Source organism: Chiloscyllium plagiosum, unplaced genomic scaffold (genome assembly GCF_037043375.1).
Source record: "Chiloscyllium plagiosum isolate Xiang-an unplaced genomic scaffold, Cpla_swu_hap1 HiC_scaffold_95, whole genome shotgun sequence".
Classification (NCBI taxonomy): Eukaryota; Metazoa; Chordata; class Chondrichthyes; order Orectolobiformes; family Hemiscylliidae; genus Chiloscyllium; species Chiloscyllium plagiosum.
The window spans coordinates 7501-121709 of NW_028270234.1; the positions used below are offsets into that span (position 1 = coordinate 7501).

Genomic DNA, 114209 nt, shown 5'->3' on the forward strand with positions numbered 1-114209 from the left:
ACACACACAAACTCACTCACTCACACTCACACAGACTCTCACACACTCTCACACTCACACTCACACTCTCACACACACTCTCACACACACTTACACACACACTCTCACACTCACGCTCACACACAGACTCACACACACTCACAGGCACACTCTCACACTCACTCACACACACACTCACACTCACTCACACATACACTCTCACACACACTCACCTCACTCACACACTCACACTCTCACACACACTCAGACACACACACACTCACACTCTCACACATTCTCACACTCACACTCTCACACACACACTCTCACACACACTTACACACACTCACACTCACGCTCACACACAGACTCCCACACACTCACAGGCACACTCTCACACTCACTCACAACACAATCTCACTCACAATCTCATACACACACATTCACACACACACTCTCACACTCACTCACACACACACATTCACACTCTCTCACACATACACTCTCACACACACTCACCTCATTCACACACTCACACTCTCACACACACTCACACACACACACTCACACAAACACTCACATACCCACCCGCTCACATGCACTCACACTCTCTCACACACACACTCAGACACACACACACAAACTCTCACACACACAAACACACACACACACTCACACTCACACACACACACACACACTCACACTCTCACACACTTTCACGCAAACACACACACACACACTCACACACACACAAACTCACACAGACACTCACTCTGACACTCTCACACAGACACTCACACTCTCACACTCACACACACTCACATACTCACACTCTCACACACTCACTCGCACACACTCACACACAAACTCACACACACAATCACAAACACTCACACACACGCTCCTACACAAACCCACACAAACTCACACACACTCACATTCTCTCACACTCACACACACTCTCACACACACTCACGCTCACACACACAAACTCACACACACTCACACTCATGCACACAGTCTCACACACGCACTCACACTCTCACACAGTCACACTCACAAACACAAACTCACACACACATACTCACACTCTCACACACACACTCACACTCACACACACTCTCACGCACACTCATTCTCACAAACTCACACACACTCACACAAAAACTCACACACACTCACACACACACACTCACACACATACTCACACACATTCACATACACACACACTCTCACACACACACACTCACACTTTCACACACACTCACACACTCACACTCACTCTCACACACACACGCTCACACATAAACTCACACACACACTCACACACACTCACGCTCACACATACACTCACAAACTCACACACACACACTCACACACATACAAACAAACACAGTCACACTCACACACATTCTCTCTCACACACACAAACACACACACACTCACACTCTCACACACACATTCACTCACACACTCACTCACACACTCACACTCACACACACATACTCACACTCACTCACACACACTCTCAAACACACTCACGCTCACACATACACTCACAAACTCACACACACTCACACTCACACACAAACCCACACACGCTCAGACTCACACACACACTCAGACTCACACACGCACTCACACTCTCACACACTCACATTCACACATACATAAACCAACACACACACTCACACACTCACACACACACTCACACACACAAACTCACACACACATACTCACACTCTCAAACACACACACTCTAACACACACACTCACACTCACACACACACATACACACGCTCACACAAACTCACAGACACACTCACACGCACACAAACTCACACACACACTCTCACACACACAAACACACTCACTCTCTCACACACACACAATCACACACACACAATCACACACACACAAACACACACTCACTCTCTCATACACACAATCACACACTCACACACACAAACACACACACTCACACTCTCTCACACACACACAGACACAAACTCACACACACTCTCACACTCTCACTCACTCTCACACTCTCATTCACACACTCACACACACTCACGCACACACACTCACACACATTCACTCTACCCACTCACACAATCACACACACACGTACACTCAACACACATTCTCACACACTCACACTCACACACACACTCTCACACACACACTCACACTCACACACACACACTCTCACTACACACTCATACACCACACTCACATACTTACACACGCACACACACACACAAACTCACACACACTCACACACATACAAACTCACACAAACACAAGCTCACACACACTCTCACACACACACGCACACTCACACACTCACACACACACTCACACACGCGGAGCGACACACAGACAGGCTCCATGTCAATAGGGGACTGGCTGGAGGTGAGGCAGGAGCCCTGGGGTCCCTAAGCTGGGATCGGGGCTGGGGGTGGGGTGGGGGGGAGGGGGGGAGGGGGGGTGTGGGGTGTGGGGGGTGGGGGGGGGGGCTGTGAGCACGGTGTGGAGCTGCTTCTGTGTGACTTGGACACGGTTACTGCCTTCTCCCCCTGTAACCCTCGAGCCCCTTATTAGGCAAGGACCAATTTCTCTCTGTCTTCAATACACTCAATAACTCACTCTCTGCAGCAATGAGTCCCACAGCTTCCCCACCCTCTGGCTGAAGGAATTCCTCCTCATCCCAGTTCTAAAGGGTCATCCCCTCACCCTGAGGCTGTGCCCTTGGGTCCTGGTCTCTCCTACTTCTCCATGTACACACAATGTAGGCCTCTCAGTATTCGGGATGTTTCAATCAGATCCCCCTCATCCTTCTCATAGAGTACAGACCCAGATTCCTCAACTGCTGCTCAGATGATAAGCCCTTCAGCCCCGGGATTATTCTAGTAAAACTTCCCCGGGCCCCCTCCAATGCCAGCACATCCTTCCTTAGATACAGGACCCAAAACTGCTCACAATATTCCAAATGCAGTCTGACCACAGCCTTACTCAGCCTCAGCAGTACATCCCTGCTCTTGTATTCTAACCCACTTGAAATGAAAGCTAACATTACATTTACCTTCCTAACTGCCAACTGAACCTGCATGTGAACCTGAAGGGAATCCTGAACTAGGAATCCCAAGCCCCTTTGTGTTTCACGTTTCCGAAGCCTTTCCCCGTTTAGATAATAGTCTCTGCCTCTATTCCTCCTCCCAAAGTGTATCACCTCACACTTTCCCACACTGTATTCCATCTGCCACTTGTTTGCCCAGTCTCCCAGTCTGTCCAAGTCCTTCTGCAGCCTCCCTGCTTCCTCAACACGACCTGTCCCTCCACCTGGCTTCGTGTCACCTGTAAACTGAGCAACACTGTCCTCAGGCCCTCCATCCAGGTCATTAATGTGTAATGTGAGTAGTTGTGGTCCCAACACTGACCCCTACAGAACTCCACTAGTCACTGGCTGCCATCCTGAAAAAGATCCACATCCCTTCCCTCTGTCCCCTGCCAGTCAGCCAACCCTCTATCCATGGCAGTACCTTGCCCTCCATGGGCACTTACCTTATGTGGCAGCTTCTTGTGCAGCACCTTGTCAGGGGTCTTCTGGAAATCCAAGTACATCACACCCACTGGCTCTCCTACATCTAACTTGCTCACTACCTCCTCAAAGAATTCTAACAGGTTTGTCAGGCATGACCTTCCCTTGATGAAGCCATGCTGACTCAGCCCTATTTTGCCATCCACTTCCAAATACTCCGCTATCTCATCCTTAATATTGGATTCTAAAATCTCACCAATGATCAAACCACACCCCCACCCCAATGTCAGACAAACTGTCCTGTCTTCTGCCTCCCTCCCTCCCTTCTTAAACAGGCGTGTTACAGTCCCATTTCCCAGGGAGCTTTACTCTGTATCTAACCCCGTGCTGCTCCTGTCCTGGGAGTGTTTGATGGGGGACAGTGTAGAGGGAGCTTTACTCTGTATCTAACCCCGTGTTGTCCCTGTCCTGGGAGTGTTTGATGGGGGACAGTGTAGAGTGAGCTTTACTCTGTATCTAACCCCGTGTTGTCCCTGCCCTGGGAGTGTTTGATGGGGGACAGTGTAGAGGGAGCTTTACTCTGTATCTAACCCCGTGCTGTCCCTGTCGTGGGAGTGTTTGATGGGGACAGTGTAGATGGAGCTTTACTCTGTATCTAACCCCGTGCTGTCCCTGTCCTGGGAGTGTTTGATGGGGGACAGTGTAGAGAGAGCTTTACTCTGTATCGAACCCCGTGCTGTCCCTGCCCTGGGAGTGTTTGATGGGGGACAGTGTAGAGGGAGCTTTACTCTGTATCTAACCCCGTGCTGTCCCTGTCCTGGGAGTGTTTGATGGGGGACAGTGTAGAGTGAGCTTTACTCTGTATCTAACCCCGTGTTGTCCCTGTCCTGGGAGTGTTTGATGGGGGACAGTGTAGAGTGAGCTTTACTCTGTATCTAACCCCATGCTGTCCCTGTCGTGGGAGTGTTTGATGGGGACAGTGTAGAGGGAGCTTTACTCTGTATCTAACCCCGTGCTGTCCCTGTCCTGGGAGTGTTTGATGGGGGACAGTGTAGAGTGAGCTTTACTCTGTATCTAACCCCGTGTTGTCCCTGTCCTGGGTGTGTTTGATGGGGGACAGTGTAGAGGGAGCTTTACTCTGTATCTAACCCCGTGCTGTCCCTGTCCTGGGAGTGTTTGATGGGGACAGTGTAGAGGGAGCTTTACTCTGTATCTAACCCCATGCTGTCCCTGTCCTGGGAGTGTTTGATGGGGGGACAGTGTAGAGGGAGCTTTACTCTGTATCTAACCCCGTGTTGTCCCTGTCCTGGGAGTGTTTGATGGGGACAGTGTAGAGGGAGCTTTACTCTGTATCTAACCCCGTGCTGTCCCTGTCGTGGGAGTGTTTGATGGGGACAGTGTAGAGGGAGCTTTACTCTGTATCTAACCCCGTGCTGTCCCTGTCCTGGGAGTGTTTGATGGGGGACAGTGTAGAGGGAGCTTTACTCTGTATCTAACCCCATGCTGTCCCTGTCGTGGGAGTGTTTGATGGGGACAGTGTAGAGGGAGCTTTACTCTGTATCTAACCCCATGCTGTCCTGGGAGTGTTTGATGGGGACAGTGTAGAGGGAGCTTTACTCTGTATCTAACCCCGTGCTGTCCCTGTCCTGGGAGTGTTTGATGGGGGACAGTGTAGAGGGAGCTTTACTCTGTATCCAACCCCATGCTGTCCCTGTCCTGGGTGTGTTTGATGGGGGACAGTGTAGAGGGAGCTTTACTCTGTATCTAACCCTGTGCTGTCCCTGTCCTGGGATGTGTTTGATGGGGGACAGTGTGGAGGGAGCTTTACTCTGTATCTAACCCCATGCTGTCCCTGTCCTGGGAGTGTTTGATGGGGGACAGTGTAGAGGGAGCTTTACTCTGTATCTAACCCCGTGTTGTCCCTGTCCTGAGAGTGTTTGATGGGGACAGTGTAGAGGGAGCTTTACTCTGTATCTAACCCCGTGCTGTCCCTGTCCTGGGAGTGTTTGATGGGGGACAGTGGAGAGGGAGCTTTACTCTGTACCTAACCCCGTGTTGTCCCTGTCCTGGGCAGGTTTGATGGGGGACAGTGTAGAGGGAGCTTTACTCTGTATCTAACCCTGTGCAGTCCCTGTCCTGGGATGTGTTTGATGGGGGACAGTGTGGAGGGAGCTTTACTCTGTATCTAACCCCATGCTGTCCCTGTCCTGGGAGTGTTTGATGGGGGGACAGTGTAGAGGGAGCTTTACTCTGTATCTAACCCCGTGTTGTCCCTGTCCTGGGAGTGTTTGATGGAGACAGTGTAGAGGGAGCTTTACTCTGTATCTAACCCCGTGCTGTCCCTGTCGTGGGAGTGTTTGATGGGGACAGTGTAGAGGGAGCTTTACTCTGTATCTAACCCCATGCTGTCCCTGTCCTGGGAGTGTTTGATGGGGGACAGTGGAGAGGGAGCTTTACTCTGTATCTAACCCCGTGTTGTCCCTGTCCTGGGCAGGTTTGATGGGGGACAGTGTAGAGGGAGCTTTACTCTGTATCTAACCCCGTGCTGTCCCTGTCCTGGGAGTGTTTGATGGGGGACAGTGGAGAGGGAGCTTTACTCTGTATCTAACCCCGTGTTGTCCCTGTCCTGGGCAGGTTTGATGGGGGACAGTGTAGAGGGAGCTTTACTCTGTATCTAACCCCGTGCTGTCCCTGTCCTGGGAGTGTTTGATGGGGACAGTGTGGAGGGAGCTTTACTCTGTATCTAACCCCATGCTGTCCTGGGAGTGTTTGATGGGGACAGTGTAGAGGGAGCTTTACTCTGTATCTAACCCCATGCTGTCCCTGTCCTGGGTGTGTTTGATGGGGGACAGTGTAGAGGGAGCTTTACTCTGTATCTAACCCTGTGCTGTCCCTGTCCTTGGATGTGTTTGATGGGGACAGTGTAGAGGGAGCTTTACTCTGTATCTAACCTCATGCTGTCCCTGTCATGGGAGTGTTTGACGGGGATAGTGTGGAGGGAGGTTTACTCTGTATCTAACCCTGTGCTGTCCCTGTCCTGGGTGTGTTTGATGGGGGACAGTGTAGAGGGAGCTTTACTCTGTATCTAACCCCGTGCTGTCCCTGTCATGGGAGTGTTTGATGGGGACAGTGTAGAGGAAGCTTTACTCTGCATCTAACCCCATGCTGTCCTGAGAGTGTTTGATGGGGGACTGTGTAGAGGGAGCTTTACTCTGTATCTAACCCCGTGTTGTCCCTGTCCTGAGAGTGTTTGATGGGGACAGTGTAGAGGGAGCTTTACTCTGTATCTAACCTAATGCTGTCCCTGTCCTGGGATGTGTTTGATGGGGACAGTGTAGAGGGAGCTTTACTCTGTATCTAACCCCGTGCTGTCCCTGTCCTGGGAGAGTTTGATGGGGACAGTGTAGAGGGAGCTTTACTCTGTATCTAACCCCGTGTTGTCCCTGTCCTGGGAGTGTTTGATGGGGACAGTGTAGAGGGAGCTTTACTCTGTATCTAACCCCGTGCTGTCCCTGTCCTGGGAGAGTTTGATGGGGACAGTGTAGAGGGAGCTTTACTCTGTATCTAACCCTGTGCTGTCCCTGTCGTGGGAGTGTTTGATGGGGGACAGTGTAGAGGGAGCTTTACTCTGTATCTAACCCTGTGCTGTCCCTGTCCTGGGAGAGTTTGATGGGGGACAGTGTAGAGGGAGCTTTACTCTGTATCTAACCCTGTGCTGTCCCTGTCCTGGGAGAGTTTGATGGGGACAGTGTAGAGGGAGCTTTACTCTGTATCTAACCCCGTGCTGTCCCTGTCCTGGGAGTGTTTGATGGGGACAGTGTAGAGGGAGCTTTACTCTGTATCTAACCCTGTGCTGTCCCTGTCCTGGGAGTGTTTGATGGGGGACAGTGTAGAGGGAGCTTTACTCTGTATCTAACCCTGTGCTGTCCCTGTCCTGGGAGAGTTTGATGGGGACAGTGTAGAGGGAGCTTTACTCTGTATCTAACCCTGTGCTGTCCCTGTCCTGGGAGTGTTTGATGGGGGACAGTGTAGAGGGAGCTTTACTCTGTATCTAACCCTGTGCTGTCTCTGTCTTGGAAGTGTTTGATGGGGACAGTGTAGAGGAAGCTTTACTCTGTATCTAACCCTGTGCTGTCTCTGTCTTGGAAATGTTTGATGGGGACAGTGTAGAGGAAGCTTTACTCTGTATCTAACCCTGTGCTGTCTCTGTCTTGGAAATGTTTGATGGGGACAGTGTAGAGGAAGCTTTACTCTGTATCTAACCCTGTGCTGTCTCTGTCTTGGAAGTGTTTGATGGGGGACAGTGTAGAGGGAGCTTTACTCTGTATCTAACCCCGTGCTGTCCCTGTCCTGGGAGTGTTTGATGGGGGGGGACTGTGATCTACACTTGGGTTTTTTGTGTATCTTGCTGACCGACTGGGCAGGAATGAGCTTGGCCAGTTTCCCGGTTTCCCAGTTTCCCAGTTTCCTGGTTCCTTGTTCCCGGAGCTAATCTCTGTTTCATGGTCATGTTCAGGACTCTGCGTTTGTCCGCGTTCACAAGACCATAGCAGTCTCAGAATTCCGGATGAAGGAGACGGATCTTCACGCCTCGGATACCTTCCTGGAAGCTGTGAGCAATCTGCCACTGGACTATAACTACCCCCTGTATAGCCACATCTTCCAGGATTTCGGAACTCACTACTTCAGCTCGGGGAAGACGGGTGGAGTTTACGACGTCATGTACCAATACGACCGGACAAACCTGCAGAGCTCAGGTCGCCAGCATGGCCACGCGGTGGGGGAGGGGGTGAGGAGGGGATGGGGATGGGGGTGGCGGGAGGGGATGGTGTGTACAGGGGGTGGGGAGAGGGGTCATGTCGAGATATTCACCGGTTGGGGTTGCGGTGGGGGGTAAATTGTGGTCATTGTGTTCCGATTCCCACGTACTCCCAGAGAGGGATGGATCTGCATTCACCAAATAGTCCCAAGAGAAACTCCCCAATGTTATCATGTCTCCTGTCACAGTCAAACCATCATCAGCCTTAAATTGCAGTCAATCTAAAAGACCAAATGCACTGTTACGGTCCTAACTGATGTAACTGTGGGCTGGGTCCAATCCCAGAGTGAACCCTCATGAGGTAGATCACTGATAGATTACCATTCCTGGTTGTTAGTCACTTGGGCATATTCACAAGAGGCTGCAAGTGTCCTTTACCAACAAAACAAAAGTTTATGACCAAAAAAAGATATTTAACAGAAACAAGCAATTTAAACCAAGAGTCAGTCAGAACGATCCTTTCACAGCTTCAACCCATTTCCTGACACTGTTCATGACAGAGTCTCGAGGCCAGAGAACCACCACCTTTACCCCAAACATTTCAGGGTTTGACTTCACTGACTCCAGTCTCCACACAACATGGGACACAGAGACAACTCAATGCATCCTCTGCCAGTCTGCTGACTTTAACTCATCCCCTCGTCTGACAGGTTCAGCGTCGTCCCTTCTGTGAGGGCTGGTGCCCTGAGGGTCTCTCCTGCAGCGGCAATACTGAGTTGCTAATGAAGGGGATTATTGCTTGTTAAACACCTTGTTAATGCCACAGCGCTCCCCATTCAGACTCAGCCTGGCATCTTCCCAAACCCACCAAACTAACTCAATCTCAACAAGGAGACCCGAGCAGGGACCGGACAGATTCAGCTCAGCACGGGCACTGAACAAACTCAATGTTGGGCACCAGGAGCCAACCTCTCAGGGCACCGGCCCTCACACTGCCCACGTCCATGGACATTGTCCTGCAAGAACTCTTATGGCACATCTCTCATCCACTTACAGGCCGCTCTGCCCTTCAATGCTGTACCTCAGGCTGTCCCGGGAACTCTCAGTGTAGCTGCAGCAAGGGCACTATGTGCACTGTGCACTGTGGGCCCCCACCCAAGCTCTGGGACCACCCCAGGCTGTATCTCTGGGATCCTCCCTCCCTGTGTCAGCACCCACTCCCTCTGAGTGTGTCTGGGTCCTCACAGTGCCCCTGCCCTGTCTTGTTACCGTGTGGCCCTCAGCCAATCCTGCTGCCTCACCTTGCTCCATAGCACAGGCCCAAAGCCAGGAAGTGTCTCATTGGCTGTCTGCTGGCCTTAGTCTGGCCAATGGGGGATAGCCTTCCCACAGGGGGTGAGGGGTCAGAGTCAGGGTCCTCTCCTGAAACTGGGCAGATTGGGAGTTGACATCGGAGTTAACCTAAGCCTATTGAGGCATGAGAGGAAGGATTCTGCTCTGGTCTGTGATGGCTACACCCAGCACCTTTGCGTACTGTACAGGGGTGTTTCTCGAATCTACAGAGGAGTGTTTGTGGGATTAACAAGATTATATTTTACTGTGTGTTGAAAAACTCTCAACTTGTCTCATAATTCAATTCGCTCTATTTAATCTTCATTTCTCGTGAGACACTAACTTGTGTTTCATTGTTAAAACTAAATCTGAAAAGTTTTATGTTTATGTTTCAGCAGCAGGCCACCTCGTTAGAATCAAAATAAATCACAGTCTAATCTGATGAGCCAGGCTTCAGTCTGGGATCAGACCTGATCACTAACAACACCATAACACGGTCATTGTCGCTGTTCTCGTCTTTTCCTCCTTGGCTATGGTACCTCTTTCCAGTTGAAACCTTCTTATTCCTAATTGTCTTCTCCCTTCTCTCTGAAAGAATAAAGAGGGAGAAGATAAACTTTGAGGAGATTGTAAGTAATATCAAGACAGACCGCAAGAGCTTCTTTGATTATAGAAAAAGGAAGAGAGAAGCTAAAGTGAACATAAGCCTCTTGGGGAGTCTGAGGCTGGGGAAATAGTAATGAGGAACCAGGAGATGGCAGAGGGACTGAATTGCTGCATCACTTCAGTCTGCAAACATTAAAAGCATCCCAAAATTCGAAATACAGACTCTGGGCAAACATGGGTTCACAAAGGGGAAATCACACCTGACACATTTACTCGAATTCTTTGCGGAGATAACAAGCCGGATGGATGAAGGGGGAGCAGTGGGTGTAATAGATTTGAGATTTTCAGAAGGTGCTCGATAAGGTGCCACACATTAGGCAACTTAATAAGAGCCCATGGTGTTGGGGGCAGTACATTAACATGGATAGAGGATTGGCTAACTGATAGAAAACAGAGGGTTGGGATAAAGGGGGGCATTTTCAGAATGGCAGTCTGTAACTAGGGGAGAGCCGCAGGGCTCAGTGCTGGGGACACAATGATTTACAATAAATATTAATGACTGGGATGAGGGAAGTGGATGTATATAACCATGTGTGGATTGGGTAGGAAGACACGTGGTGTGGATGAGATGGAGACGGCAGAGGATAGAGATAGGTTAAGCAAGTGGGGTTGTGGAATGTGGGACACGTGAGGTTATGCACTTTGACAGGAAGCGTAGAGGAGCTGAATGTTATTTAAATGGATAAAGACTGCAGAAGCGAAGGATCAGGGGGATTTGAGCGCACATCAATGAATCTCAAATAAACAACTACCATCCATATTCAGTGGGTAAGAGGGAACTCACATGATTTACTGGCCCTTTTCACAAGAGGAATGAAGTGTTAACATCAGGAGGTTCCGCTGAAACGATACAAGGCATGAGTTAAACCACAGCTGGAATCCCGCAAACTATTTGGGTCCCTCATCTGAGGAACGGTAGACTGACATCGGAGTCAGTCTGGGAAGGTTCCCTCACTGATCCCGGGGATGGAGGGAGTGTTCTGTGAGGGGAGGTTGAGGAGGTTGGGCCGGTGCTCATTGGGGGTTAGAAGGATGAGAGGTGACCTTACTGAAACGTACAGGATTCTCAGGGGATGTGACAGGGGGAGATGTGGGAAGGGTGTTCCCCCTAGTGAGGGAGAGTCTAGGACCAGAGGGAATCATCTCAGAATAAGGGTTCACCCATTGGAGACAGGGATGAGGAGGAATGTCTTCCCTCGGAGGGGAGTGAATCTGTGGGAGTCTTTCCCACAGGGGGCTGAGGGGGCTGGGTCATTCAAGGCTGAGACAGAGAGAGTTTTAATCAGGGAGGGGATCGAGGGTTATGGGGGAAAGGCAGGAAAGTGGGGATGGGGATGATCAGGTCAGACACGATCCCACTGAATGGTGGAGCAGACTCATGGGCCGAATGGCCTAATATTGCTCCCTGTGTCTTGTGAACCTGTCACCTTTACATCTCTCTTTTCTGTTCTCATTCATTCAAGTAATTTTATTTCCAAATGACCCTTCGATAGATCCCGATGTTTCATTTCAATTGTGTGTTTTCTGACTTTTCTGTCGATGCTGGGAAATTAGATGTTGCTCCCTTCCGAGAGCCTCCTGCAGTTTGTGTCTGTGTGTCTGCAGCTCCTCACTACCTCCACCCACTCACCAATCCTCAGACCCTCTCCCTCTCCCTCTCCCTCTCCCCGCTCCCCATCTGCTTCTCTCTCATTCTGACTGTCTGTGACGGGTGACCTGGACATCACGAGGTCATGGTTCAGGAATCACACATTGCCCTGACCTTTGCTCTTTGGTCCTGCTCAGGTCTAACACAAGCCGAGATGTGCGAGTGCGTTACAACGGAGACAAAAGTACGGGTGTTATTTATCAAAGTCACAAAAACCAGGAGACGGTGCACACACAACAGTATGACCCTGAAGACCAAAGGTAAGGGTCAAAGGTCAGCATTCAGGCAGGGTTAAGAGAATGAAATACTTTCTCACAATCAGTGGGTCACAAATTCAGGATACCCCTGGGAATGGGGGCTGGGATACCCTGGGAATGGGGGCTGGGATACCCTGGGAATGGGGCCTGGGATACCCCGGGGATGGGGCCTGGGATACCCTGGGAATGGGGGCTGGGATACCCCTGGGATGGGGCCTGGGATACACTGGGAATGGGGCCTGGGATACCCCGGGGATGGGGCCTGGGATACACTGGGAATGGGGCCTGGGATACCCTGGGGATGGGGCCTGGGATACCCTGGGAATGGGGGCTGGGATACCCTGGGGATGGGGCCTGGGATACCCTGGGGAATGGGGGCTGGGATACCCTGGGGATGGGGCCTGGGATACCCTGGGGATGGGGCCTGGGATACCCTGGGGAATGGGGGCTGGGATACCCTGGGGATGGGGCCTGGGATACCCTGGGGATGGGGCCTGGGATACCCTGGGGAATGGGGCCTGGGATATCCCGGGGATGGGGCCTGGGATACCCCGGGCATGGGGCCTGGGATTCCCTGGGGATGGAGCCTGGGATACCCTGGGAATGGGGCCCGGATACCCATGGGATGGGGCCTGGGATACACTGGGAATAGGGCCTGGGATACCCCGGGGATGGGGCCTGGGATACACTGGGAATGGGGCCTGGGATACCCTGGGGATGGGGCCTGGGATACTCTGGGAATGGGCCTGGGATACTCTGGGGGATGGAGCCTGGGATACCCTGGGGATGGGGCCTGGGATGCCCTGGGGATGGGGCCTAGGATACTCTGGGGGATGGAGCCTGGGATACACTGGGGATGGGGCCTGGGATACCCCGGGGATGGAGCCTGCGATACCCTGGGAATGGGGCCTGGGATACCCCGGGGATGGGGCCTGGGATACCCTGGGAATGGGGCCTGGGATACCCCGGGGATGGGGCCTGGGATACCCCGGAAATGGGGCCTGGCAGTGCCCTGTGGTACCTCCTGGTCTTTGGACCATGTGACGGTGCAGGCTTTGCTTTCTTTTGTGTTGAGGTTCGATTCTGGAAGCTGCAGAGAAGTCGGTTTCCATGGTGAGGGGAGGCCGCTCTGAGTTTGCTGCAGCCTTGGCCTGGCAGCAAGGACGGGCCTTCCCCACACAGCAGTACACCGAATGGAAGGAGTCCGTCCATGATAATCCCACTGTGGTGGACTTCACGGTGAGCACCCACCCCCTCCCCCAACCCCTACCTCCCCCCTCCAAAACCCCCTGACTCCCCCACCCCATCCCCCACCACCTTGATCCCCCCACCCCATCCCCCACCACTCTGATCCCCCCACCCTATCCCCCACCACCCTGATCCCCCCACCCCAACCCCCACCACCTTGATCCCCCCACCCCATCCCCCACCACCTTGATCCCCTCACCCCATCCTCCACCACCCTGATCCCCCCCAATCCCCACCACCTTGATCCCCCCACCCCATCCTCCACCACCCTGATCCCCCCCAATCCCCACCACCTTGATCCCCCCACCCCATCCCCCACCTCCCTGATCCCCCCACCCTATCCCCCACCACCCTGATCCCCCCACCCCAATCCCCACCACCCTGACCCCCCACCCCATCCCACACTACCCTGACTCCCCCACCACCCTGGCTCCCCCACCCCATCCCCCACCACCCTGACTACCCCACCCCATCCCCCACTACCCTGACTCCCCCACCCCATCCCCCACTACCCTGACTCCCCCACCCCATCCCCCACCACCCTGACTCCCCCACCCCATCCCTCACTACCCTGATCCCCCACCCCAACCCACACCACCCTGACTCCCCCACCCCATCCCACACCCACCCTGACCCCCCCATCCCAGCCCCCACCCACCCTGACTCGCCCACCCCCTCCCTCACCACGCTGACCCCCCAACCCCTCCTCCAACCCTCCCCCAGCCCCAATGCCTCACCTGTCCCCCACCAGCCTGACAACTTCAATGCCTCTCCCATGCCCCCCCCTCCACATCTTCCCCATTCCGTCCCTGCCCACTCCCTCTCCCTTCTCCCAATTTCTCTACCCCAGTAACCCTCCCATTCCCTCCTACCCTAGTTATCTCTCCCCCTCCCCGTTCTCCCCTCCCCCAAGCCTCCGTCTCTGTCTCTGTCTCTCTCTCTCTCTCTCTCCAACACCCCCACCCCCACAGTTTCTCTCCCACCCTGCTCTTCCCCACCCAGCCCAACATCTCCCCCCTCCCCCCCAACCCCGGTCTCCCCCCCCCCCCCCACCCCCCTCGGACTCCCCAGCTGATCTGATTGGTTTGATCCCTGCAGCTCCGGCCTATCCTGGGCCTGGTAAAGGGGATTCCCTGTGCGGTGACGAAGCGTAGGCACCTGGAGACGGCCATGTTGGAGTACATGGAGACCTTTGACCCTTGCCGGTGTTCCCCGTGTTCCAATAACGGACAGGCCGTGCTGCTGGATAACAGCTGTCAGTGTGTGTGCAAAGCCGGGACCTATGGGGACAGCTGTGAGCTACGGACCCCTGACTATCACTCAGGTAAACCCCTCACCTCGAGTTTTCGGGTACGTGCCCAGGCCTGTGGGGTTCCGGGTGGGTAAGGGGTTTGAAAGACTCGCCTCCCCTCCCAATCTGTCTCCATCAAGTAGGCAGGGCTCTTTTAGTCATGGGAATGTCAGCGATGGACAAAGGCCATTCAGCCCATTCAACCTGCCCTACTCTTCAATAATTCTCAGACTGGGCAGTATCAATATCAGAGCTGGGTCCAGGCAGTGCCTGATAATGGAGGGTTGAAGCCAGACCAAGCTGAGACAACCACCCAGCAATGTTATCACTGGGCTGTTAATCTCGAGACCCAGGTAACATTCCGGGGACCATAGTTCGAATCCCACCATGGCAGGTGGTGGAATTGGAATTTCATAAGAATCTAGGGATGGTGGGGTTGGGGGTGCAGGGATGGGGGTGGGGTTTGTGGGGGTGGGGTTTGTGGGGGTGGTGTGGTTTGTGGGGGTGAGGGTTGTGGGGGTGGGGGATGGGAGTGGGGTTTGTGGGGGTGGGGTTTGTGGGGATGAGGGCTGTGGGGTTTGTGGGGGTGGGGGTGGTGGGGTTTGTGGGGATGGAGGTGGTGGGATTTGTGGGGATGGGGGTGGTAGGGTTTGTGGGGATGGGTGTGGTGGGGTTTGTGGGGGTGGGGGTGGTGGGGTTTGTGAGGGTGAGGTTGGTGGGCGTAGGGGTGGGGTATGTGGGGGGTGGTTGGGATTTGTGGGGGTGGGGTTTGTGGGGGTGGGCATTCTGGGGTTGGTTCGGTGGGGGTGGTGGGGTTTGTGGGGTTGGGGGCAGTGTGATTTGTTTGTGTGGGGGTGGTGGGGTTTGTGGTGGGGAGGTGTGTGGGTGTGGGGGTGGGGTTTGTGGGGGTGGGGTTTGTGGGGGTTGGGATGGTGGGGTATGTGGAGGTGTGGGTGGTGGGGTTTGTGGGGATGGGGGGGTGGGGTTTGTGGGGTTGGGGTTTGTGGGGATGGGGGTGGGTTTTGTGGGGGTGGGCTTTGTGGGGGTTGCGGTGGTGGGGTATGTGGGGGTGGGGAGGAGTTTGTGGGGGTGTGGTTTGTGGGGGAGGTGTTTGTGGGGATGGGCGTGGTGGGGTTTGTGGGGTTGGGGTTTGTGGGGATGGGGGTGGGTTTTGTGGGGGTGGGCTTTGTGGGGGTGTGGGTGGTGGGGTTTGTGGGGATGGGGGGGTGGTGTTTGTGGTGGTGGGGTTTGTGGGGGTGGAGTTTGTGGGGATGGTAGGGTTTGAGGGGGTGTGATTTGTGGGGTTGGGGGAGGAGTTTATGGGGGTCTGGTTTGTGGGGTTGTGGTTTGTGGGGATGGGGGTGGGGTTTGTGGGGGTTTGCTGGGGTGGAGTATGTGGGGGTGGGGTTTGTGGGTTTGGGGTTTGTGGGGAAGGGGTTTGTGGGGATGGGGTGGTGGGGTTTGTGGGGAGGGGGTTGGTGGGGGTGGTGGGTTTGTGTGGGTGGGGGTGGTGGGGTTTGTGATGGTGGGGTTTGTGGGGTTAGGGGTGGTGGGGTTTGTGGGGATGGGGGTGAGGTTTGTGGGGGTGGGGTTGGTGGTGTTTGTGGGGGTGGGGATGGTGGAGTTTGTGGGGGTGGGGATGGTGGAGTTTGTGGGAATGGGGTTTATGGGGATGGAGTGGTGGGGTTTGTGGTGGGGAGCTTTGTGGAGGTGGGGGTGGGGTTTGTAGGACTGGGGTTTTTTGGAGTGGGGGTGGTGGGGTGTGTGGGGAGGGGATGGTGGGGTTTGTGGGGATGGGGGTGGTGGGGTTTGTGGGGGTGGGTTTGTGGGTTTGTGGGGATGGGGTGGTGGGGTTTGTGGTGGTTGGGGGTGGTGGGGTTTGTGGTGGTGGGGCTTGTGGGGGTGGGTTTTGTGGTGGTGGGGATGGAGTTTGTGGGGGTGGGGGTGGTGGGGTTTGTGGGGAAGGGGTTTGTGGGGGTGGGGGTGGTGGGGTTTGTGGGGAGGGGGTGCAGGGAAGGGCGTGGTGGTGTTTGTGGGGGTGGGGGTGAGTTTGTGGGGGTGGGGTTTGTGGGGATGTGGGTGGGGGTGGAGTTTGTGGGGGTGGGGTTTGTGGGGTTGGGGTTTATGGGGAAGGGGGTAGTGGGGTTTGTGGGGAAGGGGTTTGTTGGGGTGGGGGTGGTGGGGTTTGTGGGGAAGGGGTTTGTGGGGGTGGGGGTGGTGGGGTTTGTGGGGACAGGGTGCAGGGAAGGGCGTGGTGGTGTTTGTGGGGGTGGGGTGGAGTTTGTGGGGGTGGGGTTTGTGGGGATGTGGTTTGTGGGGATGGGGTGGTGGGGATGGGGTGGTGGGGTTTGTAGGAGTGGAGCTGGTGGGGTTTATGGGGGTGGGGTTTGTGGGGTTTTGGGGTAGGGGGTGGAGAGGTTTGTGTGGTGGGGTGGAGTTTGTGGGGGTTGGGTTTATGGAGGTGGGGGTGGTGGGATTTGTGTGGGCGGGGGTGGTGGGGTTTGTGGTGGTGGGTTTGTGGGGATGGGGTGGTGGGGCAGTTTGTGGAGGTGGGGGTGGGGGATGTGGGGCTGTGGGTGGTGGGGTTTGTGTGGATGGGGTGATGGTGTTTGTGGTGGTGGGGTTTGTGGGGGTGGGGGTGGGGTTTGTGGGGTTGGTGTTTGTGGGGGTGATGGGGTTTGTGGGTATGGTGGGGTTTCTGGGGAGGGGTGCAGGGAAGAGGGGGGTGGGGTTTGTGGGGGTGGGGTTTGTGGGGGTGGGGTGGTGGGGTTTGTGGGGGTGGGGTTTGTGGGGAAGGGAAGTGGGGATTGTGGGGGTGGGGTTTGTGGGGATGGGGGTTGCGGGGTTTGTGGGGTTGGGGGGGTATGCGAGGCTGGGGCTGGTGGGGTTTGTGGGGGTGGGGTGGTGGGGTTTGTGGGGTTGGGGTTTGTGGGGAAGGGAAGTGGGGATTGTGGGGGTGGGGTTTGTGGGGATGGGGGTTGTGGGGTTTGTGGGGTTGGGGGGGTATGCGAGGCTGGGGCTGGTGGGGTTTGTGGGGGTGGGGATAGTGAGGTTTGTGGGGATGGGGTGGTGGGGTTTGTGGGGTTGGGGTTTGTGGGGAAGGGAAGTGGGGATTGTGGGGGTGGGGTTTGTGGAGATGGGGGTTGTGGGGTTTGTGGGGTTGGGGGGGTATGCGAGGCTGGGGCTGGTGGGGTTTGTGGGGGTGGGGATAGTGAGGTTTGTGGGGATGGGGTGGTGGGGTTTGTGGGGTTGGGGGTGGTGGGGTTTGTGGGGGTGGGGTTTGTGGGGATGGGGGTGGGGTTTGTGGGGGTGGGCATTGTGGGGTTGGTGGGGGTGGGGGTAGTGGGGTTTGTGGGGTTGGGGCGGTGTGATTTGTGGGTGTGGGGGTGGTGGGGTTTGTGGTGGGGAGGTTTGTGGGTGTGGGGGTGGGGTTTGTGGGGGTGGGTTTGTGGGGATGGGGTTGTGGGGTATGTGGGGGTGTGGGTGGTGGGGTTTGTGGGGATGGGTTTGTGGGGTTTGTGGGGGTGGTGGGTTTGTGATGATGGGGGTGGTGGAGTTTGTAGGTATGGGGGTGATGGGGTTCGTGGGGGTGAGGGTGGTGGGGTTCGTGGGGATGGGGGTGGTGGGTTTGTGGGGGTTAGGGGTGCCGTGTTGGGGGTGGGGGAGTTTGGGTGTGGGGATGTTTGTGGGTGCCGTGTGGGGGGTGGTGGGTGTTCGGGGTACCGTGTTGGGGGGTGGTGGGGGTTCGGGGTGCTGTGTGGGGGGTGGTGGGGGTTTGGGTGTGGGGATGTTTGTGGGTGCCGTGTTGGGGGTGGTGGGGTTTGTGGGTGCTGTGTGGGGGGTGGGGGGTGTTCGGGGTGCTGTGTGGGGGGTGGTGGGGGTTCGGGGTGCTGTGTGGGGGGTGGTGGGGGTTCGGGATGCTGTGTGGGGGGTGGGGGGTGTTCGCGGTGCTGTGTGGGGGGTGGTGGGGGTTCGGGATGCTGTGTGGGGGGTGGGGGGTGTTCGGGGTGCTGTGTGGGGGGTGGTGGGGGTTCGGGATGCTGTGTGGGGGGTGGGGGGTGTTCGGGGTGCTGTGTGGGGGGTGGTGGGGGTTCGGGGTGCTGTGTGGGGGGTGGTGGGGGTTCGGGGTGCTGTGTGGGGGGTGGTGGGGGTTCGGGGTGCTGTGTGGGGGGTGGTGGGGGTTCGGGGTGCTGTGTTGGGGGTGGTGGGGGTTCTGGGTGCTGTGTGGGGGGTGGTGGGGGTTCGGGGTGCTGTGTGGGGGGTGGTGGGGGTTCGGGGTGCTGTGTGGGGGTGTTGGGGGTTCGGGGTGCTGTGTGGGGGGTGGTGGGGGTTCGGGGTGCTGTGTTGGGGGTGGTGGGGGTTCGGGGTGCTGTGTGGGGGGGTGGTGGGGGTTCGGGGTGCTGTGTGGGGGGTGGTGGGGGTTCGGGGTGCTGTGTGGGGGGTGGTGGGGGTTCGGGATGCTGTGTGGGGGGTGGGGGGTGTTCGGGGTGCTGTGTGGGGGGTGGTGGGGGTTCTGGGTGCTGTGTGGGGGGTGAGGGGGTTCGGGGTGCTGTGTGGGGAGTGGTGGGGGTTTGGGGTGCTGTGTGGGGGTTGGGGGGTGTTCGGGGTGCTGTGTTGAGGGTGGGGGGGTTCTGGGTGCTGTGTTGGGGGTGGTGGGGGTTCGGGGTGCTGTGTGGGGGGTGGGGGTGGGGGTTCACGGTGCTGTGTGGGGGGTGGGGGGGGGTTCAGGGTGCTGTGTGGGGGGTGGTGGGGGTTTGGGGTGCTGTGTTGGGGGTGGTGGGGGTTCGGGGTGCTGTGTGGGGGGTGGGGGGGTTCAGGGTGCTGTGTGGGGGGTGGGGTGGGGTTCAGGGTGCTGTGTGGGGGGTGAGGGGGTTCGGGGTGCTGTGTGGGTGGTGGGGGGGTTCGGGGTGCTGTGTGGGCGGTGGGGGGGTTCGGGGTGCTGTGTGTGGGGGGGTGTTGGGGGGGGGGGCGGTTACACTGCCTGCGGGCTGGCCGAGTGCAATGATGGCGATACAGCCCTGGTGACTGAGCTCCTGCTGTAACACAGAGCCAGACCCTAACTGAGGCAGCTAGAGGACCAGCAAATAGACCCAGCAGGAGGCCATTCAGCCCCTCAAGCTTGGCCCACCATTCAGTAGGACCATGGCTGATTGTCCAACTCAATCAGTATACCCTTCCATCATTTTAGCCCCAGGAACTGTGTCTAACTCCTCAAAATCACTCAGTGGTTTGGTCTCAGACACTTTCTGTGACTGAGAATGCCACGGGCTCCCCACTCTCACTGGGATGAAGATATTTCTCCCCAGCTCAGTCCTATACGGGGGCCTACCCCGTATCCTTACACTGTGGGCCCCTGGTTCCAGACTCCCCAGTTATCGGGACGAGCTCATTACTCTAAACCCCAGGGAGTACCATCCTCACTGGTATTTCTCCTTCACAGGTCAGGGCTGCTAGCTCAGGAGCCAGTCTGCTTCCCTCTCTCACACAACCTCTCTGTGATATGATGGGTATAACATACTGTACGGCTTTCTTCCTGACTCACTCTGTCAGAATATCCAATCACTCTCACTGTATGAGATCGTGGCTTTCCCCCAGAGCCTCACCTTCTCTCATTCTCCCTGCCCCTCCTCGGCTGGGTCTCTCTCCCAGAGCCTCACTCTCCCTGTAACCTCCCTCTCTCTCTCTCTCTCTCCGCCCTACATCCACACTCTACCTCGCTTCCCCAACATCTCTGTCACACAGACAAAATCTCTCTCCCCGTGGCTCTCACACTCTCTTTCTCTCTGTCCCTATCTCCCTGTGTGTCTCTCTCTCACACCCTCTCGCTCTCTCTCTCCCCGTGTCTCTCTCTCTCTCACACCCTCTCGCTCTCTCTCTCCCCGTGTCTCTCTCTCTCACACCCTCTCCCTCTCTCTCTCCCCGTGTCTCTCTCTCTCTCACACCTCTCCCTCTCTCTCTCCCCGTCTCTCTCTCTCTCTCTCACACCCTCTCCCTCTCTATTTCCGGGTCTCTCTCTCACACCCTCTCGTTCTCTCTCTCCATGTCTCTGCCTCACCCTCTCCTTCTCACTCTCTCTCGCATCATTCTCTCTCTCTCACTCACCCTCACCCTCTCCCTCTCTCTCTCTCCCCATCTCTCTTTCACACACACTCTCTCTCCCTCCAGCTGTCTCACACCCTCTCCCTCTCTCTCCCCGTGTCTCTCTCTCTCTCACACCCTCTTCCTCTCTCTCCCCGTGTGTCTCTCTCTCTCTCACCCCCTCTCCCTCTCTCTCTCCCTGTGTCTCTCTCTCACACCCTCTCCCCCCTCTCTCTCTCCCCGTGTCTCTCTCTCTCTGACACCCTCCCCCCATCTCTCTCTCCCCGTGTCTCTCTCTCTCTCACACACACTCTCCCTCTCTCTCTCCCTGTGTCTCTCTCTCACACACTCTCCCTCTCTCTCTCCCCGTATCTCTCTCTCACACCCTCTCCCCCCTCCTCTCTCTCCCCGTGTCTCTCTCTCTCTGACACCCTCTCCCCCTCTCTCTCTCCCCGTGTCTCTCTCTCTCTCTCTCAGACTTTCTCCCTCTCTCTCCCCGTGTCTCTCTCTCTCACACCTTCTCCCTCTCTCTGTCCCCGTGTGTCTCTCTCTCACACTGTCTCCCTCTCTCTCTCTCCCCGTGTCTCTCTCTCTCACACACCCTCTCCCTCACTCTCTCCCCATGTCTCTCTCTCTCACACACCCTCTCCCTCACTCTCTCCCCGTGTCTCTCTCTCTCTCTGACACACCTTCTCCCTCTCTGTCACCCCGTGACTCACTCTCTCACACCCTCTCTCTCTCCCTCCGCGTGTCTCTCCCTCTCTCCCCGTGTCTCTCTCTCTCACACCTTCTCCCTCTCTCTGTCCCCGTGTGTCTCTCTCTCACACTGTCTCCCTCTCTCTCTCTCCCCGTGTCTCTCTCTCTCACACACCCTCTCCCTCACTCTCTCCCCATGTCTCTCTCTCTCACACACCCTCTCCCTCACTCTCTCCCCGTGTCTCTCTCTCTCTCTGACACACCTTCTCCCTCTCTGTCACCCCGTGACTCACTCTCTCACACCCTCTCTCTCTCCCTCCGCGTGTCTCTCCCTCTCTCCCCGTGTCTCTCTCTCTCTCACACCTTCTCCCTCTCTCTCTCCCCGTGTCTCTCTCTCTCACACACCTTCTCCCTCTCTCTCTCTCTCCTCGTGTCTCTCTCTCTCTCACACCCTCTCCCTCTCTCTCCCCGTATCTCTCTCTCTCTCTCACACCCTCTCTCACTCCCTCCGCGTGACTCTCCCTCTCTCGCTCCCCGTGTCTTTCTCTCTCACACCCTCTCCCTCTCTCTCCCCGTATCTCTCTCTCTCTCTCACACCCTCTCTCACTCCCTCCGCGTGACTCTCCCTCTCTCGCTCCCCGTGTCTTTCTCTCTCACACCCTCTCCCTCTCTCTCTCCCCGTGTCTCTCTCTCTCTCACCCCCTCTCCCTCTCTCTCTCCCCGTGTCTCTCTCTCTCACACCTTCTCCCTCTCTCTCTCTCTCCCCGTGTCTCTCTCTCTCTCACACCTTCTCCCTCTCTCTCTCTCTCTCCTCGTGTCTCTCTCTCTCTCACACCCTCTCCCTCTCTCTCCCCGTATCTCTCTCTCTCTCTCTCACACCCTCTCTCACTCCCTCCGCGTGCCTCTCCCTCTCTCGCTCCCCGTGTCTTTCTCTCTCACACCCTCTCCCTCTCTGTCTCCCGGTGTCTCTCTCTCACACCCTCTCCCTCTCTCTCTCCCCATGTCTCTCTCTCTCTCTCACACCCTCTCCCTCTCTCTCTCCCCGTGTCTCTCTCTCTCACACCTTCTCCCTCTCTCTGTCCCCGTGTGTCTCTCTCTCACACTGTCTCCCTCTCTCTCTCTCTCCCTGTGTCTCTCTCTCTCACATACCCTCTCCCTCTCTCTCTCCCCATGTCTCTCTCTCTCTCACCCCCTCTCCCTCTCTGTCTCCCTGTGTCTCTCTCTCTCACACCCACTCTCTCTCCCTCCGCGTGTCTCTCCCTCTCTTTCTCCCCGTCCCACTCTCTCTCACACCCTCTCCCACTCTCTCCCCATGTCTCTCTCTCTCTCTCACACCCTCTCTCCCTCCCTCCGCGTGTCTCTCCGTCTCTCTCTCCCCGTGTCTCTCTCTCTCACACCCCTCCCTCTCTCTCCGTGTCTCTCTCTCTCACACCCTCTCCCTCTCTCTCCCTGTGTCTCTCTCTCTCACACCCTCTCCCTCTCTCTCTCCGTGTCTCTCTCTCTCACACCCTCTCCCTCTCTCTCTCCCCGTGTCTCTCTCTCTCACACCCTCTTCCTCTCTGTCTCCCCGTGTCTCTCTCTCTCTCTCTCTCTCACAAACTCTCCCTCTCTCTCTCTCCCAGTGTCTCTCTCTCTCACCCCCTCTCCCTCTCTCTCCCCGTGTCTCTCTCTCTCACACTCTCTCCCTCTCTCTCTCCCCGTGTCTCTCTCTCTCTCACCCCCTCTCCCTCTCTCTCCCCGTGTCTCTCTCTCTCTCACACTCTCTCCCTCTCTCTCTCCCTGTGTCTCTCTCTCTCTCTCACCCCCTCTCCCTCTCTCTCCCCGTGTCTCTCTCTCTCTCACACTCTCTCCCTCTCTCTCTCCCCGTGTCTCTCTCTCTCTCACCCCCTCTCCCTCTCTCTCTCCCCGTGTCTCTCTCTCTCTCTCACACACACCCTCTCCCTCTCTCTCCCCGTGTCTCTCTCTCTCACACCCTCTCCTCTCTCCCCGTGTCTCTCTCTCTCTCTTTCTCTCACACACCCTGTTCCTCTCTCTCTCCCCGTGTCTCTCTCTCTCACACCCTCTCCCTCTCTCTCCCCGTGTCTCTCTCTCTCTCACACTCTCTCCCTCTCTCTCTCCCCGTGTCTCTCTCTCTCTCACCCCCTCTCCCTCTCTCTCTCCCCGTGTCTCTCTCTCTCTCACACACACCCTCTCCCTCTCTCTCTCCCCGTGTCTCTCTCTCTCTCACACACACCCTCTCCCTCTCTCTCCCCGTGTCTCTCTCTCTCACACCCTCTCCTTCTCTCTCCCCGTGTCTCTCTCTCTCACACCCTCTCCTTCTCTCTCCCAGTGTCTCTCTCTCTCTCTCTTTCTCTCACACACCCTCTCCCTCTCTGTCTCCCCGTCTCTCTCTCTCTCTCTCTCTCTCTCACAAACTCTCCCTCTCTCTCTCTCCCAGTGTCTCTCTCTCTCACCCCCTCTCCCTCTCTCTCCCCGTGTCTCTCTCTCTCTCACACTCTCTCCCTCTCTCTCTCCCCATGTCTCTCTCTCTCTCACCCCCTCTCCCTCTCTGTCTCCCTGTGTCTCTCTCTCTCACACCCACTCTCTCTCCCTCCGCGTGTCTCTCCCTCTCTTTCTCCCCGTCCCACTCTCTCTCACACCCTCTCCCACTCTCTCCCCATGTCTCTCTCTCTCTCTCACACCCTCTCTCCCTCCCTCCGCGTGTCTCTCCGTCTCTCTCTCCCCGTGTCTCTCTCTCTCACACCCCCTCCCTCTCTCTCCGTGTCTCTCTCTCTCACACCCTCTCCCTCTCTCTCCCTGTGTCTCTCTCTCTCACACCCTCTCCCTCTCTCTCTCCGTGTCTCTCTCTCTCACACCCTCTCCCTCTCTCTCTCCCCGTGTCTCTCTCTCTCACACCCTCTTCCTCTCTGTCTCCCCGTGTCTCTCTCTCTCTCTCTCTCTCACAAACTCTCCCTCTCTCTCTCTCCCAGTGTCTCTCTCTCTCACCCCCTCTCCCTCTCTCTCCCCGTGTCTCTCTCTCTCACACTCTCTCCCTCTCTCTCTCCCCGTGTCTCTCTCTCTCTCACCCCCTCTCCCTCTCTCTCCCCGTGTCTCTCTCTCTCTCACACTCTCTCCCTCTCTCTCTCCCTGTGTCTCTCTCTCTCTCTCACCCCCTCTCCCTCTCTCTCCCCGTGTCTCTCTCTCTCTCACACTCTCTCCCTCTCTCTCTCCCCGTGTCTCTCTCTCTCTCACCCCCTCTCCCTCTCTCTCTCCCCGTGTCTCTCTCTCTCTCTCACACACACCCTCTCCCTCTCTCTCCCCGTGTCTCTCTCTCTCACACCCTCTCCTTCTCTCTCCCCGTGTCTCTCTCTCTCTCTTTCTCTCACACACCCTGTTCCTCTCTCTCTCCCCGTGTCTCTCTCTCTCACACCCTCTCCCTCTCTCTCCCCGTGTCTCTCTCTCTCTCACACTCTCTCCCTCTCTCTCTCCCCGTGTCTCTCTCTCTCTCACCCCCTCTCCCTCTCTCTCTCCCCGTGTCTCTCTCTCTCTCACACACACCCTCTCCCTCTCTCTCTCCCCGTGTCTCTCTCTCTCTCACACACACCCTCTCCCTCTCTCTCCCCGTGTCTCTCTCTCTCACACCCTCTCCTTCTCTCTCCCCGTGTCTCTCTCTCTCACACCCTCTCCTTCTCTCTCCCAGTGTCTCTCTCTCTCTCTCTTTCTCTCACACACCCTCTCCCTCTCTGTCTCCCCGTCTCTCTCTCTCTCTCTCTCTCTCTCACAAACTCTCCCTCTCTCTCTCTCCCAGTGTCTCTCTCTCTCACCCCCTCTCCCTCTCTCTCCCCGTGTCTCTCTCTCTCTCACACTCTCTCCCTCTCTCTCTCCCCGTGTCTCTCTCTCTCTCACCCCCTCTCCCTCTCTGTCCCTGTGTCTCTCTCTCTCTCACCCCCCTCTCCCTCTCTCTCTCCCTGTGTCTCTCTCTCACCCCCTCTCCCTCTCCCTCTCCCCGTGTCTCCCTCTCTCACACACTCTCTCCCTCTCTCTCTCCCCTTGTCTCTCTCTCTCACCCCCTCTCCCTCTCTCTCTCCCCATGTCTCTCTCTCTCTCAGCCCCTCTCCCTCTCTCTCCCCGTGTTTCTCTCTCTCTCACCATCTCCCTCTCTGTCTCCCCGTCTCTCTCTCTCTCAGACTTTCTCCCTCTCTATCCCCGTGTCTCTCTCTCTCACACCTTCTCCCTCTCTCTGTCCCCGTGTGTCTCTCTCTCACACTGTCTCCCTCTCTCTCTCTCTCCCCGTGTCTCTCTCTCTCACACACCCTCTCCCTCACTCTCTCCCCGTGTCTCTCTCTCTCTCTGACACACCTTCTCCCTCTCTGTCACCCCGTGACTCACTCTCTCACACCCTCTCTCTCTCCCTCCGCGTGTCTCTCCCTCTCTCCCCGTGTCTCTCTCTCTCTCACACCTTCTCCCTCTCTCTCTCCCCGTGTCTCTCTCTCTCACACACCTTCTCCCTCTCTCTCTCTCTCCTCGTGTCTCTCTCTCTCTCACACCTTCTCCCTCTCTCTCCCCGTATCTCTCTCTCTCTCTCACACCCTCTCTCACTCCCTCCGCGTGACTCTCCCTCTCTCGCTCCCCGTGTCTTTCTCTCTCACACCCTCTCCCTCTCTCTCCCCGTATCTCTCTCTCTCTCTCACACCCTCTCTCACTCCCTCCGCGTGACTCTCCCTCTCTCGCTCCCCGTGTCTTTCTCTCTCACACCCTCTCCCTCTCTGTCTCCCGGTGTCTCTCTCTCACACCCTCTCCCTCTCTCCCTCCCCGTGTCTCTCTCTCTCTCACCCCCTCTCCCTCTCTCTCTCCCCGTGTCTCTCTCTCTCTCTCACACCCTCTCTCACTCCCTCCGCGTGCCTCTCCCTCTCTCGCTCCCCGTGTCTTTCTCTCTCACACCCTCTCCCTCTCTGTCTCCCGGTGTCTCTCTCTCACACCCTCTCCCTCTCTGTCTCCCTGTGTGTCTCTCTCTCACACCCTCTCCCTCTCTCTCTCCCCATGTCTCTCTCTCTCTCACCCCCTCTCCCTCTCTCTCTCCCCGTGTCTCTCTCTCTCTCTCACCCTCTCCCACTCTCTCTCTCCCCGTGTCTCTCACCCCCTCTCCCTCTCTGTCTCCCCGTGTCTCTCTCTCACCCCCTCTCCCTCTCTCTCCCCGTGACTCTCTCTCTCTCACACCCACTCTCTCTCCCTCTGCGTGTCTCTCCCTCTCTTTCTCCCCGTCCCACTCTCTCTCACACCCTCTCCCTCTCTCTCTCCCCATGTCTCTCTCTCTCTCTCACACCCTCTCCCTCTCTCTCTCCCCGTGTCTCTCTCTCTCACACCCCCTCCCTCTCTCTCCCTGTGTCTCTCTCTCACACACCCTCTCCCTCTCTCTCTCTCCGTGTCTCTCTCTCTCACACCCTCTCCCTCTCTGTCTCCCCGTGTCTCTCTCTCTCTCTCTCTCTCACAAACTCTCCCTCTCTCTCTCTCCCAGTGTCTCTCTCTCTCACCCCCTCTCCCTCTCTCTCTCCCCATGTCTCTCAACTATCGCCCCCTCTCCCTCTCTCTCTCCCCGTGTCTCTCTCTCTCTCACCCTCTCCCACTCTCTCTCTCCCCGTGTCTCTCTATCCCTCACACCCTTTCCCTCTCTCTCCCCGTGTCTCTCTCTCTCACCCCCTCTCCCTCTCTCTCTCCCCGTGTCTCTCTATCCCTCACACCCTGTCCCTCTCTCTCCCCGTGTCTCTCTCTCTCTCTCTCTCTCTCTCTCACACCCTCTCCCTCTCTCCCTCCCCGTCCCTCTCTCTCTCACACCTTCTCCCTCTCTCCCCGTGTCTCTCTCTCTCTCACACCCTCTCCCTCTCTCTCCCCATGTCTCTCTCTCTCATACCCTCTCCCTCTCTCCCTCTCCGTCCCTCTCTCTCTCACACCCTCTCCCTCTCTCTCCCCGTGTCTCTCTCTCTCTCTCACCCCCTCTCCCCCTCTCTCCCCGTGTCTCTCTCTCTCACTCCCCTCTCCCTCTCTCTCCCCGTGTCTCTCTCTCACCCCCTCTCCCTCTCTCTCTCCCCGTGTCTCTCTCTCACCCCCTCTCCCTCTCTCTCCCCGTGTCTCTCTCTCTCTCTCACCCCTTCTCCCTCTCTCTCCCCGTGTCTCTCTCTCACCCCCTCTCCCTCCCCATGTCTCTCTCTCTCACTCCCCTCTCCCTCTCTCTCCCCGTATCTCCCTCTCTCACCCCCTCTCCCTCTCTCTCCCCGTGTCTCTCTCTCACTCCCCTCTCCCTCTCTCTCCCCGTGTCTCCCTCTCACCCCCTCTCCCTCTCTCTCCCTGTGTGTCTCTCTCTCTCTCTCACATCCTGTCTCTCTCCCTCCGCGTGCCTCTCCCTCTCTCTCTCCCCATATCTCTCTCTCTCTCTCTCTCTCTCTCTCTCACCCTCTCCCTCTCTCTCTCCCCATGTCTCTCTCTCTCACACCCTGTCCCTCTCTCTCTCCCCGTCTCTCTCTCTCTCACACCCTCTCCCGCTCTCCCCCCCGTGTCTCTCTCTCTCTCACCCCCTCTCCCTCTCTCTCTCCCCGTGTCTCTCTCTCTCTCACACACACCCTCTCCCTCTCTCTCCCCGTATCTCACTCTCTCACACCCTCTCCTTCTCTCTCCCCGTGTCTCTCTCTCTCTCTCTTTCTCTCACACACCCTCTCTCTCTCCCTCTGCGTGTCTCTCCCTCTCTCTCTCCCCGTGTCTCTCTCTCTCTCACACACACCCTCTCCCTCTCTCTCCCCGTGTCTCTCTCTCTCACACCCTCTCCTTCTCTCTCCCCGTGTCTCACTCTCTCTCACACATACCCTCTCCCTCTCTCTCCCCGTGTCTCTCTCTCTCTCACACCCTCTCCCTCTCTCTCTCCCCGTGTCTCACTCTCTCTCACACCCTCTCCTTCTCTCTCCCCGTGTCTCTCTCTCTCACACCCTCTGCCTCTCTCTCTCCCCGTGTCTGTCTCTCTCACACCCTCTCTTTCTCTCTCCCCGTGTCTCACTCTCTCTCACACACACCCTCTCCCTCTCTCTCCCCGTGTCTCTCTCTCTCACACCCTCTCCCTCTCTCTCTCCCCGTGTCTCACTCTCTCTCACACCCTCTCCTTCTCTTTCCCCGTGTCTCTCTCTCTCACACCCTCTCCCTCTCTCTCTCCCCGTGTCTCACTCTCTCTCACACCCTCTCCCGCTCTCCCCCCCGTGTCTCTCTCTCTCTCACCCCCTCTCCCTCTCTCTCTCCCCGTGTCTCACTCTCTCTCACACCCTCTCCCACTCTCTCCCCGTATCTCTCTCTCACACCCTCTCCCTCTCTCTCCGCGTGTCTCTCTCTCTCACACATTCTCCCTCTCCCTCTGCGTGTCTCTCCCTCTCTCTCTCCCCATGTCTTTCTCTCTCTCACACACACCCTCTCCCTCTCTCTCCCCGTGTCTCTCTCTCTCACACCCTCTCCCTCTCTCTCTCCCCGTGTCTCACTCTCTCTCACACCCTCTCCTTCTCTTTCCCCGTGTCTCTCTCTCTCACACCCTCTCCCTCTCTCTCTCCCCGTGTCTCACTCTCTCTCACACCCTCTCCTTCTCTCTCCCCGTGTCTCTCTCTCTCACACCCTCTGCCTCTCTCTCTCCCCGTGTCTGTCTCTCTCACACCCTCTCTTTCTCTCTCCCCGTGTCTCTCTCTCTCTCACACACACCCTCTCCCTCTCTCTCCCCGTGTCTCTCTCTCTCACACCCTCTCCTTCTCTCTCCCCGTGTCTCACTCTCTCTCACACATACCCTCTCCCTCTCTCTCCCCGTGTCTCTCTCTCTCTCACACCCTCTCCCTCTCTCTCTCCCCGTGTCTCACTCTCTCTCACACCCTCTCCTTCTCTCTCCCCGTGTCTCTCTCTCTCACACCCTCTGCCTCTCTCTCTCCCCGTGTCTGTCTCTCTCACACCCTCTCTTTCTCTCTCCCCGTGTCTCACTCTCTCTCACACACACCCTCTCCCTCTCTCTCCCCGTGTCTCTCTCTCTCACACCCTCTCCCTCTCTCTCTCCCCGTGTCTCACTCTCTCTCACACCCTCTCCTTCTCTTTCCCCGTGTCTCTCTCTCTCACACCCTCTCCCTCTCTCTCTCCCCGTGTCTCACTCTCTCTCACACCCTCTCCTTCTCTCTCCCCGTGTCTCTCTCTCTCACACCCTCTCCCTCTCTCTCCCCGTGTCTCTCTCTCTCACAACCTCTCCCTCTCCCTCTGCGTGTCTCTCTCTCTCTCACACCTTCTCCCTCTCCCTCTGCATGTCTCTCCCTCTCTCTCTCCCCGTGTCTCTCTCTCTCTCACACACACCCTCTCCCTCTCTCTCCCCGTGTCTCTCTCTCTCACACCCTCTCCCTCTCTCTCTCCCCGTGTCTCACTCTCTCTCACACCCTCTCCCACTCTCTCCCCGTATCTCTCTCTCACACCCTCTCCCTCTCTCTCCGCGTGTCTCTCTCTCTCACACATTCTCCCTCTCCCTCTGCGTGTCTCTCCCTCTCTCTCTCCCCATGTCTTTCTCTCTCTCACACACACCCTCTCCCTCTCTCTCCCCGTGTCTCTCTCTCTCACACCCTCTCCCTCTCTCTCTCCCCGTGTCTCACTCTCTCTCACACCCTCTCCTTCTCTCTCCCCGTGTCTCACTCTCTCTCACACACACCCTCTCCTTCTCTCTCCCCGTGTCTCTCTCTCTCACACCCTCTCCCTCTCTCTCCCCATGTCTCTCTCTCTCACACTTTCTCCCTCTCCCTCTGCGTGTCTCTCCCTCTCTCTCTCCCCGTGTCTCACTCTCTCTCACACACACCCTCTCCCTCTCTCTCTCCCCGTGTCTCACTCTCTCTCACACACACCCTCTCCCTCTCTGTCTCCCCGTGTCTCTCTCTCTCTCTCACACACACTTTCTCCCTCTCTCTCTCCCCATGTCTCTCTCTCTCACACCCTCTCCCTCTCTCTCCTCATATCTCTCTCTCTCTCTCTCTCACTCCCTCTCTATCCCCGTGTCTCTCTCTCTCACACCCTCTCCTCCCTCTCTCCCCGTGTCTCTCTGTCTCACACACCCTCTCACTCACTCTCTCCCCGTGTCTCTCTCTCTCTCACACCCTCTCCCTCCCTCTCTCCCTGGGTCTCTCTCTCTCTCACACACACACCCTCTCCCTCCCTCTCTCTCCCTGTTTGTCCCTCTCTCTCTCACACCCTCTCCCTCTCTCTCCCTGTGTGTCTCTCTCTCTCTCTCACATCCTCTCTCTCTCCCTCCGCGTGCCTCTCCCTCTCTCTCTCCCCATGTCTCTCTCTCTCTCTCTCTCACCCTCTCCCTCTCTCTCTCCCCATGTCTCTCTCTCTCACACCCTGTCCCTCTCTCTCTCCCCGTCTCTCTCTCTCTCACACCCTCTCTCTCCCATCCGTGTCTCTCTCTCTCACACCCTCTCCCTCTCTCTCTCCCCATATCTCTCTCTCTCTCTCTCTCTCACCCTCTCCCTCTCTCTCTCCCCATGTCTCTCTCTCTCACACCCTGTCCCTCTCTCTCTCCCCGTCTCTCTCTCTCACACCCTCTCTCTCTCCCATCCGTGTCTCTCTCTCTCACACCCTCTCCCTCTCCCCATGTATCTCTCTCTCTCTCACACTGTCTCCCTCTCTCCCCATGACACTCTCTGTCTCTCTCTCTCTCAATTTCTCTCTCTCTCTCCCCGTGTCTCTTTCTCTCACACTGTCTCCCTCTCTCTCCCCGTGTCTCTCTCTCTCACACTGTCTCTCTCTCCCCGTGTCTCTCTCTCTCACACCTTCTCCCTCTCTCTCCCTGTGTGTGTCTCTCTCTCTCTCACACCCTCTCCCTCTCTCTCTCCCCGTGTCTCTCTCTCTCTCACCCCCACTCCCTCTCTCTCCCCGTGTCTCTCTCTCTCACACCCTCTCCCACTCTCTCCCTATGTGTCTCTCTCTCTCTCACACCCTTTCCCTCTCTCTCCCCGTGTCTCTCTCTCTCTCACAAACTCTCCCTCTCTCTCTCCCAGTGTCTCTCTCTCTCACCCCCTCTCCCTCTCTCTCTCTCCCCATGTCTCTCTCTCTCTCACACTCTCTCCCTCTCTCTCTCCCCATGTCTCTCTCTCTCTCACCCCCTCTCCCTCTCTCTCTCCCTGTGCCTCTCTCTCTCTCACCCCCTCGCCCTCTCCCTCTCCCCGTGTCTCTCTCTCTCACCCCCTCTCCCTCTCTCTCTCCCTGTGTCTCTCTCTCTCTCACCCCCTCGCCCTCTCCCTCTCCCCGTGTCTCTCTCTCTCACACACTCTCTCCCTCTCTCTCTCCCCATGTCTCTCTCTCTCTCACGCCCTCTCCCTCTCTGTCTCCCCGTGTCTCTCTCTCTCTCTCTCACAAACTCTCCCTCTCTCTCTCTCCCAGTGTCTCTCTCTCTCACCCCCTCTCCCTCTCTCTACCCGTGTCTCTCTCTCTCACACTCTCTCCCTCTCTCTCTCCCCGTGTCTCTCTCTCTCTCACACTCTCTCCCTCTCTCTCTCCCCGTGTCTCTCTCTCTCTCATCCCCTCTCCCTCTCTCTCCCTGGGTCTCTCTCTCTCACACTCTCTCCCTCTCTCTCTCCCTGTGTCTCTCTCTCTCTCACCCCCTCTCCCTCTCTCTCCCCGTGTCTCTCTCTCTCTCACACTCTCTCCCTCTCTCTCTCCCCGTGTCTCTCTCTCTCTCACCCCCTCTCCCTCTCTCTCTCCCCGTGTCTCTCTCTCTCTCACACACACCCTCTCCCTCTCTCTCCCCGTGTCTCTCTCTCTCACACCCTCTCCCTCTCTGTCTCCCCGTGTCTCTCTCTCTCTCTCTCTCTCACAAACTCTCCCTCTCTCTCTCTCCCAGTGTCTCTCTCTCTCACCCCCTCTCCCTCTCTCTCCCCGTGTCTCTCTCTCTCACACTCTCTCCCTCTCTCTCTCCCCGTGTCTCTATCTCTCTCACCCCCTCTCCCTCTCTCTCCCCGTGTCTCTCTCTCTCACACTCTCTCCCTCTCTCTCTCCCTGTGTCTCTCTCTCTCTCACCCCCTCTCCCTCTCTCTCCCCGTGTCTCTCTCTCTCTCACACTCTCTCCCTCTCTCTCTCCCCGTGTCTCTCTCTCTCTCACCCCCTCTCCCTCTCTCTCTCCCCGTGTCTCTCTCTCTCTCACACACACCCTCTCCCTCTCTCGCACCGTGTCTCTCTCTCTCTCTCTCTCCCACTCTCTCTCTCCCCGTGTCTCTCTCTCTCTCACACACACCCTCTCCCTCTCTCTCCCCGTGTCTCTCTCTCTCACACCCTCTCCTTCTCTCTCCCCGTGTCTCTCTCTCTCTCTCTTTCTCTCACACACCCTGTTCCTCTCTCTCTCCCCGTGTCTCTCTCTCTCACACCCTCTCCCTCTCTCTCCCCGTGTCTCTCTCTCTCTCACACTCTCTCCCTCTCTCTCTCCCCGTGTCTCTCTCTCTCTCACCCCCTCTCCCTCTCTCTCTCCCCGTGTCTCTCTCTCTCTCACACACACCCTCTCCCTCTCTCTCCCCGTGTCTCTCTCTCTCACACCCTCTCCTTCTCTCTCCCAGCGTCTCTCTCTCTCTCTCTTTCTCTCACACACCCTCTCCCTCTCTGTCTCCCCGTGTCTCTCTCTCTCTCTCTCTCACAAACTCTCCCTCTCTCTCTCTCCCAGTGTCTCTCTCTCACCCCCTCTCCCTCTCTCTCCCCGTGTCTCTCTCTCTCTCACACTCTCTCCCTCTCTCTCCCCGTGTCTCTCTCTCTCTCACCCCCTCTCCCTCTCTCTCCCTGTGTCTCTCTCTCTCTCACCCCCCTCTCCCTCTCTCTCTCCCTGTGTCTCTCTCTCACCCCCTCTCCCTCTCCCTCTCCCCGTGTCTCCCTCTCTCACACACTCTCTCCCTCTCTCTCTCCCCTTGTCTCTCTCTCTCACCCCCTCTCCCTCTCTCTCTCCCCATGTCTCTCTCTCTCTCAGCCCCTCTCCCTCTCTCTCCCCGTGTTTCTCTCTCTCTCACACCATCTCCCTCTCTGTCTCCCCGTCTCTCTCTCTCTCTCAGACTTTCTCCCTCTCTCTCCCCGTGTGTCTCTCTCTCACACTGTCTCCCTCTCTCTCTCTCTCCCCGTGTCTCTCTCTCTCACACACCCTCTCCCTCACTCTCTCCCTGTGTCTCTCTCTCTCTCTCACACACCTTCTCCCTCTCTGTCACCCCGTGACTCACTCTCTCACACCCTCTCTCTCTCCCTCCGCGTGTCTCTCCCTCTCTCCCCGTGTCTCTCTCTCTCTCACACCTTCTCCCTCTCCCTCTCTCTCCCCGTGTCTCTCTCTCTCACACACCTTCTCCCTCTCTCTCTCTCTCCTCGTGTCTCTCTCTCTCTCACACCCTCTCCCTCTCTCTCCCCGTATCTCTCTCTCTCTCTCACACCCTCTCTCACTCCCTCCGCGTGACTCTCCCTCTCTCGCTCCCCGTGTCTTTCTCTCTCACACCTTCTCCCTCTCTGTCTCCCGGTGTCTCTCTCTCACCCCCTCTCCCTCTCTCTCTCCCCGTGTCTCTCTCTCTCTCACACCTTCTCCCTCTCTCTCTCTCTCCCCATGTCTCTCTCTCTCTCACACCTTCTCCCTCTCTCTCTCTCTCCCCGTGTCTCTCTCTCTCTCACACCTTCTCCCTCTCTCTCTCTCTCTCCTCGTGTCTCTCTCTCTCTCACACCCTCTCCCTCTCTCTCCCCGTATCTCTCTCTCTCTCTCACACCCTCTCTCACTCCCTCCGCGTGCCTCTCCCTCTCTCACTCTCCGTGTCTTTCTCTCTCACACCCTCTCCCTCTCTGTCTCCCGGTGTCTCTCTCTCACACCCTCTCCCTCTCTGTCTCCCTGTGTGTCTCTCTCTCACACCCTCTCCCTCTCTCTCTCCCCATATCTCTCTCTCTCTCACCCCCTCTCCCTCTCTCTCTCCCCGTGTCTCTCTCTCTCTCACCCTCTCCCACTCTCTCTCTCCCCGTGTCTCTCACCCCCTCTCCCTCTCTGTCTCCCCGTGTCTCTCTCTCACCCCCTCTCCCTCTCTCTCCCCGTGTCTCTCTCTCTCTCACACCCACTCTCTCTCCCTCTGCGTGTCTCTCCCTCTCTTTCTCCCCGTCCCACTCTCTCTCACACCCTCTCCCTCTCTCTCTCCCCGTGTCTCTCTCTCTCACACCCCCTCCCTCTCTCTCCCTGTGTCTCTCTCTCACACACCCTCTCCCTCTCTCTCACTCCGTGTCTCTCTCTCTCACACCCTCTCCCTCTCTGTCTCCCCGTGTCTCTCTCTCTCTCTCACATCCTCTCTCTCTCCCTCCGCGTGCCTCTCCCTCTCTCTCTCCCCATGTCTCTCTCTCTCTCTCTCTCACCCTCTCCCTCTCTCTCTCCCCATGTCTCTCTCTCTCACACCCTGTCCCTCTCTCTCTCCCCGTCTCTCTCTCTCACACCCTCTCTCTCTCCCATCCGTGTCTCTCTCTCTCACACCCTCTCCCTCTCTCTCTCCCCATCTCTCTCTCTGTCTCTCTCTCTCACACCCTGTCCCTCTCTCTCTCCCCGTCTCTCTCTCTCACACCCTCTCTCTCTCCCATCCGTGTCTCTCTCTCTCACACCCTCTCCCTCTCCCCATGTATCTCTCTCTCTCTCACACTGTCTCCCTCTCTCCCCATGACTCTCTCTGTCTCTCTCTCTCTCTCAATTTCTCTCTCTCTCTCCCCGTGTCTCTTTCTCTCACACTGTCTCCCTCTCTCTCCCCGTGTCTCTCTCTCTCACACTGTCTCTCTCTCCCCGTGTCTCTCTCTCTCACACCTTCTCCCTCTCTCTCCCTGTGTGTCTCTCTCTCTCTCTCACACCCTCTCCCTCTCTCTCTCCCCGTGTCTCTCTCTCTCTCACCCCCTCTCCCTCTCTCTCCCCGTGTCTCTCTCTCTCACACCCTCTCCCTCTCTCTCCCTGTGTGTCTCTCTCTCTCTCACACCCTTTCCCTCTCTCTCCCCGTGTCTCTCTCTCTCTCACAAACTCTCCCTCTCTGTCTCCCGGTGTCTCTCTCTCTCACCCCCTCTCCCTCTCTCTCTCTCCCCATGTCTCTCTCTCTCTCACCCCCTCTCCCTCTCTCTCTCCCCGTGTCTCTCTCTCTCTCACCCCCTCTCCCTCTCTCTCCCTGTGCCTCTCTCTCTCTCACCCCCTCTCCCTCTCTCTCTCCCTGTGCCTCTCTCTCTCTCACCCCCTCGCCCTCTCCCTCTCCCCGTGTCTCTCTCTCTCACACACTCTCTCCCTCTCTCTCTCCCCTTGTCTCTCTCTCTCTCACCCCCACTCCCTCTCTCTCTCCCCATGTCTCTCTCTCTCTCTCACCCCCTCTCCCTCTCTCTCTCCCCGTGTCTCTCTCTCTCTCACCCCCTCTCCCTCTCTGTCTCCCTGTGTCTGTCTCTCTCACACCCTCTCCCACTCTCTCCCCATGTCTCTCTCTCTCTCTCACACCCTCTCTCCCTCCCTCCGCGTGTCTCTCCGTCTCTCTCTCCCCGTGTCTCTCTCTCTCACACCCCCTCCCTCTCTCTCCCTGTGTCTCTCTCTCTCACACCCTCTCCCTCTCTGTCTCCCCGTGTCTCTCTCTCTCTCTCTCACAAACTCTCCCTCTCTCTCTCTCCCAGTGTCTCTCTCTCTCACCCCCTCTCCCTCTCTCTCCACGTGTCTCTCTCTCTCACACTCTCTCCCTCTCTCTCTCTCTCCCCATGTCTCTCTCTCTCTCACACCTTCTCCCTCTCTCTCTCTCTCTCCTCGTGTCTCTCTCTCTCTCACACCCTCTCCCTCTCTCTCCCCGTATCTCTCTCTCTCTCTCTCACACCCTCTCCCTCTCTGTCTCCCGGTGTCTCTCTCTCACACCCTCTCCCTCTCTGTCTCCCTGTGTGTCTCTCTCTCACACCCTCTCCCTCTCTCTCTCCCCATGTCTCTCTCTCTCTCACCCCCTCTCCCTCTCTCTCTCCCCGTGTCTCTCTCTCTCTCACCCTCTCCCACTCTCTCTCTCCCCGTGTCTCTCACCCCCTCTCCCTCTCTGTCTCCCCGTGTCTCTCTCTCACCCCCTCTCCCTCTCTCTCCCCGTGTCTCTCTCTCTCTCACACCCTCCCTCTCTCTCCCCGTGTCTCTCTCTCACCCCCTCTCCCTCTCTGTCTCCCCGTGTCTCTCTCTCTCTCACACCCACTCTCTCTCCCTCTGCGTGTCTCTCCCTCTCTTTCTCCCCGTCCCACTCTCTCTCACACCCTCTCCCTCTCTCTCTCCCCGTGTCTCTCTCTCTCACACCCCCTCCCTCTCTCTCCCTGTGTCTCTCTCTCACACACCCTCTCCCTCTCTCTCACTCCGTGTCTCTCTCTCTCACACCCTCTCCCTCTCTGTCTCCCCGTGTCTCTCTCTCTCTCTCACATCCTCCTCTCTCTCCCTCCGCGTGCCTCTCCCTCTCTCTCTCCCCATGTCTCTCTCTCTCTCTCTCTCACCCTCTCCCTCTCTCTCTCCCCATGTCTCTCTCTCTCACACCCTGTCCCTCTCTCTCTCCCCGTCTCTCTCTCTCACACCCTCTCTCTCTCCCATCCGTGTCTCTCTCTCTCACACCCTCTCCCTCTCTCTCTCCCCATATCTCTCTCTGTCTCTCTCTCTCACCCTCTCCCTCTCTCTCTCCCCATGTCTCTCTCTCTCACACCCTGTCCCTCTCTCTCTCCCCGTCTCTCTCTCTTACACCCTCTCTCTCTCCCATCCGTGTCTCTCTCTCTCACACCCTCTCCCTCTCCCCATGTATCTCTCTCTCTCTCACACTGTCTCCCTCTCTCCCCATGACTCTCTCTGTCTCTCTCTCTCTCTCAATTTCTCTCTCTCTCTCCCCGTGTCTCTTTCTCTCACACTGTCTCCCTCTCTCTCCCCGTGTCTCTCTCTCTCACACTGTCTCTCTCTCCCCGTGTCTCTCTCTCTCACACCTTCTCCCTCTCTCTCCCTGTGTGTCTCTCTCTCTCTCTCACACCCTCTCCCTCTCTCTCTCCCCGTGTCTCTCTCTCTCTCACCCCCTCTCCCTCTCTCTCCCCGTGTCTCTCTCTCTCACACCCTCTCCCTCTCTCTCCCTGTGTGTCTCTCTCTCTCTCACACCCTTTCCCTCTCTCTCCCCGTGTCTCTCTCTCTCTCACAAACTCTCCCTCTCTGTCTCCCGGTGTCTCTCTCTCTCACCCCCTCTCCCTCTCTCTCTCTCCCCATGTCTCTCTCTCTCTCACCCCCTCTCCCTCTCTCTCTCCCCGTGTCTCTCTCTCTCTCACCCCCTCTCCCTCTCTCTCCCTGTGTCTCTCTCTCTCTCACCCCCTCTCCCTCTCTCTCTCCCTGTGCCTCTCTCTCTCTCACCCCCTCGCCCTCTCCCTCTCCCCGTGTCTCTCTCTCTCACACACTCTCTCCCTCTCTCTCTCCCCTTGTCTCTCTCTCTCTCACCCCCTCTCCCTCTCTCTCTCCCCATGTCTCTCTCTCTCTCACCCCCACTCCCTCTCTCTCTCCCCATGTCTCTCTCTCTCTCACCCCCTCTCCCTCTCTCTCTCCCCGTGTCTCTCTCTCTCTCACCCCCTCTCCCTCTCTGTCTCCCTGTGTCTCTCTCTCTCACACCCTCTCCCACTCTCTCCCCATGTCTCTCTCTCTCTCTCACACCCTCTCTCTCTCCCTCCGCGTGTCTCTCCGTCTCTCTCTCCCCGTGTCTCTCTCTCTCACACCCCCTCCCTCTCTCTCCCTGTGTCTCTCTCTCTCACACCCTCTCCCTCTCTGTCTCCCCGTGTCTCTCTCTCTCTCTCACAAACTCTCCCTCTCTCTCTCTCCCAGTGTCTCTCTCTCTCACCCCCTCTCCCTCTCTCTCCACGTGTCTCTCTCTCTCACACTCTCTCCCTCTCTCTCTCCCCGTGTCTCTCTCTCTCTCACACTCTCTCCCTCTCTCTCTCCCCGTGTCTCTCTCTCTCTCATCCCCTCTCCCTCTCTCTCCCTGGGTCTCTCTCTCTCACACTCTCTCCCTCTCTCTCTCCCTGTGTCTCTCTCTCTCTCACCCCCTCTCCCTCTCTCTCCCCGTGTCTCTCTCTCTCTCACACTCTCTCCCTCTCTCTCTCCCCGTGTCTCTCTCTCTCTCACCCCCTCTCCCTCTCTCTCTCCCCGTGTCTCTCTCTCTCTCACACACACCCTCTCCCTCTCTCTCCCCGTGTCTCTCTCTCTCACACCCTCTCCCTCTCTGTCTCCCCGTGTCTCTCTCTCTCTCTCTCTCTCACAAACTCTCCCTCTCTCTCTCTCCCAGTGTCTCTCTCTCTCACCCCCTCTCCCTCTCTCTCCCCCCGTGTCTCTATCTCTCTCACCCCCTCTCCCTCTCTCTCCCCGTGTCTCTCTCTCTCACACTCTCTCCCTCTCTCTCTCCCTGTGTCTCTCTCTCTCTCACCCCCTCTCCCTCTCTCTCCCCGTGTCTCTCTCTCTCTCACACTCTCTCCCTCTCTCTCTCCCCGTGTCTCTCTCTCTCTCACCCCCTCTCCCTCTCTCTCTCCCCGTGTCTCTCTCTCTCTCTCACACACACCCTCTCCCTCTCTCGCCCCGTGTCTCTCTCTCTCTCACCCTCTCCCACTCTCTCTCTCCCCGTGTCTCTCTCTCTCTCACACACACCCTCTCCCTCTCTCTCCCCGTGTCTCTCTCTCTCACACCCTCTCCTTCTCTCTCCCCGTGTCTCTCTCTCTCTCTCTTTCTCTCACACACCCTGTTCCTCTCTCTCTCCCCGTGTCTCTCTCTCTCACACCCTCTCCCTCTCTCTCCCCGTGTCTCTCTCCCTCTCACACTCTCTCCCTCTCTCTCTCCCCGTGTCTCTCTCTCTCTCATCCCCTCTCCCTCTCTCTCTCCCCGTGTCTCTCTCTCTCTCACACACACCCTCTCCCTCTCTCTCCCCGTGTCTCTCTCTCTCTGACACCCTCTCCCCATCTCTCTCTCCCCGTGTCTCTCTCTCTCTCACACACACCCTCTCCCTCTCTCTCCCCGTGTCTCTCTCTCTCACACCCTCTCCTTCTCTCTCCCCGTGTCTCTCTCTCTCTCTCTTTCTCTCACACACCCTGTTCCTCTCTCTCTCCCCGTGTCTCTCTCTCTCACACCCTCTCCCTCTCTCTCCCCGTGTCTCTCTCTCTCACACTCTCTCCCTCTCTCTCTCCCCGTGTCTCTCTCTCTCTCACCCCCTCTCCCTCTCTCTCTCCCCGTGTCTCTCTCTCTCTCTCTTTCTCTCACACACCCTGTTCCTCTCTCTCTCCCCGTGTCTCTCTCTCTCACACCCTCTCCCTCTCTCTCCCCGTGTCTCTCTCTCTCTCACCCCCTCTCCCTCTCTCTCTCCCCGTGTCTCTCTCTCTCTCACACACACCCTCTCCCTCTCTCTCCCCGTGTCTCTCTCTCTCTGACACCCTCTCCCCATCTCTCTCTCCCCGTGTCTCTCTCTCTCTCACACACACTCTCCCTCTCTCTCTCCCTGTGTCTCTCTCTCACACACTCTCCCTCTCTCTCTCCCCGTATCTCTCTCTCACACCCTCTCCCCCCCCCTCTCTCTCCCCGTGTCTCTCTCTCTCTGACACCCTCTCCCCCTCTCTCTCTCCCCGTGTCTCTCTCTCTCTCTCTCAGACTTTCTCCCTCTCTCTCCCCGTGTCTCTCTCTCTCACACCCTCTCCCTCTCTCTCCCCGTATCTCTCTCTCTCTCTCACACCCTCTCTCACTCCCTCCGCGTGACTCTCCCTCTCTCGCTCCCCGTGTCTTTCTCTCTCACACCATCTCCCTCTCTGTCTCCCGGTGTCTCTCTCTCACACCCTCTCCCTCTCTCTCTCCCTGTGTCTCTCTCTCTCTCACCCCCTCTCCCTCTCTCTCCCCGTGTCTCTCTCTCTCTCACACTCTCTCCCTCTCTCTCTCCCCGTGTCTCTCTCTCTCTCACCCCCTCTCCCTCTCTCTCTCCCCGTGTCTCTCTCTCTCTCTCACACACACCCTCTCCCTCTCTCGCCCCGTGTCTCTCTCTCTCTCACCCTCTCCCACTCTCTCTCTCCCCGTGTCTCTCTCTCTCTCACACACACCCTCTCCCTCTCTCTCCCCGTGTCTCTCTCTCTCACACCCTCTCCTTCTCTCTCCCCGTGTCTCTCTCTCTCTCTCTTTCTCTCACACACCCTGTTCCTCTCTCTCTCCCCGTGTCTCTCTCTCTCACACCCTCTCCCTCTCTCTCCCCGTGTCTCTCTCTCTCTCACACTCTCTCCCTCTCTCTCTCCCCGTGTCTCTCTCTCTCTCACCCCCTCTCCCTCTCTCTCTCCCCGTGTCTCTCTCTCTCTCACACACACCCTCTCCCTCTCTCTCCCCGTGTCTCTCTCTCTCTGACACCCTCTCCCCATCTCTCTCTCCCCGTGTCTCTCTCTCTCTCACACACACCCTCTCCCTCTCTCTCCCCGTGTCTCTCTCTCTCACACCCTCTCCTTCTCTCTCCCCGTGTCTCTCTCTCTCTCTCTTTCTCTCACACACCCTGTTCCTCTCTCTCTCCCCGTGTCTCTCTCTCTCACACCCTCTCCCTCTCTCTCCCTGTGTCTCTCTCTCTCTCACACTCTCTCCCTCTCTCTCTCCCCGTGTCTCTCTCTCTCTCACCCCCTCTCCCTCTCTCTCTCCCCGTGTCTCTCTCTCTCTCACACACACCCTCTCCCTCTCTCTCCCCGTGTCTCTCTCTCTCTGACACCCTCTCCCCATTTCTCTCTCCCCGTGTCTCTCTCTCTCTCACACACACTCTCCCTCTCTCTCTCCCTGTGTCTCTCTCTCACACACTCTCCCTCTCTCTCTCCCCGTATCTCTCTCTCACACCCTCTCCCCCCCCGTCTCTCTCCCCGTGTCTCTCTCTCTCTGACACCCTCTCCCCCTCTCTCTCTCCCCGTGTCTCTCTCTCTCTCTCTCAGACTTTCTCCCTCTCTCTCCCCGTGTCTCTCTCTCTCACACCCTCTCCCTCTCTCTCCCCGTATCTCTCTCTCTCTCTCACACCCTCTCTCACTCCCTCCGCGTGACTCTCCCTCTCTCGCTCCCCGTGTCTTTCTCTCTCACACCCCCTCTCCCTCTCTCTCTCCCCGTGTCTCTCTCTCTCTCACACCTTCTCCCTCTCCCTCTCTCTCCCCGTGTCTCTCTCTCTCTCACACCTTCTCCCTCTCTCTCTCTCTCTCTCCTCGTGTCTCTCTCTCTCTCACACCCTCTCCCTCTCTCTCCCCGTATCTCTCTCTCTCTCTCTCTCACACCCTCTCTCACTCCCTCCGCGTGCCTCTCCCTCTCTCGTTCCCCGTGTCTTTCTCTCTCACACCTTCTCCCTCTCTGTCTCCCGGTGTCTCTCTCTCACACCCTCTCCCTCTCTGTCTCCCTGTGTGTCTCTCTCTCACACCCTCTCCCTCTCTCTCTCCCCGTGTCTCTCTCTCTCTCACCCTCTCCCACTCTCTCTCTCCCCGTGTCTCTCACCCCCTCTCCCTCTCTGTCTCCCCGTGTCTCTCTCTCACCCCCTCTCCCTCTCTCTCCCCGTGTCTCTCTCTCTCTCACACCCACTCTCTCTCTCTCTGCATGTCTCTCCCTCTCTTTCTCCCCGTCCCACTCTCTCACACTCTCTCCCTCTCTGTCTCCCTGTGTCTCTCTCTCTCACACCCACTCTCTCTCCCTCCGCGTGTCTCTCCCTCTCTTTCTCCCCGTCCCACTCTCTCTCACACCCTCTCCCACTCTCTCCCCATGTCTCTCTCTCTCTCTCACACCCTCTCTCCCTCCCTCCGTGTGTCTCTCCGTCTCTCTCTCCCCGTGTCTCTCTCTCTCACACCCTCTCCCTCTCTCTCCGTGTCTCTCTCTCTCACACCCTCTCCCTCTCTCTCCCTGTGTCTCTCTCTCTCACACCCTCTCCCTCTCTCTCTCCGTGTCTCTCTCTCTCACACCCTCTCCCTCTGTCTCTCCCCGTGTCTCTCTCTCTCACACCCTCTTCCTCTCTGTCTCCCCGTGTCTCTCTCTCTCTCTCTCTCACAAACTCTCCCTCTCTCTCTCTCCCAGTGTCTCTCTCTCTCACCCCCTCTCCCTCTCTCTCCCCGTGTCTCTCTCTCTCACACTCTCTCCCTCTCTCTCCCCGTGTCTCTCTCTCTCTCACCCCCTCTCCCTCTCTCTCCCCGTGTCTCTCTCTCTCACACTCTCTCCCTCTCTCTCTCCCTGTGTCTCTCTCTCTCTCACCCCCTCTCCCTCTCTCTCCCCGTGTCTCTCTCTCTCTCACACTCTCTCCCTCTCTCTCTCCCCGTGTCTCTCTCTCTCTCACCCCCTCTCCCTCTCTCTCTCCCCGTGTCTCTCTCTCTCTCTCACACACACCCTCTCCCTCTCTCTCCCCGTGTCTCTCTCTCTCTCACCCTCTCCCTCTCTCTCCCCGTGTCTCTCTCTCTCTCACACACACCCTCTCCCTCTCTCTCCCCGTGTCTCTCTCTCTCACACCCTCTCCTTCTCTCTCCCCGTGTCTCTCTCTCTCTCTCTCTTTCTCTCACACACCCTGTTCCTCTCTCTCTCCCCGTGTCTCTCTCTCTCACACCCTCTCCCTCTCTCTCCCCGTGTCTCTCTCTCTCTCACACTCTCTCCCTCTCTCTCTCCCCGTGTCTCTCTCTCTCTCACCCCCTCTCCCTCTCTCTCTCCCCGTGTCTCTCTCTCTCTCACACACACCCTCTCCCTCTCTCTCCCCGTGTCTCTCTCTCTCACACCCTCTCCTTCTCTCTCCCCGTGTCTCTCTCTCTCTCTCTCTCTCTCTCACCCTCCTCTCCCTCTCTCTCTCCCTGTGTCTCTCTCTCACCCCCTCTCCCTCTCCCTCTCCCCGTGTCTCCCTCTCTCACACACTCTCTCCCTCTCTCTCTCCCCTTGTCTCTCTCTCTCACCCCCTCTCCCTCTCTCTCTCCCCATGTCTCTCTCTCTCTCAGCCCCTCTCCCTCTCTCTCCCCGTGTTTCTCTCTCTCTCACCATCTCCCTCTCTGTCTCCCCGTCTCTCTCTCTCTCTCTCTCAGACTTTCTCCCTCTCTATCCCCGTGTCTCTCTCTCTCACACCTTCTCCCTCTCTCTGTCCCCGTGTGTCTCTCTCTCACACTGTCTCCCTCTCTCTCTCTCTCCCCGTGTCTCTCTCTCTCACACACCCTCTCCCTCACTCTCTCCCCGTGTCTCTCTCTCTCTCTGACACACCTTCTCCCTCTCTGTCACCCCGTGACTCACTCTCTCACACCCTCTCTCTCTCCCTCCACGTGTCTCTCCCTCTCTCCCCGTGTCTCTCTCTCTCTCACACCTTCTCCCTCTCTCTCTCCCCGTGTCTCTCTCTCTCACACACCTTCTCCCACTCTCTCTCTCTCCTAGTGTCTCTCTCTCTCTCACACCCTCTCCCTCTCTCTCCCCGTATCTCTCTCTCTCTCTCACACCCTCTCTCACTCCCTCCGCGTGACTCTCCCTCTCTCGCTCCCCATGTCTTTCTCTCTCACACCCTCTCCCTCTCTGTCTCCCGGTGTCTCTCTCTCACACCCTCTCCCTCTCTCTCTCCCCGTGTCTCTCTCTCTCTCACCCCCTCTCCCTCTCTCTCTCCCCGTGTCTCTCTCTCTCTCTCACACCCTCTCTCACTCCCTCCGCGTGCCTCTCCCTCTCTCGCTCCCCGTGTCTTTCTCTCTCACACCCTCTCCCTCTCTGTCTCCCGGTGTCTCTCTCTCACACCCTCTCCCTCTCTGTCTCCCTGTGTGTCTCTCTCTCACACCCTCTCCCTCTCTCTCTCCCCATGTCTCTCTCTCTCTCACCCCCTCTCCCTCTCTCTCTCCCCGTGTCTCTCTCTCTCTCACCCTCTCCCACTCTCTCTCTCCCCGTGTCTCTCACCCCCTCTCCCTCTCTGTCTCCCCGTGTCTCTCTCTCACCCCCTCTCCCTCTCTCTCCCCGTATCTCTCTCTCTCTCACCCTCTCCCACTCTCTCTCTCCCCGTGTCTCTCACCCCCTCTCCCTCTCTGTCTCCCCGTGTCTCTCTCTCTCTCACACCCACTCTCTCTCCCTCTGCGTGTCTCTCCCTCTCTTTCTCCCCGTCCCACTCTCTCTCACACCCTCTCCCTCTCTCTCTCCCCATGTCTCTCTCTCTCTCTCACACCCTCTCCCTCTCTCTCTCCCCGTGTCTCTCTCTCTCACACCCCCTCCCTCTCTCTCCCTGTGTCTCTCTCTCACACACCCTCTCCCTCTCTCTCTCTCCGTGTCTCTCTCTCTCACACCCTCTCCCTCTCTGTCTCCCCGTGTCTCTCTCTCTCTCTCTCTCTCTCTCACAAACTCTCCCTCTCTCTCTCTCCCAGTGTCTCTCTCTCACCCCCTCTCCCTCTCTCTCTCCCCTTGTCTCTCTCTCTCTCACCCCCTCTCCCTCTCTCTCTCCCCATGTCTCTCATCTCTCGCCCCCTCTCCCTCTCTCTCTCCCCGTGTCTCTCTCTCTCTCACCCTCTCCCACTCTCTCTCTCCCCGTGTCTCTCTCTCCCTCACACCCTTTCCCTCTCTCTCCCCGTGTCTCTCTCTCTCACACCCTTTCCCTCTCTCTCTCCCCGTGTCTCTCACTCACCCCCTCTCCCTCTCTCCCTCCCCGTGTCTCTCTCTCTCACTCCCCTCTCCCTCTCTCTCCCCGTGTCTCTCTCTCACCCCCTCTCCCTCTCTCTCTCCCCGTGTCTCTCTCTCACCCCCTCTCCCTCTCTCTCCCCGTGTCTCTCTCTCTCTCTCACCCCCTCTCCCTCTCTCTCCCCGTGTCTCTCTCTCACCCCCTCTCCCTCTCTCCCTCCCCATGTCTCTCTCTCTCACTCCCCTCTCCCTCTCTCTCCCCGTATCTCCCTCTCTCACCCCCTCTCCCTCTCTCTCCCCATGTCGCTCTCTCTCTCACACCCTTTCCCTCTCTCTCTCCCCATGTCTCTCTCTCTCTCACACCCTCTCCCTCTCTCTCCCGTGTCCTTCTCTCTCTCTCACACCCTCTCCCTCTCTCTCCCCGTGTCTCTCTCTCCCACACCCTCTCCCTCTCTGTCTCCCTGTGTCTCTCTCTCTCACACCCTCTCCCTCTCTCTCCCCGTGTCTCTCTCTCTCTCACACCCTCTCCCTCTCTCTCCCCATGTCTCTCTCTCTCACACCCTCTCCCTCTCTCTCCCCGTGTCTCTCTCTCTCCCTCCGCGTGTCTCTCCCTCTCTGTCTCCCTGAGTCTCTCTCTCTCACACCCTCTCTCTCTCCCTCTCCATGTCTCTCTCTCTCTCACACCGTCTCCCTCTCTCCTTCCCCGTCCCTCTCTCTCCCACACCCTCTCCCTCTCTCTCCCCGTGTCTCTCTCTCTCTCTCTCTCTCACACACCCTCTCCCTCTCTCTCTCACCGTGTCTCTCACTCTCACACCCTCTCCCTCTCTCTCCCCCCATGTCTCTCTCTCTCTCACACCCTCTCCTTCTCTGTCTCCCTGTGTCTCTCTCTCTCTGACACCCTCTCTCTCTCCCTCCCCGTGTCTCTCTCTCTCTCTCACACCCTCTCCCTCTCTGTCTCCCTGTGTCTCTCTCGCTCTGACACCCTCTCTCTCTCCCTCCCCGTGTCTCTCTCTCTCTCTCACACCCTCTCCATCTCTCTCCCCATGTCTCTCTCTCTCACACCCTGTCCCTCTCTCTCCCCGTGTCTCTCTCTCTCTCTCTCTCTCTCTCACACCCTCTCCCTCTCTCCCTCCCAGTCCCTCTCTCTCTCACACCTTCTCCCTCTCTCCCCGTGTCTCTCTCTCTCTCACACCCTCTCCCTCTCTCTCCCCATGTCTCTCTCTCTCACACCCTCTCCCTCTCTCCCTCTCCGTCCCTCTCTCTCTCACACCCTCTCCCTCTCTCTCCCCGTGTCTCTCTCTCTCTCTCACCCCCTCTCCCTCTCTCTCCCCGTGTCTCTCTCTCTCACTCCCCTCTCCCTCTCTCTCCCCGTGTCTCTCTCTCTCTCTCACCCCTTCTCCCTCTCTCTCCCCGTGTCTCTCTCTCACCCCCTCTCCCTCTCTCCCTCCCCATGTCTCTCTCTCTCACTCCCCTCTCCCTCTCTCTCCCCGTATCTCCCTCTCTCTCCCCGTGTCTCTCTCTCACTCCCCTCTCCCTCTCTCTCCCCGTGTCTCCCTCTCACCCCCTCTCCCTCTCTCTCCCTGTGTGTCTCTCTCTCTCTCTCACATCCTGTCTCTCTCCCTCCGCGTGCCTCTCCCTCTCTCTCTCCCCATATCTCTCTCTCTCTCTCTCTCTCTCTCACCCTCTCCCTCTCTCTCTCCCCATGTCTCTCTCTCTCACACCCTGTCCCTCTCTCTCTCCCCGTCTCTCTCTCTCTCACACCCTCTCTCTCTCCCATCCGTGTCTCTCTCTCTCACACCCTCTCCCTCTCTCTCTCCCCATATCTCTCTCTCTCTCTCTCTCTCTCTCACCCTCTCCCTCTCTCTCTCCCCATGTCTCTCTCTCTCACACCCTGTCCCTCTCTCTCTCCCCGTCTCTCTCTCTCTCACACCCTCTCTCTCTCCCATCCGTGTCTCTCTCTCTCTCACACCCACTCTCTCTCCCTCTGCGTGTCTCTCCCTCTCTTTCTCCCCGTCCCACTCTCTCTCACACCCTCTCCCTCTCTCTCTCCCCATGTCTCTCTCTCTCTCTCACACCCTCTCCCTCTCTCTCTCCCCGTGTCTCTCTCTCTCACACCCCCTCCCTCTCTCTCCCTGTGTCTCTCTCTCACACACCCTCTCCCTCTCTCTCTCTCCGTGTCTCTCTCTCTCACACCCTCTCCCTCTCTGTCTCCCCGTGTCTCTCTCTCTCTCTCTCTCTCTCTCACAAACTCTCCCTCTCTCTCTCTCCCAGTGTCTCTCTCTCACCCCCTCTCCCTCTCTCTCTCCCCTTGTCTCTCTCTCTCTCACCCCCTCTCCCTCTCTCTCTCCCCATGTCTCTCATCTCTCGCCCCCTCTCCCTCTCTCTCTCCCCGTGTCTCTCTCTCTCTCACCCTCTCCCACTCTCTCTCTCCCCGTGTCTCTCTCTCCCTCACACCCTTTCCCTCTCTCTCCCCGTGTCTCTCTCTCTCACACCCTTTCCCTCTCTCTCTCCCCGTGTCTCTCACTCACCCCCTCTCCCTCTCTCCCTCCCCGTGTCTCTCTCTCTCACTCCCCTCTCCCTCTCTCTCCCCGTGTCTCTCTCTCACCCCCTCTCCCTCTCTCTCTCCCCGTGTCTCTCTCTCACCCCCTCTCCCTCTCTCTCCCCGTGTCTCTCTCTCTCTCTCACCCCCTCTCCCTCTCTCTCCCCGTGTCTCTCTCTCACCCCCTCTCCCTCTCTCCCTCCCCATGTCTCTCTCTCTCACTCCCCTCTCCCTCTCTCTCCCCGTATCTCCCTCTCTCACCCCCTCTCCCTCTCTCTCCCCATGTCGCTCTCTCTCTCACACCCTTTCCCTCTCTCTCTCCCCATGTCTCTCTCTCTCTCACACCCTCTCCCTCTCTCTCCCGTGTCCTTCTCTCTCTCTCACACCCTCTCCCTCTCTCTCCCCGTGTCTCTCTCTCCCACACCCTCTCCCTCTCTGTCTCCCTGTGTCTCTCTCTCTCACACCCTCTCCCTCTCTCTCCCCGTGTCTCTCTCTCTCTCACACCCTCTCCCTCTCTCTCCCCATGTCTCTCTCTCTCACACCCTCTCCCTCTCTCTCCCCGTGTCTCTCTCTCTCCCTCCGCGTGTCTCTCCCTCTCTGTCTCCCTGAGTCTCTCTCTCTCACACCCTCTCTCTCTCCCTCTCCATGTCTCTCTCTCTCTCACACCGTCTCCCTCTCTCCTTCCCCGTCCCTCTCTCTCCCACACCCTCTCCCTCTCTCTCCCCGTGTCTCTCTCTCTCTCTCTCTCTCACACACCCTCTCCCTCTCTCTCTCACCGTGTCTCTCACTCTCACACCCTCTCCCTCTCTCTCCACCCATGTCTCTCTCTCTCTCACACCCTCTCCTTCTCTGTCTCCCTGTGTCTCTCTCTCTCTGACACCCTCTCTCTCTCCCTCCCCGTGTCTCTCTCTCTCTCTCACACCCTCTCCCTCTCTGTCTCCCTGTGTCTCTCTCGCTCTGACACCCTCTCTCTCTCCCTCCCCGTGTCTCTCTCTCTCTCTCACACCCTCTCCATCTCTCTCCCCATGTCTCTCTCTCTCACACCCTGTCCCTCTCTCTCCCCGTGTCTCTCTCTCTCTCTCTCTCTCTCTCACACCCTCTCCCTCTCTCCCTCCCAGTCCCTCTCTCTCTCACACCTTCTCCCTCTCTCCCCGTGTCTCTCTCTCTCTCACACCCTCTCCCTCTCTCTCCCCATGTCTCTCTCTCTCACACCCTCTCCCTCTCTCCCTCTCCGTCCCTCTCTCTCTCACACCCTCTCCCTCTCTCTCCCCGTGTCTCTCTCTCTCTCTCACCCCCTCTCCCTCTCTCTCCCCGTGTCTCTCTCTCTCACTCCCCTCTCCCTCTCTCTCCCCGTGTCTCTCTCTCTCTCTCACCCCTTCTCCCTCTCTCTCCCCGTGTCTCTCTCTCACCCCCTCTCCCTCTCTCCCTCCCCATGTCTCTCTCTCTCACTCCCCTCTCCCTCTCTCTCCCCGTATCTCCCTCTCTCTCCCCGTGTCTCTCTCTCACTCCCCTCTCCCTCTCTCTCCCCGTGTCTCCCTCTCACCCCCTCTCCCTCTCTCTCCCTGTGTGTCTCTCTCTCTCTCTCACATCCTGTCTCTCTCCCTCCGCGTGCCTCTCCCTCTCTCTCTCCCCATATCTCTCTCTCTCTCTCTCTCTCTCTCACCCTCTCCCTCTCTCTCTCCCCATGTCTCTCTCTCTCACACCCTGTCCCTCTCTCTCTCCCCGTCTCTCTCTCTCTCACACCCTCTCTCTCTCCCATCCGTGTCTCTCTCTCTCACACCCTCTCCCTCTCTCTCTCCCCGTATCTCCCTCTCTCACCCCCTCTCCCTCTCTCTCCCCGTGTCTCTCTCTCACTCCCCTCTCCCTCTCTCTCCCCGTGTCTCCCTCTCACCCCCTCTCCCTCTCTCTCCCCGTGTCTCTCTCTCTCACACCCTCTCCCTCTCTCCCCCCCGTGTCTCTCTCTCTCTCACCCCCTCTCCCTCTCTCTCTCCCCGTGTCTCTCTCTCTCTCACACACACCCTCTCCCTCTCTCTCCCCGTATCTCACTCTCTCACACCCTCTCCTTCTCTCTCCCCGTGTCTCTCTCTCTCTCTCTTTCTCTCACACACCCTCTCTCTCTCCCTCTGCGTGTCTCTCCCTCTCTCTCTCCCCGTGTCTCTCTCTCTCTCACACACACCCTCTCCCTCTCTCTCCCCGTGTCTCTCTCTCTCACACCCTCTCCTTCTCTCTCCCCGTGTCTCACTCTCTCTCACACACACCCTCTCCCTCTCTCTCCCCGTGTCTCTCTCTCTCTCACACCCTCTCCCTCTCTCTCTCCCCGTGTCTCACTCTCTCTCACACCCTCTCCTTCTCTCTCCTCGTGTCTCTCTCTCTCACACCCTCTGCCTCTCTCTCTCCCCGTGTCTGTCTCTCTCACACCCTCTCTTTCTCTCTCCCCGTGTCTCACTCTCTCTCACACACACCCTCTCCCTCTCTCTCCCCGTGTCTCTCTCTCTCACACCCTCTCCCTCTCTCTCTCCCCGTGTCTCACTCTCTCTCACACCCTCTCCTTCTCTTTCCCCGTGTCTCTCTCTCTCACACCCTCTCCCTCTCTCTCTCCCCGTGTCTCACTCTCTCTCACACCCTCTCCTTCTCTCTCCCCGTGTCTCTCTCTCTCACACCCTCTCCCTCTCTCTCCCCGTGTCTCTCTCTCTCACAACCTCTCCCTCTCCCTCTGCGTGTCTCTCTCTCTCTCACACCTTCTCCCTCTCCCTCTGCATGTCTCTCCCTCTCTCTCTCCCCGTGTCTCTCTCTCTCTCACACACACCCTCTCCCTCTCTCTCCCCGTGTCTCTCTCTCTCACACCCTCTCCCTCTCTCTCCCCGTATCTCTCTCTCTCACACCCTCTCCCTCTCTCTCCCCGTGTCTCTCTCTCTCACACATTCTCCCTCTCCCTCTGCGTGTCTCTCCCTCTCTCTCTCCCCATGTCTTTCTCTCTCTCACACACACCCTCTCCCTCTCTCTCCCCGTGTCTCTCTCTCTCACACCCTCTCCCTCTCTCTCTCCCCGTGTCTCACTCTCTCTCACACCCTCTCCTTCTCTCTCCCCGTGTCTCACTCTCTCTCACACACACCCTCTCCTTCTCTCTCCCCGTGTCTCTCTCTCTCACACCCTCTCCCTCTCTCTCCCCATGTCTCTCTCTCTCACACTTTCTCCCTCTCCCTCTGCGTGTCTCTCCCTCTCTCTCTCCCCGTGTCTCACTCTCTCTCACACACACCCTCTCCCTCTCTCTCTCCCCGTGTCTCACTCTCTCACACACACCCTCTCCCTCTCTGTCTCCCCGTGTCTCTCTCTCTCTCTCACACACACTTTCTCCCTCTCTCTCTCTCCCCATGTCTCTCTCTCTCACACCCTCTCCCTCTCTCTCCTCATATCTCTCTCTCTCTCTCTCTCACTCCCTCTCTATCCCCGTGTCTCTCTCTCTCACACCCTCTCCTCCCTCTCTCCCCGTGTCTCTCTGTCTCACACACCCTCTCACTCACTCTCTCCCCGTGTCTCTCTCTCTCTCACACCCTCTCCCTCCCTCTCTCCCTGGGTCTCTCTCTCTCTCACACACACACCCTCTCCCTCCCTCTCTCTCCCTGTTTGTCCCTCTCTCTCTCACACCCTCTCCCTCTCTCTCCCTGTGTGTCTCTCTCTCTCTCTCACATCCTCTCTCTCTCCCTCCGCGTGCCTCTCCCTCTCTCTCTCCCCATGTCTCTCTCTCTCTCTCTCTCACCCTCTCCCTCTCTCTCTCCTCATGTCTCTCTCTCTCACACCCTGTCTTTCTCTCTCTCCCCGTCTCTCTCTCTCACACCCTCTCTCTCTCCCATCCGTGTCTCTCTCTCTCACACCCTCTCCCTCTCTCTCTCCCCATATCTCTCTCTCTCTCTCTCTCTCACCCTCTCCCTCTCTCTCTCCCCATGTCTCTCTCTCTCACATCCTGTCCCTCTCTCTCTCCCCGTCTCTCTCTCTCACACCCTCTCTCTCTCCCATCCGTGTCTCTCTCTCTCACACCCTCTCCCTCTCCCCATGTATCTCTCTCTCTCTCACACTGTCTCCCTCTCTCCCCATGACTCTCTCTGTCTCTCTCTCTCTCAATTTCTCTCTCTCTCTCCCCGTGTCTCTTTCTCTCACACTGTCTCCCTCTCTCTCCCCGTGTCTCTCTCTCTCACACTGTCTCTCTCTCCCCGTGTCTCTCTCTCTCACACCTTCTCCCTCTCTCTCCCTGTGTGTCTCTCTCTCTCACACCCTCTCCCTCTCTCTCTCCCCGTGTCTCTCTCTCTCTCACCCCCTCTCCCTCTCTCTCCCCGTGTCTCTCTCTCTCACACCCTCTCCCTCTCTCTCCCTGTGTGTCTCTCTCTCTCTCACACCCTTTCCCTCTCTCTCCCCGTGTCTCTCTCTCTCTCACACCGTATCCCTCTCTCTCCCCGTGTCTCTCTCTCTCTCACAAACTCTCCCTCTCTCTCTCCCAGTGTCTCTCTCTCTCACCCCCTCTCCCTCTCTCTCTCTCCCCATGTCTCTCTCTCTCTCACACTCTCTCCCTCTCTCTCTCCCCATGTCTCTCTCTCTCTCACCCCCTCTCCCTCTCTCTCTCCCCGTGTCTCTCTCTCTCTCTCACAACTTCTCTCTCTCTCTCTCCCCGTGTCTCTCTCTCTCTCACCCCCTCTCCCTCTCTCTCTCCCCGTGTCTCTCTCTCTCACACCCTCTCCCTCTCTCTCCCCGTGTCTCTCTCTCTCACACACTCTCTCCCTCTCTCTCTCCCCTTGTCTCTCTCTCTCTCACCCCCTCTCCCTCTCTCTCTCCCCATGTCTCTCTCTCTCTCACCCCCTCTCCCTCTCTGTCTCCCTGTGTCTCACGCTCTCACACCCACTCTCTCTCCCTCCGCGTGTCTCTCCCTCTCTTTCTCCCCGTCCCACTCTCTCTCACACCCTCTCCCACTCTCTCCCCATGTCTCTCTCTCTCTCTCACACCCTCTCTCCCTCCCTCCGCGTGTCTCTCCGTCTCTCTCTCCCCGTGTCTCTCTCTCTCACACCCCCTCCCTCTCTCTCCCTGTGTCTCTCTCTCTCACACCCTCTCCCTCTCTCTCTCCGTGTCTCTCTCTCTCACACCCTCTCCCTCTCTCTCTCCCCGTGTCTCTCTCTCTCACACCCTCTCCCTCTCTCTCTCCCCGTGTCTCTCTCTCTCTCTCACAAACTCTCCCTCTCTCTCTCTCCCAGTGTCTCTCTCTCTCACCCCCTCTCCCTCTCTCTCTCCCCGTGTCTCTCTCTCTCACACCCTCTCCCTCTCTCTCTCCCCGTGTCTCTCTCTCTCTCTCTCACAAACTCTCCCTCTCTCTCTCTCCCAGTGTCTCTCTCTCTCACCCCCTCTCCCTCTCTCTCCCTGTGTCTCTCTCTCTCACACCCTCTCCCTCTCTCTCTCCCCGTGTCTCTCTCTCTCACACTCTCTCCCTCTCTCTCTCCCCGTGTCTCTCTCTCTCTCATCCCCTCTCCCTCTCTCTCCCTGGGTCTCTCTCTCTCACACTCTCTCCCTCTCTCTCTCCCTGTGTCTCTCTCTCTCTCACCCCCTCTCCCTCTCTCTCCCCGTGTCTCTCTCTCTCTCACACTCTCTCCCTCTCTCTCTCCCCGTGTCTCTCTCTCTCTCACCCCCTCTCCCTCTCTCTCTCCCCGTGTCTCTCTCTCTCTCACACACACCCTCTCCCTCTCTCTCCCCGTGTCTCTCTCTCTCACACCCTCTCCCTCTCTGTCTCCCCGTGTCTCTCTCTCTCTCTCTCACAAACTCTCCCTCTCTCTCTCTCCCAGTGTCTCTCTCTCTCACCCCCTCTCCCTCTCTCTCCCCGTGGCTCTCTCTCTCACACTCTCTCCCTCTCTCTCCCCGTGTCTCTCTCTCTCTCACACTCTCTCCCTCTCTCTCCCCGTGTCTCTCTCTCTCTCACACTCTCTCCCTCTCTCTCTCCCCGTGTCTCTCTCTCTCACACCCTCTCCCTCTCTGTCTCCCCGTGTCTCTCTCTCTCTCTCTCTCTCACAAACTCTCCCTCTCTCTCTCTCCCAGTGTCTCTCTCTCTCACCCCCTCTCCCTCTCTCTCCCCGTGTCTCTCTCTCTCACCCCCTCTCCCTCTCTCTCCCCGTGTCTCTCTCTCTCTCACACTCTCTCCCTCTCTCTCTCCCCGTGTCTCTCTCTCTCTCACCCCCTCTCCCTCTCTCTCTCCCCGTGTCTCTCTCTCTCTCTCACACACACCCTCTCCCTCTCTCGCCCCGTGTCTCTCTCTCTCTCACCCTCTCCCACTCTCTCTCTCCCCGTGTCTCTCTCTCTCTCACACACACCCTCTCCCTCTCTCTCCCCGTGTCTCTCTCTCTCACACCCTCTCCTTCTCTCTCCCCGTGTCTCTCTCTCTCTCTCTTTCTCTCACACACCCTGTTCCTCTCTCTCTCCCCGTGTCTCTCTCCCTCACACCCTCTCCCTCTCTCTCCCCGTGTCTCTCTCTCTCTCACACTCTCTCCCTCTCTCTCTCCCCGTGTCTCTCTCTCTCTCACCCCCTCTCCCTCTCTCTCTCCCCGTGTCTCTCTCTCTCTCACACACACCCTCTCCCTCTCTCTCCCGTGTCTCTCTCTCTCACACCCTCTCCCTCTCTGTCTCCCCGTGTCTCTCTCTCTCTCTCTTTCTCACAAACTCTCCCTCTCTCTCTCTCCCAGTGTCTCTCTCTCTCACCCCCTCTCCCTCTCTCTCCCCGTGTCTCTCTCTCTCACACTCTCTCCCTCTCTCTCTCCCCGTGTCTCTATCTCTCTCACCCCCTCTCCCTCTCTCTCCCCGTGTCACTCTCTCTCACACTCTCTCCCTCTCTCTCTCCCTGTGTCTCTCTCTCTCTCACCCCCTCTCCCTCTCTCTCCCCGTGTCTCTCTCTCTCTCACACTCTCTCCCTCTCTCTCTCCCCGTGTCTCTCTCTCTCTCACCCCCTCTCCCTCTCTCTCTCCCCGTGTCTCTCTCTCTCTCTCACACACACCCTCTCCCTCTCTCTCCCCGTGTCTCTCTCTCTCTCACCCTCTCCCACTCTCTCTCTCCCCGTGTCTCTCTCTCTCTCACACACACCCTCTCCCTCTCTCTCCCCGTGTCTCTCTCTCTCACACCCTCTCCTTCTCTCTCCCCGTGTCTCTCTCTCTCTCTCTTTCTCTCACACACCCTGTTCCTCTCTCTCTCCCCGTGTCTCTCTCTCTCACACCCTCTCCCTCTCTCTCCCCGTGTCTCTCTCTCTCTCACACTCTCTCCCTCTCTCTCTCCCCGTGTCTCTCTCTCTCTCACCCCCTCTCCCTCTCTCTCTCCCCGTGTCTCTCTCTCTCTCACACACACCCTCTCCCTCTCTATCCCCGTGTCTCTCTCTCTCACACCCTCTCCTCCCTCTCTCCCCGTGTCTCTCAGTCTCACACACCCTCTCACTCACTCTCTCCCCGTGTCTCTCTCTCTCTCACACCCTCTCCCTCCCTCTCTCCCTGGGTCTCTCTCTCTCTCACACACACACCCTCTCCCTCCCTCTCTCTCCCTGTTTGTCCCTCTCTCTCTCACACCCTCTCCCTCTCTCTCCCTGTGTGTCTCTCTCTCTCTCTCACATCCTCTCTCTCTCCCTCCGCGTGCCTCTCCCTCTCTCTCTCCCCATGTCTCTCTCTCTCTCTCTCTCACCCTCTCCCTCTCTCTCTCCCCATGTCTCTCTCTCTCACACCCTGTCCCTCTCTCTCTCCCCGTCTCTCTCTCTCACACCCTCTCTCTCTCCCATCCGTGTCTCTCTCTCTCACACCCTCTCCCTCTCTCTCTCCCCATATCTCTCTCTCTCTCTCTCTCTCACCCTCTCCCTCTCTCTCTCCCCATGTCTCTCTCTCTCACACCCTGTCCCTCTCTCTCTCCCCGTCTCTCTCTCTCACACCCTCTCTCTCTCCCATCCGTGTCTCTCTCTCTCACACCCTCTCCCTCTCCCCATGTATCTCTCTCTCTCTCACACTGTCTCCCTCTCTCCCCATGACTCTCTCTGTCTCTCTCTCTCTCAATTTCTCTCTCTCTCTCCCCGTGTCTCTTTCTCTCACACTGTCCCCCGCTCTCTCCCCGTGTCTCTCTCTCTCACACTGTCTCTCTCTCCCCGTGTCTCTCTCTCTCACACCTTCTCCCTCTCTCTCCCTGTGTGTCTCTCTCTCTCTCACACCATCTCCCTCTCTCTCTCGCCGTGTCTCTCTCTCTCTCACCCCCTCTCCCTCTCTCTCCCCGTGTCTCTCTCTCTCACACCCTCTCCCTCTCTCTCCCTGTGTGTCTCTCTCTCTCTCACACCCTTTCCCTCTCTCTCCCCGTGTCTCTCTCTCTCTCACAAACTCTCCCTCTCTCTCTCCCAGTGTCTCTCTCTCTCACCCCCTCTCCCTCTCACTCTCTCCCCATGTCTCTCTCTCTTTCACACTCTCTCCCTCTCTCTCTCCCCGTGTCTCTCTCTCTCTCACACTCTCTCCCTCTCTCTCCCTGTGTCTCTCTCTCTCTCACCCCCTCTCCCTCTCTCTCTCCCCGTGTCTCTCTCTCTCTCACACTCTCTCCCTCTCTCTCCCTGTGTCTCTCTCTCTCTCACCCCCTCTCCCTCTCTCTCTCCCTGTGCCTCTCTCTCTCTCACCTCCTCGCCCTCTCCCTCTCCCCGTGTCTCTCTCTCTCACACACTCTCTCCCTCTCTCTCTCCCCTTGTCTCTCTCTCTCTCACCCCCTCTCCCTCTCTCTCTCCCCGTGTCTCACTCTCTCTCACACCCACTCTCTCTCCCTCCGCGTGTCTCTCCCTCTCTTTCTCCCCGTCCCACTCTCTCTCACACCCTCTCCCTCTCTCTCCCCGTGTCTCTCTCTCTCACCCCCTCTCCCTCTCTCTCTCCCCGTGTCTCTATCTCTCTCACCCCCTCTCCCTCTCTCTCCCCGTGTCTCTCTCTCTCACACTCTCTCCCTCTCTCTCTCCCTGTGTCTCTCTCTCTCTCACCCCCTCTCCCTCTCTCTCCCCGTGTCTCTCTCTCTCTCACCCCCTCTCCCTCTCTCTCTCCCCGTGTCTCTCTCTCTCTCTCACACACACCCTCTCCCTCTCTCGCCCCGTGTCTCTCTCTCTCTCACCCTCTCCCACTCTCTCTCTCCCCGTGTCTCTCTCTCTCTCACACACACCCTCTCCCTCTCTCTCCCCGTGTCTCTCTCTCTCACACCCTCTCCCTCTCTCTCCCCGTGTCTCTCTCTCTCTCACACTCTCTCCCTCTCTCTCCCCGTGTCTCTCTCTCTCTCACCCCCTCTCCCTCTCTCTCTCCCCGTGTCTCTCTCTCTCTCACACACACCCTCTCCCTCTCTCTCCCCGTGTCTCTCTCTCTCACACCCTCTCCTTCTCTCTCCCAGCGTCTCTCTCTCTCTCTCTTTCTCTCACACACCCTCTCCCTCTCTGTCTCCCCGTGTCTCTCTCTCTCTCTCTCTCTCTCTCCCACAAACTCTCCCTCTCTCTCTCTCCCAGTGTCTCCCTCTCTCACACACTCTCTCCCTCTCTCTCTCCCCTTGTCTCTCTCTCTCACCCCCTCTCCCTCTCTCTCTTCCCATGTCTCTCTCTCTCTCAGCCCCTCTCCCTCTCTCTCCCCGTGTTTCTCTCTCTCTCACACCATCTCCCTCTCTGTCTCCCCGTCTCTCTCTCTCTCTCTCTCAGACTTTCTCCCTCTCTCTCCCCGTGTCTCTCTCTCTCACACCTTCTCCCTCTCTCTGTCCCCGTGTGTCTCTCTCTCACACTGTCTCCCTCTCTCTCTCTCTCCCCGTGTCTCTCTCTCTCACACACCCTCTCCCTCACTCTCTCCCCGTGTCTCTCTCTCTCTCTCACACACCTTCTCCCTCTCTGTCACCCCGTGACTCACTCTCTCACACCCTCTCTCTCTCCCTCCGCGTGTCTCTCCCTCTCTCCCCGTGTCTCTCTCTCTCTCACCCCCTCTCCCTCTCTCTCTCCCCGTGTCTCTCTCTCTCTCACCCCCTCTCCCTCTCTCTCTCCCTGTGTCTCTCTCTCTCTCACACCTTCTCCCTCTCTCTCTCTCTCCCCGTGTCTCTCTCTCTCTCACACCTTCTCCCTCTCTCTCTCTCTCCTCGTGTCTCTCTCTCTCTCACACCCTCTCCCTCTCTCTCCCCGTATCTCTCTCTCTCTCTCACACCCTCTCTCACTCCCTCCGCGTGACTCTCCCTCTCTCGCTCCCCGTGTCTTTCTCTCTCACACCCTCTCCCTCTCTGTCTCCCGGTGTCTCTCTCTCACACCCTCTCCCTCTCTCTCTCCCCGTGTCTCTCTCTCTCTCACCCCCTCTCCCTCTCTCTCTCCCTGTGTCTCTCTCTCTCTCACACCTTCTCCCTCTCTCTCTCTCTCCCCGTGTCTCTCTCTCTCTCACACTCTCTCCCTCTCTCTCTCTCTCTCTCCCCGTGTCTCTCTCTCTCTCACACCTTCTCCCTCTCTCTCTCTCTCCCCATGTCTCTCTCTCTCTCACACCTTCTCCCTCTCTCTCTCTCTCTCTCCTCGTGTCTCTCTCTCTCTCACACCCTCTCCCTCTCTCTCCCCGTATCTCTCTCTCTCTCTCTCACACCCTCTCTCACTCCCTCCGCGTGCCTCTCCCTCTCTCGCTCCCCGTGTCTTTCTCTCTCACACCCTCTCCCTCTCTGTCTCCCGGTGTCTCTCTCTCACACCCTCTCCCTCTCTCTCTCCCCATGTCTCTCTCTCTCTCACCACCTCTCCCTCTCTCTCTCCCCGTGTCTCTCTCTCTCTCACCCTCTCCCACTCTCTCTCTCCCCGTGTCTCTCACCCCCTCTCCCTCTCTGTCTCCCCGTGTCTCTCTCTCACCCCCTCTCCCTCTCTCTCCCCGTGTCTCTCTCTCTCTCACTCACACCCACTCTCTCTCCCTCTGCGTGTCTCTCCCTCTCTTTCTCCCCGTCCCACTCTCTCTCACACCCTCTCCCTCTCTCTCTCCCCGTGTCTCTCTCTCACACACCCTCTCCCTCTCTCTCCCCGTCCCACTCTCTCTCACACCCTCTCCCTCTCTGTCTCCCCGTGTCTCTCTCTCTCTCTCTCTCTCTCTCACACACAAACTCTCCCTCTCTCTCTCTCCCAGTCTCTCTCTCTCTCACCCCCTCTCCCTCTCTCTCTCCCCTTGTCTCTCTCTCTCTCACCCCCTCTCCCTCTCTCTCTCCCCATGTCTCTCATCTCTCGCCCCCTCTCCCTCTCTCTCTCCCCGTGTCTCTCTCTCTCTCACCCTCTCCCACTCTCTCTCTCCCCGTGTCTCTCTCTCCCTCACACCCTTTCCCTCTCTCTCCCCGTGTCTCTCTCTCTCTCACACCCTTTCCCTCTCTCTCTCCCCGTGTCTCTCTCTCTCTCACCCCCTCTCCCTCTCTCCCTCCCCGTGTCTCTCTCTCTCACTCCCCTCTCCCTCTCTCTCCCCGTGTCTCTCTCTCACCCCCTCTCCCTCTCTCTCTCCCCGTGTCACTCTCTCACCCCCTCTCCCTCTCTCTCCCCGTGTCTCTCTCTCTCTCTCACCCCCTCTCCCTCTCTCTCCCCGTGTCTCTCTCTCACCCCCTATCCCTCTCTCCCTCCCCATGTCTCTCTCTCTCACTCCCCTCTCCCTCTCTCTCCCCCTATCTCCCTCTCTCACCCCCTCTCCCTCTCTCTCCCCATGTCGCTCTCTCACTCACACCCTTTCCCTCTCTCTCTCCCCGTGTCTCTCTCTCTCTCACACCCTCTCCCTCTCTCTCCCGTGTCTCTCTCTCTCTCTCACACCCTCTCCCTCTCTCTCCCCGTGTCTCTCTCTCCCACACCCTCTCCCTCTCTGTCTCCCTGTGTCTCTCTCTCTCACACCCTCTCCCTCTCTCTCCCCGTGTCTCTCTCTCTCTCACACCCTCTCCCTCTCTCTCCCCATGTCTCTCTCTCTCACACCCTCTCCCTCTCTCTCCCCGTGTCTCTCTCTCTCCCTCCGCGTGTCTCTCCCTCTCTCTCTCCCCGTGTCTCTCTCTCTCACACCCTCTCCCTCTCTGTCTCCCTGTGTCTCTCTCTCTCACACCCTCTCTCTCTTCCTCTCCATGTCTCTCTCTCTCTCACACCGTCTCCCTCTCTCCCTCCCCGTCCCTCTCTCTCTCACACCCTCTCCCTCTCTCTCCCCGTGTCTCTCTCTCTCTCTCTCTCTCACACACCCTCTCCCTCTCTCTCTCCCCGTGTCTCTCACTCTCACACCCTCTCCCTCTCTCTCCCCCCGTGTCTCTCTCTCTCTCACACCCTCTCCTTCTCTCTCCCCGTGTCTCTCTCTCTCTCACACCCTCTCCCTCTCTCTTCCCGTGTTTCTCTCTCCCACACCCTCTCCCTCTCTGTCTCCCTGTGTCTCTCTCTCTCTGACACCCTCTCTCTCTCCCTCCCCGTGTCTCTCTCTCTCTCTCACATCCCTCTCCATCTCTCTCCCCATGTCTCTCTCTCTCACACCCTGTCCCTCTCTCTCCCCGTGTCTCTCTCTCTCTCTCTCTCTCTCTCACACCCTCTCCCTCTCTCCCTCCCCGTCCCTCTCTCTCTCACACCTTCTCCCTCTCTCCCCGTGTCTCTCTCTCTCTCACACCCTCTCCCTCTCTCTCTCCCCATGTCTCTCTCTCTCACACCCTCTCCCTCTCTCTCTCCCCGTATCTCCCTCTCTCACCCCCTCTCCCTCTCTCTCCCCGTGTCTCTCTCTCACTCCCCTCTCCCTCTCTCTCCCCGTGTCTCCCTCTCACCCCCTCTCCCTCTCTCTCCCCGTGTCTCTCTCTCTCACACCCTCTCCCTCTCTCTCCCCGTATCTCCCTCTCTCACCCCCTCTCCCTCTCTCTCCCCGTGTCTCTCTCTCTCACACACCTTCTCCCTCTCTCTCTCTCTCCTCGTGTCTCTCTCTCTCTCACACCCTCTCCCTCTCTCTCCCCGTATCTCTCTCTCTCTCTCACACCCTCTCTCACTCCCTCCGCGTGACTCTCCCTCTCTCGCTCCCCGTGTCTTTCTCTCTCACACCCTCTCCCTCTCTGTCTCCCGGTGTCTCTCTCTCTCACACCCTCTCCCTCTCTCTCTCACCCCCTCTCCCTCTCTCTCTCCCCGTGTCTCTCTCTCTCTCACACCTTCTCCCTCTGTCTCTCTCTCCCCGTGTCTCTCTCTCTCTCACACCTTCTCCCTCTCTCTCTCTCTCTCTCCCCGTGTCTCTCTCTCTCTCACACCTTCTCCCTCTCTCTCTCTCTCCCCATGTCTCTCTCTCTCTCACACCTTCTCCCTCTCTCTCTCTCTCTCTCCTCGTGTCTCTCTCTCTCTCACACCCTCTCCCTCTCTCTCCCCATATCTCTCTCTCTCTCTCTCACACCCTCTCTCACTCCCTCCGCGTGCCTCTCCCTCTCTCGCTCCCCGTGTCTTTCTCTCTCACACCCTCTCCCTCTCTGTCTCCCGGTGTCTCTCTCTCACACCCTCTCCCTCTCTGTCTCCCTGTGTGTCTCTCTCTCACACCCTCTCCCTCTCTCTCTCCCCATGTCTCTCTCTCTCTCACCCCCTCTCCCTCTCTCTCTCCCCGTGTCTCTCTCTCTCTCACCCTCTCCCACTCTCTCTCTCCCCGTGTCTCTCACCCCCTCTCCCTCTCTGTCTCCCCGTGTCTCTCTCTCACCCCCTCTCCCTCTCTGTCTCCCCGTGTCTCTCTCTCTCTCACACCCACTCTCTCTCCCTCTGCGTGTCTCTCCCTCTCTTTCTCCCCGTCCCACTCTCTCTCACACCCTCTCCCTCTCTCTCTCCCCGTGTCTCTCTATCTCACACCCCCTCCCTCTCTCTCCCTGTGTCTCTCTCTCACACACCCTCTCCCTCTCTCTCACTCCGTGTCTCTCTCTCTCACACCCTCTCCCTCTCTGTCTCCCCGTGTCTCTCTCTCTCTCTCTCTCTCTCTCTCACACACAAACTCTCCCTCTCTCTCTCTCCCAGTGTCTCTCTCTCTCACCCCCTCTCCCTCTCTCTCTCCCCTTGTCTCTCTCTCTCTCACCCCCTCTCCCTCTCTCTCTCCCCATGTCTCTCATCTCTCGCCCCCTCTCCCTCTCTCTCTCCCCGTGTCTCTCTCTCTCTCACCCTCTCCCACTCTCTCTCTCCCCGTGTCTCTCTCTCCCTCACACCCTTTCCCTCTCTCTCCCCGTGTCTCTCTCTCTCTCACACCCTTTCCCTCTCTCTCTCCCCGTGTCTCTCTCTCACCCCCTCTCCCTCTCTCCCTCCCCGTGTCTCTCTCTCTCACTCCCCTCTCCCTCTCTCTCCCCGTGTCTCTCTCTCTCTCTCACCCCCTCTCCCTCTCTCTCCCCGTGTCTCTCTCTCACCCCCTCTCCCTCTCTCCCTCCCCATGTCTCTCTCTCTCACTCCCCTCTCCCTCTCTCTCCCCGTATCTCCCTCTCTCACCCCCTCTCCCTCTCTCTCCCCATGTCGCTCTCTCTCTCACACCCTTTCCCTCTCTCTCTCGTGTCTCTCTCTCTCTCTCACACCCTCTCCCTCTCTCTCCCCGTGTCTCTCTCTCCCACACCCTCTCCCTCTCTGTCTCCCTGTGTCTCTCTCTCTCACACCCTCTCCCTCTCTCTCCCCGTGTCTCTCTCTCTCTCACACCCTCTCCCTCTCTCTCCCCATGTCTCTCTCTCTCACACCCTCTCCCTCTCTCTCCCCGTGTCTCTCTCTCTCCCTCCGCGTGTCTCTCCCTCTCTCTCTCCCCGTGTCTCTCTCTCTCACACCCTCTCCCTCTCTGTCTCCCTGTGTCTCTCTCTCTCACACCCTCTCTCTCTCCCTCTCCATGTCTCTCTCTCTCTCACACCATCTCCCTCTCTCCCTCCCCGTCCCTCTCTCTCTCACACCCTCTCCCTCTCTCTCCCCGTGTCTCTCTCTCTCTCTCTCTCTCACACACCCTCTCCCTCTCTCCCTCCACGTCCCTCTCACTCTCACACCCTCTCCCTCTCTCTCTCCCCGTGTCTCTCTCTCTCTCACACCCTCTCCCTCTCTCTCCCCGTGTTTCTCTCTCCCACACCCTCTCCCTCTCTGTCTCCCTGTGTCTCTCTCTCTCTGACACCCTCTCTCTCTCCCTCCCCGTGTCTCTCTCTCTCACTCACATCCCTCTCCATCTCTCTCCCCATGTCTCTCTCTCTCACACCCTGTCCCTCTCTCTCCCCGTGTCTCTCTCTCTCTCTCTCTCTCTCTCACACCCTCTCCCTCTCTCCCTCCCCGTCCCTCTCTCTCTCACACCTTCTCCCTCTCTCCCCGTGTCTCTCTCTCTCTCACACCCTCTCCCTCTCTCTCTCCCCATGTTTCTCTCTCTCACACCCTCTCCCTCTCTCTCTCCCCGTATCTCCCTCTCTCACCCCCTCTCCCTCTCTCTCCCCGTGTCTCTCTCTCACTCCCCTCTCCCTCTCTCTCCCCGTGTCTCCCTCTCACCCCCTCTCCCTCTCTCTCCCCGTGTCTCTCTCTCTCACACCCTCTCCCTCTCTCTCCCCGTATCTCCCTCTCTCACCCCCTCTCCCTCTCTCTCCCCGTGTCTCTCTCTCTCACTCCCCTCTCCCTCTCTCTCCCCGTGTCTCCCTCTCACCCCCTCTCCCTCTCTCTCCCCGTGTCTCTCTCTCACACCCTCTCTCTCTCCCTCCCCGTGTCTCTCTCTCTCTCACACCCTCTCCCTCTCTCTCTCCCTGTGTCTCTCTCTCTCACACCCTCTCTCCCTCCCTCTGCGTGTCTCTCCCTCTCTCTCTCCCCGTGTCTCTCTCTCTCTGACACCCTCTCTCTCTCCCTCCCCGTGTCTCTCTCTCTCACACACACCCTCTCCCTCTCTGTCCCCATGTCTCTCTCTCTCACACCCTCTCCCTCTCTCTCCCCGTGTCTCTCTCTCTCACACCCTCTCCCTCTCTCTCTTGCCACGTTTCTCTCTCTCACACCCTGTCCCTCTCTCTCCCCGTGTCTCTCTCTCTCTCTCTCTCACACCCTCTCCCTCTCTCCCTCCCCGTCCCTCTCTCTCTCACACCTTCTCCCTCTCTCTCCCCGTGTCTCTCTCTCTCTCACACCCTCTCCCTCTCTCCCTCCCCGTTCCTCTCTCTCTCACACACCCTCTCCCTCTCTCTCCCCGTGTCTCCCTCTCTCTCACGCCCGTGTCTCTCTCTCACCCCCTCTCCCTCTCTCCCCGTGTCTCTCTCTCTCTCTCACCCCCTCTCCCTCTCTCTCCCCGTGTCTCTCTCTCACCCCCTCTCCCTCTCTCCCTCCCCGTGTCTCTCTCTCTCACTCCCCTCTCCCTCTCTCTCCCCGTGTCTCTCTCTCACCCCCTCTCCCTCTCTCTCTCTCCGTGTCTCTCTCTCTCACCCCCTCTCCCTCTCTCTCTCCCCGTGTCTCTCTCTCACCCCCTCTCCCTCTCTCTCCCCGTGTCTCTCTCTCTCTCACAACTTCTCCCTCTCTCTCTCTCTCTCTCCTCGTGTCTCTCTCTCTCTCACCCCCTCTCCCTCTCTCTCTCCCCGTGTCTCTCTCTCACCCCCTCTCCCTCTCTCTCCCCGTGTCTCTCTCTCTCTCACAACTTCTCCCTCTCTCTCTCTCTCTCTCCCCGTGTCTCTCTCTCTCTCACCCCCTCTCCCTCTCTCTCCCCGTGTCTCTCTCTCTCTCTCACCCCCTCTCCCTCTCTCTCCCCGTGTCTCTCTCTCACCCCCTCTCCCTCTCTCCCTCCCCGTGTCTCTCTCTCTCACTCCCCTCTCCCTCTCTCTCCCCGTGTCTCTCTCTCAACCCCTCTCCCTCTCTCTCTCCCCGTGTCTCTCTCTCACCCTCTCTCCATCTCTCTCCCCGTGTCTCTCTCTCTCTCTCACCCCCTCTCCCTCTCTCTCCCCGTGTCTCTCTCTCACCCCCTCTCCCTCTCTCCCTCCCCATGTCTCTCTCTCTCACTCCCCTCTCCCTCTCTCTCCCCGTGTCTCTCTCTCTCACTCCCCTCTCCCTCTCTCTCGCCGTGTCTCCCTCTCACCCCCTCACCCTCTCTCTCCCCGTGTCTCTCTCTCTCACACCCTCTCCCTCTCTCTCCCCGTATCTCCCTCTCTCACCCCCTCTCCCTCTCTCTCCCCGTGTCTCTCTCTCTCACTCCCCTCTCCCTCTCTCTCCCCGTGTCTCCCTCTCACCCCCTCACCGTCTCTCTCCCCGTGTCTCTCTCTCTCACACCCTCTCCCTCTCTCTCCCCGTATCTCCCTCTCTCACCCCCTCTCCCTCTCTCTCCCCGTTTCTCTCTCTCTCACTCCCCTCTCCCTCTCTCTCCCCGTGTCTCTCCCTCTCTCTCCCCGTGTCTCTCTCTCTCTGACACCCTCTCTCTCTCCCTCCCCGTGTCTCTCTCTTTCTCTCACACCCTCTCCCTCTTTGTCCCCATGTCTCTCTCTCTCACACCCTCTCCCTCTCTCTCTTGCCACGTTTCTCTCTCTCACACCCTGTCCCTCTCTCTCCCCGTGTCTCTCTCTCTCTCTCTCTCACACCCTCTCCCTCTCTCCCTCCACGTCCCTCTCTCTCTCACACCTTCTCCCTCTCTCTCCCCGTGTCTCTCTCTCTCTCACACCCTCTCCGTCTCTCTCCCCATGTCTCTCTCTCTCACACCCTCTCCCTCTCTCTCTTGCCACGTTTCTCTCTCTCACACCCTGTCCCTCTCTCTCCCCGTGTCTCTCTCTCTCTCTCTCTCACACCCTCTCCCTCTCTCCCTCCACGTCCCTCTCTCTCTCACACCTTCTCCCTCTCTCTCCCCGTGTCTCTCTCTCTCTCACACCCTCTCCGTCTCTCTCCCCATGTCTCTCTCTCTCACACTCTCTCCCTCTCTCCCTCCCCGTTCCTCTCTCTCTCACACACCCTCTCCCTCTCTCTCCCCGTGTCTCCCTCTCTCTCTCCCCGTGTCTCTCTCTCACCCCTCTCCCTCTCTCTCCCCGTGTCTCTCTCTCTCTCTCACCCCCTCTCCCTCTCTCTCCCCGTGTCTCTCTCTCACCCCCTCTCCCTCTCTCCCTCCCCGTGTCTCTCTCTCTCACTCCCCTCTCCCTCTCTCTCCCCGTGTCTCTCTCTCACCCCCTCTCCCTCTCTCTCTCCCCGTGTCTCTCTCTCACCCCCTCTCCCTCTCTCTCCCCGTGTCTCTCTCTCTCTCACAACTTCTCCCTCTCTCTCTCTCTCTCCTCGTGTCTCTCTCTCTCTCACCCCCTCTCCCTCTCTCTCTCCCCGTGTCTCTCTCTCAACCCCTCTCCCTCTCTCTCCCCGTGTCTCTCTCTCTCTCACAACTTCTCCCTCTCTCTCTCTCTCTCTCCCCGTGTCTCTCTCTCTCTCACCCCCTCTCCCTCTCTCTCCCCGTGTCTCTCTTTCTCTCACCCCCTCTCCCTCTCTCTCCCCGTGTCTCTCTCTCTCTCACCCTCTCCCACTCTCTCTCTCCCCGTGTCTCTGTCTCCCTCACACCCTTTCCCTCTCTCTCTCCCCGTGTCTCTCTCTCTCTCACCCTCTCTCCCTCTCTCTCCCCGTGTCTCTCTCTCCCACACCCTCTCCCTCTCTGTCTCCCTGTGTCTCTCTCTCTCACACCCTCTCCCTCTCTCTCCCCGTGTCTCTCTCTCTCTCACACCCTCTCCCTCTCTCTCCCCATGTCTCTCTCTCTCACACCCTCTCCCTCTCTCTCCCCGTGACTCTCTCTCTCCCTCCGCGTGTCTCTCCCTCTCTCTCTCCCCGTGTCTCTCTCTCTCACACCCTCTCCCTCTCTGTCTCCCTGTGTCTCTCTCTCTCACACCCTCTCTCTCTCCCTCTCCATGTCTCTCTCTCTCTCACACCGTCTCCCTCTCTCCCTCCCCGTCCCTCTCTCTCTCACCCCCTCTCCCTCTCTCTCCCCGTGTCTCTCTCTCTCACACCCTCTCCCTCTCTCTCCCCGTGTCTCTCTCTCTCTCACACTCTCTCCCTCTCTCTCTCCCCGTGTCTCTCTCTCTCTCACCCCCTCTCCCTCTCTCTCTCCCCGTGTCTCTCTCTCTCTCACACACACCCTCTTCCTCTCTCTCCCACTGTCTCTCTCTCTCACACCCTCTCCTTCTCTCTCCCCGTGTCTCTCTCTCTCTCTCTTTCTCTTACACACCCTCTCCCTCTCTGTCTCCCCGTGTCTCTCTCACTCTCTCTCACAAACTCTCCCTCTCTCTCTCTCCCCGTGTCTCCCTCTCACCCCCTCACCGTCTCTCTCCCCGTGTCTCTCTCTCTCACACCCTCTCCCTCTCTCTCCCCGTATCTCCCTCTCTCACCCCCTCTCCCTCTCTCTCCCTGTGTCTCTCTCTCTCTCACACTCTCTCCCTCTCTCTCTCTCCCCGTGTCTCTCTCTCTCTCACCCCCTCTCCCTCTCTCTCCCTGTGTCTCTCTCTCTCTCACCCCCCTCTCCCTCTCTCTCTCCCTGTGTCTCTCTCTCACCCCCTCTCCCTCTCCCTCTCCCCGTGTCTCCCTCTCTCACACACCCTCTCCCTCTCTCTCTCCCCTTGTCTCTCTCTCTCTCTGACACACCTTCTCCCTCTCTGTCACCCCGTGACTCACTCTCTCACACCCTCTCTCTCTCCCTCCGCGTGTCTCTCCCTCTCTCCCCGTGTCTCTCTCTCTCTCACACCTTCTCCCTCTCTCTCTCTCTCCCCGTGTCTCTCTCTCTCACACACCCTCTCCCTCACTCTCTCCCCATGTCTCTCTCTCTCTCTCACACACCCTCTCCCTCTCTGTCACCCCGTGACTCACTCTCTCACACCCTCTCTCTCTCCCTCCGCGTGTCTCTCCCTCTCTCCCCGTGTCTCTCTCTCTCTCACACCTTCTCCCTCTCTCTCTCTCTCCTCGTGTCTCTCTCTCTCTCTCACACCCTCTCCCTCTCTCTCCCCGTATCTCTCTCTCTCTCTCTCTCACACCCTCTCTCACTCCCTCCGCGTGCCTCTCCCTCTCTCGCTCCCCGTGTCTTTCTCTCTCACACCCTCTCCCTCTCTGTCTCCCGGTGTCTCTCTCTCACACCCTCTCTCTCTCTCTCTCCCCGTGTCTCTCTCTCTCTCACCCCCTCTCCCTCTCTCTCTCCCCGTGTCTCTCTCTCTCTCACACCTTCTCCCTCTCTCTCTCTCTCCCCGTGTCTCTCTCTCTCTCACACCTTCTCCCTCTCTCTCTCTCTCTCCTCGTGTCTCTCTCTCTCTCACACCCTCTCCCTCTCTCTCCCCGTATCTCTCTCTCTCTCTCTCACACCCTCTCCCTCTCTCTCTCCCCATGTCTCTCTCTCTCTCACCCCCTCTCCCTCTCTCTCTCCCCGTGTGTCTCTCTCTCTCACCCTCTCCCACTCTCTCTCTCCCCGTGTCTCTCACCCCCTCTCCCTCTCTGTCTCCCTGTGTCTCTCTCTCTCTCACACCCACTCTCTCTCCCACTGCGTGTCTCTCCCTCTCTTTCTCCCCGTCCCACTCTCTCTCACACCCTCTCCCTCTCTCTCTCCCCATGTCTCTCTCTCTCTCTCACGCCCTCTCCCTCTCTCTCTCCCCGTGTCTCTCTCTCTCACACCCCCTCCCTCTCTCTCCCTGTGCCTCTCTCTCACACACCCTCTCCCTCTCTCTCTCTCCGTGTCTCTCTCTCTCACACCCTCTCCCTCTCTGTCTCCCCGTGTCTCTCTCTCTCTCTCTCTCTCACAAACTCTCCCTCTCTCTCTCTCCCAGTGTCTCTCTCTCTCACCCCCTCTCCCTCTCTCTCTCCCCTTGTCTCTCTCTCTCTCACCCCCTCTCCCTCTCTCTCTCCCCATGTCTCTCATCTCTCACCCCCTCTCCCTCTCTCTCTCCCCGTGTCTCTCTCTCTCTCTCTCACCCTCTCCCACTCTCTCTCTCCCCGTGTCTCTCTCTCCCTCACACCCTTTCCCTCTCTCTCCCCGTGTGTCTCTCTCTCTCACACCCTTTCCCTCTCTCTCTCCCCGTGTCTCTCTCTCTCTCACCCCCTCTCCCTCTCTCTCCCCGTGTCTCTCTCTCTCTCACCCTCTCCCACTCTCTCTCTCCCCGTGTCTCTCTCTCCCTCACAACCTTTCCCTCTCTCTCCCCGTGTCGCTCTCTCTCTCACACCCTTTCCCTCTCTCTCTCCCCGTTTCTCTCTCTCTCTCACCCCCTCTCCCTCTCTCTCCCCGTGTCTCTCTCTCTCTCACCCCCTCTCCCTCTCTCTCCCCGTGTCTCTCTCTCTCTCACCCTCTCCCACTCTCTCTCTCCCCGTGTCTCTCTCTCCCTCACACCCTTTCCCTCTCTCTCCCCATGTCGCTCTCTCTCTCACACCCTTTCCCTCTCTCTCTCCCCGTGTCTTTCTCTCTCTCTCACACCCTCTCCCTCTCTCTCCCGTGTCTCTCTCTCTCTCTCACACCCTCTCCCTCTCTCTCCCCGTGTCTCTCTCTACCACACCCTCTCCCTCTCTGTGTCCCTGTGTCTCTCTCTCTCACACCCTCTCCCTCTCTCTCCCCATGTCTCTCTCTCTCTCACACCCTCTCCCTCTCTCTCCCCATGTCTCTCTCTCCCACACCCTCTCCCTCTCTGTCTCCCTGTGTCTCTCTTGCTCACACCCTCTCCCTCTCTCTCCCCGTGTCTCTCTCTCTCTCACACCCTCTCCCTCTCTCTCCCCATGTCTCTCTCTCTCACACCCTCTCCCTCTCTCTCCCCGTGTCTCTCTCTCTCCCTCCGCGTGTCTCTCCCTCTCTCTCTCCCCGTGTCTCTCTCTCTCACACCCTCTCCCTCTCTGTCTCCCTGTGTCTCTCTCTCTCACACCCTCTCTCTCCCTCTCCATGTCTCTCTCTCTCTCACACCGTCTCCCTCTCTCCCTCCCCGTCCCTCTCTCTCTCACACCCTCTCCCTCTCTCTCCCCGTGTCTCTCTCTCTCTCACACCCTCTCCCTCTCTCTCCCCATGTCTCTCTCTCTCACACCCTCTCCCTCTCTCTCCCCGTGTCTCTCTCTCTCCCTCCGCGTGTCTCTCCCTCTCTCTCTCCCCGTGTCTCTCTCTCTCACACCCTCTCCCTCTCTCTCTCCCCGTGTCTCTCTCTCACCCCCTCTCCCTCTCTCTCCCCGTGTCTCTCTCTCTCTCTCACCCCCTCTCCCTCTCTCTCCCCGTGTCTCTCTCTCACCCCCTCTCCCTCTCTCCCTCCCCGTGTCTCTCTCTCTCACTCCCCTCTCCCTCTCTCTCCCCGTGTCTCTCTCTCACCCCCTCTCCCTCTCTCTCTCCCCGTGTCTCTCTCTCACCCCCTCTCCCTCTCTCTCCCCGTGTCTCTCTCTCTCTCACAACTTCTCCCTCTCTCTCTCTCTCTCCTCGTGTCTCTCTCTCTCTCACCCCCTCTCCCTCTCTCTCTCCCCGTGTCTCTCTCTCACCCCCTCTCCCTCTCTCTCCCCGTGTCTCTCTCTCTCTCACAACTTCTCCCTCTCTCTCTCTCTCTCTCTCCCCGTGTCTCTCTCTCTCTCACCCCCTCTCCCTCTCTCTCCCCGTGTCTCTCTCTCTCTCACCCCCTCTCCCTCTCTCTCCCCGTGTCTCTCTCTCTCTCACCCTCTCCCACTCTCTCTCTCCCCGTGTCTCTGTCTCCCTCACACCCTTTCCCTCTCTCTCTCCCCGTGTCTCTCTCTCTCTCACACCCTCTCCCTCTCTCTCCCCATGTCTCTCTCTCTCACACCCTCTCCCTCTCTCTCCCCGTGACTCTCTCTCTCCCTCCGCGTGTCTCTCCCTCTCTCTCTCCCCGTGTCTCTCTCTCTCACACCCTCTCCCTCTCTGTCTCCCTGTGTCTCTCTCTCTCACCCCCTCTCTCTCTCCCTCTCCATGTCTCTCTCTCTCTCACACCGTCTCCCTCTCTCCCTCCCCGTCCCCCTCTCTCTCACCCCCTCTCCCTCTCTCTCCCCGTGTCTCTCTCTCTCTCTCTCTCTCACACACCCTCTCCCTCTCTCTCTCCCCGTGTCTCTCTCTCTCACACCCTCTCCCTCTCTCTCCCCCGTGTCTCTCTCTCTCTCACACTCTCTCCCTCTCTCTCTCCCCGTGTCTCTCTCTCTCTCACCCCCTCTCCCTCTCTCTCTCCCCGTGTCTCTCTCTCTCTCACACACACCCTCTCCCTCTCTCTCCCACTGTCTCTCTCTCTCACACCCTCTCCTTCTCTCTCCCCGTGTCTCTCTCTCTCTCTCTTTCTCTCACACATCCTCTCCCTCTCTGTCTCCCCGTGTCTCTCTCACTCTCTCTCACAAACTCTCCCTCTCTCTCTCTCCCCGTGTCTCTCTCTCTCACCCCCTCTCTCTCTCTCTCTCACCCCCTCTCCCTCTCTCTCCCTGTGTCTCTCTCTCTCTCACACTCTCTCCCTCTCTCTCTCTCCCCGTGTCTCTCTCTCTCTCACCCCCTCTCCCTCTCTCTCCCTGTGTCTCTCTCTCTCTCACCCCCCTCTCCCTCTCTCTCCCTGTGTCTCTCTCTCTCTCACACACCCTCTCCCTCTCTGTCACCCCGTGACTCACTCTCTCACACCCTCTCCTTCTCCCTCCGCGTGTCTCTCCCTCTCTCCCCGTGTCTCTCTCTCTCTCACACCTTCTCCCTCTCTCTCTCTCTCCTCGTGTCTCTCTCTCTCTCACACCCTCTCCCTCTCTCTCCCCGTATCTCTCTCTCTCTCTCTCTCACACCCTCTCTCACTCCCTCCGCGTGCCTCTCCCTCTCTCGCTCCCCGTGTCTTTCTCTCTCACACCCTCTCCCTCTCTGTCTCCCGGTGTCTCTCTCTCACACCCTCTCTCTCTCTCTCTCCCCGTGTCTCTCTCTCTCTCACCCCCTCTCCCTCTCTCTCTCCCCGTGTCTCTCTCTCACACCTTCTCCCTCTCTCTCTCTCTCCCCGTGTCTCTCTCTCTCTCACACCTTCTCCCTCTCTCTCTCTCTCTCCTCGTGTCTCTCTCTCTCTCACACCCTCTCCCTCTCTCTCTCCCTGTGTCTCTCTCTCTCTCACACCCTCTCCCTCTCTCTCTCCCCATGTCTCTCTCTCTCTCACCCCCTCTCCCTCTCTCTCTCCCCGTGTGTCTCTCTCTCTCTCACCCTCTCCCACTCTCTCTCTCCCCGTGTCTCTCACCCCCTCTCCCTCTCTGTCTCCCTGTGTCTCTCTCTCTCTCACACCCACTCTCTCTCCCACTGCGTGTCTCTCCCTCTCTTTCTCCCCGTCCCACTCTCTCTCACACCCTCTCCCTCTCTCTCTCCCCATGTCTCTCTCTCTCTCTCACGCCCTCTCCCTCTCTCTCTCCCCGTGTCTCTCTCTCTCTCACACCCCCTCCCTCTCTCTCCCTGTGCCTCTCTCTCACACACCCTCTCCCTCACTCTCTCTCCGTGTCTCTCTCTCTCACACCCTCTCCCTCTCTGTCTCCCCGTGTCTCTCTCTCTCTCTCTCTCTCTCACAAACTCTCCCTCTCTCTCTCTCCCAGTGTCTCTCTCTCTCACCCCCTCTCCCTCTCTCTCTCCCCTTGTCTCTCTCTCTCTCACCCCCTCTCCCTCTCTCTCTCCCCATGTCTCTCATCTCTCACCCCCTCTCCCTCTCTCTCTCCCCGTGTCTCTCTCTCTCTCTCTCACCCTCTCCCACTCTCTCTCTCCCCGTGTCTCTCTCTCCCTCACACCCTTTCCCTCTCTCTCCCCGTGTCTCTCTCTCTCTCACACCCTTTCCCTCTCTCTCTCCCCGTGTCTCTCTCTCTCTCACCCCCTCTCCCTCTCTCTCCCCGTGTCTCTCTCTCTCTCACCCTCTCCCACTCTCTCTCTCCCCGTGTCTCTCTCTCCCTCACACCCTTTCCCTCTCTCTCCCCGTGTCGCTCTCTCTCTCACACCCTTTCCCTCTCTCTCTCCCCGTGTCTCTCTCTCTCTCACCCCCTCTCCCTCTCTCTCCCCGTGTCTCTCTCTCTCTCACCCCCTCTCCCTCTCTCTCCCCGTGTCTCTCTCTCTCTCACCCTCTCCCACTCTCTCTCTCCCCGTGTCTCTCTCTCCCTCACACCCTTTCCCTCTCTCTCCCCATGTCGCTCTCTCTCACACCCTTTCCCTCTCTCTCTCCCCGTGTCTCTCTCTCTCTCTCACACCCTCTCCCTCTCTCTCCCGTGTCTCTCTCTCTCTCTCACACCCTCTCCCTCTCTCTCCCCGTGTCTCTCTCTCCCACACCCTCTCCCTCTCTGTCTCCCTGTGTCTCTCTCTCTCACACCCTCTCCCTCTCTCTCCCCATGTCTCTCTCTCTCTCACACCCTCTCCCACTCTCTCCCCATGTCTCTCTCTCCCACACCCTCTCCCTCTCTGTCTCCCTGTGTCTCTCTCGCTCACACCCTCTCCCTCTCTCTCCCCGTGTCTCTCTCTCTCTCACACCCTCTCCCTCTCTCTCCCCATGTCTCTCTCTCTCACACCCTCTCCCTCTCTCTCCCCGTGTCTCTCTCTCTCCCTCCGCGTGTCTCTCCCTCTCTCTCTCCCCGTGTCTCTCTCTCTCACACCCTCTCCCTCTCTGTCTCCCTGTGTCTCTCTCTCTCACACCCTCTCTCTCCCTCTCCATGTCTCTCTCTCTCTCACACCGTCTCCCTCTCTCCCTCCCGTCCCTCTCTCTCTCACACCCTCTCCCTCTCTCTCCCCGTGTCTCTCTCTCTCTCTCTCTCACACATCCTCTCCCTCTCTCTCTCCCCGTGTCTCTCACTCTCACACCCTCTCCCTCTCTCTCCCCCCGTGTCTCTCTCTCTCTCACACCCTCTCCTTCTCTCTCCCCGTGTCTCTCTCTCTCTCACACCCTCTCCCTCTCTCTCCCCGTGTTTCTCTCTCCCACACCCTCTCCCTCTCTGTCTCCCTGTGTCTCTCTCTCTCTGACACCCTCTCTCTCTCCCTCCCCGTGTCTCTCTCTCTCTCTCACACCCTCTCCATCTCTCTCCCCATGTCTCTCTCTCTCACACCCTGTCCCTCTCTCTCCCCGTGTCTCTCTCTCACCCCCTCTCCCTCTCTCTCCCCGTGTCTCTCTCTCTCACACCCTCTCCCTCTCTCCCACCCCGTCCCTCTCTCTCTCACACCTTCTCCCTCTCTCCCCGTGTCTCTCTCTCTCTCTCACACCCTCTCCCTCTCTCTCCCCATGTCTCTCTCTCTCTCACACCCTCTCCCTCTCTCCCTCCCCGTCCCTCTCTCTCTCACACCCTCTCCCTCTCTCTCCCCGTGTCTCTCTCTCTCTCTCACCCCCTCTCCCTCTCTCTCCCCGTGTCTCTCTCTCTCACTCCCCTCTCCCTCTCTCTCCCCGTGTCTCTCTCTCACCCCCTCTCCCTCTCTCTCCCCGTGTCTCTCTCTCACCCACTCTCCCTCTCTCTCTCCCCGTGTCTCTCTCTCACCCCCTCTCCCTCTCTCTCCCCGTGTCTCTCTCTCTCTCTCACCCCCACTCCCTCTCTCTCCCCGTGTCTCTCTCTCACCCCCTCTCCCTCTCTCTCCCCGTGTCTCTCTCTCTCTCTCACACCCTCTCCCTCTCTCTCTCCCTGTGTCTCTCTCTCTCACACCCTCTCTCCCTCCCTCTGCGTGTCTCTCCCTCTCTCTCTCCCCGTGTCTCTCTCTCTCTGACACCCTCTCCCTCTCTCTCCTCGTGTCTCTCTCTCTCTCACACCCTCTCCCTCTCTCTCTTGCCACGTTTCTCTCTCTCACACCCTGTCCCTCTCTCTCCCCGTGTCTCTCTCTCTCTCTCTCTCACACCCTCTCCCTCTCTCCCTCCCCGTCCCTCTCTCTCTCACACCTTCTCCCTCTCTCTCCCCATGTCTCTCTCTCTCACACCCTCTCCCTCTCTCCCTCCCCGTTCCTCTCTCTCTCACACACCCTCTCCCTCTCTCTCCCCGTGTCTCCCTCTCTCTCTCCCCGTGTCTCTCTCTCACCCCCTCTCCCTCTCTCTCCCCGTGTCTCTCTCTCTCTCTCACCCCCTCTCCCTCTCTCTCCCCGTGTCTCTCTCTCACCCCCTCTCCCTCTCTCCCTCCCCGTGTCTCTCTCTCTCACTCCCCTCTCCCTCTCTCTCCCCGTGTCTCTCTCTCACCCCCTCTCCCTCTCTCTCTCCCCGTGTCTCTCTCTCACCCCCTCTCCCTCTCTCTCCCCGTGTCTCTCTCTCTCTCACCCCCTCTCCCTCTCTCTCCCCGTGTCTCTCTCTCTCTCACCCTCTCCCACTCTCTCTCTCCCCGTGTCTCTCTCTCCCTCACACCCTTTCCCTCTCTCTCCCCATGTCGCTCTCTCTCTCACACCCTTTCCCTCTCTCTCTCCCCGTGTCTCTCTCTCTCTCACACCCTCTCCCTCTCTCTCCCCGTGTCTCTCTCTCTCACACCCTCTCCCTCTCTCTCCCCATGTCTCTCTCTCTCACACCCTCTCCCTCTCTCTCCCTGTGTCTCTCTCTCTCCCTCCGCGTGTCTCTCCCTCTCTCTCTCCCCGTGTCTCTCTCTCTCACACCCTCTCCCTCTCTGTCTCCCTGTGTCTCTCTCTCTCACACCCTCTCTCTCTCCCTCTCCATCTCTCTCTCTCTCACACCGTCTCCCTCTCTCCCTCCCCGTCCCTCTCTCTCTCACACCCTCTCCCTCTCTCTCCCCGTGTCTCTCTCTCTCTCTCTCTCACACACCCTCTCCCTCTCTCTCACCGTGTCTCTCTCTCTCTCACACCCTCTCCCTCTCTCTCCCCGTGTTTCTCTCTCCCACACCCTCTCCCTCTCTGTCTCCCTGTGTCTCTCTCTCTCTGACACCCTCTCTCTCTCCCTCCCCGTGTCTCTCTCTCTCTCACACCCTCTCCATCTCTCTCCCCATGTCTCTCTCTCTCACACCCTGTCCCTCTCTCTCCCCGTGTCTCTCTCTCTCTCTCTCTCTCTCACACCCTCTCCCTCTCTCCCTCCCCGTCCCTCCCTCTCTCACACCCTCTCCCTCTCTCTCCCCGTGTCTCTCTCTCACCCCCTCTCCCTCTCTCCCTCCTCGTGTCTCTCTCTCTCACTCCCCTCTCCCTCTCTCTCCCCGTGTCTCTCTCTCACCCCCTCTCCCTCTCTCTCTCCCCGTGTCTCTCTCTCACCCCCTCTCTCTCTCTCCCCGTGTCTCTCTCTCTCTCTCTCACCCCCTCTCCCTCTCTCTCCCCGTGTCTCTCTCTCACCCCCTCTCCCTCTCTCTCTCCCCATGTCTCTCTCTCACCCCCTCTCCCTCTCTCCCTCCCCGTGTCTCTCTCTCTCACTCCCCTCTCCCTCTCTCTCCCCGTATCTCCCTCTCTCACCCCCTCTCCCTCTCTCTCCCCGTGTCTCTCTCTCACTCCCCTCTCCCTCTCTCTCCCCGTGTCTCCCTCTCACCCCCTCTCCCTCTCTCTCCCCGTCTCTCTCTCTCTCACACCCTCTCCCTCTCTCTCCCCGTATCTCCCTCTCTCACCCCCTCTCCCTCTCTCTCCCCGTGTCTCTCTCTCTCACTCCCCTCTCCCTCTCTCTCCCCGTGTCTCCCTCTCACCCCCTCTCCCTCTCTCTCTCCCCGTGTCTCTCTCTCACACACCCTCTCCCTCTCTCTCCCCGTGTCTCTCTCTCTCACACCTCTCCCTCTCTCTCTCCCCATGTCTCTCTCTCTCTCACACCCTCTCCCTCTCTGTCTCCCTGTGTGTCTCTCTCTCTCACCCCCTCTCCCCCTCTCCCTCCCCGTGTGTCTCTCTCTCTCACACCCTCTCCCTCTCTCTCTCCCCGTGTCTCTCTCTCTCTCACACCCTCTCCCTCTCTCTCCCCGTGTCTCTCTCTCTCACACCCTCTCCCTCTCTCTCTCCCCGTGTCTCTCTCTCTCACACCCCCTCTCCCTCTCTCACCCCGTGTCTCTCTCTCTCACACCCCCTCTCCCTCTCTCTCCCCGTGTCTCTCTCTCTCACACCCTCTCCCTCTCTCTCTCCCCGTGTCTCTCTCTCTCACACCCCCTCTCCGTCTCTCTCCCCGTGTCTCTCTCTCTCACACCCCCTCTCCCTCTCTCTCCCAGTGTTTCTCTCTCTCACCCCCTCTCCCTCTCTCTCTCTCCCCATGTCTCTCTCTCTCTCACACTCTCTCCCTCTCTCTCTCCCCGTGTCTCTCTCTCTCACACCCCCTCTTCCTCTCTCTCCCTGTGTCTCTCTCTCTCTCACCCCCTCTCCCTCTCTCTCCCTGTGTCTCTCTCTCTCTCACCCCTTCGCCCTCTCCCTCTCCCCGTGTCTCTCTCTCTCACACACTCTCTCCCTCTCTCTCTCCCCATGTCTCTCTCTCTCTCACGCCCTCTCCCTCTCTCTCTCTCACACCCTCTCTCTCTCCCTCTCCATGTCTCTCTCTCTCTCACACCGTCTCCCTCTCTCCCTCCCCGTCCCTCTCTCTCTCACACCCTCTCCATCTCTCTCCCCGTGTCTCTCTCTCTCTCTCTCTCACACACCCTCTCCCTCTCTCTCCCCATGTCTCTCACTCTCACACCCTCTCCCTCTCTCTCCCCCGTGTCTCTCTCTCTCTCACACCCTCTCCTTCTCTCTCACCGTGTCTCTCTCTCTCTCACACCCTCTCCCTCTCTCTCCCCGTGTTTCTCTCTCCCACACCCTCTCCCTCTCTGTCTCCCTGTGTCTCTCTCTCTCTGACACCCTCTCTCTCTCCCTCCCCGTGTCTCTCTCTCTCTCTCACACCCTCTCCATCTCTCTCCTCATGTCTCTCTCTCTCACACCCTGTCCCTCTCTCTCCCCGTGTCTCTCTCTCTCTCTCTCTCACACCCTCTCCCTCTCTCCCTCCCCGTCCCTCTCTCTCTCACACCCTCTCCCTCTCTCTCCCCGTGTCTCTCTCTCACCCCCTCTCCCTCTCTCCCTCCCCGTGTCTCTCTCTCTCACACCCTCTCCCTCTCTCTCTCCCCATGTCTCTCTCTCTCACACCCTCTCCCTCTCCCTCTCCATGTCTCTCTCTCTCACACACCCTCTCCCTCTCTCTCTCCCGTGTCTCTCTCTCTCACACCCTCTCCCTCTCTCTCCCCGTATCTCCCTCTCTCACCCCCTCTCCCTCTCTCTCCCCGTGTCTCTCTCTCTCACCCCCTCTCTCTCTCTCTCCCCGTGTCTCTCTCTCTCACTCCCATCTCCCTCTCTCTCCCCGTGTCTCTCTCTCACCCCCTCTCCCTCTCTCTCCCCGTGTCTCTCTCTCTCACACCCTCTCCCTCTCTCTCCCCGTGTCTCTCTCTCACACCCTCTCCCTCTCTCTCTCCCTGTGTCTCTCTCTCTCACACCCTCTCCCTCTCTCTCCCCGTGTCTCTCTCTCACCCCCTCTCCCTCTCTCTCCCCGTGTCTCTCTCTCTCACACCCTCTCCCTCTCTCTCCCCGTGTCTCTCTCTCACACCCTCTCCCTCTCTCTCTCCCCGTGTCTCTCTCTCTCTGACACCCTCTCTCCCTCCCCGTGTCTCTCTCTCTCTCACACCCTCTCCCTCTCTGTCTCCCTGTGTCTCTCTCTCTCACACCCTCTCTCCCTCCCTCCGCGTGTCTCTCCCTCTCTCTCTCCCCGTGTCTCTCTCTCTCTGACACCCTCTCCCTCTCTCTCTTGCCACGTTTCTCTCTCTCACACCCTGTGCCTCTCTCTCCCCGTGTCTCTCTCTCTCTCTCTCTCTCTCACACCCTGTGCCTCTCTCTCCCCGTGTCTCTCTCTCTCTCTCTCTCACACCCTCTCCCTCTCTCCCTCCCCGTCCCTCTCTCTCTCACACCTTCTCCCTCTCTCTCCCCGTGTCTCTCTCTCACCCCCTCTCCCTCTCTCTCCCCGTGTCTCTCTCTCTCTCACAACTTCTCTCTCTCTCTCTCTCCCCGTGTCTCTCTCTCTCTCACCCCCTCTCCCTCTCTCTCCCCGTGTCTCTCTCTCTCTCACCCCGTCTCCCTCTCTCTCCCCGTGTCTCTCTCTCTCTCACCCTCTCCCACTCTCTCTCTCCCCGTGTCTCTCTCTCCCTCACACCCTTTCCCTCTCTCTCCCCATGTCGCTCTCTCTCTCACACCCTTTCCCTCTCTCTCTCCCCGTGTCTCTCTCTCTCTCACACCCTCTCCCTCTCTCTCCCCGTGTCTCTCTCTCTCACACCCTCTCCCTCTCTCTCCCCATGTCTCTCTCTCTCACACCCTCTTCCTCTCTCTCCCTGTGTCTCTCTCTCTCCCTCCGCGTGTCTCTCCCTCTCTCTCTCCCCGTGTCTCTCTCTCTCACACCCTCTCCCTCTCTGTCTCCCTGTGTCTCTCTCTCTCACACCCTCTCTCTCTCCCTCTCCATGTCTCTCTCTCTCTCACACCGTCTCCCTCTCTCCCTCCCCGTCCCTCTCTCTCTCACACCCTCTCCCTCTCTCTCCCCGTGTCTCTCTCTCTCTCTCTCACACACCCTCTCCCTCTCTCTCCCCGTGTCTCTCACTCTCACACCCTCTCCCTCTCTCTCCCCCGTGTCTCTCTCTCTCTCACACCCTCTCCTTCTCTCTCACCGTGTCTCTCTCTCTCTCACACCCTCTCCCTCTCTCTCCCCGTGTTTCTCTCTCCCACACCCTCTCCCTCTCTGTCTCCCTGTGTCTCTCTCTCTCTGACACCCTCTCCCTCTCTCTCCCCGTGTCTCTCTCTCTCTCTCTCTCACACCCTCTCCCTCTCTCCCTCCCCGTCCCTCCCTCTCTCACACCCTCTCCCTCTCTCTCCCAGTGTTTCTCTCTCTCACACCCTCTCCCTCTCTCTCTCCCCGTGTCTCTCTCTCTCACACCCCCTCTCCCTCTCTCTCCCCGTGTCTCTCTCTCTCACACCCCCTCTCCCTCTCTCTCCCAGTGTTTCTCTCTCTCACCCCCTCTCCCTCTCTCTCTCTCCCCATGTCTCTCTCTCTCTCACACTCTCTCCCTCTCTCTCTCCCCGTGTCTCTCTCTCTCACACCCCCTCTTCCTCTCTCTCCCTGTGTCTCTCTCTCTCTCACCCCTCTCCCTCTCTCTCCCTGTGTCTCTCTCTCTCTCACCCCTCGCCCTCTCCCTCTCCCCGTGTCTCTCTCTCTCACACACTCTCTCCCTCTCTCTCTCCCCATGTCTCTCTCTCTCTCACGCCCTCTCCCTCTCTCTCTCTCACACCCTCTCTCTCTCCCTCTCCATGTCTCTCTCTCTCTCACACCGTCTCCCTCTCTCCCTCCCCGTCCCTCTCTCTCTCACACCCTCTCCCTCTCTCTCCCCGTGTCTCTCTCTCTCTCTCTCTCACACACCCTCTCCCTCTCTCTCCCCGTGTCTCTCACTCTCACACCCTCTCCCTCTCTCTCCCCCGTGTCTCTCTCTCTCTCACACCCTCTCCTTCTCTCTCACCGTGTCTCTCTCTCTCTCACACCCTCTCCCTCTCTCTCCCCGTGTTTCTCTCTCCCACACCCTCTCCCTCTCTGTCTCCCTGTGTCTCTCTCTCTCTGACACCCTCTCTCTCTCCCTCCCCGTGTCTCTCTCTCCCTCTCACACCCTCTCCATCTCTCTCCCCATGTCTCTCTCTCTCACACCCTGTCCCTCTCTCTCCCCGTGTCTCTCTCTCTCTCTCTCTCTCTCACACCCTCTCCCTCTCTCCCTCCCCGTCCCTCTCTCTCTCACACCCTCTCCCTCTCTCTCCCCGTGTCTCTCTCTCACCCCCTCTCCCTCTCTCCCTCCCCGTGTCTCTCTCTCTCACTCCCCTCTCCCTCTCTCTCCCCGTGTCTCTCTCTCACCCCCTCTCCCTCTCTCTCTCCTCGTGTCTCTCTCTCACCCCCTCTCTCTCTCTCCCCGTGTCTCTCTCTCTCTCTCTCACCCCCTCTCCATCTCTCTCCCCGTGTCTCTCTCTCACCCCCTCTCCCTCTCTCCCTCCCCGTGTCTCTCTCTCTCACTCCCCTCTCCCTCTCTCTCCCCGTATCTCCCTCTCTCTCCCCGTATCTCCCTCTCTCACCCCCTCTCCCTCTCTCTCCCCGTGTCTCTCTCTCACACCCCTCTCCCTCTCTCTCCCCGTGTCTCCCTCTCACCCCCTCTCCCTCTCTCTCCCCGTCTCTCTCTCTCTCTCACCCTCTCCCACTCTCTCTCTCCCCGTGTCTCTCTCTCCCTCACACCCTTTCCCTCTCTCTCCCCGTGTCTCTCTCTCTCTCACACCCTTTCCCTCTCTCTCTCCCCGTGTCTCACTCTCTCTCACCCCCTCTCCCTCTCTCTCCCCGTGTCTCTCTCTCTCTCACCCTCTCCCACTCTCTCTCTCCCCGTGTCTCTCTCTCCCTCACACTCTTTCCCTCTCTCTCCCCGTGTTTCTCTCTCTCTCACACCCTTTCCCTCTCTCTCTCCCCGTGTCTCACTCTCTCTCACCCCCTCTCCCTCTCTCTCCCCGTGTCTCTCTCTCTCTCACACCCTCTCCCTCTCTCCCTCCCCGTGTCTCTCTCTCTCACTCCCCTCTCCCTCTCTCTCCCCGTGTCTCTCTCTCTCTCACACCCTTTCCCTCTCTCCCTCCCCGTGTCTCTCTCTCTCACTCCCCTCTCCCTCTCTCTCCCCGTGTCTCTCTCTCTCTCACACCCTTTCCCTCTCTCCCTCCCCGTGTCTCTCTCTCTCACTCCCATCTCCCTCTCTCTCCCCGTGTCTCTCTCTCACACCCTCTCTCTCTCTCTCCCTGTGTCTCTCTCTCTCACACCCTCTCTCCCTCCCTCCGCGTGTCTCTCCCTCTCTCTCTCCCCGTGTCTCTCTCTCTCTGACACCCTCTCCCTCTCTCTCTTGCCACGTTTCTCTCTCTCACACCCTCTCCCTCTCTCCCTCCCCGTCCCTCACTCTCTCACACCTTCTCCCTCTCTCTCCCCGTGTCTCTGTCTCTCTCACTCCCCTCTCCCTCTCTCTCCCCGTATCTCCCTCTCTCACTCCCCTCTCCCTCTCTCTCCCCGTATCTCCCTCTCTCACACACTCTCCCTCTCTCTCTCCCCGTGTCTCTCTCTCTCACCCCCTCTCCCTCTCTCCCTCCCCGTCTCTCTCTCTCTCACCCCCTCTCCCTCTCTCTCCCCGTGTCTCTCCCTCTCACCCCCTCTCCCTCTCTCTCCCCGTGTCTCTCTCTCTCTCACCCCCTCTCCCTCTTTCTCTCCCCGTGTCTCTCTCTCACCCCCTCTCCCTCTCTCTCCCCGTGTCTCTCTCTCTCACCCCCTCTCCCTCTCTCTCCCCGTATCTCCCTCTCTCACTCCCCTCTCCCTCTCTCTCCCCGTATCTCCCTCTCTCACCCCCTCTCCCTCTTTCTCTCCCCGTGTCTCTCTCTCACCCCCTCTCCCTCTCTCTCCCCGTGTCTCTCTCTCTCACCCCCTCTCCCTCTCTCTCCCCGTGTCTCTCTCTCTCACCCCCTCTCCCTCTCTCTCCCCGTGTCTCTCTCTCACCCCCTCTCCCTCTCTCTCCCCGTATCTCCCTCTCTCACCCCCTCTCCCTCTCTCTCCCCGTGTCTCTCTCTCTCACTCCCATCTCCCTCTCTCTCTCCCCGTGTCTCTCTCTCTCACATCTTCTCTCCCTCTCTCTCCCCGTGTCTCTCTCTCTCCCTCTGTGTCTCTCTCTCACCCCCTCTCCCTCCCTCCGCGTGTCTCTCCCTCTCTCCCTCCCCATGTCTCTCTCTCTCACCCCCTCTCCCTCTCCCTCCCCGTGTCTCTCTCTCTCACTCCCCTCTCCCTCTCTCTCTCCCGTGTCTCTCTCTCTCACACCCTCTCCCTCTCTCTCCCGTGTCTCTCTCTCTCTCACACCCTCTCCCTCTCTCTCCCCGTGTCTCTCTCTCCCACACCCTCTCCCTCTCTGTCTCCCTGTGTCTCTCTCTCTCACACCCTCTCCCTCTCTCTCCGCGTGTCTCTCTCTCTCACACCCTCTCCCTCTCTCTCTCCCCATGTCTCTCTCTCTCACACCCTCTCCCTCTCCCTCTCCATGTCTCTCTCTCTCACACACCCTCTCCCTCTCTCTCTCCCGTGTCTCTCTCTCTCACACCCTCTCCCTCTCTCTCTCTCCCCATGTCTCTCTCTCTCTCACACTCTCTCCCTCTCTCTCTCCCCGTGTCTCTCTCTCTCACACCCCCTCTTCCTCTCTCTCCCTGTGTCTCTCTCTCTCTCACCCCTCTCCCTCTCTCTCCCTGTGTCTCTCTCTCTCTCACCCCTCGCCCTCTCCCTCTCCCCGTGTCTCTCTCTCTCACACACTCTCTCCCTCTCTCTCTCCCCATGTCTCTCTCTCTCTCACGCCCTCTCCCTCTCTCTCTCTCACACCCTCTCTCTCTCCCTCTCCATGTCTCTCTCTCTCTCACACCGTCTCCCTCTCTCCCTCCCCGTCCCTCTCTCTCTCACACCCTCTCCCTCTCTCTCCCCGTGTCTCTCTCTCTCTCTCTCTCACACACCCTCTCCCTCTCTCTCCCCGTGTCTCTCACTCTCACACCCTCTCCCTCTCTCTCCCCCGTGTCTCTCTCTCTCTCACACCCTCTCCTTCTCTCTCACCGTGTCTCTCTCTCTCTCACACCCTCTCCCTCTCTCTCCCCGTGTTTCTCTCTCCCACACCCTCTCCCTCTCTGTCTCCCTGTGTCTCTCTCTCTCTGACACCCTCTCTCTCTCCCTCCCCGTGTCTCTCTCTCCCTCTCACACCCTCTCCATCTCTCTCCCCATGTCTCTCTCTCTCACACCCTGTCCCTCTCTCTCCCCGTGTCTCTCTCTCTCTCTCTCTCTCTCACACCCTCTCCCTCTCTCCCTCCCCGTCCCTCTCTCTCTCACACCCTCTCCCTCTCTCTCCCCGTGTCTCTCTCTCACCCCCTCTCCCTCTCTCCCTCCCCGTGTCTCTCTCTCTCACTCCCCTCTCCCTCTCTCTCCCCGTGTCTCTCTCTCACCCCCTCTCCCTCTCTCTCTCCCCGTGTCTCTCTCTCACCCCCTCTCTCTCTCTCCCCGTGTCTCTCTCTCTCTCTCTCACCCCCTCTCCATCTCTCTCCCCGTGTCTCTCTCTCACCCCCTCTCCCTCTCTCCCTCCCCGTGTCTCTCTCTCTCACTCCCCTCTCCCTCTCTCTCCCCGTATCTCCCTCTCTCTCCCCGTATCTCCCTCTCTCACCCCCTCTCCCTCTCTCTCCCCGTGTCTCTCTCTCACACCCCTCTCCCTCTCTCTCCCCGTGTCTCCCTCTCACCCCCTCTCCCTCTCTCTCCCCGTCTCTCTCTCTCTCTCACCCTCTCCCACTCTCTCTCTCCCCGTGTCTCTCTCTCCCTCACACCCTTTCCCTCTCTCTCCCCGTGTCTCTCTCTCTCTCACACCCTTTCCCTCTCTCTCTCCCCGTGTCTCACTCTCTCTCACCCCCTCTCCCTCTCTCTCCCCGTGTCTCTCTCTCTCTCACCCTCTCCCACTCTCTCTCTCCCCGTGTCTCTCTCTCCCTCACACTCTTTCCCTCTCTCTCCCCGTGTTTCTCTCTCTCTCACACCCTTTCCCTCTCTCTCTCCCCGTGTCTCACTCTCTCTCACCCCCTCTCCCTCTCTCTCCCCGTGTCTCTCTCTCTCTCACACCCTCTCCCTCTCTCCCTCCCCGTGTCTCTCTCTCTCACTCCCCTCTCCCTCTCTCTCCCCGTGTCTCTCTCTCTCTCACACCCTTTCCCTCTCTCCCTCCCCGTGTCTCTCTCTCTCACTCCCCTCTCCCTCTCTCTCCCCGTGTCTCTCTCTCTCTCACACCCTTTCCCTCTCTCCCTCCCCGTGTCTCTCTCTCTCACTCCCATCTCCCTCTCTCTCCCCGTGTCTCTCTCTCACACCCTCTCTCTCTCTCTCCCTGTGTCTCTCTCTCTCACACCCTCTCTCCCTCCCTCCGCGTGTCTCTCCCTCTCTCTCTCCCCGTGTCTCTCTCTCTCTGACACCCTCTCCCTCTCTCTCTTGCCACGTTTCTCTCTCTCACACCCTCTCCCTCTCTCCCTCCCCGTCCCTCACTCTCTCACACCTTCTCCCTCTCTCTCCCCGTGTCTCTGTCTCTCTCACTCCCCTCTCCCTCTCTCTCCCCGTATCTCCCTCTCTCACTCCCCTCTCCCTCTCTCTCCCCGTATCTCCCTCTCTCACACACTCTCCCTCTCTCTCTCCCCGTGTCTCTCTCTCTCACCCCCTCTCCCTCTCTCCCTCCCCGTCTCTCTCTCTCTCACCCCCTCTCCCTCTCTCTCCCCGTGTCTCTCCCTCTCACCCCCTCTCCCTCTCTCTCCCCGTGTCTCTCTCTCTCTCACCCCCTCTCCCTCTTTCTCTCCCCGTGTCTCTCTCTCACCCCCTCTCCCTCTCTCTCCCCGTGTCTCTCTCTCTCACCCCCTCTCCCTCTCTCTCCCCGTATCTCCCTCTCTCACTCCCCTCTCCCTCTCTCTCCCCGTATCTCCCTCTCTCACCCCCTCTCCCTCTTTCTCTCCCCGTGTCTCTCTCTCACCCCCTCTCCCTCTCTCTCCCCGTGTCTCTCTCTCTCACCCCCTCTCCCTCTCTCTCCCCGTGTCTCTCTCTCTCACCCCCTCTCCCTCTCTCTCCCCGTGTCTCTCTCTCACCCCCTCTCCCTCTCTCTCCCCGTATCTCCCTCTCTCACCCCCTCTCCCTCTCTCTCCCCGTGTCTCTCTCTCTCACTCCCATCTCCCTCTCTCTCTCCCCGTGTCTCTCTCTCTCACATCTTCTCTCCCTCTCTCTCCCCGTGTCTCTCTCTCTCCCTCTGTGTCTCTCTCTCACCCCCTCTCCCTCCCTCCGCGTGTCTCTCCCTCTCTCCCTCCCCATGTCTCTCTCTCTCACCCCCTCTCCCTCTCCCTCCCCGTGTCTCTCTCTCTCACTCCCCTCTCCCTCTCTCTCTCCCGTGTCTCTCTCTCTCACACCCTCTCCCTCTCTCTCCCGTGTCTCTCTCTCTCTCACACCCTCTCCCTCTCTCTCCCCGTGTCTCTCTCTCCCACACCCTCTCCCTCTCTGTCTCCCTGTGTCTCTCTCTCTCACACCCTCTCCCTCTCTCTCCGCGTGTCTCTCTCTCTCACACCCTCTCCCTCTCTCTCTCCCCATGTCTCTCTCTCTCACACCCTCTCCCTCTCCCTCTCCATGTCTCTCTCTCTCACACACCCTCTCCCTCTCTCTCTCCCGTGTCTCTCTCTCTCACACCCTCTCCCTCTCTCTCCCCGTATCTCCCTCTCTCACCCCCTCTCCCTCTCTCTCCCCGTGTCTCTCTCTCTCACCCCCTCTCCCTCTCTCTCCCCGTGTCTCTCTCTCTCACTCCCATCTCCCTCTCTCTCCCCGTGTCTCTCTCTCACCCCCTCTCCCTCTCTCTCCCCGTGTCTCTCTCTCTCACACCCTCTCCCTCTCTCTCCCCGTGTCTCTCTCTCACACCCTCTCCCTCTCTCTCTCCCTGTGTCTCTCTCTCTCACACCCTCTCCCTCTCTCTCCCCGTGTCTCTCTCTCACCCCCTCTCCCTCTCTCTCCCCGTGTCTCTCTCTCTCACACCCTCTCCCTCTCTCTCCCCGTGTCTCTCTCTCACACCCTCTCCCTCTCTGTCTCCCCGTGTCTCTCTCTCTCTGACACCCTCTCTCTCTCCCTCCCCGTGTCTCTCTCTCTCTCACACCCTCTCCCTCTCTGTCTCCCTGTGTCTCTCTCTCTCACACCCTCTCTCCCTCCCTCCGCGTGTCTCTCCCTCTCTCTCTCCCCGTGTCTCTCTCTCTCTGACTCCCTCTCCCTCTCTCTCTTGCCACGTTTCTCTCTCTCACACCCTGTGCCTCTCTCTCCCCGTGTCTCTCTCTCTCTCTCTCTCTCACACCCTGTGCCTCTCTCTCCCCGTGTCTCTCTCTCTCTCTCACACCCTCTCCCTCTCTCCCTCCCCGTCCCTCTCTCTCTCACACCTTCTCCCTCTCTCTCCCCGTGTCTCTGTCTCTCTCACTCCCCTCTCCCTCTCTCACTCCCCTCTCCCTCTCTCTCCCCGTATCTCCCTCTCTCACACACTCTCCCTCTCTCCCTCTCCGTGTCTCTCTCTCTCACTCCCCTCTCCCTCTCTCTCCCCGTATCTCCCTCTCTCACCCCCTCTCCCTCTCTCTCTCCCCGTGTCTCTCTCTCACCCCCTCTCCCTCTCTCTCCCCGTGTCTCTCTCTCTCTCACCCCCTCTCCCTCTCTCTCCCCCCATGTCTCTCATCTCTCGCCCCCTCTCCCTCTCTCTCTCCCCGTGTCTCTCTCTCTCTCACCCTCTCCCACTCTCTCTCTCCCCGTGTCTCTCTCTCCCTCACACCCTTTCCCTCTCTCTCTCCCCGTGTCTCTCTCTCTCACCCCCTCTCCCTCTCTCCCTACCCGTGTGTCTCTCTCTCTCACACCCTCTCCCTCTCTCCCTCCCCGTGTCTCCCTCTCACCCCCTCTCCCTCTCTCTCCCCGTGTCTCTCTCTCTCACCCCCTCTCCCTCTCTCCCTCCCCGTCTCTCTCTCTCACCCCCTCTCCCTCTCTCTCCCCGTGTCTCTCTCTCTCACCCCCTCTCCCTCTCTCTCCCCGTGTCTCTCTCTCTCTCACACCCTCTCCCTCTCTCCCTCCCCGTGTCTCTCTCTCTCACTCCCCTCTCCCTCTCTCTCTCCGTGTCTCTCTCTCTCTCACACCCTTTCCCTCTCTCCCTCCCCGTGTCTCTCTCTCTCACTCCCATCTCCCTCTCTCTCCCCGTGTCTCTCTCTCACCCCCTCTCCCTCTCTCTCCCCGTGTCTCTCTCTCTCACACCCTCTCTCTCTCTCTCCCTGTGTCTCTCTCTCTCACACCCTCTCTCCCTCCCTCCGCGTGTCTCTCCCTCTCTCTCTCCCCGTGTCTCTCTCTCTCTGACACCCTCTCCCTCTCTCTCTTGCCACGTTTCTCTCTCTCACACCCTCTCCCTCTCTCCCTCCCCGTCCCTCACTCTCTCACACCTTCTCCCTCTCTCTCCCCGTGTCTCTGTCTCTGTCACTCCCCTCTCCCTCTCTCTCCCCGTATCTCCCTCTCTCACTCCCCTCTCCCTCTCTCTCCCCGTATCTCCCTCTCTCACACACTCTCCCTCTCTCTCTCCCCGTGTCTCTCTCTCTCACCCCCTCTCCCTCTCTCCCTCCCCGTCTCTCTCTCTCACCCCCTCTCCCTCTCTCTCCCCGTGTCTCTCCCTCTCACCCCCTCTCCCTCTCTCTCCCCGTGTCTCTCTCTCTCTCACCCCCTCTCCCTCTTTCTCTCCCCGTGTCTCTCTCTCACCCCCTCTCCCTCTCTCTCCCCGTGTCTCTCTCTCTCACCCCCTCTCCCTCTCTCTCCCCGTATCTCCCTCTCTCACTCCCCTCTCCCTCTCTCTCCCCGTATCTCCCTCTCTCACCCCCTCTCCCTCTTTCTCTCCCCGTGTCTCTCTCTCACCCCCTCTCCCTCTCTCTCCCCGTGTCTCTCTCTCTCACCCCCTCTCCCTCTCTCTCCCCGTGTCTCTCTCTCTCACCCCCTCTCCCTCTCTCTCCCCGTGTCTCTCTCTCACCCCCTCTCCCTCTCTCTCCCCGTATCTCCCTCTCTCACCCCCTCTCCCTCTCTCTCCCCGTGTCTCTCTCTCTCACTCCCATCTCCCTCTCTCTCTCCCCGTGTCTCTCTCTCTCACATCTTCTCTCCCTCTCTCTCCCCGTGTCTCTCTCTCTCCCTCTGTGTCTCTCTCTCACCCCCTCTCCCTCCCTCCGCGTGTCTCTCCCTCTCTCCCTCCCCATGTCTCTCTCTCTCACCCCCTCTCCCTCTCCCTCCCCGTGTCTCTCTCTCTCACCCCCTCTCCCTCTCTCTCCCCGTGTCTCTCTCTCTCACCCCCTCTCCCTCTCTCTCCCCGTGTCTCTCTCTCACCCCCTCTCCCTCTCTCTCCCCGTATCTCCCTCTCTCACCCCCTCTCCCTCTCTCTCCCCGTATCTCCCTCTCTCACCCCCTCTCCCTCTCTCTCCCCGTGTCTCTCTCTCTCACACTCTCTCCCTCTCTCTCCCCGTGTCTCTCTCTCTCACCCCCTCTCCCTCTCTCTCCCCGTGTCTCTCTCTCTCACCCCCTCTCCCTCTCTCTCCCCGTGTCTCTCTCTCACCCCCTCTCCCTCTCTCTCCCCGTATCTCCCTCTCTCACCCCCTCTCCCTCTCTCTCCCCGTGTCTCTCTCTCTCACCCCCTCTCCCTCTCCCTCCCCGTGTCTCTCTCTCTCACCCCCTCTCCCTCTCTCTCCCCGTGTCTCTCTCTCTCACCCCCTCTCCCTCTCTCTCCCCGTGTCTCTCTCTCACCCCCTCTCCCTCTCTCTCCCCGTATCTCCCTCTCTCACCCCCTCTCCCTCTCTCTCCCCGTGTCTCTCTCTCTCACCCCCTCTCCCTCTCCCTCCCCGTGTCTCTCTCTCTCACCCCCTCTCCCTCTCTCTCCCCGTGTCTCTCTCTCTCACCCCCTCTCCCTCTCTCTCCCCGTGTCTCTCTCTCACCCCCTCTCCCTCTCTCTCCCCGTATCTCCCTCTCTCACCCCCTCTCCCTCTCTCTCCCCGTGTCTCTCTCTCTCCCTCTGTGTCTCTCTCTCACCCCCTCTCCCTCCCTCCGCGTGTCTCTCCCTCTCTCCCTCCCCATGTCTCTCTCTCTCACTCCCCTCTCCCTCTCTCTCCCCGTGTAGTTGTACAGGATGGTTCCTGGAGCTGCTGGTCAGTGTGGACACCGTGTGATGCCTCCCACCGCAGGGTCCGGTCCCGAGGCTGTACCAATCCTACCCCCCAGCGCGGGGGCAAGGCCTGTGAGGGCTCATCCCGGGAGGAGCAGCACTGCGTCATCTCTCTGTTTGGTGACAGGTACAGTCCCTACTCGGGACCGGGGGGGGCAGGAGGGTGGTCGGATAAGCAAGGAGCTGCAAGTAGGTTTGGGGCGGAGTGTGGGGTTGGGGGAGTCACAGTGCATGGGTGTGGGTATGTCTGGGTATGTGTGTGTGAGTGGGAGTGGGAGGGTGTGTTAGTGTATGTGTGTATGACTGAGTGTATGTGGGCGTGTGGGAGTGTGAGTGTGTGTGGGAGAGAGTGTGTGAGTGTGTACATGAGTGAGTGTGTGTGGGAGTGAGTGTGGGAGTGAATGTGTGTGGGAGTATGATTGTCTGTGTGAGTGTGTGTGTGAGTGTATGAGTGTGTGTGAGTGTTAGTATGAGTGTTTGTGTGAATGTGTGTGTGTGTGTGTATGTATGAGTGTGAGTATGAGTGTGTGTGGGAGTGTGAATGTGTGTGTGATTGTGTATATGTGTGAGTGTGTGAGTATGAGTGTGTGTGTGAGTGTGTGAGTTTGTGTGAGTGTGAGTGTGTGGGTGTGTGTGAGTATGAGTGTGTGTGTGAGTGTGTGTAAGTATGAATGTCTGTGAGTGTGTGACTGTGTGTGAGTATGAGTGTGTGTGTGAGTGTGTGAGGGTGAGTGTGAGTGTGAATGTGTGTGAGTGTGTGAGTATGAGTGTATTTGGGAGTGCGTATGGGAGTGTGTGTGTGAGTGTGTGAGTAAGAGTGTGTGTGGGAGTGTGAGTGTGAGTGTGAATGTGTGTGAGTGTGTGAGTATGAGTGTATTTGGGAGTGCGTATGGGAGTGTGTGTGTGAGTGTGTGAGTAAGAGTGTGTGTGGGAGTGTGAGTGTGAGTGTGTGTGTGAGTGTGTGTGTGTGTGTAAGTATGAATGTCTGTGAGTGTGTGACTGTGTGTGAGTATGAGTGTGTGTGTGAGTGTGTGAGGGTGAGTGTGAGTGTGAATGTGTGTGAGTGTGTGAGTATGAGTGTATTTGGGAGTGCGTATGGGAGTGTGTGTATGAGTGAGTGTGTGAGTAAGAGTGTGTGTGGGAGTGTGAGTGTGTGTGTGAGTGTGTGTGTGTGACTGTGTGTGGGAGTGTGAGTACGAGTGTTAGTGTGTGTGAATGTGAGAGTGTGTGTGTTTGAGTGTGCATGGGAGTGGGAGCATGGGTGTGAGACTGTGTGGGAGTGTGTGTGTGTGAGTGTTTGTGTGTGGGTGTGAGTGTGTGTCAGTGTATGAGTGTGTGTGTGAGTGTGTGTGGAAGTGCGAGTGTGTGAGTAAGAGTATGTGTGGGAGTGTGTATGTGAGTGTGTGTGTGTGACTGTGTGGGAGTGTGTGTGTGAGTGTGTGTGGGAGTGTGAGTGCAAGTGTGAGTGAGTGAGTGTGTGTGTGTGGGAGTGTGTGTGTGATTGAGAGTGTGTGGGAGTATGGGTGTGAGTGGGTGTGGGAGTGGGAGTGTGTGTGTATGAGTGTGTGTGTGAGTGTGTGTGAGTGTGAGTATGAGTGTGTGGGAGTGAGTGTGAGTGTGTGTGGGTGTATGAGTGTGTGTGTGTGTGAGTGTGAGTATGAGTGTTTGTGGGAGTGTGTGTATGAGTGTGTGTGTGATTGTGTGAGTTTGAGTATGTGTGTGTGGGAGTGTGTGTGGGAGTGTGTCTGTGTGAGTGTATGTGTGTGTCAGTGTGAGTATGAGTGTGTGTGAGTGTGTGAATACGAGTGTGTGCGTGAGTGTGTGTGTGATGTATGCGTGTGTGAGTGTGAGTATGAGTGTGCGTGGGAGTGCATGTGTGAGTGTGTGTGTGAGTGTGTGTGTGAGACTGTGTGAGTGTATGTGTGTGTGTGGGAGTGTGTGTGTGAGTATGTGAATATGAGTGTGTGCGTGAGTGTGTGTGATGTATGAGTGTGTGAGTGTGAGTATGAGTGTGTGTGGGAGTGCATGTGTGAGTGTGTGTGTGAGTATGAGTGTGTGTGAGTGTGTGTGTGTGAGACTGTGTGAGTGTGTGAGTATGAGTGTGTGTGTGAGTGTATGTATATGTGAGTGCGTGTGAGTGTGTGTGGGAGTGTGTGTGTGTGAGTGTGAGTATGTGAGATTGTGTGAGTGTGTGAGTGTGTGTGTGAGTTTGTGAGTATGAGTGTCTTTGGTAGTGTGTATGTGTGAGTGTGTGTGTGAGTGTGAGTATGAGTGAGTGTGGGTGTGTGTGTGTGAGTCTGTGAGTGTGAGTATGAGTGTGTGTGTGAGTGTACGTATATGTGAGTGTGTGTGAGTGTGAGTGTGAGTTTGTGTGGAAGTGTGTGTGAGTGTGAGTGAGTGTGTGAATATGAGTGTGTATGTGTGAGTGTATATGTGAATGTGTGTGTGAGTGTATGAGAGTATGAGTGTGTTTGTGAGTGTGTGTGAGTGTGTGAGTATGAGTGTGTATGGGAGTGTGTGTGTGAGTGTGTGTGTGTGTGTGTGTGTGTGAGAGTATGTGTGAGTATGAGTGTGAGTGTGTGTGTGAGTGTGTGAGTGTGAGTATGAATGTGCGTGTGAGTGGGAGTGTGTGTGTATGTTAGTGTGAGTATGAGTGTGTGTGTGAGTGTGTGAGTAAGAGTGTGTGTGGGAGTGGGAGTGTGTGTGTGAGTGTGTGTGTGTGAGTGACTGTGTGTGTGAGTGTGTGTTTTGTGAGTGTATGAGTGTGTGAGTGTGAGTATGAGTGTGTGTGGGAGAGTGTGTATGAGGGTGTGAGTGTGTGAGTGCGTGTGAGTGTGTGAGAGTATCAGTGTGTATGGGAGTGTGTGTGTGAGTGTGAATTTGAGTGTGTGTATGAGTGTGAGTGTGTGTGTGTATTAGTGTGAGTATGAGTGTGTGTGAGTGAGTGAGTATGAGTGTGTGTGGGAGTGTGTGTGTTTGTGTGTGTGTGACTGTGTGTGGGAGTGTGTGTGTGAGTGCGAGTGTTAGTGTGTGTGAATGTGAGTGTGTGTGTGGGAGTGTGTGTGTGTGTGTGAGTGGGAGTGGGAGCGTGAGTGGGAGCGTGTGTGTGTGTTTGAGTGTGTGTGTGAGTGTGAGTATAAGTGTGTGTGTGGGAGTGGGAGTGTGTGTGCGAGTGTGTGTCAGTGTATGAGTGTGAGTATGAGTGTGTGAGGGAGTGTGAGGGCATGTGTGAGTGTGTGTGTGAGTGTGTGTGTGTGACTGTGTGTGGGAGTGTGTGTGGGAGTGGGAGTGCGAGTGTTAGTGTGTGTGAATGTGGGTGTGTGTGTGGGGGAGTGTGTGGGAGTGTGTGTGTGTGTGTTTGAGTGTGTGTGTGAGTGTGTGTGTGAGTGTGAGTATAAGTGTGTGTGTGGGAGTGGGAGTGTGTGTGCGAGTGTGTGTCAGTGTATGAGTGTATGAGTGTGTGTGTGAGTGTGAGTATGAGTGTGTGAGGGAGTGTGAGGGCATGTGTGTGTGTGAGTGTGAGTGTGTGAGTGTGAGTATGAATGTGTGTGGGAGTGGGAGTGTGTGTGTGTGAGTGTGTATGTGAGTGTGTGAGTGTGTGTGTGTGTGTGTGTGTGAGTGACTGATTGTGTGTGAGTGTGTGAGTATGAGTGTGTGTGGGAGGGTGTGTGTGAGGGTGTGAGTGTGTGTGTGAGTGTGTATGTGAGTGTGTGAGTGAGTGTGTGTGTGTGAGTGACTGTGTGTGGAAGTGTGAGTGTGTGTGGGAGTGTGTGAGTGTGTGTGTGGGAGGGTGTGAGTGTGTGAGTGCGTGTGAGTGTGTGTGAGTATGAGTGTGTATGGGAGTGTGTGTGTGTGAGTGTGAATATGAGTGTGTGTATGAGTGTGAGTGTGTGTGAGTGTGTGAGTATGAGTGTGTGTGGGACTGTGGGACTGTGTGTGGGAGTGTGTGTGGGAGTGTGAGTGTTAGTGTGTGTGAATGTGAGTGTGTGTGTGGGAGTGTGTGTGTGGGAGTGTGTGAGTGAGTGTGTGTGGCAGTGGGAGCATGTGTGTGTGTGGGAGTGTGGGACTGTGTGACTGTGTGTGGGAGTGTGTGTGGGAGTGTGAGTGTGGGAGTGGGAGTGTGTGTGGGAGTGGGAGTGTGTGTGGGAGTGTGTGTGTGTGAGTGTGAGTATGAATGTGTGTGGGAGTGGGAGTGTGTGTGTGTGTTAGTGTGAGTATGAGTGTGTGTGAGTATGAGTGTGTTTGGGAGTGGGAGTGTCTGAGTGAGTGTGTATGTGAGTGTGTGTGAGTGACTGTGTGTGGGAATGTGTGTGGGAGTGTGTGTGTGAGTGTGTGTAAGAGTGTGTGTGTGTGTGGCTGTGTGTGGGAGTATGTGTGAGTGTGTGTGGGAGTGTGAGGGCGGTTGTTGGTGTGTGCGTGTGTGAGTGTGTGAGTGTGTGAGTGTGAGTATGGGTGTGTATGTGGGAGCGTGAGTGTGTGTGTGGGAGTGTGTGTAGGAGTGTGAGTGTGTGCGCGAGTGTGTGTGTGTCAGTGTATGAGTGTGTGAGTGTGTGTTGGAGTGTGTGTGAGAGAGTGTGAGTGTGTGTGGGAGTGTGAGTGTGTGTGTGTGTGAGTGTGAGTATGAATGTGTGTGGGGGTGGGAGTGTGTGTGTGTTAGTGTGAGTATGAGTGTGTGTGAGTATGAGTGGGAGTGGGAGTGTCTGTGTGAGTGTGTGAGTGTGTGTGAGTGACTGTGTGTGGGAATGTGTGTGGGAGTGTGTGTGTGTGTGAGAGTGAGTGTGTGTGTGTGTGAATGTGTGTGGGAGTGAGTGTGAGTGTGTGTGGGAGTGTGAGAGCGAGTGTTAGTGTGTGTGTGTGAGTGTGTGAGTTCGTGTGAGTGTGTGAGTGTGAGTGTGAGTGTGTGTGTGAGTATGAGTGTGTATGGGAGTGTGTGAGTGTGTGTGTGTGAGTATGAGTGTGTATGTGAGTGTGTGTGTGAGTGTGTGTGTGTGTGACTGTGTGTGGGAGTGTGTGTGAGTGTGTGTGGGAGTGTGAGAGCGAGTGTTAGTGTGTGTGTGAGTGTGAGTTTATGTGCATGTGTGAGTGAGTGTGTGTGTGTGTGTGATTGTGAGTATGAATGTGTGTGGGAGTGGGAGTGTGAGTGTGTTAGTGTGAGTATGAGTGTGTGTGAGTGTGTGAGTATGAGTGTGTGTGGGAGTGGGAGAGTGTGTGTGTTAGTGTGAGTATGAGTGTGTGTGGGAGTGGGAGTGTCTGTGTGAGTGTGCATGTGAGTGTGTGAGTATATGAGTGACTGTGTGTGGGAATGTGTGCGGGAGTGTGTGTGTGTGTGTATGAGTGTGTATGGGAGTGTGTGTGTGAGTGTGAATATGAGTGTGTATGAGTGTGAGTGTGTGTGTGTTAGTGTGAGTATGAGTGTGTGTGAGTGTGTGAGTATGAGTGTGTGTGGGAGTGGGAGTGTCTGTGTGAGTGTGTATGTGAGTGTGAGTGTGTGTGTGAGTGTGTATGAGTGACTGTGTGTGGGAATGTGTGCGGGAGTGTGTGTGTGTGTGTGAGTGTGTTTGTGTGTGTGACTGTGTGTGGGAGTGTGTGTTTATGTGCATGTGTGAGTGAGTGTGTGTGTGTGAGTGTGAGTATGAATGTGTGTGGGAGTGGGAGTGTGTGTGTGTTAGTGTGAGTATGAGTGTGTGTGAGTGTGTGAGTATGAGTGTGTGTGGGAGTGTCTGTGTGAGTGTGTGAGTATGAGTGTGTGTGGGAGTGGGAGTGTCTGTGTGAGTGTGTATGTGAGTGTGTGAGTGTGTGTGTGAATGTGTATGAGTGACTGTGTGTGGGAATGTGTGCGGGAGTGTGTGTGTGTGAGAGAGTGTGTGTGTGTGTGTGAGTGTGTGTGTGTGACTGTGTGTGTGACTGTGTGTGTGAGTGTGTGTGTGCGTGTGTGAGTGAGTGTGAGTGTGTGAGTATGAGTGCGTGTGTGAGTGTGTGAGTTCGTGTGAGTGTGTGTGTGAGTATGAGTGTGTGTGGGAGTGTGAGAGCGAGTGTTAGTGTGTGTGCGTGTGTGTGTGAGTGTGTGTGAGTGTGTGAGTATGAGTGTGTATGGGAGTGTGTGAGTGTGTGAGTGTGTGTGTGAGTATGAGTGTGTGTGTATGAGTGTGAGTGTGTGTGTTAGTGTGCGTATAAGTGTGTGTGAGTATGAGTGTGTATGTGAGTGTGTGTGTGTGTGTGACTGTGTGTGGGAGTGGGAGAGCGAGGGTTAGTGTGTGTGTGAGTGTGCATGTGTGAGTGAGTGTGTGTGTGAGTGTGTGTGGGAGTGCGAGTGTGTGAGTAAGAGTATGTGTGGGAGTGTGAGTGTGTGTGTCAGTGAGTGTGTGTGTGTGTGTGTGTGTGTGACTGTGTGGGAGTGTGTGTGTGGGAGTGTGAGTGCGAGTGTTAGTGAGTGTGAATGAGTGAGTGTGTGTGTGTGGGAGTGTGTGTGTGAGTGAGTGTGTGTGGGAGTGTGTGTGTGAGTGTGCCTAGGTGAGGGTATGTGTGTGTGAGTATGAGTGTGAGTGTGTGTGGGAGTATGTGTGTGAGTGTGTGTGGGAGTGGGAGTTATGTGTGTGTGTGAGCGTGAGTGTGTGTGTGGGAGAGTGTGTGTGGGAGTATGTGTGTGAGTGTGTGTGGGAGTGGGAGTTATGTGTGTGTGAGTGTGTGTGTGTGAGTGTGAGTATGTGTGTGGGAGTGTGTGTGTGAGTGTGTGTGGGAGTGTGAGTGAGTGTGCGAGTGTGTGTGAGTGTGTGTGAGTTTATGAGTGTGTGTGTGTATGAGTGTGTGTATGAGTGTGTGTGTGAGTTTGAGTATGTGTGTGTGGGAGTGTGTGTGTGAGTGTGCCAGTGTGAGTGTATGTGTGTGTGAGTGTGAGTATGAGTGTGTGTGAGAGTGTGTGTGAGAGTGTGTGTGTGAGTGTGTGAATATGAGTGTGTGCGTGAGATGTATGAGTGTGTGAGTGTGAGTATGAGTGTGTGTGTGTGAGACTGTGTGAGTGTATGAGTGTGTGTGTGAGTGTGTGTGTGAGTTTGTGAGTATGAGTGTCTTTGGTAGTGTGTATGTGTGTGTGTGAGTGTGAGTATGAGTGTGTGTGAGTCTGTGAGTGTGAGTATGAGTGTGTGTGTAAGTGTACGTATATGTGAGTGCGTGTGAGTGTGAGTATGAGTGTGTGTGAGTATGAGTGTGTGAATATGAGTGTGTGAGTGTGAGTGTGAGTGTGTGTGTGTTAGTGTGAGTATGAGTGTGTGTGAGTGTGTGTGGGAGTGGGAGTGTCTGTGTGAGTGTGTATGTGAGTGTGTGAGTGTGTGTGTGAGTGTGTAGAGTGACTGTGTGTGGGAATGTGTGCGGGAGTGTGTGTGTGTGTGAGTGTGTGTGTGTGTGACTGTGTGTGGGAGTGTGTGTGAGTGTGTGTGGGAGTGTGTGTGAGTGTGTGTGGGAGTGTGAGAGCGAGTGTTAGTGTGTGTGTGAGTGTGAGTTTATGTGCATGTGTGAGTGAGTGTGTGTGTGTGAGTGTGAGTATGAATGTGTGTGGGAGTGGGAGTGTGTGTGTGTTAGTGTGAGTATGAGTGTGTGTGAGTGTGTGAGTATGAGTGTGTGTGGGAGTGGGAGTGTCTGTGTGTGTGTGAGTATGAGTGTGAGTGGGAGTGTCTGTGTGAGTGTGTGAGTATGAGTGTGTGTGGGAGTGGGAGTGTCTGTGTGAGTGTGTATGTGAGTGTGTGAGTGTGTGTGTGAATGTGTATGAGTGACTGTGTGTGGGAATGTGTGCGGGAGTGTGTGTGTGTGTGAGAGAGAGTGTGTGTGTGTGTGTGTGTGACTGTGTGTGGGAGTGTGTGTGAGTGTGTGTGGGAGTGTGAGAGCGAGTGTTAGTGTGTGTGCGTGTGTGAGTGTGTGAGTTCGTGTGAGTGTGTGTGTGTGAGTATGAGTGTGTGTGGGAGTGTGAGAGCGAGTGTTAATGTGTGTGCGTGAGTGAGTGAGTATGAGTGCGTGTGTGAGTGTGTGAGTTCGTGTGAGTGTGTGTGTGTGAGTATGAGTGTGTATGGGAGTGTGTGAGTGTGTGTGTGAGTATGAGTGTGTGTGTATGAGTGTGAGTGTGTGTGTTAGTGTGCGTATAAGTGTGTGTGAGTATGTGTATGTGAATGTGTGTGTGTGTGTGACTGTGTGTGGGAGTGTGTGTGAGTGTGTGTGGGAGTGGGAGAGCGAGGGTTAGTGTGTGTGTGAGTGTGCATGTGTGAGTGAGTGTGTGTGTGAGTGTGTGAGTAAGAGTATGTGTGGGAGTGTGAGTGTGTGTGTATGTGAGTGTGTGTGTGTGTGACTGTGTGGGAGTGTGTGTGTGGGAGCGTGAGTGTGAGTGTTAGTGAGTGTGAATGAGTGAGTGTGTGTGTGTGGGAGTGTGTGTGTGTGAGTGAGTGTGTGTGGGAGTGTGTGTGTGAGTGTGCCTAAGTGAGGGTATGTGTGTGTGAGTATGAGTGTGAGTGAGTGTGTGTGGGAGTATGTGTGTGAGTGTGTGTGGGAGTGGGAGTTATGTGTGTGTGTGAGTGTGAGTATGTGTGTGTGTGGGAGCGTGAGTGTGTGTGTGGAAGAGTGTGTGTGGGAGTATGTGTGTGAGTGTGTGTGGGAGTGGGAGTTGTGTGTGTGTTTGAGTGTGTGTGAGTGTGTGTGTGAGTATGAGAATGAGTATGTGTGTGGGAGTGTGTGTGTGAGTGTGTCTGTGGGAGAGTGTGTGTGAGTGTGTGTGGGAGTGTGAGTGAGTGTGCGAGTGTGTGTGAGTGTATGAGTGTGTGTGTGTGTGAGTATGAGTGTGTGTGTATGAGTGTGTGTGTGAGTGTGTGTGTGTGAGTTCATGTGTGTGTGAGTTTGAGTATGAGTGTGTGTGTGAGTGTGTGAGTATGAGTGTGTGTGTGAGTGTGTGTGTGATGTATGAATGTGTGAGTGTGAGTGTGTGTGGGAGTGTGTGAGTATGAGTGTGTGTGTGAGTGTGTGAGTATGAGTGTGTGTGTGAGTGTGTGTGTGATGTATGAATGTGTGAGTGTGAGTATGAGTGTGTGTGGGAGTGTGAGTGTGTGTGTGTGAATGTGAGTGTGTGTGTGAGTGTGTGTATGTGTGACTGTGTGGGAGTGTGTGTTTGGGTGAGTGATGCAAGTGTTAGTGAGTGTGAATGTGAGTGTGTGTGAGTGAGTGTGTGTGTGTGAGTGAGTGTGTGTGGGAGTATGTGTGTGAGTGTGTGTGGGAGTGGGAGTTATGTGTGTGTTTGAGTGTGTGTGTGAGTGTGTGTGTGTGAGTATGAGTGTGTGTGGGAGCGTGAGTGTGTGTGTGGGAGAGTGTGTGGGAGTGTGTGTGTGAGTGTGTGTGGGAGTGTGAGTGAGTGTGCGAGTGTTTGTGAGTGTATGAGTGTGTGTGTGTATGAGTGTGTGTGTTTGAGTGTGTGTGTGTGAGTTCATGTGTGTGTGAGTTTGAGTATGTGTGTGTGGGAGTGTGTGTGTGAGTGTGCCAGTGTGAGTGTATGTGTGTGTGAGTGTGAGTATGAGTGTGTGTGAGAGTGTGTGTGTGTGTGAATATGAGTGTGTGCGTGAGTGTGTGAGATGTATGAGTGTGTGAGTGTGAGTATGAGTGTGTGTGGGAGTGTGAGTGTGAGTATGAGTGTGTGTGTGTGAGACTGTGTGAGTGTATGAGTGTGTGTGAGAGTGTGTTTGTGAGTTTGTGAGTATGAGTGTCTTTGGTAGTGTGTATGTGTGTGTGTGAGTGTGAGTATGAGTGTGTGTGGGTGTATGTGTGTGAGTCTGTGAGTATGAGTGTGTGTGTGAGTGTACGTATATGAGTGCGTGTGAGTGTGTGTGTGAGTGTGAGTATGAGTGTGTGAATATGAGTGTGTATGTGTGAGTGTATATGTGAGTGTGTGTGTGTGTGAGTGTATGAGAGTATGAGTATGTTTGTGAGTGTGTGTGAGTGTGTGAGTATGAGTGTGTGTGGGAGTGAGTGTGTGAGTATGAGTGTGAGTGTGTGTGAGTGTGTGTGGGTATGAGTGTGTGTGGGAGCGTGAGTGTGTGTGTGGGAGTGTGTGTGTGAGTGAGTGTGCGAGTGTGTGTGAGTGTGTGTGAGTGTATGAGTGTGTGTGTGTATGAGTGTGAGTATGAGTGTGTGTGTATGAGTGTGTGTGTGAGTTCATTTGTGTGTGAGTTTGAGTATGTGTGTGTGGGAGTGTGTGTGTGAGTGTGCCAGTGTGAGTGCATGTGTGTGTGAGTATGAGTGTGAGTATGAGTGTGTGTGTGAGTGTGTGAGTATGAGTGTTTGTGTGAGTGTGTGTGTGTGATGTATGAGTGTGTGAGTGTGAGTATGAGTGTGTGAATATGAGTGTGTATGTGTGAGTGTGAGTGTGTGTGTGTTAGTGTGAGTATGAGTGTGTGTGAGTGTGTGTGGGAGTGGGAGTGTCTGTGTGAGTGTGTGAGTATGAGTGTGTGTGGGAGTGTCTGTGTGAGTGTGTATGTGAGTGTGTGAGTGTGTGTGTGAGTGTGTAGAGTGACTGTGTGTGGGAATGTGTGCGGGAGTGAGTGTGTGTGTGTGTGACTGTGTGTGGGAGTGTGTGTGAGTGTGTGTGGGAGTGTGAGAGCGAGTGTTAGTGTGTGTGTGAGTGTGAGTTTATGTGCATGTGTGAGTGAGTGTGTGTGTGTGAGTGTGAGTATGAATGTGTGTGGGAGTGGGAGTGTGTGTGTGTTAGTGTGAGTATGAGTGTGTGTGAGTGTGTGAGTATGAGTGTGTGTGGGAGTGGGAGTGTCTGTGTGAGTGTGTGAGTATGAGTGTGAGTGGGAGTGTCTGTGTGAGTGTGTGAGTATGAGTGTGTGTGGGAGTGGGAGTGTCTGTGTGAGTGTGTATGTGAGTGTGTGAGTGTGTGTGTGAATGTGTATGAGTGACTGTGTGTGGGAATGTGTGCGGGAGTGTGTGTGTGTGTGAGAGAGAGTGTGTGTGTGTGTGACTGTGTGTGGGAGTGTGTGTGAGTGTGTGTGGGAGTGTGAGAGCGAGTGTTAGTGTGTGTGCGTGTGTGAGTGTGTGAGTTCGTGTGAGTGTGTGTGTGTGAGTATGAGTGTGTGTGGGAGTGTGAGAGCGAGTGTTAATGTGTGTGCGTGTGTGAGTGAGTGTGTGTGAGTGTGTGAGTGTGTGAGTATGAGTGCGTGTGTGAGTGTGTGAGTTCGTGTGAGTGTGTGTGTGTGAGTATGAGTGTGTATGGGAGTGTGTGAGTGTGTGTGTGAGTATGAGTGTGTGTGTATGAGTGTGAGTGTGTGTGTTAGTGTGCGTATAAGTGTGTGTGAGTATGTGTATGTGAATGTGTGTGTGTGTGTGACTGTGTGTGGGAGTGTGTGTGAGTGTGTGTGGGAGTGGGAGAGCGAGGGTTAGTGTGTGTGTGAGTGTGCATGTGTGAGTGAGTGTGTGTGTGAGTGTGTGAGTAAGAGTATGTGTGGGAGTGTGAGTGTGTGTGTGTGTGTGACTGTGTGGGAGTGTGTGTGTGGGAGCGTGAGTGTGAGTGTTAGTGAGTGTGAATGACTGAGTGTGTGTGTGTGGGAGTGTGTGTGTGTGTGAGTGAGTGTGTGTGGGAGTGTGTGTGTGAGTGTGCCTAAGTGAGGGTATGTGTGTGTGAGTATGAGTGTGAGTGAGTGTGTGTGGGAGTATGTGTGTGAGTGTGTGTGGGAGTGGGAGTTATGTGTGTGTGTGAGTGTGAGTATGTGTGTGTGTGGGAGCGTGAGTGTGTGTGTGGAAGAGTGTGTGTGGGAGTATGTGTGTGAGTGTGTGTGGGAGTGGGAGTTGTGTGTGTGTTTGAGTGTGTGTGAGTATGAGAATGAGTATGTGTGTGGGAGTGTGTGTGTGAGTGTGTCTGTGGGAGAGTGTGTGTGAGTGTGTGTGGGAGTGTGAGTGAGTGTGCGAGTGTGTGTGAGTGTATGAGTGTGTGTGTGTATGAGTGTGTGTGTATGAGTGTGTGTGTGAGTGTGTGTGTGTGAGTTCATGTGTGTGAGTTTGAGTATGAGTGTGTGTGTGAGTGTGTGAGTATGAGTGTGTGTGTGAGTGTGTGTGTGATGTATGAATGTGTGTGTGTGAGTGTGTGTGCGAGTGTGTGAGTGTGTGAGTAAGAGTATGTGTGGGAGTGTGAGTGTGTGTGTGTGAATGTGAGTGTGTGTGTGAGTGTGTGTATGTGTGACTGTGTGGGAGTGTGTGTTTGGGTGAGTGATGCAAGTGTTAGTGAGTGTGAATGTGAGTGTGTGTGAGTGAGTGTGTGTGTGTGAGTGAGTGTGTGTGTGTGAGTGAGTGTGTGTGGGAGTATGTGTGTGAGTGTGTGTGGGAGTGGGAGTTATGTGTGTGTTTGAGTGTGTGTGTGAGTGTGTGTGGGAGCGTGAGTGTGTGTGTGGGAGAGTGTGTGTGAGTGTGTGTGGGAGTGTGTGTGAGTGTGCGAGTGTTTGTGAGTGTATGAGTGTGTGTGTGTTTGAGTGTGTGTGTGTGAGTTCATGTGTGTGTGTGGGAGTATGTGTGTGAGTGTGTGTGGGAGTGGGAGTTATGTGTGTGTTTGAGTGTGTGTGGGAGTGCGAGTGTGTGAGTAAGAGTATGTGTGGGAGTGTGAGTGTGTGTGTGTGAATGTGAGTGTGTGTGTGAGTGTGTGTATGTGTGACTGTGTGGGAGTGTGTGTTTGGGTGAGTGATGCAAGTGTTAGTGAGTGTGAATGTGAGTGTGTGTGAGTGAGTGTGTGTGAGTGAGTGTGTGTGTGTGGGAGTATGTGTGTGAGTGTGTGTGGGAGTGGGAGTTATGTGTGTGTTTGAGTGTGTGTGTGAGTGTGTGAGTATGAGTGTGTGTGGGAGCGTGAGTGTGTGTGTGGGAGAGTGTGTGGGAGTGTGTGTGTGAGTGTGTGTGGGAGTGTGAGTGAGTGTGCGAGTGTTTGTGAGTGTATGAGTGTGTGTGTGTATGAGTGTGTGTGTTTGAGTGTGTGTGTGTGAGTTCATGTGTGTGTGAGTTTGAGTATGTGTGTGTGGGAGTGTGTGTGTGAGTGTGCCAGTGTGAGTGTATGTGTGTGTGAGTGTGAGTATGAGTGTGTGTGAGAGTGTGTGTGTGTGTGAATATGAGTGTGTGCGTGAGTGTGTGAGATGTATGAGTGTGTGAGTGTGAGTATGAGTGTGTGTGGGAGTGCGTGTGTGAGTGTGAGTATGAGTGTGTGTGTGTGAGACTGTGTGAGTGTATGAGTGTGTGTGAGAGTGTGTTTGTGAGTTTGTGAGTATGAGTGTCTTTGGTAGTGTGTATGTGTGTTTGTGAGTGTGAGTATGAGTGTGTGTGGGTGTATGTGTGTGAGTCTGTGAGTATGAGTGTGTGTGTGAGTGTACGTATATGAGTGCGTGTGAGTGTGTGTGTGAGTGTGAGTATGAGTGTGTGAATATGAGTGTGTATGTGTGAGTGTATATGTGAGTGTGTGTGTGAGTGTATGAGAGTATGAGTATGTTTGTGAGTGTGTGTGAGTGTGTGAGTATGAGTGTGTGTGGGAGTGTGTGTGTGAGTGTGTGTGAGTGTGTGTGGGTATGAGTGTGTGTGGGAGCGTGAGTGTGTGTGTGGGAGTGTGTGTGTGAGTGAGTGTGCGAGTGTGTGTGAGTGTGTGTGAGTGTATGAGTGTGTGTGTGTATGAGTGTGAGTATGAGTGTGTGTGTGTGTGAGTGTGTGTGTGAGTTCATTTGTGTGTGAGTTTGAGTATGTGTGTGTGGGAGTGTGTGTGTGAGTGTGCCAGTGTGAGTGCATGTGTGTGTGAGTATGAGTGTGAGTATGAGTGTGTGTGGGAGTGTGTGTGTGAGTGTGTGAGTATGAGTGTTTGTGTGAGTGTGTGTGTGTGATGTATGAGTGTGTGAGTGTGAGTATGAGTGTGTGTGGGAGTGTGTGTGTGTGTGAGAGTTTGTGTGTGTGTGTGAGTTGAAGATGTGTGAGTGTGTGTGTGTGTGTCTGTGTGAGTGTATTTGTGTGTGAGTGTGTGTATGAGTGTGAGTGGGAGTGAGTGTGTGAGTATGAGTGTGTGAGTATGAGTGTATGAGTGTGTGTGTGTGAGTGTGTGTGTGTGAGTGTGTGAGTTCGTGTGTGTGAGTTTGAGTATGTGTGTGTGAGTGTGTGTGTGAGTGTACCTATGTGTGAGTATATGAGTGTGAGTATGAGTGTGTGTGTGAGTGTGTGATGTATGTGTGTGTGAGTGTGAGTATGAGTGTGTGTGGGTGTGTGTGTGTCTGTGAGTGTGTGTGTGTGAGTATGAGTGTGTGAGTGTGAGTATGAGTGTGTTTGTGAGTGTGTGTGTGTGAGTATGAGTGTGTGTGTATATGTGTGTGTGTGAGTGTGAGTATGAGTGTGTGTGGGAGTGTGTGAGTGTGAGTATGAGTATGTGTGAGTGTGTGAGTATGTGTGTGTGTGTGTGAGTGTGAGTATGAGTGTGTGTGGGAGTGTGAGTGAGTGTGCGAGTGTGTGTGAGTGTATGAGTGTGTGTGTGTATGAGTGTGAGTATGAGTGTGTGTGTATGAGTGTGTGTGTGAGTGTGTGTGTGTGAGTTCATGTGTGTGTGAGTTTGAGTATGAGTGTGTGTGTGAGTGTGTGAGTATGAGTGTGTGTGTGAGTGTGTGTGTGATGTATGAATGTGTGAGTGTGAGTATGAGTGTGTGTGGGAGTGTGTGTGTGTGAGTGTGTGTGGGAGTGCGAGTGTGTGAGTAAGAGTATGTGTGGGAGTGTGAGTGTGTGTGTGTGAATGTGAGTGTGTGTGTGAGTGTGTGTATGTGTGACTGTGTGGGAGTGTGTGTTTGGGTGAGTGATGCAAGTGTTAGTGAGTGTGAATGTGAGTGTGTGTGAGTGAGTGTGTGTGAGTGAGTGTGTGTGGGAGTGTGAGTGAGTGTGCGAGTGTTTGTGAGTGTATGAGTGTGTGTGTGTATGAGTGTGTGTGTTTGTGTGTGTGTGTGTGAGTTCATGTGTGTGTGAGTTTGAGTATGTGTGTGTGTGAGTGTGCCAGTGTGAGTGTATGTGTGTGTGAGTGTGAGTATGAGTGTGTGTGAGAGTGTGTGTGTGTGTGTGAATATGAGTGTGTGCGTGAGTGTGTGAGATGTATGAGTGTGTGAGTGTGAGTATGAGTGTGTGTGGGAGTGCGTGTGTGAGTGTGAGTATGAGTGTGTGTGTGTGAGACTGTGTGAGTGTATGAGTGTGTGTGAGAGTGTGTTTGTGAGTTTGTGAGTATGAGTGTCTTTGGTAGTGTGTATGTGTGTGTGTGAGTGTGAGTATGAGTGTGTGTGGGTGTATGTGTGTGAGTCTGTGAGTATGAGTGTGTGTGTGAGTGTACGTATATGAGTGCGTGTGAGTGTGTGTGTGAGTGTGAGTATGAGTGTGTGTGAGTGTGAGTATGAGTGTGTGAATATGAGTGTGTATGTGTGAGTGTATATGTGAGTGTGTGTGTGTGTGAGTGTATGAGAGTATGAGTATGTTTGTGAGTGTGTGTGAGTGTGTGAGTATGAGTGTGTGTGGGAGTGTGTGTGTGAGTGTGTGAGTATGAGTGTGAGTGTGTGTGGGTATGAGTGTGTGTGGGAGCGTGAGTGTGTGTGTGGGAGTGTGTGTGTGAGTGAGTGTGCGAGTGTGTGTGAGTGTATGAGTGTGTGTGTGTATGAGTGTGAGTATGAGTGTGTGTGTATGAGTGTGTGTGTGTGTGAGTCTGTGTGTGAGTTCATTTGTGTGTGAGTTTGAGTATGTGTGTGTGGGAGTGTGTGTGTGAGTGTGCCAGTGTGAGTGCATGTGTGTGTGAGTATGAGTGTGTGTGGGAGTGTGTGTGTGAGTGTGTGAGTATGAGTGTTTGTGTGAGTGTGTGTGTGTGATGTATGAGTGTGTGAGTGTGAGTATGAGTGTGTGTGGGAGTGTGTGTGTGTGTGTGAGAGTTTGTGTGTGTGTGTGAGTTGAAGATGTGTGAGTGTGTGTGTGTGTCTGTGTGAGTGTATTTGTGTGTGAGTGTGTGTATGAGTGTGAGTGGGAGTGAGTGTGTGAGTATGAGTGTGTGAGTGTGAGTGGGAGTGAGTGTGTGAGTATGAGTGTGTGAGTATGAGTGTATGAGTGTGTGTGTGTGTGTGAGTGTGTGTGTGTGAGTGTGTGAGTTCGTGTGTGTGAGTTTGAGTATGTGTGTGTGAGTGTACCTATGTGCGAGTATATGAGTGTGAGTATGAGTGTGTGTGTGAGTGTGTGATGTATGTGTGTGTGAGTGTGAGTATGAGTGTGTGTGGGTGTGTGTGTGTCTGTGAGTGTGTGTGTGTGAGTATGAGTGTGTGAGTGTGAGTATGAGTGTGTTTGTGAGTGTGTGTGTGTGAGTGTGAGTATGAGTGTGTGTGTATATGTGTGTGTGTGTGAGTGTGAGTATGAGTGTGTGTGGGAGTGTGTGAGTGTGAGTATGAGTATGTGGGAGTGTGTGAGTATGTGTGTGTGTGTGAGTGTGAGTATGAGTGTGTGTGGGAGTGCGTGAGTGTGAGTATGAGTGTGTGAGTGTGAGTATGAGTGTGTGGGAGTGTGAGTATGAGTGTGTGTGGGAGTGTCAGTATGAGCATATGTGGGAGTGAGTGAGTGTGAGTATGAGTGTGTGTGGGAGTGTGGGAGTGTGAGTATGACTGTGTGGGAGTGTGAGTATGAGTGTGTGTGGGAGTGTGGGAATGAGTGAGTGTGAGTATGAGTGTGTGTGGGAGTGTGAGTATGAGTGTGTGTGGGAGTGTGTGTGTGAGTATGAGTGTGTGTGGGAGTGTGGGAGTGTGTGAGTGTGAGTATGAGTGTGTGTGGGAGTGTGAGTATGAGTGTGTGTGTGAGTATGAGTGTGTGTGGGTGTGTGGGAGTGTGTGAGTGTGAGTATGAGTGTGCGTGGCAGTGTGAGTGTGTGAGTGTTAGTATGAGTGTGCGTGGGAGTGTGTGAGTGTGAGTATGAGTGTGTGTGGGAGTGTGTGTGTGAGTATGAGTGTGTGTGGGAGTATGTGTGTGTGATTGTGTGAGTGTGTGTGGGAGTGTGTGTGTGTGAGTGTGAGTATGAGTGTGTGTGGGAGTGTGTGTGAGTCGGTGAGTGTGAGTATGAGTGTGTGAGTGTGTGTGGAAGTGTGAGTGTGTGTGAGTGTATGAGTGTGTGAGTGTGAGTATGAGTGTGTGTGTGTGAGTGTGTGTGTGTATGTGTGTGTGTGGGAGTGTGTGTGTGAGTATGAGTGTGTGTGGGAGTGTGTGTGTGTGAGTGTGTGTGGGAGTGGGAGTTATGTGTGTGTTTGAGTGTGTGTGTGAGTGTGTGTCTGTGAGTGTGAGTATGTGTGTGTGAGAGCGTGAGTGTGTGTGTGGGAGAGTGTGTGTGGGAGTGCATGTGTGAGTGTGTATGTGAGTATGAGTGTGAGTATGAGTGTGTTTGTGTGTGTGTGTGAGTATGAGTGTGTGTGGGTGTGTGTGTGTCTGTGAGTGTGTGTGTGTGTGTGTGAGTGTGAGTATGCGTGTGTGTGTGTGTGTCTGTGAGTGTATGAGTGTGAGTATGAGTGTGTGTGGGTGTGTGTGTGTCTGTGAGTGTGTGTGTGAGTGTGTGTGTGAGTGTGAGTATGAGTGTGTGTGGATGTGTGTGTGTCTGTGAGTGTGTGAGTGTGAGTATGAGTGCGTGTGGGAGTGTGTGAGTATGAGTGTATGTGTGAATGTGTGTTGGAGTGTGTGAGTGTGTGAGTGTGTGTGAGTGTGTGAGTGTGAGTATGAGTGTGTGTGGAAGTGATTGAGTGTGAGTATGAGTGTGTGTGGGAGTGTGTGTGTGTGAGTATGAGTGTGTGTGGGAGTGAGTGAGTGTGAGTATGAGTGTGTGTGGGAGTGTGTGTGTGTGAGTATGAGTGTGTGTGGGAGTGTGAGATTGAGTGAGTGTGAGTTTGAGAGTGTGTGTGAGTGTGTGAGTGTGAGTATGAGTGTGTGTGGGAGTGATTGAGTGTGAGTATGAGTGTGTGTGGGAGTGAGTGAGAGTGAGTATGAGTGTGTGTGGGAGTGTGTGTGAGTATGAGTGTGTGTGCGAGTGTGTGTGTGTGAGTAAGAGTGTGTGTGTGATTATGAGTGTGTGTGGGAGTGTGTGTGTGTGAGTATGAGTGTGTGCGGAAGAGTGTGAGTGTGAGTATGAGTGTTTATGGGAGTGCGGAAGTGTGTGTGTGTGGGTATGAGTGTGTGTGGGAGTGTGTGTGTGAGTATGAGTGTGTGTGGGAGTGAGTGAGTGTGAGTATGAGTGTGTGTGGGAGTGTGTGAGCGTGAGTATGAGTGTGTGTGGGAGTGTGGGAGCGTGGGAGTGTGTGTGTGTGAGCATGAGTGTGTGAGCATGAGTGTGTGTGGGAGTGTGTGTGTGTGAGTGTGAGTATGAGTGTGCATGGGAGTGTGGGAGTGTGGGAGTGTGAGTATGAGTGTGTGTGGGAGTGTGTGTGTGTGGGTATGAGTGTGTGTGGGAGTGTGTGTGTGAGTATGAGTGTGTGTGGGAGTGTAGGAGTGAGTGAGAGTGAGTATGAGTGTGTGTGGGAGTGTGTGAGCGTGAGTATGAGTGTGTGTGGGAGTGTGTGTGTGAGTATGAGTGTGTGTGGGAGGTGTGAGTATGAGTGTGTGTGGGTGTGTGGGAGTGAGTGAGTGTGAGTATGAGTGTGTGTGTGAGTGTGAGTATGAGTGTGTGTGTGTGAGTGTGAGTATGAGTGTGTGTGGGAGTGTGTATATGAGTGTGTGTGTGAGTGTGAGTATGAATGTGTGTGGGAGTGTGGGAGTGAGTGTGTGTGAGTATGAGTGTGTGTGGGAGTGTGAGTATGAGTGTGTGTTGGAGTGTGTGAGTGTGAGTATGAGTGTGTGTGGGAGTGGGAGTGTGATTGTGTGTGGGAGTGTGGGAGTGTGAGTATGAGTGTGTGTGAGTGTGAGTATGAGTGTGTATGGGAGTGTTTGAGTGTGAGTATGAGTGTGTGTGGGAGTGTGAGTATGAGTGTGTGTGGGAGTGTGTGTGTGGGAGTGTGAGTATGAGTGTGTGTGTGAGTGTGAGTATGAGTGTATGTGTGAGTGTGAGTATGAGTGTGTGTGGGATTGTGTGTGTGGGAGTGTGAGTGTGAGTATGAGTGTGTGTGTGAGTGTGAGTATGAGTGTGTGTGTGAGTGTGGGAGTGTGAGTATGAGTGTGTGTGGGAGTGTGAGTATGAGTGTGTGTGGAATTGTGGGAGTGAGTGAGTGTGAGTATGAGTGTGTGTGTGGGAGTCTGAGTATGAGTGTGTGTGGGAGTGTGTGAGTGTGAGTATGAGTGTGTGTGTGAGTGTGAGTATGAGTGTGTGTGGGAGTGTGTGAGTATGAGTGTGTGTGTGAGATTGAGTGTGTGTGGGAGTGTGTGAGTGAGTATGAGTGTGTGTGGGAGTGTGTGAGTGAGTATGAGTGTGTGTGTGAGTGTGACTATGAGTGTGTGTGGTAGTGTGAGTATGAGTGTGTGAGTGTGAGTATGAGTGTGTGTGAGTTTGAGTGTGTGTGTGAGTGTGAGTGTGAGTATGAGTGTGTGTGGGAGTGTGTGAGTGTGAGTATGAGTGTGTGTGTGAGTGTGAGTATGAGTGTGTGTGTGAGTGTGGGAGTGTGAGTATGAGTGTGTGTGGGAGTGTGAGTATGAGTGTGTGTGGAAGTGTGGGAGTGAGTGAGTGTGAGTATGAGTGTGTGTGTGGGAGTGTGAGTATGAGTGTGTGTGGGAATGTGAGTATGAGTGTGTGTGGGAGTGTGTGAGTGTGAGTATGAGTGTGTGTGGGAGTGTGAGTATGAGTGTGTGAGTGTGAGTATGAGTGTGTGTGGGAGTGTGTGAGTGTGAGTGTGAGTATGAGTGTGTGTGTGTATGAGTGTGTGTGGGAGTGTGAGTATGAGTGTGTGTGGGAGTGTGAGTATGAGTGTGTGTGGGAGTGTGTGAGTGTGAGTATGAGTGTGTGTGGGAGTGTGAGTATGAGTGTGTGTGGGAGTGTGGGAGTGTGAGTATGATTGTGTGGGAGTGTGAATGTGTGGGAGTGTGGGAGTGTGTGTGAGTATGAGTGTGTGTGTGTGAGTGTGACTATGAGTGTGTGTGGGAGTGAGTGTGAGTATGAGTGTGAGTATGAGTGTGTGTGGGAGTGTGTGAGTGTGAGTGTGAGTATGAGTGTGTGTGTGAGTATGATTGTGTGTGGGAGTGTGGGAGTGTGAGTATGAGTGTGTGTGAGTGTGAGTATGAGTGTGTATGGGAGTGTTTGAGTGTGAGTATGAGTGTGTTTGTGAGTGTGAGTATGAGTGTGTGTGGGAGTGTGTGTGTGGGAGTGTGAGTATGAGTGTGTGTGTGAGTGTGAGTATGAGTGTATGTGTGAGTGTGAGTATGAGTGTGTGTGGGATTGTGTGTGTGGGAGTGTGAGTATGAGTGTGAGTGTGAGTATGAGTGTGTGTGGGAGTGTGAGTATGAGTGTGTGTGGAATTGTGGGAGTGAGTGAGTGTGAGTATGAGTGTGTGTGTGGGAGTGTGTGAGTGTGAGTATGAGTGTGTGTGTGAGTGTGAGTATGAGTGTGTGTGGGAGTGTGTGAGTGTGAGTATGAGTGTGTGTGTGAGATTGAGTGTGTGTGGGAGTGTGTGAGTGAGTATGAGTGTGTGTGGTAGTGTGAGTATGAGTGTGTGAGTGTGAGTATGAGTGTGTGTGAGTTTGAGTGTGTGTGTGAGTGTGAGTGTGAGTATGAGTGTGTGTGGGAGAGTGTGAGTATGAGTGTGTGTGTGAGTGTGAGTATGAGTGTGTGTGTGAGTGTGGGAGTGTGAGTATGAGTGTGTGTGGGAGTGTGAGTATGAGTGAGTGTGGGAGTGAGTGAGTGTGAGTATGAGTGTGTGTGTGGGAGTGTGAGTATGAGTGTGTGTGGGAATGTGAGTATGAGTGTGTGTGGGAGTGTGTGAGTGTGAGTATGAGTGTGTGTGGGAGTGTGAGTATGAGTGTGTGTGGGAGTGTGTGAGTGTGAGTATGAGTGTGTGTGGGAGTGTGTGAGTGTGAGTGTGAGTATGAGTGTGTGTGTGTATGAGTGTGTGTGGGAGTGTGAGTATGAGTGTGTGTGGGAGTGTGAGTATGAGTGTGTGTGGGGGTGTGTGAGTGTGAGTATGAGTGTGTGTGGGAGTGTGAGTATGAGTGTGTGTGGGAGTGTGGGAGTGTGAGTATGATTGTGTGTGGGAGTGTGAGTGTGTGGGAGTGTGGGAGTGTGTGTGAGTATGAGTGTGTGTGTGTGAGTGTGACTATGAGTGTGTGTGGGAGTGTGGGAGTGAGTGTGAGTATGAGTGTGTGTGTGAGTGTGAGTATGAGTGTGTGTGGGAGTGTGTGAGTGTGAGTGTGAGTATGAGTGTGTGTGTGAGTATGAGTGTGTGTGTGAGTGTGAGTATGAGTGTGTGTGGGAGTGTGTGAGTGTGAGTATGAGTGTGTGTGGGAGTGTGTGAGTGAGTGAGTGTGAGTATGAGTGTGTGTGTGAGTATGAGTGTGTGTGGGAGTGTGAGTATGAGTGTGTGTGGGAGTGTGGGAGTGTGAGTATGAGTGTGTGTGGGAGTGTGAGTATGAGTGTGTGTGGGAGTGTGGGAGTGTGAGTATGAGTGTGTGTGGGAGTGTGTGAGTGAGTGAGTGTGAGTATGAGTGTGTGTGTGGGAGTGTGAGTATGAGTGTGTGTGGGAGTGTGTGAGTGTGAGTATGAGTGTGTGTGTGTGAGTGTGAGTATGAGTGTGTGTGGGAGTGTCAGTATGAATGTGTGTGGGAGTGTGAGTGTGAGTGTGTGTGGGAGTGTGAGTATGAGTGTGTGTGGGAGTGTGTGAGTATGAGTGTGTGTGGGAGTGTGAGTATGAGTGTGTGTGGGAGTGTGTGAGTATGAGTGTGTGTGGGAGTGTGAGTGTGAGTGTGTGTGGGAGTGTGAGTATGAGTGTGTGTGGGAGTGTGTGAGTATGAGTGTGTGTGGGAGTGTCAGTATGAGTGTGTGTGGGAGTGTGTGAGTGTGAGTATGAGTGTGTGTGGGAGTGTCAGTATGAGTGTGTGTGGGAGTGTGTGTGGGAGTGTGTGTGGGAGTGTGTGTGTGAGGATAGTATTGTCCCCCAGGTAGGGCTGAGCTGTGAGGAGCTGCTGGGGCCGGTGTTGAGGCGGAGTGAGGGCCTGTACATTAATTCCCCATAAACAGTGGGGCAGTCTGACTGGGGCCTGTGGTTCCACTATACCCAGAGTGTCACCCACAATGTGTGGAGTCCACAGCTCACACAGGGCCCAGGGTTATCAATTACAACAACAACAAGGATTTATATACCACCTTTCACAAGAGTCAAATGTCCCAAGAATTGCCGATCAGTATGTGGCACCCATTGGGTCGCTGTAAGACATCTTTGATAGATTGATTGATGTCACTTGCGCTGGGATACAGTGAATAGTGTTGTTTTTGTGAACTGTACTGGGAGACCATAGCATACCAAGTGTATCGGGGTAGCACAGCACAGTACAGCATACAGTGTTACAGCCCGGAGAGAGAGATCACCATTAACATTAAACAGCTCCATCCAGATGTCTCATTACAGCAGGGAAGAAGCTGTTCTTGAATCTGTTAGTACATGTTTTCAAACGTTTGTATCTTTGCCCAACGGAAGAGGGAGGAAGAGTGTATAACTGGGGTGGGAGGGGTCTTCGATCATGTTGGCTGCTTTCACACGCCAGCAGGAACTGTAGATGGGGTCAATGGTTTGTGTGATGGACTGGGCTGGGTTCACTACTCCCCGTAATATCTCCCAGTCATAGGCAGCGCATTTGCCATCGGAGGAGGGTATTGGGTTAAAGAGGGAGGTCTTTAACAGGAGGGATTGGGTCAGACCCAGTTAAAGAGGGAGGTTTTTGAAGGGAGGGAATCGAGGGAGGGTGGGTCAAGGAGGAAACGACTCACCCATTAATGTCAGGGTTTAACTCGGAATGCACAAGGAGCCTGAATTTCTGAGAGGAAGTCTGCTATGATGGAGGACTACAGGCGACGTTAGGGAGGAAACAGGCTAATGGTATTGTCACAGGATTGTTAAATCGAGAGACCCTTTAGGGAAGGAAAGTGCCATCCTTACCTGGTCTGGCCTACACATGACCCCGCAGCAATGTGGGTGACTGGTATCTGCCCCCTGGGCAATTAGGGATGGGCTGTAACTCCCATCCCGCGAATGAATAGAAGACTTGTTTTCCTTGCTCTCCCTCTGGGTGAGCTCTCCCATCCTTCGGCCCTCACTGAGCAGGGGCAGGTCAGCTCGCTCTGGGCCATTGCCCTGGTCGTGGGTCTGGACAGGAGGATACAGGGATCAGGATTCGGTGAAACATCGTTGGTGATCCCATCCTGGGGCAATGTCTCACTGATCTACAACCCCATTTCAAATGGACAGATCCCCTGGGATCTGGAACAATTACACTCTCAGGAGCCTAACTAAGACCCCTCTCCAAGTGTGAACAGCAGGATCCCAGACAGATTCCACCCCCCCACCTCCCCCCCCCGCCTTCCTCAGCAGCAGGAGTGTGGGAATTGGGTAATTGTTCCGAGGGTTGGAGGATCCGAGCTATAGGGAGAGGCTGAACAGGCTGGGACTGTTTTCCCTGGAGCGTCGGAGGCTGAGGGGTGACCTTATAGAGGTTTGCAAAATTATGAGGGACATGGATAGGATAAATAGACAAAGTCTTTTCCCTGGGGTTGGGGAGTCCAGAACTAGAGGGTATACGTTTAGGGAGAGAGGGGAAAGATATAAAAGAGACCTAAGGGGCAACTTTTTCACACAGAGGGTGGTACGTGTATGGAGTGAGCTGCCAGAGGAAGTGGTGGAGGCTGGTACAATTGCAACATTTAAGAGGCATTTGGATGGGTATACGGATAGGAAGGGTTTGGAGGGATATGGGCCGGGTGCTGGCAGGTTGGGATATCTGGGTCAGCATGGACGGGTTGGGCCGAAGGGTCTGTTTCCATGCTGTACCCTGACTCTATGAGTCTGAATGTGTACCTGTTTGAGGTGTCAGCCCCTCATAAGGGACAGTGTGTGGATAGTGAGTGTCAGCATAGCACTGTCCCCTCATTACACAGAGATAATCTAAGGGTCACCACACCCCAGACCAGGGGGCAGAGGTCATGGTGACGTCAGCCACAACAGGAAGTGATCCTGAGCTGTTAGCATCACTGTGGGGTGCCCACCCTAACCTGATCACAACCAACATTCGCGCCCCCCCCCCATCCCCCCACCCCCCATCCCATCCCAGGAACAGGAGAGGGGGGCACACACTGGGGGCATGGTGTTGACTGGCAGATGCCGATGAAGGCCCAGGCTGTCAGCATGGAGTTCAAATGTCAGATGGTTCGGTCCATCTCTGAGCAAGCTCATCCCAGCCTCTGTCCGGGAGCAGGGGGAGCACAACATCTCCAGGATGGAGGGGGTCAGTGAGGGAGAGGGGTCAGTGGGGGAGGGGGTCAGTGGGGGAGAGGGGTCAGTGGGGGAGGAAGTCAGTGGGGGAGAGGGGTCAGTGGGGGAGGGGGTCAGTGGGGGAGAGGGGTCAGTGGGGAGGGGGGTCAGTGGGGGAGGGGGTCAGTGGGGGAGAGGGGTCAGTGGGGGAGGGGGTCAGTGGGGGAGAGGGGTCAGTGGGGGAGGGGGTCAGGTGGGGGAGGGGGTCAGTGGGGGAGAGGGGTCAGTGGGGGAGGGGGTCAGTGGGGGAGAGGGGTCAGTGGGGGAGGGGGTCAGTGGGGGAGAGGGTCAGTGGGGGGGAGGGGTCAGTGGGGGGAGAGGGTCAGTGGGGGAGGGGGTTAGTGGATTAATGTGTATTAATGACAGGGATATGTCTGTGCCTCCCCTCTCCCTCCCTCTCTCCCTCCCTCTCCCTCTCTCCCTCTCTCTCTCTCTCTCTTCCTCCCTCCCTCCATCCCTCCCTCCTCCCTCCCTCCCTCTCTCTCTCTCTCTCCCTCTCTCCCTCTCTCTCCCTCTCTCCCTCCCTCTCTCCCTCCCTCTCCCTCTCTCCCTCCCTCTCTCTCTCCTCTCTCTCTCTTCCTCCCTCCCTCTCTCCCTCCCTCTCTCCCTCTCTCTCCCTCT

General features: G+C 56.6%; 1 protein-coding gene across 1 annotated transcript; it reads left to right on the forward strand.

Annotated features, from left to right (window-relative positions):
* Nucleotides 1-8040: 8040 nt before the first annotated feature.
* Nucleotides 8041-89322, forward strand: LOC122546070 (complement component C6-like; the record flags this gene model as incomplete). Its single annotated transcript, XM_087985690.1, has 5 exons — nucleotides 8041-8277; nucleotides 12063-12185; nucleotides 13258-13421; nucleotides 14529-14754; nucleotides 89089-89322. Coding segments are annotated over exons 1-5 (937 nt in total), but the record flags the coding sequence as incomplete, so codon positions are not given.
* Between the last annotated feature and the right edge of the window lie 24887 nt (nucleotides 89323-114209).